Here is a 108715-nt window from a genome sequence, read left to right on the forward strand (position 1 = left end):
GGGAAAAGGGTGGAGCCAGGGGAGGGAAAAAGGGGGGAAGGGAGAACTTATGAAGTAGACTTCCATAGGAGGTATCTGAGCATCCTCTTCTTGCATCAGGAGGCTCAGGTTCACGATAGATGGGCGTTGAGGCAGCGCCCCCACCAAGGCACTACCTCCACGCTAAACAACTTAAAAATAAACATTAGCTAGCTCTAACCGTTATTCATTTTCATGAACATTTTCAAATTTGTCACAAAACTTGTCGCCCGCCACAGGCGTGTATATCCGGGGGGGGGGGCAGGGGGGGGGAGAAGGGAAGGGAGGAGGGAGTTGGGGATGGAGACGTGGCATGTTTAGAATATAACAACAGGGTGGGGGTATGAACCGGAGAGGGGGAGTCTCATAATGTCCCATGAAAATGTAGGTTTGTATGTCTCTGGTAGGCTCTCTTGGTAGTTGGGTGTTTGGCTTTAGTGTCGATCTCTGAAGTGGGATCCTTCTGGAATTTTGAGTCAACCTGGTCACCTTGGTTATGGAGAATGGGGGTAGGTGGAAATGGGGTGGGTGCTTTGGGGGAGGGGGTATGAGTATGAGGGTTAGCTTAGGCGTATCTTCTCGGTAGTATATCTCGCCACTCGCCTTATTGCTATAGCTCTGTAATCATGGGGGGGGGGGTAGGGGGGATGGAAGGTTGAGGATTGGTGAGGGGTGGTAGTACGAAAGGCATATGGATCTGGCAGGTCCCGGGGTGTAAAGGGGGGTAGATGAGGGAGGGAAAAATGATTGTGTGAGGGAGTTCTTTCTTTTGCGGTTTAGTATCGCTTATAAGAGGGTTGTCTCAGCTTATTCAATCACGAGTTGTCATCAGCCCAGGTATGTTGTGGTCTGGATTCTTCTTCCTGGTCTGTAAGGAAGGCTTCAGCGTCCAAGTGGGATGTGAAGTCTTTGTATGAGTTATCCTTAAATATGCGAAGTCTCGCTGGATATAGCATGGCAAATTTTATTCCATCTCTAATTAGTTTTGCACATGTGGGGGCGAAGTCTCTGCGTGCCTTGGACAATTCAGCTGAGAAGTCCTGAAAGATCAGGATTTTATGATCTTGCCAAGAAATGTCCCTTTGTTTTCTTGATGCAGTCCATATTAGTTCCTTATGCAGGAAATTCAAAGGTTTAAATATGACTGCCCGTGGTTTGGCGCCATCTTGTGGTCTAAGCGAGCCTAATCTGTGAGCTCTTTCTATAATAAGATCTTCACATCTATCAGCAATTTTTAAAAGATCAGGGAGTGTCACTCTTATGAAATCAAAAAGGTCTTGACCATGCAGTGATTCAGGCAAACCTATGATGCGCAAGTTGCACCTACGTGAGCGGTTTTCCAAATCTTGGACTTTATTGTGCAAATAGGCTATTTCTTTCTGGGATTGCCTTGCTGCTTCTTTCAGTTCCGCTATATCATTAAAGTTCTCTGCAGCAGTCTGTTCTGTCACATGTATTCTGTGCTGTAATTGAGTAATCTGCCCACTAATATCTGCTGTGACTTCTTTTAGCAAGGGGCCTATGGCAGCCCTTATGGCAGCCACCATATCCCCATATGTCACTGGGGCTGTTAGCGGGGGCAGCGGGGTGTCAGGTGCGCTGTACTCACTGTCCTGGTCAGGTTTGTCAGCGGTGGGTGAGCCTGGATTGCTGCCGATTGTATTCTCCTTTTGTTTGGAGAGCGGGGAGGCAGGGGGAGCCGTCCGAGTCCCGGCGTCCGGCGCCATCTTGGATCCCGGGAGCGGCCTTTCTCTGTCCCTCCTCGGCCGATTTGCGGTGCTGGGCATCGGGGTGAGGTGGCGTTTCATACGCCTGGGGGTCCAGGGAGGTTGTGGAGGGTGGCGGGCGGCTTTTTATTCCGGTCAGAGCCGCGTTAATTGCAGCGTGGTGTGCCCGGGCGGAGGAGCTCCTGTCTCCCTCTACCACTGCATGTGGGGGCGGAACCGGAAGTCCATCGGTTGCTTTCAATGGCAATAGTGTTTATACCTATTGATGGTCATCCATTCTCTTTGACTTATTGACCATGATGAAAACATGGGGGCGGGGTTTATGGGTGTCGGGGGCAGAGTTATGCTCAATGTCCCAGCCCCTTGGGGGAAAAAACGATTTGTTTATGCTTGACGTTGATGGAGGGAAACCATCTGTTCTCCACCGTCAATGGTAAAACTATTCTACATCGTCGATGATTTCAAATCATTAATGGTCAATGGCCATCCCTAGTTAGAATTTAGGTCAAAAGAGGAGCTGAATGAAAAATGCACAACATTTGGATCTGTGGGTTGTTTAATCAATACATTAATATCTAGAAGTGCCAACCGCTATCATGCTCTTTGTACGGCCGACCCAGTAAACATCGCAAAGAAACCCACATGCAAATTAGAGCCCACAATGAAATATTTCGTTTATCATCGCTACATTGCTAGAGACGCACTGATCGTTGTATATTTTTATAGCGCTCTAGTGATCTGCCCTATTCCAGAATTCCCATCCAACGACCCCTTCGTCCTTGTATCCAAGCAGAGGGATACAGATAATAAATAACTTTCCTAATGCCTGTGTCATTTTCTACAAGGAAAACAAACAAGATTTGTGCAGAATGCAATAAACGTTTGTCGAGTAGTAAAAAATATCTAAAATATTCTACCATTTTATTTGTCTGGATTTCTGCCCAAAATAAATATATTGTGGAGAAAGTTTTGACATTATCTCTTTATTCTGCGTGTTAACTGTTTCACTACACACCGCACATTGGATGCTTTTTGTCCCTGATTATAATTATCTTTATTTTAATTGCAAACATATTACACAGGGCTGTACAATAAGGTTATCATAAAACAAATGACGTACAAAGACATCAAACTGAATTGAAAGCTGACCCTGTCCATATGATCTGACAATCTATTCTAACAGATACTAACTCAGTACCACAGGTACAGTATGACCTTGTTTCAGAGTTCTAAGCGCCATCTACTGGCTTCAATAGGTAATGATAATTCTCTTTACCTACTGTGACATCAGCGACATGTTTTTGTCCCCCAGCTTCAGTGTGGTTATGGTATAAAGGGGGGCAGTGTCTAGTTTGACACCAAAGGTCAATATGCATAAGGTCGACATATACAAAAGGTTGACACAAACAAAATGTCGACATGGAAAATGTTGACATGTTATACGGTCGACGTGAGTTTTTCGCAGTTTTGGTGTCAATGTCGACACCTGAGCACATGTACTGCCACAATTAGTGTACTGCTACAATTAGTGTACTGCCAATTAGTGTACTGCCACAATTAGTGTACTGCCAATTAGTGTACTGCCACAATTAGTGTACTGCCAATTAGTGTACTGCCAATTAATGTACTGCCACAATTAGTGTGCTGCCAATTAGTGTACTGCCACAATTAGTGTACTGACACAATTAATGTACTCACAATTAGTGTACTGCCACAATAAGTGTACTGCCAATTAGTGTACTGCCACAATTAGTGTACTGCCAAAATTAGTGTACTGCCAATTAGTGTACTGCCACAATTAGTGTACTGACACAATTAGTGTACTGCCAATTAGTGTACTGCCACAATTAGTGTACTGCCAATTAGTGTACTGCCACAATTAGTGTACTGCCAATTAGTGTACTGCCACAATTAGTGTACTGACACAATTAGTGTGCTCACAATTAGTGTACTGCCACAATTAGTGTACTGCCAATTAGTGTACTGCCACAATTAGTGTACTGCCAAAATTAGTGTACTGCCAATTAGTGTACTGCCACAATTAGTGTACTGCCACAATTAGTGTACTCACAATTAGTGTACTGCCACAATTAGTGTACTCACAATTAGTGTACTGCCACAATTAGTGTACTGCCACAATTAGTGTACTGCCAGTTAGTGTACTGCCACAATTAGTGTACTTTACTCACTTTACTGTTTCCAGCCGTAGATGGTAAAGTATGAAAAGTGCCGCAAAAAAAGAAAAGAAAGATTTGACAAAACTCATGTCAACTTTTTGCTTGTGTCACCCATTGCCATGTCAACATTTTGTTGTGTTGACTATGTCGACACTGTTGACCATTTGGTGTTGACCTAGGTGCACTGTCAATCCTTTAGCACCCTTCAGTGTCAATGGGTGACCAATATTCTAAATACAGATTTTTTTCCGTGACAGATAAATGTAAGCTAATAAACCCACTACCAGTTCATGATGTATGTACAAAAAGATCAATTAAGATAAAAGCTTTGAAATAAGTTTGCTGATATATTCCTTTTACCCCAGAAGTTTACCTTTCACAATGTGCCCCGTATGTGAATATACCTCCCAAAAGGGGAGTGGCCATTGTAAAAAGTGAGCATGGTCTTGTGGGATACCGTCCCTGCAAGCCACACCCCCATTGTCATCACTATGGGGGCATGGCAAGTGATGTGTAAGCTGCTGGCCATACCCACAGCCCCTCTGTCTCACTGAATAGAGTACAGGGGGACTTCCAACTGTCCCAATGTACATAGAGTAATGGTTCCATCAGTAAGTTACATTGGCGCAGCCATCTGGCAGTGCCTTAAGAACTTTAGTGTCCACAGTACATCGACACAGTTGATAGCTAAAAAGTATGGAATAAGTAAGGCCTTCATTTTATTGCTGTCATCTGCAAGGCGCCCCACACCCCACTCCCCCTAGTCCTGGTGCCCTAGGTTACAGTCTATTGGTTATTAAGGCTCTGCATCAGGGTTGCCGACTTTTACAATCTCCTCTCCAGGAGAACCCCAAAGTCTACATCACTTCTGGGGGCGGGGCCTGATGGAGACATCATCAGTCACTGCCCCCAGTAATGCAAATACCGCAATACGCGGGTCTCTGGTGAGGGGGCGGGGCTAAATATGCGTAGTTTGCATATTTAGCCCCACCCCCCTGAAATGCCTCGAATCGCGGCAATTTAACGCTATGGCCACCACAAGGTACATGAGGGGGGAAGGGGACAGCCGGAATCCGGGAGGGTTGCCCCCCTTTCCGTGGGACCGGGAGGGGGACCCGATTTTCGGGATCCTCCCGGCCATTCCGGGAGGGTTGGCAACCCTGCTCTGCATGCCTACACCGACACCAAATAATCAGTATACAGTCTACACCAGGGGGGTTATTCTGGTTCACTCGCAAAGGCAAATTCACTCTCTAATGGACAAAACCACGTGCACTGCAGGTGGGGCAGATGTAACATGTGCAGAGAGAGTTAGATTTGGGTGTTATATTGTTTCTGTGCAGGGTAAATACTGGCTGCTTTATTTCTACACTGCAATATAGATCTCAGTTTGAAGTTAAACCCCACCCAAACCTAATTCTCTCTGCACATGTTACATCTGCCCCAGCTGCAGCGCACATGGTTTTGTCCATTAGAAAGTGAATTTACCTTTGCAAGTGAACTAGAATAACCCCCCTGATCAAAATAAGACAGCCAGTAGATCAGATTTATCACCATCCAATCATAGACTTAAGCTGGGACCGGTACACACTTTGGGACCCCCCCCCCACAAAGTGAAAGGCTGAAGATTACATAGGTGTGTATAGGTCTGTGTATAGGTCTGTGTGTATAGGTGTGTATAGGTGTGTATAGGTCTGTGTATAGGTGTGTATAGGTGTGTATAGGTCTGTGTATAGGTGTGTATAGGTCTGTGTATAGGTCTGTGTATAGGTCTGTGTATAGGTGTGTATGAAATAGCAATGTAGGAGAAGGCATTTTATAACACTCCTGCAATGGCTGGGATCAGGAGGTCACATCTTATAATGTCCTGATTTCCCAATTATAAATAAGGGAAGTTGTGCTGCAGAAATGTGAGCCGTGATATTCCGCAGCTGTGACACAGATGAACAGAGAACTGACTTAATGAAAAGCAAGAGTGATAAATGGGGGGATCACAAACTATTAACAGAAGGCTGGGGCCCCCAACACACTGAGTTATTAGGAAGACGTTATACAGTGTGTGCTCCTTGCTTGACAAACAATATTTCTATATAAGCTACAGAAAGACATATCTAAAAACAATTACAAGGTAGGTGGTCCTTTTACATATGACAGGTCCTGGATAAATGTCCCAAACAATTTCCGCTTAGGGTTAAAAATGGGTCTAAAATGAGGAATACAATGGGCTGAATATTACAATAGCACAAAGTGTATAACACAAGTGTATGACTGAATATGTGCATGGGTTTTCCAACTGATGTATACAGGGGGCTAATAATTTAGGGGGCTTTTTCCCCCAAATCCCCAATCTTACCAGAATGGCAATTTAGAAACGCCGACTGGGGGTCATCAATGATCAGATAAACATCAGTGAATCTGGGAAATTATTCTTGTTATAAATACCCGGTTTGCCAATTCCGGGCATCTTCAGGTCAGTATTGGGGTATCGAGGGTCTTCAACATGTTGTAAGTGATTACTGTAGGTTACTGTTCAAATATGTTATAAAATTAGACCCTGATTTGAATTACCTTAGGTCATCATGATCAAGAGGATCTCTGTCTGGTGTCTGGGCTTCTTGCATTAAGAGCTGTCCTTTGCGTTGTGGCCGGCGGTGTACAGCGGGTCCCCCCTCCCTTCCTGGACCAGGGCCGTCTTAAGAATATAATGGGCCCCTGGGCAAAATAATTTGAGGGCCCCCCTCCCCTCATAACCCCCCTCCTTTCATAACCCCCCTCCCCTCACAAACCCCCTCCCCTCACCTATGTGCAGCAGCAGCAGCGGGTGGTGGGGATCCGGGCAGCGGTGGGTGGAAAGGTCCGTCCAGGAAGCGGCAACTCAGACCTTGATGTAGTGCTTTTTGCCGCCGTGCGGGAAGCGCTGCAGATTTTGGAAATAATGGCTGGGCGCTGATTGGCTGAGCGTCCGGCCAATCACCATATGGCCAGTCTTTTCAAAATCAGCACAGCAGCGCTTCCTGCCCGGCGGCAGACAGCACTACATCAAGGTCTCCGCTTCCTGGACGGACCCTGCCACACGCTGCTGCCCAGGTCCCCTGCACACGCCGCCCGCTGCCTGGGTCCCCTGCACATGCCTCCCGCTGCCCGGGTCCCCTGCACATGCCGCCCGCTGCCTGGGTCCCCTGCACATGCCTCCCGCTGCCTGGGTCCCCTGCACACGCCGCCCGCTGCCCAGGTCCCCTGCACACTTTTCCCGCTGCCTGGGTCCCCTCCACCCGCCGCTTCCAGGATTCCCGCTACACACCGCCTGCCGCCTTTCCCTAGGACAGTGCCATCTTCTCCATTGTGGTGGGCCCCTACTATCCTTGGGCCCCTGGGCAACTGCCCATTAAGCCCAATGGGAAAGACGGCCCTGTCCTGGACCCTTACCCGGCTGCCAGAGCTCCACTTCCTCCTCCCTGCACCCGGAAGCGGTGCAGGGAGGAGGAGGTCACTGGTCCGGACAGCACAGCAGGAGGCTGCCCGGGCACAGGTGAGGTGGGGGGGGAGGGGGGCGCGAAGGGAAGCCTATAGGCTTCAATGGGGTTACGCCATCTAGAACTGGCGTAACTCCCCACAGCGAAGCCCTGGTGGTGGGGCTTTGCTGCATATGAAAATGCAGTAAAAACCCAGAAAATTTGGTTTTTACAGCATTTTTTGTTTGGTGCATCTCGCCCCTTGTGACATAAAACAAATCTAAAAGGTGTAGGGTACAATTGTTAGATAATTAGAGAAATAACAGTTGTAGCTGGCGTTTAGGGAGTCTGTAAAGTGAACCAGTCACTGTAGAAGTGTCAGCTACTGATGACAAGCATGAATACCTCTAACCATACCTCCCAACTTCTGTCTCCCTAGAAGCTGGACCTACCGCCCCCGAAAAGGGGTGGAGCTACCAGCTAAATGGGCCAGACCTCATGCAGAGGGGGCAGGGCCTAATGCTGTGACCCCTGTTTGGGATTGCATGTGATATCTCCGCCTGGGTAACTTACGGGCAGTCCAAGTGAATTATGTCTTATGTGACTGCTCCCTCCGTGAAGTTGCGTAAGTGTATGGGGGGCCTTAACGCTTTTGTGAAACACATGCGAATCAGTAGCAAATAATATCTTTTTTTAATAGAAACAATATTCAGACGGAAAATCATTGGTTAAATCTCTTAGCTCATTTTTTAAACCATGACGTTTATTATCAACCTTCAACAAGGCGTTGTTAAAATTCCTTTTTGTTACAGGAAAGGACTTCAAAATAGTGTAATACTCTTTCTAGCATGTCCTTAGGGAAGCGCTGACTAATGAACGCAAAGCAGTCAATAAAATACAATACGATTTTAGCTGCAAGCACTTATGCTGTAGACAAACTGACCATGAGGCAAGTTGGATGATCTACCAAAGTCAACAGATGTAGTGGTACGAAGCCATTAGCTCAGACAAACAGGCTAAGGGTCAAGAAGCTCGCTGTGCTATGCATTCATTTTGATATCCCATAATAGTGTTGCGGTGAAAGGACTGTGGTTAGAATCAGGCAAGCTTGTTTAATTAGAGCTTACCTAGCATTTTTGGTCTGGTACACCAACTCAACGTGATATTAAAATAGTCCACGTATATAATTTAGAAATGGTTGGGTTCCATTCTCTGAGAGCACAAAATAATATGAAATTATCAGTCTAAGAAAAGTTAAACATGGGAAGATGTCCATATTCTCTTTTGCATTCCCTAGTTCTCCGGATGTAGAACATTCTTTGGTCATTTCTGGAACGGAGAGTAGCAGGAATTATATATATACATATGTAGTATTACGTGTTAAATTAAAGACAATATCCATCTATGAATCTGGGATGTGGCATCTGTCCATACATAGAGACCAGAGGAGAATTTAGACCTTTGTGGGGCCCCTAGACAAGATAACAGTTTGGGGCCCTCCTCAAATGATGAAACCATTTTGTTTTGATTTTTTTATCCTATTAAAGAAAATCAAAGGGACTTTTGGAATGTGGGCAGGTCAATGTGATGTCATGAGCTCACGCGGTGGTCACTCAGTGCTCCTCTGGGAATGTTTTGGACGGCCAGGATATCTTTATGAGGCCCATCGGGACCTGCTGGACCGGAGGCAGCCGCCTAGATTGGCTTGAAAGAGAAATGTTCATCATCAATACATTAAAATAGTCATTTTAATTATGTAACTCAGTTTATGATATATTTTTGACTGTTATTTTGAAAATAATAACACATGCGTAAAATCTATTGCAGTGCGCTTATGCTTTACCATGGATAAATATGTATTACTATTGGAAGATCGAACTGTCAACTTCAATTTTAACAGTAATGAATAAATTGTCAAATTTCATTTTGATATAATATGATGCTTCAATAAAATAAAATATAAATAAAATTGTAATTTTAGGCTACAGAAGGTTGGGTGCAGTACAGGAGAACTCCTGAAGGTGGGAAAGGGAAAGTAATCCTGGTGGAGGTGATTTGAAAGTAAAAGTCGGCAGGTGGGAGTAAAAGTGGAAATAGTGTTTAAAGTTCCACCCCATTTCCCCCCTACTTTAACCCCTGCGGGCACTGCCGATCTTCCCATTAGTCACTTGCATAGAGGCGGTACATGTTTGGGGGTGGCACTTGGATGCTTGCAGGGCCGGCGCCACCACTAGGCAGCTCTAGGCATTTGCCTAGGGTGCCGGCACCTGGAGGGCGGCAGTTCGCCCCTCACCCCCAGCATGGAGGGTTAGCGAACTGTGGTACCTGTGTAAAAAACTTACGTCCCCGGCGTCCCTGCTGAGTGCTGGTGCATGCAGGGGTGTCCGTGCCGCCGGGGGAACCTGCGGCGCTGTTATTGTGTATAAGCTGGCAGGGGCCGGCGGGGTCCCTACAGTGAATAGAAAATAACTAGCGCAATGCGCGCGGCGGCGCTGGAAGCGCTAGTTATTTTCTATTCACTGTAGGAACCCGCCAGCCGCGGCCAGCTTATACACAATAACAGCGCCGCAGGTTCCCCCGGCGGCACGGACACCCCTGCATGCACCAGCACTCAGCGGGGATGCAAGTTTTTTACACAGGTACCACCCCACCCACCCCCCCCCCCCACCCCCGGCACCGGGGCGCCCCCACCTCGACTCGCCTGGGGCGATCCGGTGCCTTGCACCGGCCCTGGATGCTTGTCATAGTACAGTCAGCCTGAAATGTAGCAGTAACTGGAAAACATTTCCACTGTACTGTACCATATTCCATCTAGAATAGAGGACATGCAGATACTGCCCCTGTAAGCTGTCCGACTTAGTAAATACTTATACAAAATAATAAATGTAACGTTGCAGTGGCTTTTTTTTATTAATCCAATAAATTGGCTATAATCAAATGAGGGCTTATTAGCAATCAATAAAAATAATACAATTAGGCAGGGGGGGTCACCGTTATTGTTGTGCCCTCACCCCTTGATCCGCCCCTGCCTGTGGGAAGGGGAGAGACCCAACAGATAGACTACCAGTGGGGGGCTGATGATAGTGGAATATCAGGAGGGTTATGTGTAATGCAGAAGATCAGAAGGGCCGGTCAGTAGAACTTGCATACACTTTATAAACCCTTTGCAGTCCACTTATTATTTTTTTCTTTTTTTGCACTTCAAATAGTCTCGTTTAAATGTTTAAATTACAGGTTGAGTATCCCGTATCCAAAATGCTCGGGACCAGGAGAATTTTGGATAACGGATTATTCCGTATTTCGGAATATTTTAATATTTCAATGATGTATTTTGAAGTATCTTGCATTTATGCTGTATAAACACATAATATACACACAAATATATTTTATTACCACATAAAATACACACAAATATATTTTATTTGTTCAAAAAACAAGGTTTCAATACGTGAAACAAAATGTGTGTACTATCTCAGCACTGAATTTGAATGCCAAGCAATCATTGTCTTGCACATATATAGTGCCAGTTACATATAATGTCCCCAGTGATGCTGTTACAAATGTCCCCAGTGAGTTTTTAGCAAAAAAAAAAAATTTTTTCACTTTCTGGAATGTCCGTATTTCGGAATAATTCGGATAACGGATATTCGGATACGGGATACTCGACCTGTAATTGAATTTTTTTTTTCTAATTTAGAAATGATCTACACTGAATGGTGAATGGTGTTGATGTTCTTATTTTAAAGTGACTCCCCATTGGGTCTGCTACTAGTGCTAGGGCTGTTGAGCCTGACTAGACGTTGGACCTGAAAGGGTTAAAATATTTTTTACTAAAATAATGTAAAAAAAAAAGGTATTTTTCACACTCTTTCCCATTATTTTATTATATCGACTTAACGCTTTAAAGTGCTTTTGGAGAGACAAGGAGGGAGTGTGCAGGTGGTGGCATTGATGTTGGCGGCAGTGCATGTGGAGCAAATGATTGCGGTATTTTTTATGAAAAATACCCCGATAATACCCCGATAATGTTGTGGAGAGCCATCACCAGGTCGTACGTGTTGTACCATACTATTAAATAAGCCCTATTGACTGTGTCTATAATGTTTGGCATTATGAGTAGAACGACTTATTGGGATATTCATACTAATACCCCTTCAACATTGCAAACATGGGTACGACCCTGGTCTGGCTCTTTCACACTAAATCTGGGTCCCCCATTACAAAGAGGATGATCGGGTTTATCTTTTCTTATAACCCAGTTCGAATTGCCGGGTTTTTCTACCCGGATTTTAAAATTTGGTGCTTTCACATCGCACCTTGACCAGGGTCCATACCTCGCCCACCCGGCAATATCCCGGGTCGGAGGTGCGATGTGAAAGGGGTATGAGCAACACAAAAACTAAATGGAAGAAATCAGGATCCTCATTTGCCTGTGAACGATTATCAACTTGTTATAAATCCAGTGTTGGCACATGATAAATGAAATCCGTACTTCCTTTTGGTGCACAATGTTAGTATGCATCTATAACCACACATTGCCCAGAGCTGTGCTTACCACATTAAACAGCTAAACCCCAGACAACGATTTATTCAAGTGTCGGTTCAATTATTTTGACTGCAAAGGAAAGGAACAATGTCAACAAAAACATTTTGGGGAGATGTAGAGCCTTTGATAGCGATACCATGGTGAGCCATAAAGTACCAGCCAATCAGCTCCTAACTGCCATGTTACAGGGTTTGTTTGAAAAATAATTACAGGTTGAGTATCCCTTATCTGAAATGCTCAGGACCACAAGCATTTTGGATAAAGGATTTTTATGGATTTTGGAATATTGTTGCCCCAATGGTTCCCCAATGTCCACAGTGTCCCCTGTTGTCCGAAGCAACAATGCTCTTCAGCGGCATCTCCGGTCCCAGGAGTGCATTGCGCAAGTGCGCGGGTGCACAGGTGACATCACCAGCGCACTCGCGCAATGCACCCCTGAGACTGGAGATGCCACTGAAGAGGGTTCCAGAGGCCACCATGGACACCAGGTAAGTATGAAAAAAGAGGCTTTGGGGGGGACAATAAAAACTAAATATTTTGAAAAACCATGGTTTTCGGAAAATTTTGTTTTTTGGAATATATACGGATAAGGGAGACTCGACCTGTATCACTAGTCGAGTGGCTGGTTCTCTATATCTCTCCATGTTATCTCTCTCCAGTGCTTAGTACATATGCCCCTTTATGTTTTAATTACAAAGATCATTGTCACAAACCGTGGGTCTCAGCCCCATCTGAGACCACGTCCATTACCTTCCCGGTGGTCAGCGTTGAGAGTAAGGCCTCTGGTCGCTGTCAGTGTCTGGCGAGATGTCCCATGTTTGGCTGGTGCTGACCCGTGTAATCGACATGCCGGCACGCTGGACTCCGCGCGTCATGGGCGCCGCCATGACACATGCGCTCAGCTGACCAGAGGGTCCAATCCCGCTGCTCAGCCAGGGTAACCTCTGACCCACACACCTGCATACCTCTCAGGTATGCTCACTCTTTCCCTGTACTGATTGGTGCTGCTGCAGCTAGCCAATCAGTACTCAGAGAGGGGGATATATTCCGGCCTCTAACTCTCAGTCATCGCCTTGAATATGTGTTCATCTGACCTCAGTACCTCCTGTGTTCAGCTGTTTCCAAAGGCTCCTGGTTATCCGGTCTCCCCGTGTACCTCTCGCAGTATCTACAGCTACTACCTGGTTTGTCATCTCCAGAAGACTCCTGCCATTCCACTCTGCAGTCGAGTAACTATTCCTGTTACCATTCTCACCTGGCATATCATCTCCAGAAGCCTCCTGCAAATTACCATCGTGCAGTTGAGTGATCCCATCGACCCTGCTGTCGACATCAGTGTTGACACTTTCCCACTGTGCCTCCCAGAGACTGTTTCACCTTCCCGTGTCTCCAGTAACATCACTACTCTCAGCCTACGACCAGAGGGCCAGGGCAGAGGGCCGCGACCTGCCTGTCAGATGCAGCGAAGTCCATATCCCCTTGCGGGGGTCCCTGGTGAATACCGCTGGCAGGTTAGACTCCGCGCCTCTGTTTGTGGTCTCCGCCAACACTCTGGTACGCAAGGCCTTGCTTCTGTGCATGTCATTCATCAGGCCTCCAGCCTTCCGATACACAGCGCCCTCCACTGGTCCACCACGGTCAGGGTCGGGAACACAACAGACCCCAGACCTGTTTTTAAAACAAGCCTTTGTCACTGCTCCTATCCTGTCCCAACCTGACGTCGACAAACCCTTTTTTCTTGAGGTAGATGCCTCTCACATAGGAGTCGGTGCTGTACTATCCCAAAAGAACAGTGATGAAAAACTCCACCCCTGTGGGTTCTTCTCTCGCAAGTTCCTTCCAGCAGAAAGAAATTACTCCATTGGAGACCAAGAATTACTGGCCATCAAATTGTCCCTCGAAGAATGGACATTTCTTTAAAAAGGTGCCAAGTTTCCCGTGACGATCTTCACAGATCAAAAAAACCTGTTATACCTCCAGTCTGCCCAGTGTATGAATCCTCGACAGGCTCGTTGGTCCTTGTTTTTCTCTCGTTTCTCTTTCAAGTTATTATACCGCCCAGGCACTCAGAATGTGAAAGCTGATGCTTTATCTCGTTCCATGCAAGACGATTCTGACCTGCAGGAGAATCGGCCCATTCTGGGCCCCATCGCCTTTGCTCCCACGCAAGTGTTGCCTGTGCCTCCTCCTGGTAAAATCTTCGTCCCCACTGAACTGCGTCAGAAGCTTCTCTCCTGGGCACACAAGTCGTTATTCTCTGGGCATCCTGGCGCCCAGGGAACATTAAAAATTCTTCAGAGATCCTATTGGTGGCCGCAGATTGGCAAGGAAGTGAAGGAGTTTGTGAGCTCATGTCCAGAGTGTGCACAGCACAAAGTGTCCCGACAAGCTCCAGCCGGCCAGCTCCATCCTCTGTCCATTCCATCTCGTCCCTGGACTCACATTTCAATGGACTTTATCTGCGACTTACCCAAATCTCAAGAGTATAACACCATGTGGGTAATAGTTGACAGATTTTCCAAGATGGCCCGATTCATCCCATTACCCGGGCTACTATCCGCTCCCACTCTGGCTCAGCTGTTTGTACAACATATCTTCAAAAGTCATGGCTTGCCTAATGAAATTGTGTCCGATCGTGGGGTACAATTTGTAGCACGGTTTTGGAGAGCCCTGTCTGATGCATTCCAAATTAAATTAAAGTTTTCCTCAGGCTATCATCCCCAGTCCAACGGTCAGACAGAAAGAGTGAACCAGGATCTGGAGACCTTCCTACGTCTTTATATATCATCCTCTCAAGATGACTGGTCGAGACTCCTCCCGTGGGCAGAATTTGCTCATAACTTCAGGTACCACACTACCACTGGTCATTCCCCTTTCTTTATAGTCTACGGACAAAATCCCCGGGCCCCCAATTTTGAAGCTTTGCCTGCGATAGATGTACCTGCAGCTGCAGCAGCCGTTAACCATTTCTCTCAAATCTGGCGAGAAGTTCATTCCAACATCAAGAAAGCTTCAACAAGGTACAAATTCTTTGCAGATCGTAAGAGAAGAGCTGTCCCTGAGTTGCGTCCAGGGGATAGAGTTTGGCTTTCCACACGAAATCTCAGATTAAGAGTCCCCTCTATGAAATTTGCTCCCAGATTCATCGGTCCTTACACTGTTCTACAAAGGATCAACCCTGTGGCATATAAATTGAAGTTACCCAAATCTTTACGCATTCCCAACTCATTCCACATCTCTTTGTTACGTCCTCTCATCCTGAATCGCTTCCATACTTCCTCACCATCATTACCCAAAGTTCGAACCAGCAGGGGAGTAGAATTCGAGATAAACAAAATTGTTGATTCTCGTCGGAGGTATGGGCGTCTCCAGTACCTCATTGATTGGAGAGGATATGGTCCTGAGGAGAGGAGTTGGGCAGATGCAGAAGATGTGCATGCCCCCCGTTTACTCAAAGTGTTCCATGAAGAGAACCCATCCAAACCTAAAGGGTGTTCGGTGCCCACCCTAAAAGGGGGGGTACTGTCACAAACCGTGGGTCTCAGCCCCGTCTGAGACCACGTCCATTACCTTCCCGGTGGTCAGCGTTGAGAGTAAGGCCTCTGGTCGCTGTCAGTGTCTGGCGAGATGTCCCATGTTTGGCTGGTGCTGACCCGTGTAATCGACATGCCGGCACGCTGGACTCCGCGCGTCATGGGCGCCGCCATGACACATGCGCTCAGCTGACCAGAGGGTCCAATCCCGCTGCTCAGCCAGGGTAACCTCTGACCCACACACCTGCATACCTCTCAGGTATGCTCACTCTTTCCCTGTACTGATTGGTGCTACTGCAGCTAGCCAATCAGTACTCAGAGAGGGGGATATATTCCGGCCTCTAACTCTCAGTCATCGCCTTGAATATGTGTTCATCTGACCTCAGTACCTCCTGTGTTCAGCTGTTTCCAAAGGCTCCTGGTTATCCGGTCTCCCCGTGTACCTCTCGCAGTATCTACAGCTACTACCTGGTTTGTCATCTCCAGAAGACTCCTGCCATTCCACTCTGCAGTCGAGTAACTATTCCTGTTACCATTCTCACCTGGCATATCATCTCCAGAAGCCTCCTGCAAATTACCATCGTGCAGTTGAGTGATCCCATCGACCCTGCTGTCGACATTAGTGTTGACACTTTCCCACTGTGCCTCCCAGAGACTGTTTCACCTTCCCGTGTCTCCAGTAACATCACTACTCTCAGCCTACGACCAGAGGGCCAGGGCAGAGGGCCGCGACCTGCCTGTCAGACGCAGCGAAGTCCATATCCCCTTGCGGGGATCCCTGGTGAATACCGCTGGCAGGTTAGACTCCGTGCCTCTGTTTGTGGTCTCCGCCAACACTCTGGTACGCAAGGCCTTGCTTCTGTGCATGTCATTCATCAGGCCTCCAGCCTTCCGATACACAGCGCCCTCCACTGGTCCACCACGGTCAGGGTCGGGAACACAACAGACCCCAGACCTGACAATCATATTGTGACAAACTGACCTCATTTCATATCAAATATTCCACGTTTTATAATTGGAAGGAATCATAATAATTCTGAAAAAGAGACCGCTGTAGATTATAGGGGAGTGTGTACTTTGCAATCTGCTGAAGCTACTTGTGAGCGGAGAAAATTTGCTATACGTCCCTCTATACCCCTTTCAAGAAGGGGTGGATTGTGCTAAACCGCCAACCAATCAGCTACTTCCTGTCATTTTTCAAACACAACCTGTGACATGGAAGGTAGGAGCTGATTGGCTGGTGTTTTATCACTTTCCATTTTATCACTTTTTAAGCTTAGTACATCTGGCCTAACTAATCTGAGCACCTGAGACATACACTTATACGACGTTTCGCTTGTCTGAGGGAACCGCTATTGATAAAGAAGACAAATCTATCAAAGACCCCATCGAGACTGATTGGGAAGGTACTAATACAAATTTTTCAAGGTTCTTATAAAATCCTAGATTCCAGAGGAGCGACAGGATAAGAAACCTGCGGAGTAAAGGGGAATCCTGTTCTGCCTGCACTATCAGGAGATTACCTAGGTAGATAATAACCCCTTACTGTCAGTGGTGTGTAATTACTGCCTGTATTATGCATGTTTGTGTGTAAGGGGCATTGGACAGTTCTATAACCATAGCAGTCCATAGCAGGAGCTTATCTGGATAGGAAAATGAACGTGGTAGTCTGCCTCCAGGAGGCCAATGCTCTAGACCAGTGGTCTCCAACCTGTAGCTCGCGAGCTACCAGTAGCTCACGGTCATAGTTTGGGTAGCTCGCCTAGCTACAGTACTGCTGTCAGCTGGTATTAAGTGCCTGAAATCAGGACCTGAATCCGGGAGCCACCACAAGGCAGGACGAGAGAACCCGGAAGCCACCGTCAGCTGCAGAGGGATCCAGTGTCATTGTCCCATAGCAGACTGGAGCCTGCTCCTGAGACCCACGAAGATGTACTCCACCGGTAGCCACTGGTGGGAGACAGCAGAACAGCTGACACTCCCACAGAGATAAGTGGGAAGTTAGTTGGGAGTCACTGCGAGATGGAGAGCGGATCGGTTGGAAGTTGGGACCACATGAGAAATCAGCAGATTTTTCTAAAAACATTTTTAGTAGCTCTTCAAGTGGTTTCATTTTTCTCGAGTAGCTCACTCCTCAAATAAGGTTGGCGACCACTGCTCTAGAAAGACAGAGTGGAATCCTCTGTCTTTCTTAGGATGGTATGCACTTCACCTCTTGCAACCTGTGTCTGGGAGAAGCCTCCTCTGAGGACTCTGTGGCTGTCAGTTTCTCTTGGTTCAAACTGCTGGCTCCAACAGAAACACCCTGCTGGCAAAAAGTCCCTTTGAGCTGGGGGTGTGTGGTATAACACACCGACAGTCGGGATTCCGACAGTCATTAGCTCGACATCGGAATCCCGACTGCACAGCGGGGGGAACGCAACGAAGCCCCTTGCACTTTTGTAGCATAATTTTTAATAGGCATTATGGTATTTGGCATAATACGTAATGGACATTATGGTGTGTGCCCCTGTTTATGAAGCATATTGTGCATTATTGCTCAATCTTTGGTATAGTGTGTATTTTCGCTCAATCCATGTAGCAAAATGTAAATTTTGCCTTAATCTTTGTGGCATAATGTGAATTTTGACTCAATCCATGTGCCATAGTGTGAATTTTGGCTCATTCCATGTGGCATAATGTGTAAGAGGCAAGTACAGTATAAGGGGGTTACTACTGTGTTGCATGATTTGTATAAGCGGTATATGTTGTGGTAAGCTTAGGTGACGACATAAAAGGTGCTGAAATGTTGTCTACAAAGTTTCGGCTTACAGTATATTTTTTATGACTGGAGTGCCGCCTCACCCCGCAAGTATCTTAGGACATCGGCATCCTGAGGGTGCACCTTTGGAGGGCACCCGCCAATATATCTCCAATAGGATTCAGTATTGAATCCCGGCGGTCGGGATCCCGGCGTTCAGAATCCCAACGCCGGAATCCGACAGCCAAAATCCCGACAAGGGGGGGACGTGGATCGCCCCCCCTTGCGGGCTCGCTGCGCTCGCCACGCAGCGGGCCCGGTGCCTCACTACGCTCGGCACACTATTTTATTCTCCCTCCAGGGGTGTCGTGGACACCCCAGGAGGGAGAATGTGTCGGGATTTCGGCGGTAGGGATTCCGGCGTCGGGATTCTGAACGCCGGGATCCCGACCGCCGGGATTTTAACTGCATCCCCTCCAATATATCTTCCTGCATTTTTTGGTACTTATATGTTAGTTGGATGCCCTCTAAGCTATTTGCTTAGTTTTATGTGTCCCCTTGCCGGGCTCGCTATGCTCGCTGCGCTTCGGGCTCGGTGGGTCGCTACGCTCGCCACACTATATAAAATCAACTCCACACGGACATGGATAGTGGGGGTATGACCAACTAACATATAAGTACCCATTTTTCCTATGCCAGCCCCCTGCCTTTTCCAGATATATAGAATTAGTTACACAAATAGAGACACACCCATGAGCAGACCACCCAACCAGAACACTGATCACGCCCCCCACATTATTAGGTGATGGCCACAACCCCTTTTATTGCGCATAATAGGCCCTTGATAATTTTCAGCTCCAGGCCCAATTAGACCTTAATCTGGCACTGGCTGGGTGAAATGATACACCTGTAAGCACTCGTTCAGGGCCGGGTGTACTGTGTATGGCTTAAATGTGGCATTACACTTGCCAATGCCACTCAGGTCGCACAGGTTGACACTTGCAGTCCCTCCCAGAGAACGACGGAATCCCTGGTGACGTTAGTCACCAGCTCCTTCCTCATCCAATTAGGAGTGGGCTCCGGGGGAGCTCCCTGCCTGATAGGCTCTGCGCAGTTCTATAGAAGTCCATGTTATGAATTTAACATGGGCTTCTATGGTGGGAACCAGCAACTCAGGCTGAGCGCAAGGTGACCCCATTGGAAGTCCAGTGTGCCTACATAAACATGTCTCAGTGTCCTGTCTTATCCTAGCTCCAGCATTCTTTGTCTGTAGGATGGCCAATGTTCTACTAATATATTGTTAGGACAGGCTGGCAGACACCTCCAGTGACATAACCCCTGTATCCAATACACACATTTTTCAGTATTGTGAAACCTGGTACTTGAACTCACAACCCCATACACCACACTTAATATATGGAGTTATTTGCTCCAGAATATGAAACCTGTTGATTCTAACTACTGCTGATGACGCTAGGTGTAATGGACAGTTTAAAACCATTGGCGCTCAGCAGATCTGCAGTACTGTATGTAGTAAGCAGGCTGCTGGGGAACGGATGCCTGGCTCCACACAACATTCAGAATCAGCTGTGGCTTGTCATATACTGTAGAAGAGTCCTTTTGCTTTTCCCAACCTCTGTCTAGAGAATTCCCAGTGCTGCTCATGTGGTTCTGTTTTGTAGGGGCACGGAGGCTTCAGACGCATCTTTCCGTCAGATTTCTCCCTGTGGAACATACTGTGTTCATACATAGGGATCAAAAGCATACTGCTGTCAATTATAAAAGTGAGATTTGCCACAGCAGATGTTACATATTTCCCTCCTATGCTGTGGATGCAAACTACGTATATTACATAAACACTGCCATATGTCTATCACACTATAGAAGCAGTGCTAAGGTCAGGCATTACATTGCTTTGCCATTGTACATTACAACTGCAGCTATGGCGTGTGTTAACATCTGCCAATCATTTCTATCTGCATAAAAATTTGTGTGTGGGTCTATAGATGCAGGACCCACTGGAGACCGAAAGACCTCTGCGGGAATAATCAGGCGGCACTCAACAGACTTAAACATAGATAAAGTGTATTAGCAATGCATACAAAGTTATGGCGACGTTTCATGGTAGGCACACCTTGTCTTCAGGGCTAGTTTTCACTTGTACATGGATTTCTAGCCCTGAAGACAAGGCGTGCCTACCATGAAACGTCGCCATAACTTTGTATGCATTGCTAATACACTTTATCTAAGTTTTAGTCCATTGAGTGCCGCCTGATTATTCCTGCAGAGGTCTTTCAGGCTCCAGCAGATTCCTGCATCTATACATCCTACTTGAGAGGGCACCCCGGACACTGTTCCACTACCCCAGAGTGCTAGACTACAACACTATTCATATATACAGTATATATATATATATATATATATATATATATATGTGTGTGCGTGTGTGTGTGTGTGTGTGTGTACATACACACACACGTTACTTAAATAAGATTGTTTTTGGTGACCGCTTCTGCCCGACGGTTGCCAGAACAACAGCAGGAGGCCAGGGGGTGGGCTGGATTTCCTGTAGCTCATTGGTTACCTGAGTCCAGTCCAACCCCGCTGGTGATAGTTCCTGTGTCCAAAGGCACCTGCCATCTGTCTTCTTCATTCAGTTTCACCTGGCTGTGTTCTGCCTGTCTTCCGTGCAGAGACTGTTTGATTCAGGCTAGATATTTTCCTTGGTTTGTGGACTTTTGCCATATGCCTAATTTCGGTTCTGGCAAACCATAAGTGCTCCAATGTGGGGCCCAGGTGTTTATTCATTATATTCTGGTTGGCAGATTCCTGATTATTTTGTCATATTTCTTTTCCACCATTCCATGTGGGTACTCTGGGCGGTTTAGAGTACTCCACAGGTTTTGCACCTTTACTTGACGTCTACCCCAGAGGGGTTATTTTTTATATGGTACCTCGCTTAGATTTGTGTGATTTGCAGTGCCTTTTGTGTGGTATATTGTGTATTTTGCGTGGTATCTTTTTCTTATGACTGCGACTTCGTCTCTCTTCGTCTGCGACTGGGTCACATCCACGGTTAGAAGCTTCACCTCCCAGACTTTGGATAGTTACTGTTTTTTCAGTCAGGCCCCTATTGACCTTTTGACTGTTTCTGAAGGGTCTCCGGTACCATGTCACATAGTAAGACCTGGTGGCACCGGAGTTGGGGCGGACCTAATTTGTGGTTATTAAAGATGGCTATTAAAGGTGAAGCTTTAGCATCCGCAGGTACCAGCCACCCTTCAGGACAGATCAACAGAGGGTTCGCTGTGACAGTCTTAAACAGCGGTCTCAGCTGCGGGGTAACAACCAAACCATAACAAGATCTTTCAAAGTACAAAAAAGGCTTTACAATAATTGCGCTAGATGATCCAAAGAAGCCCACACTTCACAAAAATAGGTTTTGACTGTCCCTCTCAAAGATATGCACAACAAGAGATGGATATGAAGTGTCACTGAATTTGAGAACTCAGAAAAAGACACTTGCACATACATTCAGTGAAAGTTTTTTCTGGACTAAATGAAAGTATGCTTGAGCGCCAGTGACACTTCATATCCATCTCTTGTTGTGAAGATCTTTCAAAGGAAACTGATCACATGGCAACTTTTGCTTACAATCGAGGCTCAGATCCTATTGTAAAATTGACACCAATACTATCTGCTTTCAAATGTTGGCAGATGGCCATTTGTTCTAGGAATATCCCAGGAATCGGCCGCATGACCACAGTAAGCTCTCCTACAGATGTGCCCACATACACCTATTTTCAAAACGCACCTTCAGGGTTGATAAATCAAAGCAATTGTCCAAAGATTTGCATCCCAAAACTAGGACAGAAAGGCACTGACAGATGTGGTGAAACAGGCAAATTTCTAGCAAACTGCTCATTTCGCAATATTAATCATGGTGCAGCCAATATAAGCTTAGGTTGATATATGAGTTAAGGTTGGATACATGATACTGGGGTCTAATTCAAACAATATATAGGCAGTTAATGACAGTTTATGTCCATGATATTGACCAGTATTGGATTTTACCTATGGGCTGGATGACTGCAGCGTCCCAGTAAAATCTGCCACCTCAGCTCAGTGACAGTGAACCAGATACAGTCAGTGACTGAACTAGCTTCATTGTTACTGGCAGTCCCATTGGGAAGTGTTTCCTCTGGGTCTGCCAGACCGGCCTGCAATAAGCAGAGAGCTGGCTGCCGTAGGAAGCCACTCCCTGCCTTTCGTGCAGCCCTAGCCAACTTCTATGGGCTGCAGCTGATGCAGTCCTTAGAAATTGGTTATTTTCAGCATGCACAGTTGTACCACAGCTTTTGCACATGCAACAGTCATTGAGCCTGCCAGATCCATTGCACAGGTGCTGGGACCTGGCAGCCTCCTCCCCTTTTCACTCTGGACATGAGGGCCAAGTACATACTTTATGAGCCACCTCTGATAGTGACCATAACTCTTCACTATTTCCAAAAGCATTCTGTTCAATCTTGCTGGCTCAGAGATAATTGCTTTAGCATTAAAGATACAACATAACGTAAGTTGTTTTTTTATTTAGAAGCTGATTGTACCCTATTACATTACAGTTTGTCAGCAAACTTGACTGTGGTCGAAGCCACACAGGGTAAATAAAAGACTAGCCATTCTAGTTCAGCTCTGTAGCTCAGCCAACAAGCCCGACTCCATTATCATGACTTCAACGACTCTTAAGAATGTTGTGTCTGCTCCAAGTTAAATTAAAATGTGCTGTGAATCAAAGTGGTGTACTATGCTGCACAATCTATTGTTCAGTCTGCACGTTCCAAAAAGAATAAACAATATTACAGAAGTATCCATTTCTTGTGTAATGACCATAATTACCAATCCCCAAACGCCTACAAAATCAGGATTTTCTACACAAACAAAAAGCCTGCGGCCCAAGCGTCAACCACAAGAATTAACACTACAAATATCATCGAAATAATTTGATAGCAGATGTAAATAATCAGTATATCTTATCTAGCTATAGTACATCTTTTGATCGCTATGAAAATATTCCATCTCATGGTTGGTGTCCACCAGAGCACCAATAATCAGCATGAGCTTGGTATATACTGCTCAGAAATAGAACAGGCCTAACGGACATAAAAGGTTGATTTGAAGTACAGTATGTGACGAAGGTATCACTATGGTCTTCTCTCTTTATTTTTGCCTTTTTGGTTTCCAGTGTATGGTTGGGCATATCAGCAAGGCATCCAATTTCCACTGGGACCCACCGATCAGGAAAAAAGTTGAAAACTCATGTTTCTGTTCCATTTGGAGAATAGCCCAGCAAGTCCTACTGGGAACACTTATGGTTCCCATACACTTATGAGATATCAGGTACAATCATGTGATTTCGATAAATCCCAGAGACACATCGCATGGATCGCACGCAATCGCATGTGTCACCCGACGCGATACGCGGGCACGCTGTACAAATCTCGCATCTCAAGATATTATGCGCTGCACATGATATTTATCGCATTGCCTGTGCGATCGCATGTGGTTTTTGAACTCATGTGATTTATCGCAATGCGATGTGTGATCTGCCGGTTTATATACCCCAAGGTAGTCCAGCCCTCATTCCATCACCCAATTTCAGGTCACAAGGGGCATGCGATTTATCGCATGATTATATGCACATCAAATGCAAAAAAATAAGCACTGGAGCCAGTGGCGTAACTAAGTTTTGGGCACCCCCCCCCCCGCCGTTAGGGGAGGGGGGCGACCCCCGCCCCGCCAAGCACCCCCAATCCCCCGCCGCCCATGCAAACCCCCCCCCCCCCCCAATCCCCTGCAGCCTTACCTATCGCGCTGGTCCCGGCGGCTCCGTTCTTCTTCTGCTGAGGACCACCACAAAATGGCCGCCCCCATACAGCAGACAGTTTCAGAGAACAGTGTGCTATATGGGGGTGGCCATTTTGTGGTGGTCCTCAACAGAAGAACGGAGCCGCCGGGACCAGCGAGATAGGTAAGTCTGCGGGGGATTGGGGGGGTGTAACTATAGCACCGCAGCCCCCGGCGCCCCCACATGCACAGCGCCCCCCCCCCCCGCGCGCGGTGGCGGGGGCTGCGGTGCTATAGTTACGCCGCTGACTGGAGCTTCAAGGGAAATCGCAGCATGATATCGCATCGCATACCATTGCAAGTGTATGGGCACCATTAGATCGTATGGTAGTATTGTGCGTCCAATCAGAATGGACAATGTACATTATTATCCAGCTCAGTTATCCCAGTTTAGGATATTGAATAGATCAGTCCAGTGATGTTTCCACAGTAGCAAATCTGGTGGGTTTTATTGTCAATTGAAATCTGGGAAATTGCAGGAGAGAGAAATGGCATTTGCCACCACCTATTATTGAAAACTAAGGGTATCATAATCAAGAAGTAATTGCAGGTATAGTTAATATGGGGTCACCGCTCACATAATTAAAACTAATTGATTTGGAAACAGCTTAAATAATGAAATGTACAAGTCACTAAGCATAATCAGTTAGGGGCAATGCTGGGCTATGATTAATTTTTGAAGCAGCTGATATAGTCAATTTTGGAATTAAGGTCCAGGGACATTGGTGGCAATGCTGGAGTATTCAGTTGTCACAGTATCCAACCTGTTTCCCACTGAGCCTAGCAGCCAGTTCCCGAGAGGAGTTGTACAGTATGTGAGCAAGCGAGTACCATCTGGTACCAGTGTGCTGCGCGTAGATGTCCCATGGACGAAACACTGCTATTATGGGTTGTGAGAGTCTAGAACAGATGACAGAACCATACATCTCATCAAACGATGCGAATTACGTTATAGTAAATAAGCAAAAGGCCTGGGTTCCTCATAACCAGACTCCGATGTTGGTAATCTGTTGAGATCTGTATTATCTTGTAAATTAAAACAACATATTCCTCATAGTGATCAACAGGTGACTCTGCTGAGGGCAACACCCTGCGGGACGATGCTACAGCTCCTGTAAGTGAGCCCCATGGGAGAGAACGACTACCAAGGGTTCCATGGCCATTATTACTAGTAGTATGTGTACAGTATAAGGAAGGAATACAAGAAACGCACAGTATGCCTTCACTGTAGGAGCTGCTGCTGGAATCTATCTGGGCAACTGTGACCACACCCCCTTTACCTGTGGCCATGCCCCTCTACCCGTGGTACGCCCCTTGTTTGTACTGATTTTTATACATGACATGTTGGAGTGTATTGCAATGCACAAGAATACCATTTACCTGACGTCGGGATCCCGACTATCAAAACACCGACAGCCGGGTTCCCGATGGCCATCGGCTATTTTCCCTCGTGGGGGTCCACGACCCCCATAGAGGGAGAATAAAATAGGTGGCGAGTGTAGCGAGCCACTGTGCCCGACCGACTGTCGGACCCCTATACCACACCCCTCTAAACAGTGGCAATCCCGAGAACTTTCTGGGCTTGCCAGACTGGGCACTGAGGCACAGTCCGGAAAATTCTCGGGAGTACGAGGGAAGGGGTTAATAGCCCCAAAGCATAATCTGCTAGCATTGGCAACAACAAAATGGCGTCCTTCTTGTAATAAAGGCAAACTAAACAGCCTCTGTAACAGCGTAATGTACACTTTATTCCATATAATTATTAATACTGACTAGAATACTGCTGCCTGAGTCACTGGGGGTCATTAACCAACACACAGAAACACACAGTAGCTAATTAGACATTTGCTTTCATTGCTTAACTTGCAATAGATCGATCAGATCTAATTGCTAATTAGTTGATATTATGACACCTTTGTAATCTGCGCTCTCTCTTTCTCCTTGAATATAACACAATTTGTCCTAAATATAAAGGTAATAGAAAGCTATGCATCGCCACCTGCTGTTTTGGTTGCAGGTAAATCGCTCCTCTTCCTGTAAGTAATTCAGTCTAGTAGACCAATGATTTATTTATTTATTATTTATTAACAGTTATTCATACTGTATATCCCACAGATGCACCCCATCACCCCACACTCTGCGTTCTATAACACTGACACTCTCCCTAACCCTGCAGCTTGTGCTCTATTATACCCCTTTTACACCAAAAATCCCAGATCTGACCCAGCATTTGGAAAAAGGATCCAAGCCGGGTCGGATCCGGGATTTACTCCATTTACACTGCGGTGCCCACCCGCAGTGTAGACGGAGGTGGTGCTTGGAGATGACATCATCTCCAAGCGCCGGGACCGCGGTGATCCCCGCCGGATACACCGATCGCCGTGCTGGGGGCAACCCAGCACCAAGGTAAGCTGCCGGGCTACCCCCAGTCGTCGTCCGGGAGGTGAATAGATGCTGCACACAGGCATCCATTCACCTCCTCCGCTGCTGCCACCGCTGCTGTCTGCAGAGTATAGCAGACAGCATCGGGGGCTGTGTGTGCCCCCATCCAACCTGCGGACGCTGCGGTCCGCAGGTTGTACGTCCCCCATTGATGTAAATGGGAGCCGGGTCATCCGACCTGGCGTACCCATTTACACCGCCCTCTACCCAGGTCCTAGTCATGTTCTACCCAGGTTAGGACCTGGGTAGAAGTCCCATGTAAAGGGACATGGCGTGACACATTAACACCGCCCCTGACCCGCCGAAGACCCGGAGTTTTGAGGCAGTGTAAAAAGGGTATTACACTGACGCGCTCCCTAACCCTCCATTCCACCCCAACTGCAGGCTAATCCTAACCCTCTAGTGCTTGACCCTCGTACTATGCGGTGAAACCCTTACACCAGCCTGCAGCCAACCCAACCCACATATATACTCACACCACTTACACTCTTATGTTTGAAACATCTGCAGAGTGCAGTCCGGCTGGGAGGACCTGGAACTGCAGCAGCCGCTCCTCTCCCTCTTGCGCAGAAAACAGCAGTAGCCGCCACCTGAAATTCATGTAGCAGCTTCATAATATGGATTAGGGGGTTCAGGCAGCTTCATAATATGGATTAGGGGGTTCAGGTAGCTTCATAATATGGATTAGGGGGTAATTCACACCTGATCACTTCTCTGCTAATTTGCTGAGCCCTGCAATCAGATAGCTGCTACCCTGCCAGAGTGAAATTGTCGCCCTATGCACGGTTTGCGAAAGGCCTGCAAAAATGTCACAGATCAGCGATTATCTGCATCTCCACAGTGTGTGCAGTCTGTGCGTAACCCAGGAACTACGCAGCCAGTGCGATAGAAACAGGATGATCAGGGCCTGAGCTGCCGTCACACACCATCCCTGGGCACACCTACATTTTACCTGACCAGTGGCAAACGCAGGATTTTTAGAGGGAGGTTTCTGAATGTAATCCAAAATCTCCCACTCTGCAGCACATTGGAGTAATTACGGGACCCTGGGGGAGCGGTAACAGCTGTGTTAATTGGTCTTTTTATACACTGGATGCTGTATGGATTTCAGTATTCATATTTAACAGTACAGATGGTATTTAGTATAGGCTGTTTCAAACATTTAAATAAGATAAGTGGTCAGGAAAAGGTTAAACATATAATAAATATATACACAAACATACTGTAATAGAACCAGTACTGCACTTTCTAAGCGCACAATCTCCCACTTCATGGTAAGGCTCCTGTCTCTTCCTCCTGGCAGCTGCTCTCTGGTCCAGTGCAATGTTTGAGGGCTCAGATCCACACATACAGTAAATGTGGTGGAAGAAGCTGGTACACTGGGCATGTGCAGCAGATCCGCTCTGTCCCTTACACTGCATGATGTGGTGGCAGCTCTATTCATCATATTATATACCAGTGCTATTGTTGTCATCATTTAAGGCACTTGCCAAGTGGAGGGGGTTTCCGGGCAACCAGAAACCCCCCCCCCCCCCCCCCGCGTTTGCCTATGCTGACATTCCCAAAAATTCTGATTACTACCCACAAATGTTGGCTTCCTGTCAATCAACTTGCAAATGGATTGCAATTAAAAAAGATTCTGGGCTTTATTGCGCATGCACACTACGATCCATATAATGCACAGTCGATCGATAATACGACAAATCTGCAGCCCAGCGATCAGGTGTGAATAACCCCTAGGGGTAATCCGGAGATTGCTGGACTCTTCAGGGCGATAGAGTGATTGCTAGTAATTCAGGGAGTCTCCTGAAGAATGCAGAGGGGTTGTCAACTACGCTGCCAACACATTCTGACACTGATGTTGGTGTAGGTCACCAGCACTACATAGCTGTTGAGTATTCACCTCTGATGCTGATAGATTATTATTGGCCCAAATCGCATGTGTATGACATCTGATCTGACGCGCACCCTGTTCTTATCGGACCAGAGTCGGAGGTGAGACCTGCAGAACATCAGATACATTGGAATAAGACCCTTCAGCAGCACATCACAAGTGCGTTTTAGCGCCCACCATGTATTTCGTCCGATTCCGTCTGTAGATGTGTGCCAGTGGGGCCACACCGCTGGCACACACCTATCTGCAGGCACTTCCGAGTGGCCAGCAGTGGGCAGAAGATTTGAAAAAAAAAAAACTTTCAAAAGAATGTGCTCCCGCTCATTTATTCATGTAGTGTTCTTCGAATATTCCCTCGGAGAACTCGCATAGTGTATAGTGGCCTTTCTTATCCTGCTCATAAATAATATATTCTAAAGCCTGGAGTCTTCTGTACGCTTGTATATGACGAGCCTGCATTTAATTTTTCCTTTCAAACACGTCAGATCTTTAAGATCTTCATCCAATTTCCGATCTGCCACTGTGTGTATTGCAGATTTGTGCTAATCCCACAATCCCTCTCTTCTGTCTATAGCATAACGCTTCTCTTTTCATGTGTAGCGTCTAGTACTGAGTGCTCCCAGTACAGCTTGAACATTTTATTTAATTGAAACAGACCATGCTTCAGGCAGACAAGTCATGTGTCCTGGACTCAGCATTATTTGTAAGCAGACATGCAGGGGATGGAGCTATTTGTTCTCCTAATATAATTACCTAACCCTTGGACTGCCAGAAGGAGCAGACACTGCTAAGCATAAAGCTGTTGATTGTACACATACAGTATGGGGCATACATTCCAAGCCTAGGACCGGCTTACCTTGACAGCAGGCAGCAGCGGGACTGGGATAGGTGTAACATGTATAAGGTGAAATGGTACTACTGTGTGGCATAACATGAATATGGGACACTACTGTGTGACGTGACGTGAATAAGTGACACAATCATGTAATGTAATGTGAATATAGTTGCACTACTTAGTAACATCATTTATTTGGTACTAGTGAGTGGCCACACCCCTTCTTAGGAAGGCCACACCCCTTTCTGAGAACATATTCTTTCCCTATTTAAAATATTTGAGGTCTTGCTGGCACAGGACACGAATATCGAATATGTCTAGTTATGGCTCTGTAGATGGGTGAGGGGTGATGATTGTTGCTGGCTGCTGTTATGCCCTGTACTACTGGGTCAGAGGTGGAAGTGGTGGTGGTGCTAGGGGGCACCAGACAAAACCTTGGCTAGGGCATGAAATTGGTTAGGGCTGGCTTTGAGCTAGTATTTTAGGTACTCTTTACCTAGCACGGTGCCCATCGCGGCCATTGAATGCACTAAAAAATCGGGTGCGATGCGACCGACGCGATGCCTGCGATATCCCATAGGGAACAATGTTACATTTCTCAATTGACCCGATTTTCCTGTTCAATGCCTCAATTGACCCGATTTTTCCATAGGAAACAATGTTAAATGGCCCACAGAGGCCAAATAGGCACCCTGAAGTGTGAAATGGCCCCCACAATTGTTAACGCCACCCCACGATCAACGTGAACCCGAAGCGTGGTGAGCGCAGCGAGCCCGCGAGGGGCGGCGGTATGCGTCCTACGACCTTTTCATACCCCCACTATCCACGTCGGCGTGGAGTTGAGAATAGAATAGTGTGGCGAGCACAGCGAGCCACCGAGCCCTAAGCGTGGCGAGTGCAGCGAGACCCGCGAGGGGGCGCGGATACCTGTGAAACCCGCGAAGGGACGCGTTTACCTGTGAAGGTATCGGCGTCCCCTCGCGGGGCGCGCTGCGCTCGCCACGCTTCGGGCTCGGTGGCTCGCTGCGCTCGCCACACTATTCTATTCTCAACTCCACGCCGACGTGGATAGTGGGGGTATGAAAAGGTCGTAGGATGCGTACCGCCGCCGCTCGCCACGCTTCGGGTTCACGTTGATCGTGGGGTGGCGTTAACAATTGTGGGGGCCATTTCACACTTCAGGGTGCCTATTTGGCCTCTGTGGGCCATTTAACATTGTTTCCTATGCAAAAATCGGGTCAATTGAGGCATTGAACAGGAAAATCGGGTCAATTGAGACATTTAACATTGTTCCCTATGGGAAATTGTGGGCATCGCGTCGGTCGCATCGCACCCGGTTTTTAGTGCATTCAATGCCCGCGATTTTTTTACCTGCGATGCCCACGATCAAAATCGTGGGCGCCGTGCTAGGTAAAGAGTACCGTATTTTATACAGATAACATTAGGCGGCCTATTAATCATTGGTTACAGTGAAGCCGTGAAGTTTCACAACTAGGGATGCCAATACCGGGGCATTTTGGGATAAAAAATTGCCCTGCCTCCCAGCACATTTACTCACATGTTGATGCAGCTGGGAGCACGGCGGGCAAGGACATTATCAGAAGAGGTGGTGCGGGGATGCAGTGGTGACGCCAGGAGCAGAGGGGATGAGGCGGTGTGGCCGGCGGGCTGCACAGCATGACCACTGACATCATATCAAGTTGCACAGAGCCGCCCAGCTAAGGACCAGTGTAGCTGGGCAGCATCTGAGAACCTGCGCATGTGCATTCTATGCCCGAAATCCCAGGATTGGAAACTCCAAACCTGGGATTCAAATCCCCAAAACTTTAGGCCCAAATCCCAGGATCCCGTCCATCCCGGGATTGGCCACCCTCCTAGTCCCCACTCATCATCGCGTACAGGATTATTTTTTCAGGGCTGTTTCATACCTCACAACAGTTGGAGGTCAGTCCCTGGCTCCCTTCCCTATTCAGTGAGAACCGACGGTGCTGAAGTGATCTATTTAGTGCATAGCAGCGGTGATCACCGGCTTCCCCAAACTGTACCTCTACCCACGGCCCACTGTGACCCGTGTGTGGGACAGTCATCAAATAGCATGACTGTACCGCTGTAATCGGGACAGTTGACTGGTACGCTATTTTACAAAAAATATTTGATTGGCCAATACTTCAATTCCCATTGAAACATTTGTGGGATCCAGTCATTCTCCTCATGCATATCGGCTTTTACTAAGGTTCTATGCATGAAGATTTTGGGCAAAGTTTGGTTTTTATGGTAAGAAATATCCTCTGCAATGACAGGACCGCCAGGTCTAGGACCCAGAGTCCTATCTGCATGTGTAGGGAGATGCGATAGAAGCTTCCTATAGGGCAATGCCGATAGCCCACAGCCATTAGGCTTCTATAGGACAACGCCGATCTGAAGATGCCATTGTCCTCCACATCCAAGCCCCGCAAACTATCACATTTTGGGCTTGGTGCGTAGGTAGAGCATGAGCAAACCTCTGCAAATAGCATTTGTGGAGGTTTGGCCAAGTTTTAAACTTTGCTGCATCTCACCCAGGGGGAGATTCTCTAAGCTAAAAATGCGGTAAAAACCCCGTTATCGGGTTTTTACCGCATTTTGGGATGCTGTAAGCATCCCCCGCCGGGTTACCGCGGCGGGGGGCATCGCCAGAAAAATCTGGCGATGCCCCATAGAAGCCAATGGGCTTCTATCGCAACCCCCCGCCGCCCCACGCCGACCCCCCGCCGCCCCGCATCGCCCCCTCACCTGTGTCCGGGCAGCACAGCTCTGTGCTGCCCGGACCTGTGACCTCCTCCCTGCACTGATCCTCTTCCGGGTGCAGGGAGGAGGAGAGCCCGGCGCAGCAGCAGCAGCGCCGGGTGTGGGAGGGAGGGGAGAGCCGCCGGGACCTGCTGTGACCCGGCGACTCTCACCACAAAGGACAGCTCTTAACGCAAGAGCTGTCCTTTGCCTTAATTATCGCATATGTTACAGCATATGCGATAATTAAATATGCGATGGGCGGCGAAGGGGGGCGGAGATTCTTAGAGAATCTCCCCCCCAATGAGATGTTACAGTCTGTACCATGGCAGGAGCTGATTGGCTGGTACTTTATTTCTCTTCATTTGACCTCCCTCCGGGCTTTGCTAAAGTTTTTGCCCGTGTATGATGATGTGAGAATCGCTGGCCGATAAATGCCTACACCACTGAGCGATGTTCATCCTGGCCATCGATTTTCATCGGACGGGTGAACCACTTTTCAGGAAAGTGTGGAAAGTGGTTCACTTGTCCTATTAAACAGGGCAATGGGCAGCGATAATCAGCATCAGCGCTCACCACCCGCCCATACACACTGGGGGACTTTGAGCTCAAATTCCGGGTGCGCCTGTGTCCCTTCTCAGCATAACTAAAAGTTGGGAGGTATGCACATGGGAACCCATAGATTCTGGCACTGACTATGGAACTACAACAACTGTGGTACTGGAACCAGCACTGTCCTGGTTAAATAAACGATGGCTAGCTTCCCTAGGCAAAGGAAGGTAGCGGTAGGAAACACAATGCTGGGGATGGTTACTGTTGCCTTTGACAAATAGCAAAAAAAAAGGTACTCTTTACCTAGCACGGCGCCCACGATGTCCATCGCGGTCATCGGGTGTAAAAAATCGCGGGCATCGCGTCCACTAAAGTAACGGGTGCGACGCGACCGACGCGATGCCCGCGATTTCCCATAGGGATCAATGTTAAATTTTTCAATGGACCCGATTTTTCAGTTCAATGCCTCAATGACCGTGATTTTGCCATAGGAAACAATGTTAAATGGGCCACAGAGCCCAAATAGGCATCGTTAGCAGTGAAATGTCCCCCACAATTTTTAATGACACCCCACGATCCACGCGAACCCGAAGCGTGGCGAGCGCAGCGGTACACGTCCTCCGACCTTTTCATACCCCCACTATCCACGTTGGCGTGGAGTTGAGAATAGAATAGTTTGGCGAGCGCAGCGAGCCACCGAGCCCGAAGCGTGGCGAGCGCAGCGAGCCCCGCGAGGGGACGCGGATACCTTCACAGGTAAACGCGGCCCTACGCGGGCTTCACAGGTATCCGCGTCCCCTCGCGGGGCTCGCTGCGCTCGCCACGCTCGCCACGCTTCGGGCTCGGTGGCTCGCTGCGCTCGCCACACTATTCTATTCTCAACTCCACGCCGACGTGGATAGTGGGGGTATGAAAAGGTCGGAGGACGCGTACCGCCACCCCTCTCGGGCTCGCTGCGCTCGCCACGCTTCGGTTTCGCGTGGATCGTGGGGTGTCGTTAACAATTGGGGGGGACATTTCACTGCTAAGGGTGCCTATTTGGGCTCTGTGGCCCATTTAACATTGTTTCCTATGGCAAAATCGCGGGCATTGAGGCATTGAACTGAAAAATCGGGTCCATTGAAAAATTTAACATTGATCCCTATGGGAAATCGCGGGCATCGCGTCGGTCGCGTCGCACCCGTTACTTTAGTGCACACGATGGACGCGATGCCCGCGATGGGCGCCGTCCTAGGTAAAGAGTACCAAAAAAAACAATCTGAAAATAGGTGAAAACAGCCACTGGTGTTGAATACTACATTTCTGCATTTATCCTTATTCATAGATTCTCTCATTCATGCCGGCCAGCCGAAATGCCATAAAATCGCTGGGCGTTACCATAGACAGTTCCCGTTTACGCCCCAGTCCCTCCCTCCCCCCAACGAACAGCACGGCAAGTGTGTATCTCGCCAAAGTCGTTCATTGCCTGGGTCTGCACAAGCACAAATACGTGCTAGAACACGCACACACGCATTCCCCCCACCATCTGAACAGGGTTCAAATCGCTGCGTTCCGAATGGTCCATTGTCCGGTATATATTGGTGTTGTCTGCATTATGATAAATATAGTGCCGCAATTATAAATCAAAATGAATGGATTCTATTCTGTATAGTCAGTATTGTCATTGGATTGATGTTGTATATTTAAATACAATGACTTCCACAAACATTGTTCATCTAGTGCTATGTCCAAAAACTAAATCTTAGCAACATAAGTTATGTATAAATACCTCATTTTCATAAGTCTATTTGTTCAGCCGTCTGAAAGCCGTTGCTTTCTAACTAACATAATAAATAATTAGAAAATCTGAGGCCGTAAATCTGGGCTGTATAGAACAAATATTTAAAACGATATGACATTGCAGAGAACTTAGGAATATTTTTGGCTTGTGCTATGTCGTTTTCATGGGTTACCCCTGATCCATTTATTTACTTAGCTAAAAATGATTCCGATTTACGATTGTGTAATTTAGCATTTTCACATTTATGAGATTTTAAATAAAAGTTGTTTTTCACAGATGCATAAACATGATCCCTCTTGCAGTTATAGTTCACAGAAGGATACGAGGAACTCAAATGCAATGGAGCAAAATATTAGCAATGGGCAGGATCTGTTACCTGGATTTACCCAGATCTCAAAACGGGATCTTGATTGGCTATCGGATGTCACATGGTTTGGTTCCAAAACATGTGACAGCCGGATAGCGAATAAGATCCTGTTTTGAGATCCGGGTTAATCCGCGTAAATCTGAACCTGCCCGTCACTACTTAATATGAATACATTTACAATGTATTACCCCAATTCCCCATTCTGCTGATATGAGGAATAGGGAAAATCCAACATGTTTGAGATCCCAAATTCACAGATTCTGACCAAAAAATGATCGGGATCTGAGAGTCAAGCTGAATTTCCCAAATCAGTCAGTGGTTCGCTGATCATTGATGTATGATGATCAATGTTAATGATCTGATTGGCATCGGGAATTATAGCAATTAGATATGACCAGCTTAAGAAAATCAGGAAGCTAACAAATAATTGATTTATTTATTTTAGAATCAACCCCAAATTAAGATGGTTTGTTCTAGGGCTGCGGTCAAGACTTCAGTGTGGCCCTGATCCACAATGCTACCTTCAGGGCCCCCTTTCAATTGTAAGTTATGGGGGATTCAATAGCGATATGAGATACTGCATCCAACCTGCTCTATTTGCAACCCGCACTATATACGACGGACATGGTATCCAACCTGCACTGTATCCGACCCACACTATATCCCGCACTGTCTACAACAGACACTGTATCCAACCTGCACTCTATCTGAACCACACTATGCCCCACACTGTGTCTGCTGCGTACTGTATCTGACCCACACTGTATCCCGCACTGTATACAACAGACACTGTATCCAACCTGCACTCTATCTGCACTATGCCCTGTACTGTATCCGACCCACACTATATCCCGCACTGTCTACAACAGACACTGTATCCAACCTGCACTCTATCCAACCTGCACTCTATCTGCACTATGCCCTGTACTGTATCTGACCCACACTGTATCCCGCACTGTATACAACAGACACTGTATCCAACCTGCACTCTATCTGCACTATGCCCTGTACTGTATCCGACCCACACTATATCCCGCACTGTATACAACAGACACTGTATCCAACCTGCACTCTATCCGCACTATGCCCTGTACTGTATCTGACCCACACTATATCCCGCACTGTCTACAACAGACACTGTATCCAACCTGCGCTCTATCCGCACTATGCCCTGTACTGTATCTGACCCACACTGTATCCCGCACTGTATACAACAGACACTGTATCCAACCTGCACTCTATCCGCACTATGCCCTGTACTGTATCTGACCCACACTATATCCCGCACTGTCTACAACAGACACTGTATCCAACCTGCACTCTATCCGCACTATGCCCTGTACTGTATCTGACCCACACTATATCCCGCACTGTCTACAACAGACACTGTATCCAACCTGCACTCTATCCGCACTATGCCCTGTACTGTATCCGACCCACACTATATCCCGCACTGTCTACAACAGACACTGTATCCAACCTGCACTCTATCCGCACTATGCCCTGTACTGTATCCAACCCACACTATATCCCGCACTGTATACAACAGACACTGTATCCAACCTACACTCTATATCTGCACTATGCCCTGTACTGTATCCGACCCACACTGTATCCCGCACTGTCTACAACAGACACTGTATCCAACCTGCACTCTATCCGCACTATGCCCTGTACTGTATCTGACCCACACTGTATCCCGCACTGTCTACAACAGACACTGTATCCAACCTACACTCTATATCTGCACTATGCCCTGTACTGTATCTGACCCACACTGTATCCCGCACTGTCTACAACAGACACTGTATCCAACCTGCACTCTATCCGCACTATGCCCTGTACTGTATCTGACCCACACTGTATCCCGCAATGTATACAACAGACACTGTATCCAACCTGCACTCTATCCGCACTATGCCCTGTACTGTATCCGACCCACACTATATCCCACACTGTATACAACAGACACTGTATCCAACCTGCACTCTATCTGCACTATGCCCTGTACTGTATCCAACCCACACTATATCCCGCACTGTCTACAACAGACACTGTATCCAACCTGCACTCTATCCGCACTATGCCCTGTACTGTATCCGACCCACACTATATCCCGCACTGCCTACAACAGACACTGTATCCAACCTGCACTCTATCTGCACTATGCCCTGTACTGTATCTGACCCACACTATATCCCGCACTGTCTACAACAGACACTGTATCCAACCTGCACTCTATCCGCACTATGCCCTGTACTGTATCCGACCCACACTATATCCCGCACTGCCTACAACAGACACTGTATCCAACCTGCACTCTATCCGCACTATGCCCTGTACTGTATCCGACCCACACTATATCCCGCACTGTCTACAACAGACACTGTATCCAACCTGCACTCTATCTGCACTATGCCCTGTACTGTATCTGACCCACACTGTATCCCGCACTGTCTACAACAGACACTGTATCCAACCTGCACTCTATCCGCACTATGCCCTGTACTGTATCTGACCCACACTGTATCCCGCACTGTCTACAACAGACACTGTATCCAACCTACACTCTATATCTGCACTATGCCCTGTACTGTATCTGACCCACACTGTATCCCGCACTGTCTACAACAGACACTGTATCCAACCTGCACTCTATCCGCACTATGCCCTGTACTGTATCTGACCCACACTGTATCCCGCACTGTATACAACAGACACTGTATCCAACCTGCACTCTATCCGCACTATGCCCTGTACTGTATCCGACCCACACTATATCCCACACTGTATACAGCAGACACTGTATCCAACCTGCACTCTATCTGCACTATGCCCTGTACTGTATCCGACCCACACTATATCCCGCACTGTCTACAACAGACACTGTATCCAACCTGCACTCTATCCGCACTATGCCCTGTACTGTATCCGACCCACACTATATCCCGCACTGCCTACAACAGACACTGTATCCAACCTGCACTCTATCCGCACTATGCCCTGTACTGTATCCGACCCACACTATATCCCGCACTGCCTACAACAGACACTGTATCCAACCTGCACTCTATCTGCACTATGCCCTGTACTGTATCCGACCCACACTATATCCCGCACTGTCTACAACAGACACTGTATCCAACCTGCACTCTATCCGCACTATGCCCTGTACTGTATCTGACCCACACTGTATCCCGCACTGTATACAACAGACACTGTATCCAACCTGCACTCTATCCGCACTATGCCCTGTACTGTATCTGACCCACACTATATCCCGCACTGTATACAACAGACACTGTATCCAACCTGCACTCTATCTGCACTATGCCCTGTACTGTATCCGACCCACACTATATCCCGCACTGTCTACAACAGACACTGTATCCAACCTACACTCTATCTGCACTATGCCCTGTACTGTATCTGACCCACACTATATCCCGCACTGTCTACAACAGACACTGTATCCAACCTGCACTCTATCCGCACTATGCCCTGTACTGTATCTGACCCACACTGTATCCCGCACTGTATACAACAGACACTGTATCCAACCTGCACTCTATCCGCACTATGCCCTGTACTGTATCTGACCCACACTATATCCCGCACTGTCTACAACAGACACTGTATCCAACCTGCACTCTATCTGCACTATGCCCTGTACTGTATCCGACCCACACTATATCCCGCACTGTCTACAACAGACACTGTATCCAACCTGCACTCTATCTGCACTATGCCCTGTACTGTATCCAACCCACACTATATCCCGCACTGTCTACAACAGACACTGTATCCAACCTGCACTCTATCTGCACTATGCCCTGTACTGTATCCGACCCACACTATATCCCGCACTGTCTACAACAGACACTGTATCCAACCTGCACTCTATCCGCACTATGCCCTGTACTGTATCTGACCCACACTGTATCCCGCACTGTATACAACAGACACTGTATCCAACCTGCACTCTATCTGCACTATGCCCTGTACTGTATCCGACCCACACTATATCCCGCACTGTCTACAACAGACACTGTATCCAACCTGCACTCTATCCGCACTATGCCCTGTACTGTATCTGACCCACACTGTATCCCGCACTGTATACAACAGACACTGTATCCAACCTGCACTCTATCCGCACTATGCCCTGTACTGTATCTGACCCACACTGTATCCCGCACTGCCTACAACAGACACTGTATCCAACCTGCACTCTATCCGCACTATGCCCTGTACTGTATCCGACCCACACTATATCCCGCACTGTCTACAACAGACACTGTATCCAACCTGCACTCTATCCGCACTATGCCCTGTACTGTATCTGACCCACACTGTATCCCGCACTGTCTACAACAGACACTGTATCCAACCTGCACTCTATCCGCACTATGCCCTGTACTGTATCCGACCCAAACTTTATCCTGCACTGTCTACAACAGACACTGTATCCAACCTGCACTCTATCTGCACTATGCCCTGTACTGTATCTGACCCACACTGTATCCCGCACTGTCTACAACAGACACTGTATCCAACCTGCACTCTATCCGCACTATGCCCTGTACTGTATCCGACCCACACTGTATCCCGCACTGTATACAACAGACACTGTATCCAACCTGCACTCTATCTGCACTATGCCCTATACTGTATCCGACCCACACTATATCCCGCACTGCCTACAACAGACACTGTATCCAACCTACACTCTATCTGCACTATGCCCTGTACTGTATCCGACCCACACTATATCCCACACTGTATACAACAGACACTGTATCCAACCTGCACTCTATCCGCACTATGCCCTGTACTGTATCCGACCCACACTATATCCCGCACTGTCTACAACAGACACTGTATCCAACCTGCACTCTATCTGCACTATGCCCTGTACTGTATCTGACCCACACTGTATCCCGCACTGTCTACAACAGACACTGTATCCAACCTGCACTCTATCTGCACTATGCCCTGTACTGTATCCGACCCACACTATATCCCGCACTGTCTACAACAGACACTGTATCCAACCTGCACTCTATCCGCACTATGCCCTGTACTGTATCCGACCCACACTAAATCCTGCACCGTTTCCAACCCATACAATTTCCTGCACCCTGTGTGCAGCTGCAGTGGAATGAGGACAAGTGGCACTGAGTGGAGTAATGTGAGGAATAGACACTACTGTGTGGTGTAATGTAGATTGTTATGTGTGTGTGTGGGGGGGGGGGCAGCACCAATTATCTTTCTCACACACAGCACCAAAATGTCTAGTTACGGCACTGGAATTGACAGTTGTTGATACACAGAGCTGCATTGTGGAGTCCTAAGGACCGAGTTTAGGAAACACTGGTCTAGCATGTACCAAGCTTAATGGTTAGCCAAGCCTCTATGGCAGCTGGCCACACCCCCTCTGGTAGCTGGCCACATCCCAAAACATGGGCCCCTACCACTACATTCCCCCAAGGGGCCCTTCATGTCCCAGTCCAACACTGGGAGCACTGCTAGAGTATACATATATGAAGTCACTCTTTCCTCTGTGTTTATCATTATGAATGCATTTGGGTATTCTGAGAATGGATTAAATAGGTATCACTGGATATGATTTCTTTAAACATTATGTCAGGCTGCTGAATACTGGCCAGAGTCTGAATAACTGGCAAGAGTCTGAATACTGGCCAGAGTCTGAATAACTGGCAAGAGTCTGAATACTGGCCAGAGTCTGAATAACTGGCCAGAGTCTGAATAACTGGCCAGAGTCTGAATAACTGGCCAGAGTCTGAATAACTGGCCAGAGTCTGAATAACTGGCCAGAGTCTGAATACTGGCCAGAGTCTGAATACTGGCCAGAGTCTGAATACTGGCCAGAGTCTGAATAACTGGCCAGAGTCTTAATAACTAGCTGGAAATCCTACAGAGCAGCTGAAGATCATCCAACTTTATGTCTACACCGGTTCAACTTATGGTGAGTTGGATACTTGACCCTTTGAGTGCCAATTTTGCTGTGAGAGATGTGCAAAATATTCACTAACAATGCTAGGGTCGTAGTCGAGGAATACGAAACACTCTAGTTATAGCCGGCAAATGGTCTGAAGTCAATTAATTAAAGTTTAGTTAAATAGTCGCTGTGAGCAGCACTGGCATTTTTTGCTGAAATTTTGAACATCTCTGGCACTCACAGGGTTTATTATCAGAGGCGAAAAAGCCCCTTAATAGATTGTTTTTTGAGAAATTGTTTAGATTAAACTGGTTCAACCGCAAAACAAAAAATGTGTACCTCTCTGTAGGATTCTTGATGATCATATAATTGGTATAATATAAAAAAAGAGGCCAATAGTCTTTTTCAGTCTTCACTTCTTAAAGTGTTACCTGACCACTGAAGCTCCTCCCACACCTAGAGGCCAGACCCCGATTGTCTCACATACAGGTCAAAAAGATTTTGAAGGCTTTTCCATCACTGCGTCATGACTGGCTCTGTCAATACAGTGCTCTTCTGTACAGTACGCATGCAAAGCCACACCTCCCACAATCCTGGAGTTATAATTCAAAAAAGCCTACCACCCCTCCCAGAAAAAGTGGCAGTGGTCTATGCAGAAGGGGGCGTGGCTTTAAGGGAACACCACACTTGCGAGCCTCGTTTCCTGTTTCGTAACTATGGGGGCACGCCCAGTGCTCTTCAAGCAGACGGCGGCATGCTCTTAGATCTTTGCCTCCCGTGAATAGGTACAGTACTGTTCCACGAAAATTAACATATTTGGCTGTTATGACAAAGCTTTAATTCCCCCTTTGCCAACTTAGATGTAAGTAAGCCTTGGAGAGAGGTTAAGTGGTCATATAATTTTGCAAACTGTAACGTGGCCGATCGTCTCCATCCACTTTATCTCTCTCCAAGGATTAGTACATAGACCCATTGGGTAGAAAAGCATTTTTATTTATCCTCTTATTATGGTAGCCAGTAGTAAAATAGAATATGGGGATAATTAAATATATACCCTTCCGGTAACTCGCCTGTTAGTCAGATGGTGAGTACACAAGGTACAGTAGGTATGTGAAGGTAATAGAGCAACTTTTTTTGTGCTTCAACTTAAATGATGTTTTTGTGGCACAACACAATGAAGTTGTATGATTTAGTGGCACTTCTTGGTATTTCTCCTTTAATTGTTTAAAGATAACAGCTGTTTTATTGCTGTTTGGAATTAACCTTGAATCCCCGGAGTACCACCCACATGCAGTAAGTTTCGAAATAAAAACATGTGCAGACCATGAAACTGCAATGTAACTAGGGGAGTGCACCGGACACTTTTCGGGTTTTATGTTTTTGTTTTGGATCTCCCTTTGGACGACGGGATGCACTAATGCAAAAATGCAGTAAAACCTTGTCTTTGAGGGTTTTACCACATTTTGTAATGCACCTATGCCACTTCCGGCGAGGCTCCGTTGTAGAAGCCTATGGGGGAGGGGGGGGGGGCAAGCCCACTTCCTCCCGAGCATTCTCGCATATGTAAGTGACTTGAAAACCACTTTTATATGCATGCAACTTCGCCATCATTTGATGGTCGCCGACCAGCGAATGATGTGGGTGGATCCCATTAGGCTGCGAATAGATTTTTTGGGCCCTGTGAGGGAACCGTCCTTGCGAATGGGTGGCGGCCAGGCCACCATTCTCAAGGTGGGGTTTGGTGGACTCGCAAGGCTGATAATTCGCAGTCTTGCGAATCAGCCCGAATCAGCCCCATAGTTTGTGAGGTTTAAAAGACGTCAGTCCATCAAGTTTTGTTTGCTTACATCTTTCCTGAGTCCTTCCAGGGTATTGTTCTGGCCTTTCCCAGAGAGTTCTCTTATCTCTCACTGGGGCCATTGCGGGTACATCGGTACTCAGTTCTCTTTGTTGTTTGCAGTGTTGTTTGTGGTTGTATTGTTTAGTGAGGTTTTCTTGTGTTGTTGGTCTGCGACTGGGTCGCTCCAGTCCCTGTTATTTGGCCTGGTGTTGATCGATAGTCCCTCCTAGGTAGTCCCTTTTAGTTAGATCTCCTTTTGACTGTTCCCTTTGAGGAGCACTGATACCTTGTCTCCACATAAGGCCTGGTTGCACCGGAGCTGGGGAGGGCTTAACTCGCCCCTTCAAATGTGGCGACTACAGATGAAGTCTAGCATTGCAGGTATTAGTCATTCTTCACAGGGGGTCAACAGAGACAGGGTAGGGTGCGCCGTGGCCATTCCAAACAGCGGTCCCGGCTACAGGTTCATTCCCGAGACCAGACCTCCAAGATCCTAACATAGCGGCACATATTCTGTTGTGCTTTACAACTGGAACAACAGTGATAAAATAAAATGGGTAATACTACTAGTAACAGACAGATATAGAGGTAGGAGGGCCCTGCTTGCAAGCTTACAATCATGTACTGTATTGGCAGGAAAAAGAGGGAATTTTTGAGTTGTCCCTTGTGTGTCTTCATTGCAATGACATTTCTGGTACAGCCCCCATGTACAGCACCCCTGTCCCACAGTACAAGGATCACACTCCAGCGTGTCTTCATTGCAATTTAGTATTTGGTGCAGTACCCCTGTACACCATGAGGCAGCACCACTGTACAGCAGCCCCCCTTTACAGGGCACAGGACAGCACCCTAGTGGAGCACAGGAGTACAGAAGCACCCACTTTTTTGGCAGACCAGTAGCACCCAATTATTTGTCAGATTGGCAGTACCCAATTATAGGGCAGACAGGGAGCGTCATTATGAATCACAGGCAGAATCCAAATATAGGGCAGACAGGGCACCCCGGGACTGACCGAGCAGTGCCACCCGATGCCACCACCCACAGCCAGACAGCGTTCCTTCCTGCACACTCTCTTATGCTGGAGTGAAGATGGCACCGATCAGCGGGATTTATATTGGATCCAAAACCCGCGAGAATCCGACAGCAGGATGATGACGTTATGCCTCATACTAGAATACGAGTCTGTCGGGAAAAGGCGAGCCACGCTCGGATCCAGCCTCGGATCATGAAGTTTGGGGGGCTCGGATCTCGGAGATCCGAACCCGCTCATCCCTACTAAATAGTCCAAATCAAATGTGTACACTGCGTCGTTCAGTTCGTTCCCAATTTGATCCCGATCTAACCGGGATTGAATAGACAATGAATCTCACTGTGTGTAGAGGGCTAAACACAGAAATTTTTGCCTCAGAGTCAGAATAAGTCACATGGTGGAATTTAATTCTGGGTGAATTGCCAGTACCGCGAAGTTTAAACTCCGACAATGGCAGGCCAATTCACCCCTTTAATCTGGCCCATTTTGAAACCCTTACTGCTTGTTACCCTATGGTGTAGTGAACACTTTTCAGCAAGGTGTCATCGGAGTTCGGCTGGGCATACAAGTTGCCGGCAACTGAATTCCCCCTATAGTGTTGATGGAAGATATTTTTATACAATGTTAAATGTTTCCACCCAGCATACTGTATATTGTAGATACTTTCTACATTTCTATACTACTGCATGTAAAATCCCATTATAATGAACACACTGATGGCTTTCACATTACAATTTACTGTCCAGCCACATAAAAAGTTTAATGATACATTTACGTCAATTAGCCATTGAACACACAATAACGTTGTCACATCATCTTCTACATGGTCCTTTTCAAAAAGTCCACAAGCAAATGATGAGGAAAGCCAAAATCCAATTGGACGACTAAATAACCCTAAAAGATAGGAAGAGAAACATGATTTTAAGACCCAGGAATGTTGTGAGAAAATAAGAAGAACAAAGAAACCCAGAGGTTTTGAGTGACACTTAACAGGATGTGATTTTGTTTTTTGCGATTTTTCTGCAAAAAAACGGGCGAAATCGCACATTTTCCCAAAATCGCCAACTTAATGAGATGCAAATTGCGGTTAAAAAAAAAATTCGCACTTTAAATAGTGGAATTCAGGCAAAAAAAATGTGCGATTTGAGAAAATTCCTAAAAATCGCATCTCATTAAATCTCCCCCGTTAGATCCCTTAGAGGCTTAGACTGGTCCTGGCCAACCGGTGGCTCACTGGCTGTTGTCATACTACATATCCCAGAATGCCCTTCACAATGCTGGCATTCCCATAGCAAACCTATGGTATGGCATGCTGGGATATGCAGGGCGCTGCACTCTTGGGGCCCGATTCAGACCTGCTCACTAGTCTGCTTATATTCGCTGCCTAGCGACCAGGTACACACCGCTCCATAGAACGAATGCCCTCCCCCGCTCACCGCGCCCGAATCCCTGCACTACGATGCGAGAGAATGTGTACGCTTAAACATGCCCTCGCAAGAATCCGCACAGAGGAGAAATCGTTCGATAGCTACTGACCATCGAATGATTTCTCCTCTCTTTGCAGATAAAAGTAAGTCTGGACTTGCGCAACATATTCAGACCCTCACCATGGCGGACGGGGCCAAATTCAGACCTGTGCAAACTTGGTCACCCGCACAAATGCCCCAACCCGGCGGCCCGGCTCGCACAATACATAGTGCAGCCTGCAGAGCGCCGAGCCTAGGATACAGAGGGGCTCGGCGCTCTGCAGGCTGCACTGTGCAGTGAGTGCTCCGAGCCCCGGGAGAAGATGCTGCTGCGCCGCCGACACCACCGCTGGTAAGTAATTGGGGGGGGGTGAGGCGGGGTGCCAGCGTGCGAGGGGGGTGTGCCGGCACGCGAGCGAGGGGGAAGGTGCCGCTGGGGGCCCGGGCTGAAGGTCAGTCCCGGGCCCCAACATTACTAGTGGCGGCCCTGCAAGATGCACTAAGCTTCAAAAGTGATACCATGGAGAGTGATAAACTACCAGCCAATCAGCTCCTGCCTGACATTTTTCAAACACAGTCTGAGACATGGCAGGGAGGAGCTGATTGGCTGGCTGCTTATCACTCTTGCATGCATAGCTATGGAGACATCCAGTGTGTAGGCTCAGGTAAAACTGAGGAGACCCTTCTGTTTGCTCTATGAGGCTGCTATATTTGTTTTGTAGCTGACTGTCGCCATAATACTATTTCAGTCATGTAAACATCCATGTGTGATATTAACCTCATGTGGTGCGATTTCAGGGTTCATTATTTCAAACAAATCCAGTCCTTTGCTGTTCATCAGTGATGTCAGAGCTGTCTCCAACCCTGCAAAGGAAATCATCGATTAACGTGTAAGATAATGTCCTGCGATGTGAAGGAACAACAGAATTACAGCATATTGGGAATTGGGGGTAATTCTGATCTTTTCACATTACTGCAAATTCGGCCCCATCCCGACTTTTTGGGGATTTCGCATGCGCACGGTCTTTCATGCGCATGTTCCGCTCCCCTTTGCAATTTGCCGAGCCGTTAGCAGGGATCGGGGCAGACGGCGGTGGTCCCCACCACTGTCCGCCCTGATCCCTGCTAACGGCTTGATTTGTGGTCGCTCATGGGATTGGCCGGCATTTTGAGGGCGTTCCCGTGGGCGGCCCGATGCGTGCGTGTGACTGGCGGCTGACGTCAAAGTTCAGACTGACTTATTTGCGAAGCCTGGAGAAATAATTAGATTGTCGCGACCATTGACTGATTTCTCCTGCTGTGGAGACATGCGAGGGGGGGGGGGGGAGTGTCCTAGTTACATATCCCCTTGCATGGTTGCAAGCGGAATTGGCAGTGGGGGGGGGTCAGGTATTCGTCAGGGCGGCCTTTCTGGCTCTACCGAGTGAATCAGAATCACCCCTGTTATGTTATAGCCAGCGATATACCAGGGTTGCCGACTTTTAGATTCTCCTTTCCGGAAGAAGCCGTAGAGGCAGCCGTTCGGGGGGGCGGGACCTGAACGTGACATCATTAAGCCCCGCCCCCAGGATGTAAAATAGCCGAATTTACGGATCTCTGTGGAGGGATCGGGCTAAAATGACACGATTGTGACATTTTAGCTCCACCCCCTCCTCTGAGACCCGCGGATTTCGGCATTTAAGTGCTGCGATCGGGGGGCGCAGTGGGGGTCCCCCTGAATCCAGGAAGGTTGCCCACCTTTCTGGGGGGCCGGGAAGGGGGACCCGATTTTCGGGAGACTCCCGGCCATTCCGGGATTGTAGACAACCCTGCGATATACAGACATAAGGGACATTCTGTTAAGTCTTTCCAAAAAATTTTAAAGCAGCAATAACTTTTATGGCAAATCCAACTTGCTTTTAAGTTATTGCTGCTTTAAAATATGAGCAGGCTCGGCTGAGTCGTACTTATATCTGCATGTCTCAGGCTAGAACACAAAGCCCACAAGGCAGAGCTTCCCAAACTCAGGGGGTTATACAGACCGGTCTGCTGCTCTGCAAATATTGCAGAGCCCTGTGATCAGATCGTTGACCCCAAAATCACACCCATCAGTGGCCAGCTGCAAATCCATTCGCAACTCGCTCGCCTTTGAATGAATTCCCCGCTGTGTGCAATCTGTGCGTAACCCAGAACCTACTCTGCCAGTGCGACAGGGACAGGCTGACCGTGGCCGGAGCCGACATCACACTCCCTCCTTGACAACGTCTGGGCACGCCCGTGTTATCTCTGACACACCCAGAAAATGGTTGGTTACCACTTACAAATGCCGGGCTCCTGTCAATCAACTTGTAAACAGCTAGGGATCAAAAAGATCCTTTTTTTTTGCAGAATGGTCTCGCACGTACTACGATGACTTAATTGGAACCTTCATCAGTTTGCGTATTCCTATCTGTGCACAAGCATGTACTGTATATACTTCAAATCTATACTGTTAAGGGGCATACACACAAGGCGATTTTCACCCCTGACTAGATCACTTACAAATGGAGCACTGATCGCTCCCTGTGTATAGCCCCAGGTGACGGCGATGCATGTTCCCACACGTCCTTTGCCCACAGGGAGATTGCGGCCCCACGCTGCACAGATCCCTCAGCACACATCACTGTCTGCATCGGGGGTGTACCGGGATGTGTGCTGAACGCTCATGCTTAAGCCTATCGCTCATGGAGGCCAGGTCACCCCGTGTGTGCGGGGCTTAAGGGTACCCGAGGACCGAGTTTGAGAAACACTGCCACTGGGTGTTTAAATGTTGAACAAATCACATAAAGTAAATGATGTAACCTGCAAACCCGCTTTAACTTGCAGGCAGAACCTGGATAAGTACATCTAAATTAATAGTTCAGATCACCATGGAGATGCACCGCATCGTAAACGAAGCGCTGAGAGAGTGGTGGTGCGAATACAAAGTACCTGCGCCACCCCTCCAGCCCCAGTAGGTGTGATAAGGTAGGTAAGAAAGGGGCTCTCTGGGGACAAATCATAGTTGGACTGGCGAAGTCTGCATGTACAGCACACACTTTTCCCAAAGCTTGCCTGCAGCATGGAATTGTTAAATCCTAGAGGGTCTGCAATGTCTTTGCATAGGCTGTATACATGCCATAGTGGGGTAAGGGAAGGGGGTAGGGGGGACAATCCCAGGATCAGGATTGGCGGGATCCTGGGATTTGGTCTGAAAATTGCAGGGATTTCAATCCTGGGATTGGAGTTTCAAATCCTTGGACTTCGGACATGAACAGTCAAATGCGGCCATGCGGATACGTGTTCAGAGGTCACACTGTGCAGGCCGCACTACCCACCTCACTCTCTTTATGGCGCCGCCTACCCACCCAGCCGCAGCTCCCTGATTGAATACACAGCTCGCAGCTGCACCGCCAACCTGGCTCCCGGACATGCTGCCTGCCCATCTAAATAAATATACGGGTCGCCCGGGGTGTTTCCTTATTAGGGAATCTCGGAATATAGAATAAAATGCCCGGGGATTTGCTTCCCTGGGGCATCAATATCAGCCACACTGGGAATAGGGGTTATTTTGTTACCCATGACTACAGTGGAGTAGGTAAGGTTAGTAGGTACAATCCAGTGCATACATTGCCGCTTTGGGTTGTTAGACCATAGCACAGCCCCCAAAAACATGCTCTATATTTTTGTCCCCCAGGAGACTAAAACACAACTTACGTTTCGCAACAGCTGGAATCCCAGACTCAGATACCATACTTTGAAGAAATTGCCTCACAGACTCCTCACTCTGTGGAACAAGTGTGCATTAGAAAAAAAGGCTACAGAGGACAGTAACCGAGACAGTTCTACTACCGGGGTGATGGGGACAAACATAGTTAAATAAATCTCATGGTTCACATTCGCAGCGTGTGATCTAGCGGGGAAATTTACTAAGATGGGAGTTCTATTTCGGATGGGATGTTGCTATGGGTAACTACTTCTTATTTATTTAGCACCTTCTAGAAGATAATAGATCGTATCTGATTGTCATAAACATCTATGAGCCTGATTTAGACCTGATCGCCCATTGATCAATTAGATACCACCCCACCAGAGTGAAATCCCACCCGCGCAAGCCTGTGATTTACTTCAGAGATTGGCTGCAAATCTATTCGCACCACTGAATGATTTCCCCACTGTGTGTGGTCTGTGCGTAGCCCAGGACTTACTCCGTGAATGCGATAGAAACAGGCTAAGCGGGGCCGGATCTGACGTCACCGGGGGTTAAAGTGTGGGGGGGGAACTGGGTGGAACCACCACCTGGTTTGGTACGCGAGCCACCTATTCTATTCTCCCTCTATGGGGGTCGTGGACCCCCACGAGGGAAAATAGCGGGTGGCTGTCGGGCACCCGGCTGTCTGCATTTTGACAGTCAGGATCCTGACGTCGGGTAAATGACTGACTGTCGGGAACCCGTCCGGCACCCGTATGTGATGTTATAAAAGCCAGTAAGAAAAGCAGGCTTTGTGTATGCTGAACACTATACAGTATGTTCTCCTTATACATGTGTGTGTGTGTGACATAATGTGTGGCATACATGTATAAGGAGTACTACTGTGTGGCGTAACTTGAATAAGGGTCACTACATGTGGTTAAAAAGATTGTGCTGTGTGGCATAATTTGAATTGGGGGCCTTATTGTGTGACCACACCCCTCCCTAGACCACTGTCTCTTTAAAAATATGTCAGGAAGGGCACAAATTTGCAGTTTGTAGGGGGTGCCAAAAACCCCGGCACTGGCCGGGTCTCAGTCTAATGGGGGGAAGGAGGACAGGGGAAATGAGTTCCAACACCTCTCCAGGACCACTTTAAGCCATGGACGTCACATACCCACCCATCAAAGCCTGGGCACGCCTGCGTTTTCCTGACACTCCCAGATAATGACCGGTTACCATCCCCAAATGCCGGCTTTCTGTCAGTCAACTTGCAAACAGCCAGCGATAAAAAAAGGAGCAGGCTTCTATCACAGGATGGCCTCGTAGTAGTAGTAGTAGTAGTAGTAGTACGTTTATTTATAAGGTGCCGCAAAGTGTCCGCAGCGCCGTACATAGCAAACAAAAAACAAATTACAAGGTAATGTACAGGGTGTGTTGAAAAATACAGTATGAATAGGGGTATAGCTGGTAGAACTAAAATCAGCATCAGTTCAGAAGTAGGTGTCAAAATTGTCGAGGAGACTGAAGATGAAGTAGAGGAAGGGAAGAACAGGACAGGAGTACAGTTGAGGTAATGAGGTAGGGTGAGTACGTGAGGCAGGAGGACCCTACTCATAAGAGTTAACATACTAAAAATAGGTGGGTGGACGAACGAAAAACAATAGGATAAGTAAGAACGGAGGGGAACGGAGGCAGGATAGGAGGATCAAAAGAGGTTAGGAGGAGGGATAGGCTAGTCGAAAAAAGTGGGTTTTGAGGAAGCGCTTGAAGGAGGTAAGGGAATCAGAAAGCCTGATGGGTGGCGGAAGGTTGTTCCAGTGCACGGGGGCAGCACGAGAGAAGTCTTGGACACGGGAGTGGGAGGAGGTGATTAGGTGAGAGGTCAGTCGGCGGTCAGCGATGGAGCGAAGAGGACGGGAGGGAGTGTGGATAGAGATCAGTGAAGAGAGGTAGGGAGCTGTGGAGGAGGAGAGAGCCTTGTAGGTGGTGGTGAGGAGTTTAAAGAGAACTCGGAAAGGAATGGGGAGCCAGTGAAGAGATAGACAGAGGGGGGTACATGTGTACTCCGGGCCGTATGTATGAGCAGTCCATCAATTATTGCCCTGCCTGCGTATTCGCAGGCGAACCACCAGGTCTGTATTAGGCCTTATATCTATAAGTCTTGTTTGTGTCACTTACATCCAATGTACTTACCTCAGACACTGACAACGTGCTCCGGAACGCAGTAATGTGAACTCTGATACAGAGAAATAAATAACAGAGTGAGAACAAACACAATTTTTTTTAGTGGATACGGGGACGTTAGGAAGACCCCCGCGGAAAATGGTAAATAGTGACTACCAATCCCTTAATTCTCCAGTGCCATATAAGAAGCAGAGACTATTATTATCAGGTCACTATAACATATAAACTCACACAGAATCAGACGGGTGTAACATAAGTTTCTTGTCTGCATAGGAGGCCTGGACTGCGGTAACAATTTCCTGCAATGAAATTAATTAGGTAAAAAGCGGTTTTCAGTAAAGCTATTGGCTGACCGTGTCATACACGTGCAACGGTTATCATAACTAGAACATAACCATCAATAAAGGCACACACATTTGGTCCCATGCTTATTTAAAATGTATACTAAAAAGAAGAAAAAAAAATCCAACAATTCACAACCAAAAACAGCACAATTGTGCATTAGCACAGTTCAACAATTTACAACCAAAAACAGCACAGGTTTCAGAAACACAATCATAACACAGAAGTAACCACTAAAACTTATATCTTGACTATCCTACCGGTAGGATGGTGACGCTGACCCCCATCATTCTAATAACAACTCAACAAAGGTGAGCGCACCCAAACATCAATAACTTGCACTTGGACTGGTGACCTGCTGTTCTTTCCCAACATTAACAAACCGCCAAATCCAAGAAAAACATATGTGGACGGAGGGTGAGAAGTCAAAAGGGGATTTTGCCAATTAAGGTAATGCCATAAATATGATCACCTCCTAAACACACTGCTTCCAATGATAGGACCGTAGGCCACATGTAATACGGGTTGAGTGTCCCTATTCCGAGATTTCTCTGGATTTTGGAATATATTTTTTTCCATACTTACCTGTTCCTCTGGTGGTGCCCCTATGGTCCCCCGGCATCGGCGGCAGCCTTCAGGATCCTCTTCAGCGCCATCTTCTGTCCCAGGGGTGCACTGTACGAGTGCGCAGGCGCGCTGGTGACGTTACCTGCGCACTCGCTCAATGCAACCCTGGGACCGGAGATGCTGCTGAAGAGGATCCTGGAGGTTGCTGTGGGCAACCCCCCTCTCCAAGGGAAAAAAAATCCAATATATTAAAAAAAAAACACTGTTTTCGGAATATTTCATATTTTGGAATACACGGATAAGGGAGACCCAAAACCTTACTGTAATTGGTCAGTACAATACATCCAGCACATTTAGATTTTGCCGTGTGAAAAACTAGGAGATCTCGCACAAAGGCCCTTATTCTGATCGGTGCGGATATTCCCGAATTCTTACGGTGCGGCCATCGTCCGTAGAAACGCCCACGTGTCCTCCGCATTCGGACGGACTCACTCTTTAAGAACAGGGCGTGTTTACGGACGAAATACAAACCATACGTGTGCGGGTGAAACACTCCGATTCTGCACGGTATTACAGAGTATGCACGGGAATCCCGCATCCAAACGGATGGCAAGCGGTGCTTCCGCACGGAAGCGGTGTATTTACGCCAAACTACAAACTATTATGTCTATTCTGCAATACATCACATGACCCACTTATTCAATTACCTATCCTCATACAAAAATGCCTGTTTGGAATTGGAATCAATTAGATGCCAATATATCCTTACAAGCATGCCTAACACATGCATTGCACACATTAACCCTTACAGCAATTGAAGTGCAATGGTTTCAATTAAAGCACTGACAAGCGTCCTATTAGTGAGTAATGAGTAAAGGAGTCGATTGTATTGGGTTCAGGTGTTAATGCTTGTAGTCATTAGGCGTTCCGTTCGGCTACCGCAAGACCGAGTGGTTTCCGCAAAGTAATACTTGACTTATGGACACCGCACATTTCTATCGGTTTTGGTCGCGTGCATTCGGAGTGCTATCCGAATGTACGCCCCCCAACATAAGTGTACTCCCCCGTGTCCGCCCATGTTTCCTCCCAGTTTTTCCCACTTTGAAACTACGCCCATGTCTCATTCCGCATGACGCCCATAATACGCCCATATTTCAAGACTGATTGCGGGGCACAGTTTTGTACGGGATTTGCACGAACAGGTACGGAGTCAATGCGTGGCACATGCGCGTGGCGTTCTCCACGCATGCGCAGACGCCGTAAAGACGCTATCCGAAAGTATGCGGAAAAGTACGCATCAATCAGAATAAGGGCCAAAGTCTTCTACTTGCTTCTTGCACTTAGTGCACATCAATTAAAAGACTCTATCGCCCTTATTGACACTAATAGGAGATTTCTCCTCTATTACATGGCATAAAGATGCCTCAAATGTTGCAGTGCAGATAAAAACACATTACTGTTACAATCACTTACCAGCAACACTACAGAAAGATCCAGATAATAGAAGGGATACAGATCCTGGGGGCCTCACGGTGTGAGGATTATTCCTTTTAAATTTCACTGTCCGTGTCATATGCATTTGTGTTGTATATTTCGCAGTTTTTTTAACAAAATTCGATGAATAAAGGTTATATTTTATTCAACTCTGTAAGTGCACCACACAGAGACACTCTTTCTTTCCATTCTCTTGTCATATAAACATATAAGCACATTGGGCAGCTGCCCAGGACCCCACAAATGTAGATGCCTTCGAGCAGGGGCAGGGAATGGTCACACAATTATATATCTGCTTTCCAGCCTGCAGCCAATGGCTGTCAGCACTTTGATTGGTAGATGGCTGGCGCTATCCACCAATCAGAGTATTGACTGTGTGGAAGCATGTAGGAAAGGTCTCGCAGGCCTGTCCCATGCTACCTTGAGTGTGAGTGAGTAAATAATTGCATACCACACTGCAATTTCTCTACCTACATTTAATATTAAGCATACCCCCTCATTAAGTTGACCATGTCCCTTCTGGCAGCATGCATTGGCCCGTTTGGATGGCCGTTTCCACCAGGCTAAATGATGCCAACCAGCCCCTGGGCTCAGCCCACAATATGGCCGATCTCCACTGTCAGCAAGCAACCATTGCAGGAAGTGTTTTCCTTGTTAAGATTACGGTATCTCCTCTTGAACCACCAGTAGGATTATATTCTAAAAAAAGAATAGTTCCATGTAGCATTGCACATAATTTATGGGTTTATGTTTAAATATCCCTGATGCTCACTTACCATTTCAAAATATAAATCTGTTGAGGAAGACGTGTTTATTTGTACAGCTACAGACGAGGTAACAATTGTCCCCTTTTCGTTGATTTTGATTCGAGGAGCAGTGAGGCTCCACACCTTTGTCATAGCTTGGTCCACAGGAAGATCTTTCAGGATCTAGCTTATCAGGAAAACACAAGAGTTAGCGCAAATGGAATGGTTCTCTAGAACAGTGGTAGTCAACCCTAGCCCTCGAGAGCTACCAACAGTTCACATTTTCCAGACAACCTAGCTGCTGCACAGCTGCACTCATTAATCACTGACACATTTTAAAAGATCCGCAGATGGAGCTAATTAGCTCACTTGTGATTCTGTGAGGAGAGCTGCAAAACATGCACTGTTGGTAGCTCTCGAGGACTAGGGTTGGCTACCCAAGCTCTAGAATATACCTTACTACATGAGGTGGCCAAGCCTCCACCTACCAGCAACCATAGCCCTATTTAGACACTCCCAATTCTAGAGGCTAATTAGCTGTCACAAAAACCTAAAGACATTACAGGGAATGGCGAGAGGTGTGTAAAAAGTGTCCCCCGGCTGTGGCATGACACTGCGGGCTGCTGGAGCCCAGTGCTGGTTTCAAAATACGGGGGACCCCCAGATTTTTTCGTCCCCCGTATTTTTGGAACCAGGACCGGTCCAAGAGTCCGGGGCTGATTTCTGAAATCCTGGGGACCCCTACTCTTTTTGTCCCCCGTATTTTTGGAACCAGGTCCAGCTCAACGAGCCCGGGGCTGGTTATGCTCAGGAGGGGGCAATGATCTGTGCATGGTCCTGGCAAATTCGCCTGTCAGAACCTGGTCTGCATGTGCATCTCATTAAATATGCGATTTTTATAATTTTCAATGCGAAAACATCTGGATGCGAGTTTCGGCAGTGCTAAAAATCACTCCTTCACAATGTGCGGTTTCGCGTCAAAATCCGCGGGTTTTTTGCCGTTTTCCGCATCTCAATAAATATGCGAATTTGGCAAAATGTGCGTTTTTTTGCCTAAAAATCAGAAAAATCACATTTTCGCATCTCATTTAGGGGAAAATTTACTAAAGGAAATTTGTAAAAAAATAGGTGTATTTGTATCCAGAAATACACTTATTTTTGACATTTACTATCCCGAAAATACGGCAATTCGTATTCGTATTGATGTGCTATCAATACGAATACGAATTGAAATATTTTCGGGATAGTAAATGTCAAAAATAAGTGTATTTCTGGATACAAATACACCTATTTTGTACAAATTTCCTTTAGTAAAAATTCCCCTAAATGTCATCCACCATTTCAGAAGTTATTGCAGTAGGTTTGTATTGTGCATTACTGCAAGTGTCCAGGAGAGGGCAATGTTTCCTAAGTTATAAAATGCTGCCTACAAGGCACACGTTTCACATTATTAGCAGTGAGCACCCTCTTAATAACAGCAAAGAGTCTTACATAAAACCCATCATGTGTAGACTGGAATAAATTGTTTAACATACAGTACAGTAACTTGGTATCCGGACTATTGTTAGTAGAGATGAGCGGGTCCGGATCCCCGAGATCCGACAGATCCGAATATCGGGGATCCGGGCCAGATCCGAGCCGGCTCGGGTGTTCCCGCCTGAATTCCGGACCAATAACGAGGCCGAACGTCATCATCGCGCTGTCGGATTCTCGCGGGAGCGGGATCTTATAAAAGACGCACGCGCGCCCGCCATCTTCACTCCAATCTTGGAGAGGGAAGAGGGTGGTTGGGAAGCTCCGTGTGCTCCGTGCTGTGCTCTGTGCCATGTGCTCCGTGACCTGACCTGTGCCCTCACTGCCCTGTGCTGTGCTCCGTGCCATGTGCTCCGTGCTGTGCTGTGCTCCGTGACCTGCCCTCACTGCCCTGTGCTGTGCTCCATGCCATGTGCTCCGTGCTGTGCTGTGCTGTGCTCCGTGACCTGCCCTCACTGCCCTGTGTTGTAGACTTGTGGCCTGAGCCCTGTAGTGTGATTTAACTAACTAGGTGCTGCAGTGCTCACACGCAGGGGCTGCAGTGTCCACTGTCCAGGGGCTGTCCTGTGGCCCGTGCCCTGATGTGATTTATTTAGCCCTAAGCCCTGTGTTGTGATTTATTTTATTTAGCCCTGAACCCTGTGTTTTTTTTGTGATTTAACTAACTCAGTGCTGCAGTGCTCACACACAGGGGCTGCAGTGCTGCTGAGTAGTACACTGTGTACAGGGGCAGCATTATTACAAGGGGCTGTGTCCAGTGTGACGGCCTATATCTTATCCATTGTCCAGTGTCACAAGTCACTCACGACATATATCCTGTGTCCTGTCCTGTGTGACGACTGACGACATATCCTGTGTCCAGTGTGACGACATATATCCTGTGTCCAGTGTGACGACATATATCCTGTGTCCAGTGTGACGACATATATCCTGTGTCCAGCGTGACATATATCCATTGTCCAGTGTGACGACATATATCCTGTTTCCAGTGTGACGACATATATCCAGTGTCCAGTGTGACGACATATATCCTGTGTCCAGTGTCACGACATATATCCTGTGTCCAGTGTGACGACATATATCCAGTGTCCAGTGTGACGACATATATCCAGTGGCCAGTGTGACGACAATATATCCTGTGTCCAGTGTCACAAGTCACAACATATATCCTGTGTCCAGTGTGACATGTAATGTGTGCCGGCATATATCCTGTGTCCTGCATGACATATATTCATTGTCCAGTGTGACCACATATATCCATTGTCCACTGTGACGACATATATCCATTGTCCAGTGTGACGACATATATCCTGTGTCCAGTGTGACGACATATATCCTGTGTCCAGTGTGACGACATATATCCTGTGTCCAGCGTGACATATATCCATTGTCCAGTGTGACGACATATATCCTGTGTCCAGTGTGACGACATATATCCAGTGTCCAGTGTGACGACATATATCCTGTGTCCAGTGTGACGACATATATCCTGTGTCCAGTGTGACGACATATATCCTGTGTCCAGTGTGACGACAATATATCCTGTGTCCAGTGTCACAAGTCACAACATATATCCTGTGTCCAGTGTGACATGTAATGTGTGCCGGCATATATCCTGTGTCCAGCATGACATATATCCATTGTCCAGTGTGACGACATATATCCTGTGTCCAGTGTGACGACATATATCCTGTGTCCAGCGTGACATATATCCATTGTCCAGTGTGACGACATATATCCTGTGTCCAGTGTGACGACATATATCCTGTGTCCAGTGTGACGACATATATCCTGTGTCCAGCGTGACATATATCCATTGTCCAGTGTGACGACATATATCCTGTGTCCAGTGTGACGACATATATCCAGTGTCCAGTGTGACGACATATATCCTGTGTCCAGTGTGACGACATATATCCTGTGTCCAGTGTGACGACATATATCCATTGTCCACTGTGACGACATATATCCATTGTCCAGTGTGACGACATATATCCATTGTCCACTGTGACGACATATATCCATTGTCCAGTGTGACGACATATATCCTGTGTCCAGTGTGACGACATATATCCTGTGTCCAGTGTGACGACATATATCCTGTGTCCAGTGTGACGACATATATCCTGTGTCCAGTGTGACGACATATATCCTGTGTCCAGTGTGACGACATATATCCTGTGTCCAGCGTGACATATATCCATTGTCCAGTGTGACGACATATATCCTGTGTCCAGTGTGACGACATATATCCATTGTCCAGTGTGACGACATATATCCATTGTCCAGTGTGACGACATATATCCATTGTCCAGTTTGACGACATATATCCTGTGTCCAGTGTGACGACATATATCCTGTGTCCAGTGTGACGACATATATCCTGTGTCCAGTGTGACGACATATATCCTGTGTCCAGTGTGACGACATATATCCTGTGTCCAGTGTGACGACATATATCCTGTGTCCAGTGTGACGACATATATCCTGTGTCCAGTGTGACGACATATATCCTGTGTCCAGTGTGACGACATATATCCTGTGTCCAGCGTGACATATATCCATTGTCCAGTGTGACGACATATATCCATTGTCCACTGTGACGACATATATCCATTGTCCAGTGTGACGACATATATCCTGTGTCCAGTGTGACGACATATTTCCTGTGTCCAGTGTGACGACATATATCCTGTGTCCAGTGTGACGACATATATCCTGTGTCCAGTGTGACGACATATATCCTGTGTCCAGTGTGCCGGCATATATCCTGTGTCCTGCATGACATATATCCATTGTCCAGTGTGACGACATATATCCATTGTCCACTGTGACGACATATATCCATTGTCCAGTGTGACGACATATATCCTGTGTCCAGTGTGACGACATATATCCTGTGTCCAGTGTGACGACATATATCCTGTGTCCAGTGTGACGACATATATCCTGTGTCCAGTGTGACGACATATATCCTGTGTCCAGTGTGACGACATATATCCTGTGTCCAGCGTGACATATATCCATTGTCCAGTGTGACGACATATATCCTGTGTCCAGTGTGACGACATATATCCATTGTCCAGTGTGACGACATATATCCATTGTCCAGTGTGACGACATATATCCATTGTCCAGTTTGACGACATATATCCTGTGTCCAGTGTGACGACATATATCCTGTGTCCAGTGTGACGACATATATCCTGTGTCCAGTGTGACGACATATATCCTGTGTCCAGTGTGACGACATATATCCTGTGTCCAGTGTGACGACATATATCCTGTGTCCAGTGTGACGACATATATCCTGTGTCCAGTGTGACGACATATATCCTGTGTCCAGTGTGACGACATATATCCTGTGTCCAGCGTGACATATATCCATTGTCCAGTGTGACGACATATATCCATTGTCCACTGTGACGACATATATCCATTGTCCAGTGTGACGACATATATCCTGTGTCCAGTGTGACGACATATTTCCTGTGTCCAGTGTGACGACATATATCCTGTGTCCAATGTGACGACATATATCCTGTGTCCAGTGTGACGACATATATCCTGTGTCCAGTGTGACGACATATATCCAGTGTCCAGTGTGACGACATATATCCTGTGTCCAGTGTGACGACATATATCCTGTGTCCAGTGTGACGACATATATCCTGTGTCCAGTGTGACGACATATATCCAGTGTCCAGTGTGACGACATATATCCTGTGTCCAGTGTGACGACATATATCCTGTGTCCAGTGTGACGACATATATCCTGTGTCCAGTGTGACGACATATATCCAGTGGCCAGTGTGACGACAATATATCCTGTGTCCAGTGTCACAAGTCACAACATATATCCTGTGTCCAGTGTGACATGTAATGTGTGCCGGCATATATCCTGTGTCCTGCATGACATATATCCATTGTCCAGTGTGACGACATATATCCATTGTCCACTGTGACGACATATATCCATTGTCCAGTGTGACGACATATATCCTGTGTCCAGTGTGACGACATATATCCTGTGTCCAGTGTGACGACATATATCCTGTGTCCAGCGTGACATATATCCATTGTCCAGTGTGACGACATATATCCTGTGTCCAGTGTGACGACATATATCCTGTGTCCAGTGTGACGACATATATCCTGTGTCCAGTGTGACGACATATATCCTGTGTCCAGTGTGACGACATATATCCTGTGTCCAGTGTGACGACATATATCCTGTGTCCAGTGTGACGACATATATCCTGTGTCCAGTGTGACGACATATATCCTGTGTCCAGTGTGACGACATATATCCTGTGTCCAGTGTGACGACATATATCCTGTGTCCAGTGTGACGACATATATCCTGTGTCCAGCGTGACATATATCCATTGTCCAGTGTGACGACATATATCCATTGTCCACTGTGACGACATATATCCATTGTCCAGTGTGACGACATATATCCTGTGTCCAGTGTGACGACATATTTCCTGTGTCCAGTGTGACGACATATATCCTTTGTCCAGTGTGACGACATATATCCAGTGTAACGGGCTGTGTCCAGGGGCAGTGTCCAGTGACCAGGGGCAGTGTCCAGTGTCACAGGCTGTGTCCAGTGTAAAAAATCAGAAAAATAAATAAAAGTATTAAAAAATTTTGGGGGGGGAAGGATGATGGAGGAGGAAATAGTGGGAGATCAGCAACCTGATAGAACTTCTGAAGCTGCTACCACCAGTCATATTCATGATGGCAAGGCCGATGGTCAAAGGCCTAGAGGCCATGTAAAAGCAAAGCAGAAATCAAATTTTACAATGGTCCATAAAAAAAAAATTAAGTCACGTGCGTAGAAAAATAAAATTGGCAATATGCCGTTCACCACACGCAGTGGGAAGGAAAGGCTACGGCCTTGGCCTTTGTTTCTGACTGATGGTACAGCGTCTCAGAAGAATGATGGTAGCCCTTCTGCTACTACAAAAAAAAGAATGAAAGTTTTTAAGACAAAGGCGAGTTCACAAATGTCACAAATCCCAGAGGAGAGTCTAAGTGTGTCCGTGGATGCCATATGTGAGCCGGACCTTTCAAATACTGTTTGTGAAGAGGAGGTTCATTCCACCATTTGCATGCCCTCTGCAAGTGTGTGCAAGAGCATCCCCAGTCAAGATTTTGACCTGGTTATTGAGGATGCTTCTGAGGAATTGGATGTGGATTCTGTTGGTGAAGCTGGCACACAGAGGGATGCGGATGATGACGATGTTGGGGATGATGTTGTTTGTTTTAAGGCACCGACGGAGACAGTTGTTGTCCGGGGTGTGGAAAAGCCCATTGTCATGCCAGGGCAAAAGACCAAAAAATCCACCTCGTATGTATGGAATTATTTCTACCCAAATCCGGACAACAACTATCAAGCCGTGTGTAGCGTTTGCAAAGCTATTGTAAGTAGACCTCCTCACTGTTACGTCATTTGCAGCGCATCCATCAGAAGTTTTTGTCAAAAGAAACTGTGAACAAACATGTAGCAGCCCGCCCAGCGTCACCGTCCTGCTCCCCTTTCTCTGTTAAATCCAAGGTCCTGCAATCTCCTCAAACAACTGCATCATCCCCATCCTCAGAGATTATGGGATTGGGAAGTAGTCCTGCACCCAATGTCATGATCCTGACTGAATCCTCTCCTATCCTGGATTCCTCAGAAGCATCCTTATCAGGTACACCTGTTGCTTCTGCTGCTGCTGGTGCTGATGCTGCTTCAAGGAAAGGGACCAGGAATGCTAGTCCTGATCACTTAGCCAAGCAACTGACTGTAAGTCAATCCTTTGAAAGGGGGATGAAGTATGCCAGCAGTCACCCCGTTGCACAGCGTATTACTGACGCCATAACAACTATGTTGGTAATAGACGTGCGTCCAGTATCCACAATTAATTCTGTGGGTTTTACCCAGTTGCTAGAGATCCTGTGTCCCCGTTACCAAATTCCATCTAGGTTCCTCTTCTCCAGGAAGGCAATACCCAGGCTGTACACGGACATTAAAAAAAGCGTTGTTACTGTCCTTAAAAATGCCTCTGTACCCACTGTCCACTTAACCACGGATATGTGGACAAGCGGAACAGGGCAAACAAAAGACTACATGTCTGTGACTGCTCACTGGGTGGATGTATTGCCTTCAGCAGCAGCACCAACAGCAGCAACAGCAACATCATCTCCCATTGCTATTCAGAGGCAGGCTACACTGTGTATCACCGGTTTCAGTAAAAGGCACACAGCGGAAAACCTCCTAGAAAAACTACGGGAAGTCATTGCGCAATGGCTTACCCCACTTGGACTCTCCTAGGGATTTGTGGTATCCGACAATGCCACTAATATTGTGAGTGCATTACATGTGGGCGAATTCCAACATGTCCCATGTTTTGCTCACACAGTAAATTTGGTGGTGCACCATTTCTTGAAAAAGGACAGGGGTGTTCAAGAGATGTTGTCCGTTGTTCGGAAAATTTGTGGACATTTTCGCCATTCTGCAAGTGCGTGCAGGAGATTGCAAGACTTGCAAGAAAAGCTAAATTTGCCCTGCCATCAGCTGAAGCAAGAGGTGGTCACGAGGTGGAATTCCACCCTCTATATGCTTCAGCGGATGGAGGAGCAGCAAAATGCCATCCAAACCTACACCTCGACCTATGACATAGGGAGAGGAACGGGAATGCACCTGAGCCAACCTTAGTGGAGAATAATTTCCGTGGTTTGCAAGATCCTGCAGCCCTTTGAGGCTGCTACACGCGAAGTTAGTTCTGACACTGCCAGCTTGAGCCAGGTCATTCCCTTGATAGGTCTTTTGCAGAAGCAGTTGGAGAAATTGAAGGAGGAGTTGAAGCACACTGATTCTGCTAGATATGTTGGGCTAGTGGATCACGCCATTAGTTCCCTTTGCAACGATCCAAGGGTCGCGGATGTCTTACAATCAGATCTTTACATTTTGGGGACAATGCTGGATCCTAGGTTTAAGTCTTACATCGTGTCTTTGTTACCAATGGGAACAAATCTGCAGAGGTGCAAAGACCTCTTGGTCCAAAAATTGTCAGCTGAAGCGGAACGTGGCAGGCGCACAACTTCTCCTTCAATTTCTACCACAGGGGTTGCGAGGAAAAAGCTCAATTTTCCTAAAAGACCGACTGCTATTCAGTCCGGAAATCTATTTACATCTGGTCCGGACTGAAGGAGCTTCCTAGCATCATGGACACGTCGACTGCCACAGACTATGATGCTATCACCATTGAAAGAATGGTGGATGACTACTTTGCTGATAGCATCAATATAGGTATGTCAGACTGTCCATTCCATTACTGGCAGGAAAAAAAGGCAATGTGGCACCCTTTGCACAAACTGGCTTTGCTTTATTTAAGTTGTCCACCCTCCAGTGTCTATTCTGAGAGAGTCTTCAGCGCAGCTGGGAACCTTGTTAGCGATCGGCGTAGAAGGTTACTTCCACAAAACGTGGAGAAGATGCTCTTCATAAAAATGAATTTCAAATTCCACGAACTGGACCTCCTTCGCCAACACTTACGTCCTCCTACTGCACACAGTCCTCCTGTATTGGCTGATTCCAGCGACGACGAATTAATTGTGTGTCAAGAAGAGGATGAGGCTGAGGAATCTGACGCTGAGGATGACCTCTGGAAAAGCCAGTTTGTGCAATGCCCATTGCCTTTTATTTTTCGTGGGGGCCCAAACAAACCAATCATTTCAGCCACAGTTGACAGTCCCTCCCGCTGCAGTCCCTGTCGCTGAAATGATTGGTTTGTTAAACTGTGCATGTCCTGTATTCAACATAAGGGTGGGTGGGAGGGCCCAAGGACAATGTCATCTTGCACCTCTTTCTGCGTCATTTTGTGGGCTCTTTGGAGCTTCATTAATTTTAAAATCTTTGATGGATGAATGGTGGGGAGATGGGTGATTTATCTCGCCACCTCATCTATTATAGATTCAATGATGTCATCGGGGACATCCATGAACTCACCCTAACTATTATTATCGTACTTCTTTTTGGATGGGATGTCCCGGATGGATGGCTGGGTCGGAGGGCCCCAGCAAATGTTTTTCTTCTTCTTTTTTCATCTTTTTTTGGCTCTAGCCAGCCATACCAAACAAATTAACCTTAGCGGTAAATTGGGTGACAGATGTCGCAGACTCATTGACCTCACAAACACCACAGTCTAGGGTGGACTAGATCTCCAAACCTGGGGTCCTAGAGAGGTGGAGGAATTTGTTCATCTGCCACCAACTACCCCCCTCCCCTCCACCAATTAGGTGATAAATGAAGAGGCGACTGGAAATGTTCCCAGAGTTCACCGATCAGTTTATTATAGCAATTGATAATTAATTAATCACTAATCAGAAAATCAGGTCAGATAGGGGTCTTATTAGATTTCAAAGTGATACAAACAGATACTAAATATATCTTTTACATATTCTCGCCTTTTATTTTTTTGACTTGAATTGACAAGCGCTTTGCTTTCCTTTTGTGGTGAGTCTTTCGTAGGACTCTTGTACAGAATTTTTTGCAGGACTCTTTTTTACAGGACTTTGGTCGATACGTTGGAAAGCAGTTGGTGATTTTGCACTTAATCAACGTTTCACCCTGGTTTCCTCACTTTTCTTTTCGGAAGACTTTTCTGAAGACTTCATCACCTTTTGCTTTTTGGGCGTGGAGTAAGTTGTACTCTCTGCAGAGGTTCCATTGCAGATCCTTTTCCTGGGAGACTGATCATTTGGTAGATTTTTCTGTTGCATTTCTGTACTATGGCTTGGTCATTTTTCTTTCTGTTTTGTACAATCGGACATGTAAATGTCAGGCTGGGTGGTAGGGCCCTACCTCGTCTTTTGGTGCCTTTTGGCTCTTTGGAGCAGAGACATCCGTGGTCTTCGCCATTCCTCTAATTATCATATATATTTATTGGATGGGATGTCCCGGATGTCGGGCTGGGTGGGAGGGCCCCAGCCAATCTTTTTCTACCTCGTCTTTTGGTGTCTTTTGGCTCTTCGGAGCAAGAGTAAATATTTGGCCATCTGATGGATGAATGGTGGGGAGATGGGTGATTCACTCTCCATCATCATCCATTATGGATGACAATATGTCCTCAGAGACATCCGTGGTCTTCGCCATTCCTCTAATTATTATATATATATTTATTGGGTGGGGGGGCCACAGCCAATCATTTCCTTCCTCGTCTTTTTGCATCTTTTTTGGCTCTTCGGAGCAAGAAAGACTTTTTGGGCATCTGATGGATGAATGGTAGGGAGATGGGTGATTCGCTCTCCACCTCATCCATAATGGATGAAAAAATGTCCTCAGGCACATCCATGGTCTTATCCATTCCTAGACCGAGTGCCTGGCTTTGGGAGGAACACACATGAATTGGTCATATCATTGGGATATGATGGATGGATTGATGGATGGTTGGGAAAAAGAAGGCCCAACAGCTGCTGATGGTCAGCGTACTAGACCAAGCGCGTGGCTTCGGGAGGAACACACGTCAAGTGGTGAAGTGGTGGAATGCACGCCTATCCAGTCTGTTCAAGCTTGATAAGCAGGCAACTGTTCCCAGCATCCAGAAACCACTTGACCTCACACCAGATAGTGGTCTTATTAGATATTAAACTGATACAAACAGATACTAACTTGCAGACACAGTCAATGCTGCACCAAACGCCCACTGTTCCTTGGCTGCACATGCCAAACTGCAAAATCAATCCACATTGGGCTCTTGGTACTTGTGTGGAGGTTCTTCTAACAGAGGAGCGCAGCTACAAGGACAATTTCAACTGCCACCCTATCTGCCCCTGCAGTGCTGCTCTGCTTCTAACATGTGCCAGGTTGGAAGTGTAAGGTCCACCTGTATGTGATGCCCACTGCTGTCGCCTAGCCTAGACATCCAGCTACCTCAGGATAACCTTTTGGCCCTACTACAGTAAATGAAAACGATTTTGTGAGCTGTGAGGTGATCAAAATTGACTAGAAATGAGTGGAAACTAATGTTATTGAGCTTAATAACACTTTAGGGGCAAAAACAGGCCTGAAAACTATTATTTTAGCAATTTTTAGCATTTTTCCAAATAAATCCAGATCCAAAACCAAAACCCGCAAGGGTGGTTTTGCCAAAACCAATCTAGATCCAAAACACGAAGGGAGATCCAGATCCAAAACCAAAACCCGAAAAAGTGCCCGCCGCACATCTCTAATTGTTAGACAGACCTTACATCGACAGCCATTACATAGACACCATTAGTTCGACAGCTCAATAGGTCGACATGGTTTTAGGTCGACATACCATTAGGTCGACATGTCATTAGGTCGACAGGTCGTTAGGTCGACAGCTCATTATGTCGACAGCTCATTAGGTCGACATGTTTTTAGGTCGACACTGCCATTAGGTCGACAGTCTCTATGTCGACAGTCAAAAGGTCGACATGGTTTTTTTTTACTGTTTTTTGAGCCGACATGTGCCGACAGGCGGTATTTCATGCCCTACTATCCACTAGGGCGTGGTGGGAGAATAAAATAGTGTGCCGAGCGCAGCGAGGCACCGTGCCCGAAGCATTGCGAGCGAAGCGAGGGGCTGCGGTACACTTCAAACTGTGTCCATGTCGACTGTGTCGACATTTCGGCCAAAAAACAGTGAAAAAACCCATGTCGACCTTTTGACTGTCGACATAGACACTGTCGACCTAATGGCAGTGTCGACCTAATGAGCTGTCGACCTAATGAGCTGTCGACCTAACGACCTGTCGACCTAATGACATGTCGACCTAATGGTATGTCGACCTAAAACCATGTCGACCTATTGAGCTGTCGAACTAATGGTGTCTATGTAATGGCTGTCGATGTAAGGTCTGTTTAATATCCGTCCCAGACCCAGTAACTCCAACCATTTGTCTTTATTTTTCCCTTTTTATACCGTTTATACAATCTTACGGGATGCGGTCATTTGGTCTATAGCATGATGGTCGACAGTAATTAGGTCGACATGGGAAAAGGTCGACATGGTTCTAGGTTGAAAGGTCATTAGTTCGACCGTCAAAAGGTAGACATGGGGTTTTTCACTGTTTTTTGAGCCGACATGAGCCGACAGGCGGTATTTCATGCCCTACTATCCACTAGGGCGTGGTGGGAGAATAAAATAATGTGCCGAGCGTAGGGAGGGGATGCGGTGCGCTTTAAACTGTGTCCATGTTGACTGTGTTGACATTCGGGTCAAAAAAACGTGAAAAAAACCATTTCGACCTTATGACTGTCGACCTAGACACTGTCCAACTAATGACCTGTCGAACTAATGACCTTTCGACCTAGAACCATGTCGACCTAGACCCATGTCGACCTAATGACTGTCAACCATCATGCTATAGACCAAATGATCCCAACCCAATATTACTTGGTCCCTTGAATATACACTACGGGGAGTATTTCCGGTACTTGTGTAGTTTCATGGCGCCCGATATATCAGATGCAATATCGGCCGATATATCGATGCGATCCTATGCGATTTTTTACCTGTTCATAACCCCACTATCCACTACGCATTGCCGATATTGCATCCGATATATCGGGCGCCGTGAAACTACACAAGTACCGTATTTCCTTTAAATTTGTTCAAAGACTAATTATGTGCACTAACCAATAGCATCAAATCAGCCATGAGCTCTTATCAGTTATACGTAGATGCGTCACGGGGTATGTACATATGACATCACAGTACCAACTGAGGCCCGGAATATGTACATACGGCATCACAGTACCAACTGAGGCCCGGAATATGTACATACGGCATCACAGTACCAACTGAGGCCCGGAATATGTACATACGGCATCACAGTACCAACTGAGGCCCGGAATATGTACGTACATACGGCATCACAGTACCAACTGAGGCCCGGAATATGTACATACGGCATCACAGTACCAACTGAGGAGGGGGGGGGGGGTGCTTAGCAACATAACATGTATGTAATATATTAATATATGTGTTGGCTGGTTATGTTGACATGCAGGAAGGTCAACATGAGTCTAGCTCGACATGGGTTAGGTCGACAGGGACATTACTTCGGCAGGGGTAAGATCGACAGGGTCATTAGGTCAACATGGGTAAGGTCGACAGTAAGAAAATCAACATTTTTTTTATTATTTATTTTTTTTCTTTCCCTTATGTCGACCCAGTCAACATAAACACTAAAACGTACCACCGCGTCCCCTGGCATGGCTCGCTGCGCTTGGCACACTATTCTACTCTCCACCAGGCCATAGTGGATGGTAGGGCATGAAATACCGCCTGTCGGCACATGTCGTGTCGACATGGACACTGAGACGTACCACCACGTCCCCTCGCATTCAGGCACAGTGCCGCGATATGCTTGGCACACTATTTTATTCTCCCACCACACCCTAGTGGATGATAGGGCATGAAATACGCCCTGTCGGCACATGTCGGCTCAAAGAAACAGTAAAAAAAAAAACATGTCGACCTAATGACCCATGTCAACCTAACCCATGTCGACCTATCTGCATGTCGACCTAGTGGTGTCGACCTACTTGGTGGTGACCAGATGACCATATCCCGCTCAGGCTTGGCCCATTGGCTCCCAGGAGTCTGGGGGAACCTTAGAATTAGAGTGAAACCAAATGCTGGGTTCGGGTGGTGCCACGTGGTCTCAGTGACAGATACAGCCGGCCCATCACTGATCGAGTCTAAAGATATTACACTGAGGGGTGCCGACCGATCTCCGAGGGCCAGGTACTGGGAGGGGCGTGGCCAAAGTGGGAGGCGTGGCCACGCAGGTCTAGTGTGTATACAGCCACATCCGAATACGAGATGCGTCATCAGGTATCACATGTAACATATCTGTTTGGCTGTTGCCATGACTACGCACTAGATACATAGGTTTCTAATAAAAGATCAGAGTTATACCGACCATTGCGAAGAGTCGAAGACAGAAATGCCTCTGACTGAAGATGGGGTGGGTCGGTCCCCAAGGAAATCGAGAAAACAAAGGAAGGGTGATAAGCAGCGCTGAATTAAAGATGGGGAATCAATTTTGTTAAAAAAGAATACATTTAATGTAATACAAATGAATAAAATAATGATAAAGGATGTACATTTAAAAACAAAAAAAAAAATGGTTAATCCAGATCTCACGTGGTAGGGAATGTCCACACTTGTAATGTGCACGACCTGTACTGTCCTCACTGTCAATGGTCCCTGTGAAGGGCAAGGTCCACAAGGGAATGGAGACCCTTGTGGGGTGAGTATTCCCCAAATTGGATACAAATGATGGTGAGGTAGAAGTTGGGCTCCAAACATCAGCCACTCCCTCAACCACCACACTCACCCCACAAGGGTCTCCATTCCCTATTGGACCTTGCCCTTCACAGGGACCATTGACAGTGAGGACAGTACAGGTCGTACACATTTCGAATGTGGACATTCCCTACCACGTGAGATCTGGATTAACCATTTTTTATTGTTTTTAAATGTACATCCTTTATCATTATTTTATTCATTTGTATTACATTAAATGTATTCTTTTTTAACAAAATTGATTCCCCATCATTAATTCAGCGCTGCTTATCACCCTTCCTTATACAGACCATCCCCTTTACAGAAAGTATGGGGAGAACGGTCCAGAGCATTGGACACAAACACTACGGGGTGAATGTACTAAGACGGGCGTTCTGTTGATGATGGGATGTTTCTATCTATCTTCTAGAAGGTGCTAAATAAATAAGTAGAATCTGATTGGTTGCTATTGGCGACATCTCATCTTCAATAGACCTCCCATCTTAGTACATTTCCCCGTTTGACTATTGTTTACACACATTTCCAGGTTACCTCCTTTAAGATTTGTTGGTGCGATTCTGTATCATCGTCCTTCAGAATATCCTAAATGCAAATACAGCAGATGTTAGGTGTTTGGCCATTGCTTCGTGTGCTCACAGTAGGTTTACACTATGAGGCCTGATTCAGACCTGATCGCTGATCTGCAATGCTGTGAGTAGATAGCCATCCCCCAGACAGAAAGAAGACCGCACCATTTAAATCTGCAGGTGAATTGCGAATGGATCGATAATCGCGATCCACCCGTAAATTCATCCGCAATTCCCGAACCACTGAATTACTTTTCCAGTCTGTACAAATATAAGTTCGATCCTGGGGTACAAATATAAGTCCAGAGAATGGGGTGATGGAGGCCGGCACTGACGTCACAGACCTTCCCTTAAAATGCCTGTGTTTTCGGACACTCCCAGAAAACGGCAGTTGTCCCCCGATCCCCAAACGCTGAAATCCTGTCAGTCGTGCTCCGGCCACTGTGCGAGTACGATTTCTGTCACTATTCACCCTCGCAAAAGAACAGCGATCGACCCTGAATCAGGCCAATAATGTGGAGATAACTGGTACAACGTGTTCCTGATATCTACAACTGGATTCCTCATCATTTTCATTCTGAATATTTATAAAAAGTTAATAAAAGTTAAATAAGTACTTGCTTTTAGTATATATTTTGCTACTTTTAGGGACCACTGTTGCAATTGTTCTTCCTCTTCGCCCCTTTGCCTTTCTGTGTCTTCCCTCCTTCTCTCTATCACCTACTTACCCCAGGCTCTCCCCAATCGCCCCGGAATCCTAAATCTCAATATTCTGATATATTGATGCCTTATGACCAATGTTCCCTCTAATTTTACGAAGGCTTTGTGCAGAAAAAGATATTGGCTGTGCAACTTTGGAAGGAAATGTACATTTTTGTGCGTCACATAACGTATACAGGCCTAGGTTTCGAGTTCTGTTGAGTTAATAAAGCAATTTGAATGTTTACAGACTTCACACACCACACATATAGACTATAGCAGTGATTTTCAACCTTATTAAACTCGTGGCACACTAAAACAAGATTTTAACCTTTGTGCGCTCAGTTGTAATGTCTGTGCGCGGGCTCGGCAAATTGTGTGCGCGCGCACACGCGCACAGCTTAGAGGGAACACTGCTTATGACTATAACTTGTGGAGCAGCTGAAGCCAGGGAGCTCTGCCATCACTTCAGCCTGGAGAAATGAGGTGACCCCCTCATTCCTCCACTGCCGCCCCCCAGCTGTGCACAGTGCAAGAGCTAATCTATATTGAACAGAAGAGCAATCTCTGACAGGACATGGGGATGTCACGGATATCATGGAGATACGGTCTGGCAGAGCTAGGGTCTCATACACACTGGGTGGCTTTGAGGACGGCTTTGCATGGCGCTGCGCTATGCAAAGCCGTCCTCTCCCCGCTGATGGCGCCGGGCAGGGGGAAAGCCGCTCAGTGTGTATGCACTGAGCGGCTTTCCCCCTAGCGATCATCGCTCTCCATACACGCTGGGCATAGTCACCCAGTGTGTTTGGACCTATAGAGTATTTATTGTGCAGCTGCTCTAGACAGAGTTGTGATTGTAACGGTCTCTCTTGGGGCAGCAGAAGAAGGTCTTTGGTGACAGATATATCTTTCAGAGTCTTTTGAAATGAAAATCTCCTAGTGTGTATGGACCTTTAGGGAGCAAGCAAGACCAGGGCCAGTGCAAGGCACTAGAGCGCCCCAGGCGGGGGGCTCCAGTGCTCCCCCCGGGGGCGCTGCAATTCGGCCGCTGCTGGGGGAAGGGGCAGATGTCAGGTGCCACTAAGTGCCGGGTCATGTGGCACATCGTTCCAGGGGGGGGGGTTTTTGCCAGGGGTGGGAGGTGCCGGTGATGCCGCTAAGTAACTCCAGGGGTGGGGAGGGGGAACGGGTGATGCAGCGGCGGCTGACTAGACGCTTGGGGCCCCCCACACACACCTGCTGGCGCCACTAACCTACATCCAGGGGGGGGAACCAGCTCCTAACTGCCGCCCTCCAGTGGCCGGCGCCCTAGGCAAATGCCTAGAGCTGCCTAGTGGTGGCGCCGGTCCTGAGCAAGACCTATGCATGGCCATGGAATGGGGTGACCCCAAATCCATGCAAACACCAATGGTACAAGACCATACTTTTCAAACATCCATTGGCATCCCTACTTTGAGTGTGGAGAGTCAACCAGGGAAGAAGGCTTGGAACTGAACAAGGAAGGGGGGGGGGGGATTTTGAAGGGACCATTCTTTAGAAAAATTGCAGGGGGGGGGGGGGGGGGGGGGGGCTGAGCAGCACAAGACAAAGTCCAACTCTAGGAGGTGTATACATATCCCTGCATTCAGGAAGCTATCGGTCACCGACCGTGACATCTCTATACGGAGAATCCAGACAGGGCTCTGTAGTACCCTTACCCTCTCCCCCCTACTCCCCTAACCCTCCCTGCTGGTGCCTAACAGTAACCCCTGCCTCGCACCGTATAAACCTAACCCCTCCCCCTACAGCGTAACCCTATGTCCCCCCACTAGTGCCTAAAATGAACTTTCCCTTCCCTTGATTGTCCCTAACCCACCCCAGCTGCCGGTATTCTGGCTTCACCGTGTTCTGATGGCAGACGAGATTCCAGCGTCGGTATACTGAACCCTGGCATACTCCGGGATGTTGGCCACATCCCTACCAGGAACTGTGCAGAACAGGGACAGAGCCTTATAGGTATAGTAGATGAGATCACCAGTGGAATAAATGATTAGTTTGATTTACATATGGGTCAGATACTTTGCATTGATTAATATCTGTAGCATTAGCCTAGAACCTACCTTAAGCTCAGCTCCCGTGAGTCTCAGAACCAAACGCTCGTCAAGGAAATAGGCCAATGCTAGGGAGTCCAGGACATGCTCAGAAAACCAAAAGTACAACATCCTGTTGTCTGTTAGCAGGGAAGGGCAGAAGGTGGAACTGTTATAGTCAACAGTGAGGTTCTTATAGGCCAGAAGACCCTAAGGGAGAGACAAGTAGATTTGTGTGTGTGAATGAGATCAGGTTTAATTACACACAAAAAAAAAGATTTTTGCTTATACCCTTTTCACACCTCTGACCCAAGATATAGCCACGCAAACTGGCTCCTTCCCTTGGTGTGAAAGGGTTAACCCAGGTTATGTGTCCCAGCTTCTTAAGGCCCCCTCACGCTAGTGAGATTTCACCTGATTCAGACGGATCGGGCAGAGAAATTGGGTGAAATCTGTCAAAATCATATGTGTTTGACATCCCATCCGATCCGATGCATATCCCAGTGTGCATTGTATGGGGAGGTTGAACTTCCTGCACATAGGATATATCGGATGTGCGACCTAAAAGGTACACATCACTGGTGTGCACCTCACGGGGAGTCCGTCTTCAGGAAATGCTATAATCCAATCAGAGTTGTGTATTATGACAGTAAATAACTGTCTGTCAAAGCTAAGGGATGCTGGGAATACAAGCGTACCTGTTGGATGGGATTATCTGAAGGAGTTCCCTTTATTTTACATCTGGCATTTTCTTTATTTTATTTAAGAATGATGCAAATTGCTCATTTAGAATTACAGATTAAAAATATATTGATGTCGAAAGCAAGAGTATTAAAAATGCTGTGAGTTTATTTAATGCCCATGAAAGCCTAGATAGGTGTTCCATAGCAGGTTTTACTGTATACATTGCTCTATAACCAATAGTGAATTAGCCGCTAGATTTATAGTAACAACATTATAAAAAAGTCAAAAACAACTTGGTACTTGCTTGTAAATCTAACGGCTGCCTGCAATTCGCATCGTGTTACATTTACCCCAATGTCTGCTTGCCTGATGCACAAAAATATATCTGAGCCCCATACACCAGCAATTAATTGTGACAATCATCCATTCTGGAGATGATTGTCACAATTAATCTTTAATGTGTGGGCTCCCCCTTTTGACAATCCCGATCAAAAATTGATCGGGATCGCCAATCGATTGCTGAATCAGATTTTTATACATCTGGTTTTAGTGGAGTTTCATTTCTGTATGTGTGCGCGTTCTAACCTTGTGGCGAGACTCCATGTAATTCTCTTTTATGACCGGAAAGGATGTGACATCAATATTCACTCCGATATCTCCATCGCTCAGGAAGTTCTCTGCAGAGAGATTGGAGAAAATATTGCAATATTTTTGCATTCAAAAACAAACCCCGTTTTACACAGGACTGGAACGTGCCATATACGACCCTTTCTCCAGTGTACGATTTACCTGCTCTGTCCTGAATAAAGCTGGCAAGCAGGTTGGCCACAGAATTAATTTCTTTACATATCTGTAACACAAACAAGTTAAATGTAGACATTGGTAATAGAGCTGGGATCGCCAGAGTCTGTCTGCTGGAAACCTGACAATGCGGAGACTGGAGCCTTCATTATTGACAGCTCAAATTATATAGACAATCAGGTGATGTATTGTCTATATACTATATACTATTATATAGTACTACACTATATATAAAAGGTTAACTACTCCTCACTTCTGAGGTGGAGTACCGCCAGTGACCACTAGTCAGACCAAATTACTTCTTTGTGGGCTAAAAGATGTCATAACAGAATGTGAAAGCAATTTTTGTATTTTGGACTATGCTGCGGGCCCACTCCTTATCTTAATATGAGTATCCATTCAGCTCCACACGAAGGCCCTCATTCTGATTGACTCTGTCCCCGGCGTGTTCGCACCGGGGACCGATGTTTTAGCACTGCGCATGCCTATATGCAGGCCTGTTGTGCGGGCACTTTCGGCAACTTGCATAGTCGTCATGGCACCCGCACATGGGGGGAGCGGGATGAGGGCAGGCAGGGGACGTGTGCATGCAACACCAATTGCACTGTATAAACCGTTCATCCCCGAGAAGGGTGTGTGACTGTGACATAAGGGGAAAAAGGCATGATATAAAGTGGGAGGGAAGCCATTTTGTTTTATGAACCTTTTTTTATCCATCCGGGGGTGGGAGTGTACCCAGCATTCCTGGAGATGCTGAGCTGGTCCATGCACTGCAGGCTCCTCCTCATTGACAGGAGCACAGTGCAGCACCCAACTTTCTTTTACTGAGGAGCTGGTTATTTGGTGTCTCCCACTGAAAGGGTGACACCCAGGTGCGGTCCACATCCCCCTAGCCAGTTCCTAATTCATTAGCAAATAACAAAGGTTTTCTGTGTAACGATAGCGCTGTTTGTCACTTAACAACATATATCCCAGCATTATCCTGGTAGAATATGACAGGTTAATGAGGTAACAACTCTGCAAAGTACAAAGTTGTGGTATTTAGAGGAATGCGTAGGGCTGTGACTCAAACCAGGGGCCCAGGGAATCTGCAAAACCACCTCCAAACGCAGCCACCTCCACTAAGAAGCATATAGCTGTGTTTTCTATGACATTTTCTGGTATTTTCTGACATTTTGTGATCTACGGCTGATAAAACAAACGCCATGAACACCAAACTGGATAACATATGCATCGTGCACAACAAACTAAAGTGTATGATAATAGAATGAAAGTGTGGGATGTATTTGGAGTACACCCTATGGACCTAAATCAGCTTTTATCGCTACTCGGCGAATTTGCGAATCAAGGGACTATCATATTATCATATGACTGCGCTCCGTACCCTATTGTGCATGCGTAAGGATGATTGCTGGAAGAAAATGTTATAAATATTGATCATAAACACAATCCCGCGCAATGTGAAATAAAGAAATAAAGAAATAGTGTATATGTGTGTGTTCGTGCAGAGGCGGAACCACCATTGGTGCAGCAGGTACCCATTGCACCAGGGCTCCTGAGGACTAAGGGGCCCACTGCTTCACAGACCAGCAGATTATACCCCTATCACCCACTGATGTGGGGCCCAAATTATACTTTTGCACCTGGGCCCACCACTCACAAGTTCCTCCACTGCGTTGCTTATGTGTGCGTGTATATGTTGCTGCGCTCGCCACGCAACGGGCCCGGTGCCTTGCAAACTATTTTATTCTCCCTCTATGGGTGTCGTGGACACCCATCGAGGGACAAAGTGCCGGCATTGTGGCGGTCGGGATTCCGGTGTCGGTATCTCATCTGTCGGGATTCCAACTGCCGGCATATTGACCGCATCCCGTTTAATCAATATATTGCATGTATTTGAAAGTTACACAATTGTGCTTGGCCAGGTGTATGCGGAATTGAATGCCACTTAGGCCTGCTGGCTAGCGCCCCGCCGAACACACTCAATCCCCCTCTGCCCAAATCCCCACACTAGCATATGAGTGGATGTGTATGCTTACACTGCCACTCGCATGCGGACACGCGGAGGAGAAAACATTGGATGGTCCATACTCCACTATACGCTGAATTGGGGGGCGGGCACTGACGTCATGAGACACAAGTAACTTTTGAGTATGTATTTGTTATTTTTCTTACTGTAGCTGTCCTTCTCCCAATTATTATCGTCTCACAATATCTCTGAAGGTAACACAATACGGCGTCCATTTACACAAGCTGATTATGTGGGTGGAGAAGGTTGGAGAACATTTGACAGACCTCCAGGGTTCATTCCACAGCCTCTCTGCTGACTGCATCTTGTGTCATGCAACTGTGGTTGTCATGGTAGTTCATGACACTGTGCAGAATTTAAAAATCATTAATACTGTAGCAACTTAAACAAAACATAAGGGAAAATTGTTACTGCCAGCATACATTATAAAGAAATCCAGCACCAAAGAACTTCTCTCCAGCCCATTCGGTGATGTCACATAAGGAGGAGGGACAACAGCAGAAACTGAGATTTATGTCTTACCTGTTAAATCTCTTTCTTCGAGGACGTCAGGGGCCACAGGGATAACAGTGGGTATAGGAGTGAGGTCACAACCAATCCAGCACCAGAAAGGTTAAAAACTTCTGGCTGTCTGGAGACAGCCCCTGGCTCCTCCCCTCCTCTACCCCACCTCCTAGGCCAGGCTCCTCCCCTCCTCTACCCCGCCTCCCAGGCTAGTTACTTTCAGTTTTTTTCCCCAAGCCAGGCAGGAGACAAGATAGAAGGAAGAGAAACCCATACAGAGACACATTCAACAAATATATGTGTGTGTGGTTGCTCAATAGAGAAACCATAAATGTAACATGTGTAAATACCCTCAACAGAGGAATTTTTAACTAAGTTCACTCAACGGAGTAACTATGAATGGTAATACCATGAAGCAGGCGCGGCAGGGAGGGATCCCTGTGGCCCCTGACGTCCTCGAAGAAAGAAATTTAACAGGTAAGACATAAATCTCAGTTTCTTCTGTGGCAGACGTCAGGGGCCACAGGGATAACAGTGGGACGTCCTAAAGCAGCCACCTAAGGGTGGGGATGCGCCTGGGCCGCAGCTAATACACTCCGGCCAAATGCCGAGTCTTGTGAGGCAAACGTATCAAACGCATAGAAGCGTAAGAAAGTATGAGGAGACGACCAAGTCGCCGCCGTGCAAAGTTGCTCTGCTGTCGCACCACCCCTAACAGCCCAAGACGCACCCACAGATCTCGTGGAATGAGCCCGGACCCCCATTGGAACCGGGAGGGAGGCACCCAAGTAAGCTTGTTTGATGACAGACCTCAGCCCCCGGGCAATAGTCTGCTTTGTAGCAGGCCAACCTCTCTTTTGAAATTCATAGAGGACAAAGAGAGAGTTAGATTTCCTAAGTGTTTTAGTACGGCACACATAGATGCGTAATGCACGCACCACATCCAGAAACCGCTGTTCAGGAGAAGCATCCGGCCTACGAAAGGCCGGTACCACTATCTCCTGGTTAATGTGAAACTTGAACACCACCTTGGGAAGGTGTGAAGGGACAGTTCGAAGAACTGCCCTATCAGGATGAAAAACCAGGAGAGGAGACTGACAGGACAGAGCCGACAAGTCAGAAACCCTCCTGGCAGAAGCAATGGCCAACAGAAAAACAGTTTTCCATGTAAGCCAAGATAGATCCACAGACCGCAAAGGTTCAAAAGGTGGGCCCTGTAGGGCCTTAAGAACCAGAGAAAGATCCCATGGAGCAACCGGTGGGACAAATGGAGGTTGGATTCGCAAGACCCCCTGCAAGAAAGTGCGGACGTCCTGCAACAACGCCAACCTCCTGTGAAATAGAATAGAAAAGGCTGATACCTGCACCTTCAGTGAAGACAGTCAGAGGCCAGCCTCTAAACCCTTCTGCAGAAAGGACAGAATCCGAGATAAACGATAGGTTTTTGGATTAAACTGCCGGGAACTACACCAGAAAAAGTAAGCCCGCCAGATGCGATGATAAGCACCAGCCGAAAAAGGCCTACGAGCCCTGAGCATAGTCTAAATCACCCGAGAATTAAAGCCTTTAGCTTTTAACAAGGCGGTCTCAATAGCCACCCCATTAAAGACAACCGCTGCAGATCAGGATGGAGGCACGGCCCTTGTGAGAGCAGATCCGGCCACAGAGGTAGACGGATTGGAGGGGCCACTGACAGGGCCTGCAGATCCGAGAACCAGATCCTCTGAGGCCAATGAGGGGCCACAGGAAACAACGTGCCCCCTTCTGCCTTCAACTTGCGAAGAACTCGGAGAAGGAGCGAAAATGGGGGAAAGGCATACATGAGAGCGAACGGCCACTGGGCTGACAGAGCGTCTACCATGCAAGCGCCTGGATCTCGAGACCTGGTACCGTACAGGGTGACCTGGTGATTGTGGCGTGATGCCATCAAATCCACCTCCGGTCTGCCCCACCGGTCCACCAACATCTGGAACGCTTTTGGATGGAGGGTCCATTCGCCAGCATCCAGAGTCTGACGACTCAAGAAGTCCGCCTCCCAATTGAGGAGCCCCGGAATGAAGATTGCCGACAATGCGGTGATCTTGTTCTCCGCCCACTGGAAGATACGAGAGGCTTCCACCATGGCTGCCCGACTCCGAGTGCCACTCTGGTGGTTGATATAAGCCACCGTCATCGCATTGTCCGACTGGACCTGCACCGGGTGACCTCGAAGCCAAGGCTCCGCCTGGCGGAGAGACAGTAAGACTGCACTCAGTTTGAGAATGTTGATGGACAACATGGATTCCCACGGAGTCCAAAGCCCCTGAAACAATTGTTGACATGTGACCGCTCCCCAACCTCGGAGACTGGCATCCGTGGTGAGGAGAGTCCACCTGTGAATCCAAAATGGCCTCCCTTCCATGAGGTTCTGATCTAGAAGCCACCATGACAGGGAGCTCTGTGCTGTCGGAGACAAGACAATCAGGTGTGATCGTATGTTGGAGTACATTCCCGACCATTTCCTGAGAATTTCCCGCTGTAGTGGGCGAGAGTGGAACTGTGCGTACTCTGCCATGTCGAAGGCCGAGACCATGGAGTCCAGGACCCTCATGCAGGCATGGATTGAGACACACCTGAGCGAGAGAAGATGCTGATTTACTGTGTCCAACAGGGCCCCTAGGTGAACCATGGATTGAGTGGGAATCATGGATGACTTGGGCCAATTGATAACCCAGCCGTGGTGTTCCAGGACCGCCACGACCTTGGTCAAGTGTGCCTGGAGAACCTGAGGCGACTGTGCCAGGATCAACAGATAGTCCAGGTATGGAAGAATCCGGACACCCTGGTTGCGAAGAGCACTGCCCATCACTGCCATGACCTTCGTAAACACTCGGGGAGCTGTGGCAAGGCCGAAGGTAGTGCCTGAAATTGAAAATGATGGTCCTGCAGCGCAAATCTCAGAAACCGCCAGTGTTCTTGTTTGATGGGTACATGCAGATACGCATCTTGTATGTCGAGGGATGCCATGTAGTCCCCTGGTTGCAACGCCAGAACAATGGTTTCCATCTTGAACTTCGGGACCCGATAGGAATTTGTTGAGCCTCTTTAGATTTAAAATGGGACGGAAGGTCCCATTGGGCTTCCGCACCAAGAAAAGGTGTAAAAACCTGTGCCTTGTTGCGACACCGGAATGGGGGCTATGACACCTGCGGACAGTAGTTTTTGTATGGCCTGTTCCAGAGCTACGCGCTTTTCAAAGTCCTTCGGAGAACTTGTTGAAAAGAACAAGCTTGGTGGTCGACGGCGAAAGGTTATAGAATAGCCTTTGGAGACTACATCTCGAACCCATGCATCTGTCGTGGATTTTAGCCACATGTCCGAAAACCGAAGCAGGCGACCCCCCACACTGGGATCCCCCAGGTGGAGCGCCGCCCCGTCATGCCGAGGGCTTATCCTCGGGTTTGTGGTCAGGGCGTCTGGTGGGTCAGGGACGTTTTCCCCTGGCTTTAGAGGGCTTTGCGGGTTGGGCCTGAGTCCTTGTGAACGAAAGGACTGGAATGCCAGTTGAGGATGTGGAGCAGGAGTCAATGGCAGGAAAGCCGCCTTTGAGGCAGCCACCGTGGCCACAATTTTGTCCAACTCTGAACAATAGAGAGCCCGCAAAAGGTAACGCCTCTAGAGTTTGTTTGGAATCAGCATCCGCTTTCCAAGAGCAAAGCCACAGAGATCGTCGTGCCGCCACTGCCGAGGCGGACGCTCGTGAGGTAAAAGTGGCTGCATCTAATGCAGACTCCCCCAAATATAGTGCAGTCTGATGCATGAGGTCAAGGATAGGAAACATGTCATCTACACTATCTCCCTCAGTAATAATATTACTGAGGAGAGAAATCCATTTTACCATGGCCTTCGCCACCCAGGCAGATGCCAGCGTAGGCCGCGCAACCGCCCCAGAAGTTGTAAACATGAGCTTAAGAAAGTTCTCCAACTTTCTGTCAGCGGGATCTTTTAGAGAGAGGCGGTTGGAATGGGTAAAGTATTGGAACGCACAATCTTAGCGATATTTGCATCCACTTAGGGAGCAGTCTCCCAGCGTACCCTATCCTCTGGAGGGAGCAGGTAAAAGGAATTAAACCGCTTAGGGAGCGGAAACTTCCTATTTGGTAACACCCAGGCCTCCCTAAGGACATCCTCTAGTTCAGAAGACTTAGGGAACACTGACAGAATCCGCTTGGGACACTTAAAAGATGGGACCACAGACTGAGACGGCTCAGAGGCATCATGTAAATTTAAAACGTCTCTAACCGCAATTACCAGGGCCCCCTACATCGACGCGTGCTGCGATGTCGCCTTTTGAGACTTCATCAGCATCTCCTTCAACCCTGTCGTCAACCAGTTGATCCTCCTCCTCATCAGTATCATCTGTATCAGTGTCCTGATGGGGGAGGGTAGAAGGAATCCCCCTGACCCGGGCCTTACGGCTTTTACCCTTTAAAGAGGTACGGATGCCCTGAACCGAGTCTGCCAAAGCACGCGCCCATGCAGGTTCTCCGGGGGGGGGGGGGGGCACCTGCAACGCATGCAGGACACAAATACAGGGGCCCATGTGTCGTCACCGCTCTCCTCTGACATTGTACAAGAGGCAGCTGATTGTAACATTTAACACAATATACTTTCTGACAGGCAGTGATAGTGTTAAGACAATATGAGACACAGCACACAATGCAAAATAAAAAACCTGGCACTGAGCTCCGCAAAGCACAAAGGCCGGCAGGAGCATAAATTACTGTAACCTGCAGCAGGCAGGCAGGAAGAGATCAGGGCTGGAAACACACGTGGGTATATCCTAGCTCCTGTCTCCGGGGGAGGGGCTGTGTGAGGAGAGGCTCCCTCCCCCTACTAGCAAATGGCCACCTGGGATTTAATGACTCATGCGGCGCCGGTAAAATGGCGGGGATCCGGCGCTTGCCGGGCGGCCCCGCATACCGACGTCGCTGCCCACACTCAAAGTCTCCCTGGTGGTCCAGCGGGACAGAGTGCACAACACGTATTAAAAGGCGGCGGTTCTGCCGCTTGCTAGTGCAGCCCGGCAATCCCCCTCGCCGGGCTGCTCAGCCGCAATTACAGACGGGGAGCGCATTACCTTTAAGTGGTCCCCGTCGCGGCTGCCTCTCCCCAGTGCTTCGGAGCCAGCCGACACCCCCGCTGTGGGAGCCACGTGGGAGGTGTGCGGCTGCCGGGTCCCGAGTGATGGAGCGCAGTGCAGGGGTCTAACAGACTCCAGTCAGTGTAAAAATAATAAGAAAAAAAATTTAAAACGAAGTTTAGGCTGCATTAAGCAGCCCCTTTCAAAAATGCGTGTTGGCTCCTGCCAGCACAATTAAAACTGAAAGTAACTAGCCTAGGAGGTGGGGTAGATGAGGGGAGGAGCCAGGGGCTGTCTCCAGACAGCCAGAAGTTTTTAACCTTTCTGGTGCTGGATTGGTCGTGACCTCACTCCTATACCCACTGTTATCCCTGTGGCCCCTGCTGTCTGCCGCAGAAGAAACATGTGTTAACAGCCTGGATGCTCCTGACCGCTCTACAGCACTGAAGCTGCATTACTGGTCAGATGCAGGGGCTGTGGGGTAGTTAAGGTACCAGTGGCACTGCTGGTACAGCTCCATCTAAGGCCCTGAAGAAATCTGTTAGTCAATGAGAGATTGGTACAAACACAATATAAAAAAATCACCAGTTTCTCACCTGACTTTTAAGCACCAGTTTTAGTGTGAATGAAATAAAGTTTGTGAAAAGCTGCTTCAACCATCCAGGGCTGCAAAAAACAAAACTTTTCTTATTTGTAGCCATAATAATGCATAAGTGATTGTTATTCCTTATAATACATAATGGACCGGATTTACATTGACTCGCTATTCTGCATAAAGCCGCTGCATAGCGGGTCATCTAACGCAGCGCGCCGGGTGAGCGAATGCCCGCCCCAGCCGATGCACCAACATCACCGCACGGGAATGTACAGGGGCGAAATCCATTGCTGGCCGTTGACCATCAAATTATTTTCCCCCTGTTCGCAAATATAAGTCAGTCTATAGACTGACCAACAGTATATTTGCGGTATCCGGCTCCAAGAGTGGGGCGGGCACAGCCACCCACTCCCGGCAGGCATCGGTCCGCCTGTGTACGCATGGGGACGCGCACCCACTGTTTATATGGGCATGCCCAGTATACGCTGGGGGTTCCCATGTGTCACCCCCCTGACCGCTTCCATCCGTACAAACCGCAAGCCCTGGCGGGAGCTGCAAGAATGAGCCGCGCTACATCTGTATGCAGAGTGACCCCGATGCAAATCATTACTGAATCGGGCCCAATATACTCAGCACTGATATTAGTAAGTGTATAAATACGGTCTTCTTACTCCTTGTTTCCGTGCAGGTGTAAGACCAGCTCATGAAACGTCAGGTAACAATCCGATGTGTCTGCCGCAACACGCTTATTCCCACAGGCTGTGAATACAAGATGTTAGTAGGTGAGACGACATTATGACCACATCTCCACTTCTGAAAACCTGCACTTTAGTACATATACCACGCAGAGAATCATAGGCGTGCGCGGCTCATTTTATTAGGTGGTGCACCGTCAAAGGGTGTGTCTAGCACCATCTATTGGGTGTGTCTAATACCGCCAATCAGGCGTGTCTACCATAATCTATTGGCACTCCCTACAATATACAAAGTCTCTCAGCCACACCATAATCTCCTGCCTATTTCAGTTTAATCTTCTAATTACTCTGTGTAACAGTACATGCAAATAAGGTCAAATACATATACAGTATGGATGACGCAGGTATGCAGTAATAGCACAATGGTCTAGTACAATAAACAATGCTAAACACACATAACTGAGGAGAGCAGAGAGGGGAGCAGAGAAAGCGTGGTGAAGAGAGCAGAGAGGGAGAAAAAGAGAAAGTGAGAAGAGAAAGGAAAGCGGGGAGAGAGAGGAGAGCATAGAGAGAGAGGAGAGAAGAGAGGGGAGCAGAGAGGAGAGCGTAGAGAGAGAGGAGAGAGAGCAGAGAGAGAGCGCAGAGAGGGGAGCAGAGAAAGCATGGTGAAGAGAGCAGAGAGGAGGGAGAAAAAGAGAAAGTGTGGAGAGAAAGGAAAGCGGGGAGAGAGAGGAGAGCATAGAGAGAGAGAGAGCGAGGAGCAAAGAGGAGAGCGCAGAGAGAGAGGAGAGAGAGAGCAGAGAGGGGAGCAGAGAAAGCATGGTGAAGAGAGCAGAGAGGAGGGAGAAAAAGAGAAAGTGAGGAGAGAAAGGAAAGCGGGGAGAGAGAGAGAGAGGAGAGCATAGAGAGAGAGCGAGGAAAGAAGAGAGGGGAGCAGAAAGGAGAGCGCAGAGAGGAGAGAGAGAGCAGAGAGAGATCGCAGAGAGGGGAGCAGAGAAAGCATAGAGAGAGAGAGGGGAGCAGAGAGGAGAGCGCAGAGAGAGAGCGCAGAGAGGGGAGCAGAGAAAGCATGGTGAAGAGAGCAGAGAGGAGGGAGAAACAGAGAAAGTGAGGAGAGAAAGGAAAGCGGGGAGAGAGAGAGAGAGGAGAGCATAGAGAGAGAGCGAGAAGCAGAGAGGAGAGCGCAGAGAGAGAGGAGAGAGAGAGCGCAGAGAGAGCAGAGAGGGGAGCAGAGAAAGTATGGTGAAGAGAGCAGAGAGGAGGGAGAAAAAGATAAAGTGAGGAGAGAAAGGAAAGCGGGGAGAGAGAGAGAGAAAAGCATAGAGAGAGAGAGCGAGGAGCAGAGAGGAGAGCGCAGAGAGAGGAGAGAGAGAGAGCGCAGAGAGAGCAGAGAGGGGAGCAGAGAAAGCATGGTGAAGAGAGCAGAGAGGAGGGAGAAAAAGAGAAAGTGAGGAGAGAAAGGAAAGCAGGGAGAGAGAGAGAGGAGAGCATAGAGAGAGAGAGAGCGAGGAAAGAAGAGAGGGGAGCAGAGAGGAGAGCGCAGAGAGAGAGGAGAGAGGGAGCAGAGAGAGAGCAGAGAGGGGAGCAGAGAAAGCATGGTGAAAAGAGCAGAGAGGAGGGAGAAAAAGAGAAAGTGAAGAGAGAAAGGAAAGCAGGGAGAGAGAGAGCCGCGAGGAGAGCATAGAGAGAGAGAGAGGTTAGAAGAGAGGAGAGGGGAGAGAGAGCGCAGAGAGGAGAGGGGAGAGAAAGAGGGTTAAGGTTAAGCACAGGTACTAACATGTTGTAATGAACCCCCAGACCCTCCCCCATTCACTTTCATAAAGGTACCTAAGGCTGAAGTGGAGTAGTGGACCTCCTGTCTCAGGGCCGTCCAGCAGCCGGACCTCCTCTCATCAACGCCGGGCTGCAGCGGTTCCTGTGCATCTGGAACAGTGGAGGAAGCGCTGGGCAGCAGCAGGGACTGAGGGAGCGCCAGGCTGTAGAGGGTCCCATGGAGAAAGCGCCGGGCAGCAGCCAGGATGGTGGCGGGAGCGCCGCACAGCAGCTGGAACGGTGGAGGCAGCACCAAGATGGCGTTCGCACAGGAAGCAATGTTATGCGATACGCACAATCATTTATGCGCATGTGCAGCCGCATTGTGCGAGCGGCCTTTGTGCATTCCCATGAAAATGCTGGGCGTACCCATGGAAATTCGCCCGTGATGCGGGAGGCCGGCAGCTGACGCCAGCGAATGTCAGCTGCCCGCCCGCTTCCCATACAGGGAGCCCAGAGAGTGTCTTAGATCTGCCAGCGCTAGAGAAATCACTCGATGGTCGGCGACCATCGAATGATTAGCGGTGCGTGTGGGCGTTCGTGTGGGCAGCGTTTAAATGACTCACAAAGCCTCAAAATTCACAGCTTTGCGAGTCAACCAGAATGACCCACATTATCCTTTAACACCTGTATTACCATTTGTTCTCATAGTATTGTGGCCACTTACTTAGTTTTGTGTTAACTTGTAAGTCAGTGGAGGAAAAGATTTCAAATTCAACCGATTGTCCAACCTTCATGCTACAAGTGAAACAGCAACGATTGTTATTAACATTAGACTTGTAGTAAGAGGAAATCTACCAAATACAGAACTCAGAGATGTCACTACAGTATGTTCTCTCCAAGCGTGTAACACACCCAGGTGTGTTCTCAGTGCTTTGTGTAGCCTTGTATTACTTATTGTGCACAGGGCCGGATTATAGTGGGGGCACACCCCATGGCCCCTCTCTATCTAGGGGCCCCCTGTGTTGTTGTTTTTTTTAGCTTGTGAGCATGGGATGGGGTAGTGCTGCAGCTTCACCTATCTGCCAATGTGACAATAATTAATGGTGCTGAGCATCAGGAGTCAAGGAACATTACTGGGAGTTGACTAAGTCCCATAACACTTTGCACAAGAGGTCAGAGGCTGAGAGGCTTGTGCTGAGCTCTGCTTGGTGGAGCTCATCATATGCTTCTCAGGCCCATGGAGGACAGCAGCAGCAGCTGCCTTGTCATGGGAGGGTTTTTAATCAGAGGCAGTGCTGAACTTGTAAGGTACAGAGGGACAAAAATTTTTTCATATTCATGTTAATCCCCCCCCCCCTGCAGTTGACCATTGACCAAGTTTATACTACTTTTACTCTGTGTTTTGACAGTGTAATATTCTCCCACTCAGTTTGCAGCCAGTAATGACAAGTAGGAGGGGGCCCCCTTTCAAAAGTGCCCCGGGCCCCCCGAAGGCTTAATCCAGCACTGATTGTGCATGTAGTTATTACTTGATACCTTTTAAAAAGCCCAATAAAGGTTCTGTCAGCTTCCACCAATCAGAGTGCTGGAGCTGTCCACCAATCACAGTACTGACAGCCATTCACTATTAGGGATAGCCATCGTTGCCATTGCCAAACTAAGCAATATGTGACCATCGATATTTTTACCTATCGATGGTCATCCATCGTGTTTGACTGATTGGCATGTGGGCCAATCAAAAAAACGGGGGTGGGGCTTCACGGGTGTCAGGGGCGGGGCTATGCTCCGTGCCCTGTCACTTTGGGAGAAAAAATAGCAAAACATTGTTTAGCTGTGCCATCGATGGAGGGAAACCATCTGGTCCTCTCCCATCGATGGCTAAAGTATTCAACATCGGCCATAAAACATCGATGATTTCAAATAATCGATGGTCGATGGCCATCCTTATTCACTATTTGGAAGCAAATGGAGAGATTGCACGGGAACACAGGGGGGGCATGGTATGCTTTTGTTTACATCTTTTCACATGAAAGGGTGTGGAGGGGCCCCAAATGCATTGCTTTGCCTGGGGCCTACAATGCTGTTAAGATGGCCATGGTGTAGGGAACAGTTACAGTATATGCAGACTATATTACAAAGCAAACAATCCAACTTACAACCACGACCCATATCCATAATTCAATATTCCTTTGAAGGACGCACTGACATTCTTAATCGTGATTTCAACAGCATCATCTTCTTTCAGTTCCACCTCACTGTTTTCTATTGACATATTGCTGATCTGGATACTGAAACACATTAATAAATACGTACAGGATATGAAACATGGACCTATATCTGAAAACAGACACAAACGATACCTGAATGTAACAATCTGAAGCCCTATACACACAAGGCCAGGGGTCATTCAAACTATTTTGCTCTGGGACCCGGTCAGACAATAAAAAAAAATGACATGACCCCAGCAGTTGAAGAAGATCATCACATCACACGTGTAGTCAGCAGACAACACATACATGGCAGCATTGTGGAGGCACAGAGTGATGGGAGGAGTCTAATATACCATAACCCATCACATCACATCACATGTGCAGTCAGCAGACAGCACATACATGGCAGCATTGTGGAGGCACAGAGTGATGGGAGGAGTCTGATATACCATAACCCATCACATCACAGGTGTAGTCAGCAGACAGCAGATACATGGCAGCATTGTGGGGGCACAGAGTGATGGGAGAAGCCTGATATACCATAACCCATCACATCACACGTGTAGTCAGCAGACAGCACATACATGGCAGCATTGTGGAGGCACAAAATGATGGGAGGAGTCTGATATACCATAACCCATCACATCACACGTGTAGTCAGCAGACAGCACATACATGGCTGCATTGTGGGGGCACAGAGTGATGGGAGGAGTCTGATATACCATAACCCATCACATCACACGTGCAGTCAGCAGACAGCACATACATGGCAGCATTGTGGGGGCACAGAGTGATGGGAGAAGCCTGATATACCATAACCCATCACATCACACGTGTAGTCAGCAGACAGCACATACATGGCAGCATTGTGGAGGCACAAAATGATGGGAGGAGTCTGATATACCATAACCCATCACATCACATGTGTAGTCAGCAGACAGCACATACAGTACATGGCAGCATTGTGGAGGCCCAGAGTGATGGGAGGAGTCTAATATACCATAACCCATCACATCACACGTGCAGTCAGCAGACAGCACATACATGGCAGCATTGTGGAGGCACAGAGTGATGGGAGGAGTCTAATATACCATAACCCATCACATCACATGTGTAGTCAGCAGACAGCACATACAGTACATGGCAGCATTGTGGAGGCCCAGAGTGATGGGAGGAGTATAATATACCATAACCCATCACATCACATGTGTAGGCAGCAGACAGCACATACATGGCAGCACTGTGGAGGCACAGAGTGATGGGAGGAGTCTGATATACCATAACCCATCACATGTGTAGTTAGCAGACAGCACATACATGGCAGCATTGTGGAGGCACAGAGTGATGGGAGGAGTCTGATATACCGTAACCCATCACATGTGTAGTCAGCAGACAGCGCATACATGGCAGCATTGTGGAGGCACAGAGTGATGGGAGGAGTCTAATATACCATAACCCATCACACCACATGTGTAGTCAGCAGACAGCACATACATGGCAGCATTGTGGAGGCACAGAGTGATGGGAGGAGTCTGATATACCATAACCCATCACATCACATGTGTAGTCAGCAGACAGCACATAAAGTACATGGCAGCATTGTGGAGGCCCAGAGTGATGGGAGGAGTATAATATACCATAACCCATCACATCACATGTGTAGGCAGCAGACAGCACATACATGGCAGCATTGTGGAGGCACAGAGTGATGGGAGGAGTCTAATATACCATAACCCATCACACCACATGTGTAGGCAGCAGACAGCACATACATGGCAGCATTGTGGAGGCACAGAGTGATGGGAGGAGTCTGATATACCATAACCCATCACATCACACGTGCAGTCAGCAGACAGCACATACACGGCAGCATTGTGGAGGCACAGAGTGATGGGAGGAGTCTGATATACCGTAACCCATCACATCACACGTGTAGTCAGCAGACAGCACATACATGGCAGCATTGTGGAGGCACAGAGTGATGGGAGGAGTCTGATATACCGTAACCCATCACATCACACGTGTAGTCAGCAGACAGCACTTACATGGCAGCATTGTGGAGGCACAGAGTGATGGGAGGAGTCTGATATACCATAACCCATCACATCACACGTGCAGTCAGCAGACAGCACATACACGGCAGCATTGTGGAGGCACAGAGTGATGGGAGGAGTCTAATATACCATAACCCATCACACCACATGTGTAGTCAGCAGACAGCACATACATGGCAGCATTGTGGGGGCACAGAGTGATGGGAGGAGTCTAATATACCATAACCCATCACATCACACGTGCAGTCAGCAGACAGCACTTACATGGCAGCATTGTGGAGGCACAGAGTGATGGGAGGAGTCTGATATACCATAACCCATCACATCACACGTGCAGTCAGCAGACAGCACATACATGGCAGCATTGTGGAGGCACAGAGTGATGGGAGGAGTCTAATATACCATAACCCATCACATCACACGTGCAGTCAGCAGACAGCACTTACATGGCAGCATTGTGGAGGCACAGAGTGATGGGAGGAGTCTGATATACCATAACCCATCACATCACACGTGCAGTCAGCAGACAGCACATACATGGCAGCATTGTGGAGCACAGAGTGATGGGAGGATTCTATAATAACAGACAACAGATTTTTCAGACTCCATGAATTACTGATTGAGATTAGAAAAGTCATTAACCTGATGGTCAGCAACATGGAGTCGCGACCCCATACTGAGAAGGTTGGGACCCATTTTGGGGTCAGGACCCACAGTTTGAGAACCGCTGCACTAGGCCATATAATGAGCTATATTTCTCATCTGTCCGATATATGGTTTATTATATCACCTAGTGTGTATACCTCGAATGACACGTGCTCCCGCAAGCCGTTAACAACCCCCTTTGTTGTCTGTGCTTGTACAGGCGAGGGAGCAATGCTGGAGATCGGCCCTTGTTTGCTCCCTCATCAGGACCGAAGGAACATATTGTGTGTTCGAAGGCTTTACCATCTTAGTTCAACAAATCAGTAACAGGACTGTCCATCTATGGGTCACATGATGAATACTTCCATGAAATTCATTAAAGTATTCACTGCAAAGTTCTGCAGAGTACAAGTGGTGTGCAGTGCGTTTCCACATGCTCAAGAAGTATTATATCTACAAAGGCTGCCTGTGCTCAGGCCACTTGGTGAAGCAGCAGAACCAGCCCAAAGCAGGTCTTCTACATGTGGCAGCTTCTGGGGACTCAAATGGATCCCACACATCTTGCTCTTGATGTTTGGGAACACACAAAGCCAGATCTGTACCAAGCTCCTGGATGTGTTAATGTGCTAGAAAATCCACTTTCTTGGAATTGCCGGCAGGTAAATTCAAGTGATGGAGAAGGTCACCATGAGTGTGAATTCTTGTAAGGAGCTTGGAAATAGCTCCCAGCCCTTATGTCAGGCAATGGTTGGCATTCCAGGTCCCAGTGATGGTGCGCTGCTGAATGAGTGGTACAGTAAGTACATGACCAGTCACAAAAAAAGCCACCGCCTGCTTGGCCCTGCTGCACTCATGTCAGAACTTCTGTGGTGGTGCACAATGGTCCACTGGTCTGACTGTTATTTGGTCTTGTAATAGAAATTCCAGAATTTATCCCCGATGATGATCTCCCAGGCAGACCTTGAATCTGCTGCAATCAAAGCTTGCCAGCATGTTTCAGAACCCAGTCACCCGAGCCTGCATCTGTTCCCAAATCAAGTGATGTGCAGAAACCTTGCTCAGACCAAGCTTTCATGGAGTATCAAGCAGCTGGAACGTGATAAATCGCCTATCTCCTTCTCTAACTCGGTGATGGTAGCAACGTTGGCCTTGGTGATGGCGGACACAGGTCTTCCAGGGACCATCTGCCACCCGTTCTGCAAACCACTCAAACACAGCAGTTCAGCATTGTGCTCCGTTCCCAGAAGCAGCTCACAGTTGGTCACAACCCTCCTGCTGTCACAGACCACTCTTGTAGTTGTAGAAGATCATGGCTCTCCAGTGGTCCCTCTATAACGAGTTCGTGAAGGAGGTGAACATGCTGCCTACTCGTATATACGGTTCGGTGCCCTGACATTACACAAGAACGTTACTCAGGGACTACAGTTCTCAAGCACATGGACTGTGTGTACTCTACCTATGCACTGCACCCAGAAACCTATTGCATAGTCCTCGTATATGTCAGCTATTTTAATATTGGCACCTAAAAATTGCTCCTGTAGTCACTGTGTTGAGACTTTCTAGCTGGAAGGCCCTAGCATTCAATGCCATGGTCAGTCGTACATAATGGAAACAAATTCTGGAGAACATTAAATAACTTTCCCTAGAGACACTAGAGCTGTAATCACTGGTCTGCAAATGCAGGTAGGCAGCAGGGACCTGTGGGAGGCACCATCGCTACCCTATGGCAGCTGCATGTGGCGTAAAAGCAGCGGTGTTACAAAGTGGTAATGCTTCCTGTGCCGCCCACCAACGTGTCCCCCGATCATCATGATTTCATACAAAGACTGGAGTGTGCCTGTCAGGTCCAGGTGCAAGGTGGCATTGCAGTAGCAATACTGGCTGCAGGGCCAGTGCAAGCTATGGAAAATCTTCAGCTTATAGCTCACTGCTCCTCCCACCACCACCACCAATACTGACTTTCCCTAACCTCTTGTGAAAATGTGGAGTTGGCATCGTACAATTTCAATACCCGCCATCTCCATTAAGTTTAACAAGGAAGCCTCTCAGAGTCATCCTTATTTTTGTTAAAAGGATAACAGATTCTGGAGCACCTAGATAGCTGTCTAAACGGTAAAGCTGGCTCTGACTGACTGCAGTGTGCCATTCCAGACATCCTTAGTTACAGACCTGCTTGCGGTGTGTAGCACTACCGCAGAGCTGCCCAGAGCCTGTGGAGCTGCAGTGCTTCTCAGGAGGCAGAGGATACGCCCTCTAGGTGTGACAGAGGTTTAGGGAGAGGGGTCAGTACAAGGTGCACTGTTGCCGGCTACGGTGCTGAGTAACAACCGCACTCCTAAAGAAGAATAAAGAAATGGCAATCCTCCGGCAGCCATTTCAGTGAATGTTTATCACTGGACTTAAGTCATACTTGCCTACTCTTATTGTTTCATCTCCAGGAGAAGCCCAGAGAAGTAACACGTCACCAAGCCCTGCCCCCATGCCACACAAACCCTGCGATTCATGGGTCCGCGGAGAGGGGGCGAGGTTTAAATTTATTGACAGTTTCTTATATAGCGCAGCAGATTCCGTTACAGTGTCTTATATAGCGCAGCAGATTCCGTTACAGTGTCTTCTATAGCGCAGCAGATTCCGTTACAGTGTCTTATATAGCGCAGCAGATTCCGTTACAGTGTCTTATATAGTGCAGCAGATTCCGTTACAGTGTCTTATATAGCACAGCAGATTCCGTTACAGTGTCTTATATAGCACAGCAGATTCCGTTACAGTGTCTTATATAGTGCAGCAGATTCCGTTACAGTGTCTTATATAGCGCAGCAGATTCTGTTACAGTGTCTTATATAGCGCAGCAGATTCCGTTACAGTGTCTTATATAGCGCAGCAGATTCCGTTACAGTGTCTTATATAGTGCAGCAGATTCCGTTACAGTGACTTATATAGCGCAGCAGATTCCGTTACAGCGTCTTATATAGCGCAGCAGATTCCGTTACAGTGTCTTATATAGTGCAGCAGATTCCGTTACATTGTCTTATATAGCGCAGCAGATTCTGTTACAGTGTCTTATATAGCGCAGTAGATTCCGTTACAGTGTCTTATATAGCGCAGCAGATTCCGTTACAGTGTCTTATATAGTGCAGCAGATTCTGTTACAGTTTCTTATATAGCGCAGCAGATTCCGTTACAGTGTCTTATATAGCGCAGCAGATTCCGTTACAGTGTCTTATATAGCGCAGCAGATTCCGTTACAGTGCCTTATATAGCGCAACAGATTCCGTTACAGTGTCTTATATAGCGCAGCAGATCCCGTTACAGTGTCTTATATAGCGCAGCAGATTCCGTTATAGTGTCTTATATAGCGCAGCAGATTCCGTTACAGTGTCTTATATAGCGCAGCAGATTCCATTACAGTGTCTTATATAGAGCAGCAGATTCTGTTACAGTTTCTTATATAGCGCAGCAGATTCCGTTACAGTGTCTTATATAGCGCAGCAGATTCCGTTACAGTGTCTTATATAGCGCAGCAGATTCCGTTAAGGTGCGTACACACGAGGGGAGATATATTGCTAGCAATATATTGCTTGCAATATATTGCTGAGCAATATATTGCTCAGTGTCTCTTTTTCATCAGCGACCAGAGATGGTCGCTAATGAAAAGGAACCTCTGCTGGGGGAGCCGCAGAGGTAATGCTGCGACCAGCGATTACAATGGGGCAGAAAACAAGAGCGCGCACCCGGCGATTTATTGCCGGGGCACACTTCCATCACTGGCAATATGGTCGCCTGCGACCATATTCCCAGCGATTATAGCCCCTATCGCCCCCGTGTGTACACAGCATTACAGTTTCTTATATAGCGCAGCAGATTCCGTTACAGTTTCTTATATAGCGCAGCAGATTCCGTTACAGTGTCTTATATAGTGCAGCCGATTCCGTTACAGTGTCTTATATAGCGCAGCAGATTCTGTTACAGCGTCTTATATAGCGCAGCAGATTCCGTTACAGCTTCATATATAGCGCAGCAGATTCCGTTACAGTGTCTTATATAGCGCAGCATATTCCGTTACAGCGTCTTATATAGCGCAGCAGATTCCGTTACAGTGTCTTATATAGCGCAGCATATTTCGTTACAGCGTCTTATATAGCGCAGCAGATTCCGTTACAGTGTCTTATATAGCGCAGCAGATTCCGTTACAATGTCTTATATAGTGCAGCAGATTCCGTTACAGTGTCTTATATAGCGCAGCAGATTCCGTTACAGTGTCTTATATAGCGCCGCAGATTCCGTTACAGTTTCTTATATAGCTCAGCAGATTCCGTTACAGCTTCTTATATAGCGCAGCAGATTCCGTTACAGCGTCTTATATAGTGCAGCAGATTCCGTTACAGTGTCTTATATAGCGCAGCAGATTCAGTTACAGTGTCTTATATAGCGCAGCAGATTCCGTTACAGTGTCTTATATAGCGCAGCAGATTCCATTACAGTGTCTTATATAGCGCAGCAAATTCCGTTACAGTGTCTTATATAGCGCAGCAGATTCCGTTACAGTGTCTTATATAGCGCAGCAGATACCATTACAGTGTCTTATATAGCGCAGCAGATTCCGTTACAGCGTCTTATATAGCGCAGCAGATTCCGTTACAGTGTCTTATATAGCGCAGCAGATCCCGTTACAGTGCCTTATATGGCGCAGCAGATTCCGTTACAGTGTCTTATATAGCGCAGCAGATTCCGTTAAGGTGCGTACACACGAGGGGAGATATATTGCTAGCAATATATTGCTTGCAATATATTGCTGAGCAATATATTGCTCAGTGTCTCCTTTTCATTAGCGACCAGAGATGGTCGCTAATGAAAAGGAACCTCTGCTGGGGGAGCCGCGGAGGTAATGCTGCGACCAGCGATTACAATGGGGCAGAAAACAGGAGCGCGCACCCGGCGATTTATTGCCGGGGCACACTTCCATCACTGGCAATATGGTCGCCTGCGACCATATTCCCAGCGATTATAGCCCCTATCGCCCCCGTGTGTACACAGCATTACAGTTTCTTATATAGCGCAGCAGATTCCGTTACAGTTTCTTATATAGCGCAGCAAATTCCGTTACAGTGTCTTATATAGCGCAGCAGATTCCGTTACAGTGTCTTATATAGCGCAGCAGATTCTGTTACAGCGTCTTATATAGCGCAGCAGATTCCGTTACAGCTTCATATATAGCGCAGCAGATTCCGTTACAGTGTCTTATATAGCGCAGCAGATTCAGTTACAGTGTCTTATATATAGCGCAGCAGATTCCGTTACAGTGTCTTATATAGCGCAGCAGATTCTGTTACAGAGTCTTATATAGCGCAGCAGATTCCGTTGCACTTTACAATTGGAAACAACAGGGATTAAACAAACTGGGTAGATACAAACCGACATGGAGCTAGGAGGGCCCTGCTCGCAAGCTTACAATCTATAGGGATAATAGGAGGGATACATAAGGATAGAATGGAAGTCCCATCACATTACAAGACAGTCCTGATGGGATGCAATGTTTAAATGTTCCTAATCGCGTAATTTTAGCCCCGCCCCTCTCCGCGGACCCGCAAATTCTGGTATTTGTGTCAACGGGGAAAGGGGTGAGGGGGCTCCGGGGTGTAAGTGGGAGACATGCCCACCTTCCCGGGGAGCCGGGAGGGGGGACCTAATTTTCAGGAGCCTCCCGGCCATTCCAGGAGGGTATATGACTTAGCTAATTATTATTTATATAGCGCTTCCCCTAGTCGGCCTCACAGTGCTGACACAGTGCGATATGAGCTCCTGCTGACATGTACATACATAACCAGTTTCATTGCCGGACTCCTCAGTGAGGATATCCTGGTCAGATTGTACAAAGACTGACTCATTAGAACTATCAGCTGCGTTAGGGAAAAGCTTGAGATAAACTCTGTGGTAACTGTACATTCAGAATGTAAAAAGATTACAACTGTAATACCAAAAATGTGTTTATTTAAAGGACTGCTGCTGGAATCAGGGCATGATTATGTCAGGGTTGCCTAGCCTCCCGAAATGGCCGGGAGGGTCCCGAAAATCGGGTCCCCTTCCCAGCCCCCCCCCCCCCCCCCCAGAAAGGTGGACAAACCTCCTGGATTTAGGGACACACACCCCCCCAACCTCCGACGCACCATTTAAATAACCTTTAAATAGCCTTATCTACTATCTCCGATGAGGGGGCGTGAGCTAAAGTGCCATAATCGCATCATTTTAGCCCTGCCCCCTCTGTGGAGATGGGCAAACCGGGTCATTTTCCAGCATGGGGGCGGTGCTTAATGACGGCACGTTCAAGCCCCACCCCCAAACTCCTTCTGAAAGTCTCCTCTCCGGGCTTCTGCCACAGAGGAGATTTAAAAAGTCGGCAACCCTGGATTAAGTGTTCCAGCCACCCTAATACAGAAGAGCCCCCCCCCCCCCCCCCCCCCAGCTCTCATTTTCAGGGGTATCATGCTCATTGCCAGGGGGGTACATATGCTTGTTGTCAGGTGGTAAACATGTTCATTGCCAAGCGTGTTACATGCTTAGAGGGCACAATTGCTCCAGGAACCCGCACTTCCGGGTAGCGCTGGGCACATTACCTTCCCTGATAGATGCTGGGAAGGTAATGTGCTGACAGTGAAGGCTGCTACCTAATGATTTCAGTACCGGCAGAGGTGTACTGATCTATAGTGGGCACTTGTATAAGCAAGAGGATGCTAGATACTGCCGGCTACATGTACACAAAGGCCTTTATACACTTTGGATACGGGCAAACCAAATGTATTTTTCTGCCCTGTCTGCATGGCATTAAACTGTTTAGAGCAGTATAGGGGGAGATTCTCTCAACTAAAAATGCGGTAAAAAAACCCCGTTATCTGGGTTTTTACTGCATTGCTCTAAGCATCCCCCGCCGGGTTACCCTGGCGGGGGGCATCACCAGAAAAATCTGGCGATGCACCATAGAAGCCTATGAGCTTCTAACACGACCCCCCCGCCGACCCGCACCGACCCCCCCTCACCTGTGTCCGGGCAGCACAGAGCTGTGCTGCCCGGACCTGTGACCATCTCCTCCCTGCACTATGATCCTCTTCCGGGTGCAGGGAGGAGGAGAGCACGGCGCAGCAGCGCCGGGTAAGGGAGGGAGGAGAGAGCCGCCGGGTCCCGGTGGGACCCGCTGACTCTCACCGCAAAGGACAGCTCTTAACGCAAGAGCTGTCCTGTGCCATAATTATCGCATATGCAATATTTATGAATGCGGTAGCCAGCGATGGGCAGCGGTAAGGGGGTGCGGATGTTAGAGCATCCCCCCCATAATGTGTATACACTTCTATTCAGATCACATGAGCTGTTACGGACACACAGAGAGCCTTACTTGGTCAAACCGTAGGTTACTGCTCCCAGAAATCGGACAGCCTTCTCTCCATTGATGTCAGGAAAAGAGGCGTGCCTGAACGCAGCCCTGATCACTTCTGTTGTCTTCTCATTCACTAAAATGATGATGCAGTATTCAATCACATAGAAAATAAAGAAGAATTTCTATATTACACAATGCTAATATGCTCTCCAGATGTGGTCCGGCGGTGGAGCTGGAGATTGATGCCTGTGAGCGTAGTGAAAACTCACATCAGGCTGCAGTCGGCAGGGCTGACACCAGACGTTGGGGGTTATTCTGGTTGATTTACGCGGATGCAAATTTGCATCCTTGCGAGTCAACCAAACCCCGCCATGCGAATGGTGGCCTGGCCGCCACCATTCGCAGCGTGAGTTCGCACGCACTGGCTGTGTATGGATGTTTTTAGTTACCATCCATTCGCAGGCTGCGGGAGTACACCATTCGATGGTGAGCTGGTTAATCGATAAGAAAGGTGTCACCCCAGGTGCTGGCAATCATACATTACCAGGGAAGCCCAGGAACAGAGCAATGTGTCCTCCTGGAGAGGGGCATGCTGGGAGGTATGGATAATGTATGATTGCCAGCACCTGTGGGGAGCTAGGTAACTGATAAGAAAGGTGTCACCCCAGGTGCTGGCAATCATACATTACCAGGGAAGCCCAGGAGCAGAGCATTGTGTCCTCCTGGAGAGGGGCATGCTGGGAGGTATGGATACTGTATGATTGCCAGCACCTGTGGGGAGCTAGGTAACTGATAAGAAAGGTGTCACCACAGGTGCTGGCAATCATACATTACCAGGGAAGTCCAGGAACAGAGCATTGTGTCCTCCTGGAGAGGGGCATGCTGGGAGGTTTGGATAATGTAGGATTGCCAGCACCTGTGGGGAGCTAGGTAACTGATAAGAAAGGTGTCACCACAGGTGCTGGCAATCATACATTACCAGGGAAGCCCAGTAGCAGAGCATTGTGTCCTCCTGGAGAGGGGCATGCTGGGAGGTATGGATACTGTATGATTGCCATCACCTGTGGGGAGCTAGGTAACTGATAAGAAAGGTGTCACCACAGGTGATGGCAATCATACATTACCAGGGAAGCCCAGGAGCAGAGCATTGTGTCCTCCTGGAGAGGGACATGCTGGGAGGTATGGATAATGTATGATTGCCAGCACCTGTGAGGAGCTAGGTAACTGATAAGAGATGTGTCACCACAGGTGCTGGCAATCATACATTACCAGGGGAGCCCAGGAACAGAGCATTGTGTCCTCCTGGAGAGGGGCATGCTGGGAGGTAAGGATAATGTATGATTGCCAGCACATGTGGGGAGCTAGGTAACTGATAAGAAAGGTGTCACCACAGGTGCTGGCAATCATACATTACCAGGGAAGCCCAGGAACAGAGCAATGTGTCCTCCTGGAGAGGGGCATGCTGGGAGGTATGGGTAATGTATGATTGCCAGCACCTGTGGGGAGCTAGGTAACTGATAAGAAAGGTGTCACCACAGGTGCTGGCAATCATACATTACCAGGGAAGTCCAGGAACAGAGCATTGTGTCCTCCTGGAGAGGGGCATGCTGGGAGGTTTGGATAATGTAGGATTGCCAGCACCTGTGGGGAGCTAGGTAACTGATAAGAAAGGTGTCACCACAGGTGCTGGCAATCATACATTACCAGGGAAGCCCAGTAGCAGAGCATTGTGTCCTCCTGGAGAGGGGCATGCTGGGAGGTATGGATACTGTATGATTGCCATCACCTGTGGGGAGCTAGGTAACTGATAAGAAAGGTGTCACCACAGGTGATGGCAATCATACATTACCAGGGAAGCCCAGGAGCAGAGCATTGTGTCCTCCTGGAGAGGGACATGCTGGGAGGTATGGATAATGTATGATTGCCAGCACCTGTGAGGAGCTAGGTAACTGATAAGAGATGTGTCACCACAGGTGCTGGCAATCATACATTACCAGGGGAGCCCAGGAACAGAGCATTGTGTCCTCCTGGAGAGGGGCATGCTGGGAGGTATGGATACTGTATGATTGCCATCACCTGTGGGGAGCTAGGTAACTGATAAGAAAGGTGTCACCACAGGTGATGGCAATCATACATTACCAGGGAAGCCCAGGAGCAGAGCATTGTGTCCTCCTGGAGAGGGACATGCTGGGAGGTATGGATAATGTATGATTGCCAGCACCTGTGAGGAGCTAGGTAACTGATAAGAGATGTGTCACCACAGGTGCTGGCAATCATACATTACCAGGGGAGCCCAGGAACAGAGCATTGTGTCCTCCTGGAGAGGGGCATGCTGGGAGGTAAGGATAATGTATGATTGCCAGCACATGTGGGGAGCTAGGTAACTGATAAGAAAGGTGTCACCACAGGTGCTGGCAATCATACATTACCAGGGAAGCCCAGGAACAGAGCAATGTGTCCTCCTGGAGAGGGGCATGCTGGGAGGTATGGGTAATGTATGATTGCCAGCACCTGTGGGGAGCTAGGTAACTGATAAGAAAGGTGTTTCACCCCAGGTGCTGGCAATCATACATTACCAGGGAAGCCCAGGAGCAGAGCATTGTGTCCTCCTGGAGAGGGGCATGCTGGGAGGTATGGATACTGTATGATTGCCAGCACCTGTGGGGAGCTAGGTAACTGATAAGAAAGGTGTCACCACAGGTGATGGCAATCATACATTACCAGGGAAGCCCAGGAGCAGAGCATCGTGTCCTCCCAGAGAGGGGCATGCTGGGAGGTATGGATAATGTATGATTGCCAGCACCTGTGGGGAGCTAGGTAACTGATAAGAAAGGTGTCACCACAGGTGCTGGCAATCATACATTACCAGGGAAGCCCAGGAACAGAGCATTGTGTCCTCCTGGAGAGGGGCATGCTGGGAGGTATGGATAAAGTATGATTGCCAGCACCTGTGGGGAGCTGGGTAACTGATAAGGAAGGTGTCACCACAGGTGCTGGCAATCATACATTACCAGGGAAGTCCAGGAACAGAGCATTGTTTCCCTGAAGGAGAGGGGCATGCTGGGAGGTATGGATAATGTATGATTGCCAGCACCTGTGGGGAGCTAGGTAACTGATAAGAAAGGTGTCACCACAGGTGCTGGCAATCATACATTACCAGGGAAGCCCAGGAACAGAGCATTGTGTCCTCCTGGAGAGGGGCATGCTGGGAGGTATGGATAATGTATGATTGCCAGCACCTGTGGGGAGCTAGGTAACTGATAAGGAAGGTGTCACCACAGGTGCTGGCAATCATACATTACCAGGGAAGTCCAGGAACAGAGCATTGTTTCCCTGAAGGAGAGGGGCATGCTGGGAGGTATGGATAATGTAGGATTGCCGGCACCTGTGGGGAGCTAGGTAACTGATAAGGAAGGTGTCACCACAGGTGCTGGCAATCATACATTACCAGGGATGTCCAGGAACAGAGCATTGTGTCCTCCTGGAGAGGGGCATGCTGGGAGGTATGGATAATGTAGGATTGCCGGCACCTGTGGGGAGCTAGGTAACTGATAAGGAAGGTGTCACCACAGGTGCTGGCAATCATACATTACCAGGGATGTCCAGGAACAGAGCATTGTGTCCTCCTGGAGAGGGGCATGCTGGGAGGTATGGATAATGTATGATTGCCAGCACCTGTGGGGAGCTAGGTAACTGATAAGGAAGGTGTCACCACAGGTGCTGGCAATCATACATTACCAGGGAAGTCCAGGAACAGAGCATTGTGTCCTCCTGGAGAGGGGCATGCTGGGAGGTATGGATAATGTATGATTGCAGCACCTGTGAGGAGCTAGGTAACTGATAAGAAAGGTGTCACCACAGGTGCTGGCAATCATACATTACCAGGGAAGCCCAGGAACAGAGCATTGTGTCCTCCTGGAGAGGGGCATGCTGGGAGGTATGGATAATGTATGATTGCAGCACCTGTGAGGAGCTAGGTAACTGATAAGAAAGGTGTCACCACAGGTGCTGGCAATCATACATTACCAGGGAAGCCCAGGAACAGAGCATTGTGTCCTCCTGGAGAGGGGCATGCTGGGAGGTATGGATAATGTATGATTGCCGGCACCTGTGGGGAGCTAGGTAACTGATAAGGAAGGTGTCACCACAGGGGCTGGCAATCATACATTACCAGGGAAGTCCAGGAACAGAGCATTGTGTCCTCCTGGAGAGGGGCATGCTGGGAGGTATGGATAATGTATGATTGCAGCACCTGTGAGGAGCTAGGTAACTGATAAGAAAGGTGTCACCACAGGTGCTGGCAATCATACATTACCAGGGAAGCCCAGGAACAGAGCATTGTGTCCTCCTGGAGAGGGGCATGCTGGGAGGTATGGATAATGTATGATTGCCAGCACCTGTGGGGAGCTGGGTAACTGATAAGGAAGGTGTCACCACAGGTGATGGCAATCATACATTACCAGGGAAGTCCAGGAACAGAGCATTGTTTCCCTGAAGGAGAGGGTCAGGTAGGCGACTCTGAGCATGCTTGGGGTCAGGGTTTTCAGCACCCCTTGCAAACAACACAATTTGTATAAAGAGCCAGTGGCCTCACAATAGGACCCCCAATTCAAATTATGCCACACAGTAGCACAATCATATTCTCATTACACCACATGTAGTGACCTTGATTCAAATTACACCATAAAGTAGTGCCCATTCTTTTATGTTATGACACACAGCAGTGCCCCATATACAAGTTACACTACACAGTAGTATTCCTTACACATGTATGCCACACAGTAGTGTCGCTTACAAATAATGCCCACAGCAGTAGTACCCCTTACAAAAAATGTCCACAGTAACTGTCCTTTATACACTTATATATCTCTGTCCTTCCAGCAGCTTCCTCTCCTCTCGTGTTACCTTCAGCGACGGAGACAGCATGACATCACATACGCCGTGCCAGAAAAAGGACGCCGCTGGGACAGGCTTGTCTGTTGTAATTCCTGTGTAGGGCTATGGTGAAGGTTAAACTGAGTTCAATTAACATTACAGGTATTGGAACTCAGTTTCACCCAGTCCCCCCCACTTTAACCCTTGACTACCTACCTCTCAGACATATATACTACTGCCTTTCCACAGATGTATATACATATATTAGGGTGACCAACTCATCCCTTTAATCCGTGACACATATTAATTACACAGGTTCTGTGGCAGTTTAAAACCAGGTAAAACTGAGTCTTGAGGTGTGGCAGTTTAAAACCAGGTGAAAGCCAGCCACAGAACCTGTGTAATTAATATGTGTCCCGGATTAAAGGGATGAGTTGGTCACCCTTACATATATACACAAGCTAGCCATTCCAAACCGCTTCCAGCAGTTCGCTGCGCCTGTGTAAAGCTGCAGACATAATGTTGCATTATTTCTGACACCTGTTAATGATGATGCTTCCTTGTGTTCCTATGTATTTTTTTAGTCCATATTGTCGGTTATTTTGTCTCCTCTAGGATGGCAGCCATGTTGTTGAGGACATGTATATACTTGTCTGGAGCTGCATAGGCGAATGAATGGAAAAATTCATGGTGACCATCAATTTTAAGCACATGGATGGCCGTCCCTACACGCTAAAGAGTAAATTTACTAAAACTTCTAAAAACGAAAAGAGGTGATGTTGCCATAGTGACCAATCAGATTCTGTCTCATATTTCTCTTTTGCATCCTAGAAAATGATTGAAAGAATTATTGAATGATTGAAAGCCCCTCGTCACGCTTCGGAATGGCGTGGATAGTGGGGGTGTTTCAGGAACACATTCAAACCTGCCATATGATACTTCTGAGCAATAGCTACTCAGAGGTCAGAGGCAGGAGGGTATCACTGCATTGCTGCTGGAGCATCTGAGACACTCCTACGTATCACAAAGATGGAGCGCCTCTCCACCGGCGCCCCCATGATCCCCTCTCCACAGGAGAGAGGATATCATGTGGGCGCCAGCGCTCACTAGGCTTCACAGGAGCTTAGGAGTAGCAGCGCTGCGCTGCCTTGGAGGAGTCAGCGTAGGTACATTACAGAAGTAAGGCAGTCTGGCAAGCTGCAAAGATTCACAGCTAGAGTGGCATGCGCTGCCGCCGTGAAACTAAACAAGAACCAAAGTTTATATACTTTAATATAAATCAGTGGTGCAAGTAATGGGGTGCGGCGTGGTACGGCATACCTGTAAGAAATATATTGCAGATCGCCGTACCACTTTCCCCCGACCCACAGCCGATGCTTGTGCATGCCGGCTCACCTGACAGAACGGAAGTGATATGACAGCCGGGCAGAGAGTGGTGGGCTGCCCAGCTGTCTTCTGAGCAGGTCCATGCCTATATGAAATATCGGGAGACCCGGCGCTATATTTCAAATAGCCATGGACCTGATCAGAAGACATCCCGGCTCGTGACATGCCCGGCTCGTGAATCTCGAGCCAATCGGAGCTGCCGGCACGTCACTTTAAATAGCTGCGCCGAGGAGTCGCAGACGGATGGACCTGCTCTAAGAGAGACAGCCGGGTTTCCACAGCTCTTCCAAGGGGAGACCTGTGGAAGCAAATTATACTCACGGGGCTCACGGGACTGATCCATGCAGGCGTCTGCCAAATACGGCAGGAAAATGAAGTGTATGTTCCTGGTGTATTTGGTCGGCAATTAGCGGCCGTTTACCGCCAATTAGCGGCCGTATGTTACGTAATTAGTAAATTAGGAATCACCATTCTTTTGAATGGTGATTCCTATTCGTATTTTCCGATGGCGTATACATACAAATATGAATGTGCCATAAATACGAATACAAATTCACGTATTTTCAGGATAGTAAATCCTGAAAATACGTATACTCCTAAAAATTCGTATTTTACTATACAAATTTTTTAGGCGTATTAGCCTTAGTAAATTTCCCCCATTATGTCCCTCAACAGTTCTTAAAGTGGTCCTTGTAAGGTGGTGGAACACACTTGTCCACCGCCTCTCTCCTCTCCCACCCCCCCAACATGTCACAGCCAGGGTGGGTGGTAGGGTGTCTGCAATCTCTAAATGTATGCCCTCTCTCACATACCCGTGAAAAGAATAATGCGGGCCACATAATGCCACCATTAATGTAAATGATGTCCCACAGTGCAAAACAACCCAATACCCCAAAAAACAGGACAGCGTGCACATAAGACGCGCCGCAAAAATTTAGGACATGGCTTTGTGGGACAGGGGATTATGCATACTGTAAGGCCCATTACACATTATGCCACACACAGTAATACCCATTGCACAATAAGTCACACACGGTAGTACCCCTTACATATTATGCCACATAAGTGCCACTTACCTACACGCTCATTGCTAGGGTTTTCTTGCACAATGCCAGGGGTTACATGCTCAGTGCCAGGGGATACATGCTCAGTGCCAGGGGTTACATGCTCATTGCCAGGGGTTACATGCTCAGTGCCAGGGGTTACATGCTCAGTGCCAGGGGTTACATGCTCAGTGCCCGGGGTTTTTCTTGCTTATTGCCAGGGTTACATGCTCAGTGCCCGGGGTTTTTTGCTCGATGCCGGGGTTTCATGCACTGTACCATGTGTCACATGCATGGTGCCAGGGGTAACATGCACAGTGCCAGGGGTTAAATGCATGGCGCCACTGTGTGGTAGAGGCGACAGCCGGGCAGAGCAGTGGAAACCCGGCTGTCTCTCTTAGAGCAGGTCCATCTGTCTGCGACTACACGGCGCAGCTATTTAAAATGATGTGCCGGCAGCTCCGATTGACTCGTGATTCACGAGCCAGGCATGTCACGAGCCAGGATGTCTTCTGATCAGGTCCATGGTTATTTGAAATATAGCGCCGGGTCACCAGCCAATAGGAGCCGCTCCTGATTGGCTGCCAGGCCGCGAGCTCCTATTAGCTGGCGATATTTCAAATAGCCGTCGACCTGCTCAGAAGACAGCCGGGCAGCCCACCACTCTCTGCCCGACTGTCATATCGCTTCCGTTCTGTCAGGTGAGCCGGCATGCAAACGCATCGGCTACGGGTCGGGGGGAAGTGGTACGGCGACCTGCAATATATTTCTTACAGGTACGCCATACTACGCCGTACCCCATTACTTGCACCACTGATTTATACTGTATTAAAGTATATAAAGTTTAAACTGATTATACATTAATGTACGGTATACATTATTTGACCCGACCTGTTTAACCCTTGCAAACTACAGATACTTTGTCCATTCAACCAAATCTGTTGCCCATGCCAACTTAACTGCCTATTTTTCTGCCAAAATGCCTGTAGGTCATAGAAAATGTTTGGTGTGTGACATGTAAGTGAACCCCTGTACGGGTTTCAAGTGTCATACTGCTTGACCAACGCTGTTTAACCCTTGCAGAACACCAGCTACTTATTTAAAATAATGACATCTGGGACCCATGCCCAGTTTCGTGCCCAATTTCTACCCAAATCCTTGTTGGTCAAAAGAAATTGCATGTGGGTCATATGTACCTGACCCCCCTGTGCAGGTTTCAAGTGTCAAACTGTTTGACCAATGCTGTTTAACCCTTGCAGGACACCTGCTACTTATTCAAAATTATATCTGGGACCCATGCCCATTTTTGTGCCCATTTTCTGCCCAAATCCTTGTTGGTCAAAAGAAATGGCAAGTGGGTCATATGTAAGTGACCCCCCTGTGTGGGTTTCCAGTGTAATATTTTTTGACCAACGCTGTTTAACCCTTGCAGGACACTAGCTACTTATTCAAAATGATGAAATCTGGGACCCATGCCCACTTTACTGCCCTATTTCTGCCCAAATCCTTGTTGGTCAAAAGAAATGGCAAGTGGGTTACATGTATGTGACCCCCCGTGTGGGTTTCCAGTGTAATATTTTTTGACCAACGCTGTTTAACCCTTGCAGGACACCAGCTACTTATTCAAAATGATGACATCTGGGACCCATGCCCACTTTACTGCCCTATTTCTGCCCAAATCCTTGTTGGTCAATAGAAATTGCATGTGGGTCATATGCACCTGACCCCCCTGTGCAGGTTTCAAGTGTCATACTGTTTGACCAACGCTGTTTAACCCTTGCAGGACACCAGCTACTTATTCAAAATTATATCTGGGACCCATGCCCATTTTTGTGCCCATTTTCTGCCCAAATCCTTGTTGGTCAAAAGAAATGGCAAGTGGGTCATATGTACCTGACCCCCCTGTGTGGGTTTCCAGTGTAATATTTTTTGACCAACGCTGTTTAACCCTTGCAGGACACCAGCTACTTATTCAAATTGATGACATCTGTGACCCATGCCCACTTTACTGCCCTTTTACTGCCCAAATTCTTGTTGGTCAAAAGAAATTGAATGTGTGTCATATGTATGTGACCCCCCTGTGTGGGTTTCAAGTGTAATATATTTTTTGACCAACGCTGTTTAACCCTTGCAGGACACCAGCTACTTATTCAAAATGATGACATCTGGGACCCATGCCCAGTTTCGTGCCCAATTTCTACCCAAATCCTTGTTGGTCAAAAGAAATTGCATGTGGGTCATATGTATCTGACCCCCCTGTGCAGGTTTCAAGTGTCAAACTGTTTGACAAATGCTGTTTAACCCTTGCAGAACACCAGCTACTTATTCAAAATGATATCTGGGACCCATGCCCATTTTTGTGCCCATTTTCTGCCCAAATCCTTGTTGGTCAAAAGAAATGGCAAGTGGGTCATATGTAAGTGACCCCCCTGTGCGAGTTTCCAGTGTAATATTTTTTGACCAACGCTGTTTAACCCTTGCAGGACACCAGCTACTTATTCAAAATGATGACATCTGGGACCCATGCCCACTACTGCCCTATTACTGCCCAAATCCTTGTTGGTCAAAGGAAATGGCAAGTGGGTTACATGTACTTGTACTTGTGCGGGTTTCAAGTGTCATACTGTTTGACCAACGCTGTTTAACCCTTGCAGGACACCAGCTACTTATTCAAAATGATGACATCATGCCCACTTTACTGCCCTATTTCTGCCCAAATCCTTGTTGGTCAAAAGAAATTGCATCTGTGTCATATGTATGTGACCCCCCTGTGTGGGTTTCAAGTGTAATATTTTTTGACCAACGCTGTTTAACCCTTGCAGGATACCAGCTACTTATTCAAAATGATGACATCTGGGACCTATGCCCACTTTACTGCCCTATTTCTGCCCAAATCCTGGTTAGTCAAAAGAAATGGCAAGTGGGTTACATGTATGTGACCCCCCGTGCGGGTTTCCAGTGTAATATTTTTTGACCAACGCTGTTTAACCCTTGCAGGACACCAGCTACTTATTCAAAATGATGACATCTGGGACCCATGCCCACTTTAGTGCCCTATTTCTGCTCAAATCCTTGTTGGTCAACAGAAATTGCAAGTGGGTCATATGTAAATGACCCCCCTGTGCGGATTCCAAGTGTAAACATTTTTGACCAACGCTGTTTAACCCTTGCAGGACATCAGCTACTTATTCAAAATGATGACATCTGGGACCCATGCCCACTTTAGTGCCCTATTACTGCCCAAATCCTTGTTGGTCAAAAGAAATTGCATGTGTGTCATATGTAAGTGACCCCCCTGTGTTGATTTCTGCAGTCAAATTTGTGGTCCAAGATTCATTAACCCTTGTAAAAGTGATTTTCCTGAATAAGAAGCTGGATCTCGAAGAAGAAGCCAACTTCAGCCCCGTGAACTTGGCAGTGATATTGATGTGCAGAATGGGTGTACCCTGAGCCAGATGTACTAAGCCATGAAAAGTGATAAAATGGAGAGTGATAAACCACCAGCCAATCAGCTCCTACCTGTCATATTTCAAACACAGCCTGTGACATGGCAGATAGGTGCTGATTGGCTGATTGTTTATCACTCTCCATTTTATCACTTTTCAAGCTTAGTACATCTGTGCAACCATGTGAAAGTCCAGTTAGCTGCATCCCATGAGCCTAATTACATGTATACAATCAGTAAATTTACTGACAGTTAGCATCCCAGCATTGTTATATTACCAAAGGCAGACAGATATATTGGTTTTATCTTAGTATAAATAGAAATAAAAGCTGGAAAGTTTCTCTGAGATGAGGCAAGCACTTACACACCAAGGCGGCAGGCTTCGTCACCCTGCAGACTATCCCAGTCTCTTGAGAGGATGATGGTTTAAACTCGCAGGCTGATGAAATGCTCAGAAAGCAGGCGACAAGTGCAGCGCTCCACATGGTGACAGTCCCACAGACAGAGCTCTGGGTAGATGCTAAATTATAGTGGACCTGTATTATAGACCTGTGATGCTGTCATACAAACGTGACCCGCAGTCACCAGTGGGAGGAGTCAGTACACTGAGTTCCATTCCCAAAATTACCAAGCTGGAGTTACAATGGCAGAATTATACAGTACAGGAAAAGGCACATTTCCAGAGCATCCCAAACTTCCTTACAGTGTACAAGATGGCCAGGGCTCATCCTACTCCCACAATTGCTGGAAATGCAAGATCATATATAAATCACTCATCTGCCCGGGTCTCTACAGGTCAGCCCCAATAACAAGATGAAATACTGTTAGCGCAGGAAATGTTTATTATAAGGCATTCTTATAGCTCCCCCGCACAGATAACGGACCTTGTGTTTATCCTATAATCTGGAGGCCTTGGGAAATGGTTACACTGCAGCCTGCAGAAATCATTGTAAAATGAGAAAGGAGTAAGCAAGGACAGCAAGGAGGGAGGGTGGGACGGGGACTGACATTTCCTGGGAATGGTATGGGTCGTGAGGGTTGCCGACTTTGAAATAGGGATGGCCATCGGCTATCGATGTTTCCAAAACATCGATGGTCGGGACATAGTGCCCGATGTTTTGGGCATCGATAGTCGAGGGCCGAATAGTATGATGCCATCGATGGATGGCATCCGATGTCGATATATATATTTTTTTACCTTCTGGCTGCTGGCCAGCTGCCCGGCTAGTCCAGTCGACTGTCTGTGACA

General features: G+C 47.6%; 2 protein-coding genes across 5 annotated transcripts; both read right to left on the reverse strand.

The window, feature by feature from the left end:
- Nucleotides 1–44287: 44287 nt before the first annotated feature.
- Nucleotides 44288–108149, reverse strand: CETP (cholesteryl ester transfer protein). Of its 4 annotated transcripts, none has more exons than XM_083165099.1 (16): nucleotides 107831–108143; nucleotides 96736–96850; nucleotides 86599–86730; nucleotides 85167–85237; nucleotides 82664–82751; nucleotides 81994–82063; nucleotides 73731–73791; nucleotides 73527–73618; nucleotides 72288–72467; nucleotides 69455–69505; nucleotides 54087–54239; nucleotides 51139–51206; nucleotides 50917–50959; nucleotides 48747–48816; nucleotides 45811–45896; nucleotides 44288–44460 (listed from the first exon to the last, which is right to left on the reverse strand). In XM_083165099.1, the coding sequence occupies exons 1-16, from the start codon at nucleotides 107949–107951 to the stop codon at nucleotides 44386–44388; spliced, it is 1476 nt and encodes a 491-aa protein (XP_083021225.1). In that variant the 5' UTR covers nucleotides 107952–108143; the 3' UTR covers nucleotides 44288–44385. The 4 variants fall into 4 exon arrangements, with proteins under 4 accessions (XP_083021225.1, XP_083021227.1, XP_083021226.1 ...); XM_083165101.1 differs by having other exon boundaries at nucleotides 107835–107971; XM_083165100.1 differs by lacking the exon at nucleotides 86599–86730 and having other exon boundaries at nucleotides 107831–108149.
- Nucleotides 76459–80789, reverse strand: LOC146045949 (uncharacterized). The gene is made up of 2 exons (XM_083165103.1): nucleotides 76817–80789; nucleotides 76459–76722 (listed from the first exon to the last, which is right to left on the reverse strand). The coding sequence occupies exon 1, from the start codon at nucleotides 79127–79129 to the stop codon at nucleotides 77849–77851; it is 1281 nt and encodes a 426-aa protein (XP_083021229.1). The 5' UTR covers nucleotides 79130–80789; the 3' UTR covers nucleotides 76459–76722; nucleotides 76817–77848.
- Nucleotides 108150–108715: the final 566 nt, after the last annotated feature.

The sequence above is a fragment of the Crinia signifera genome, chromosome 11 (assembly GCF_055691185.1).
Source record: "Crinia signifera chromosome 11, ASM5569118v1, whole genome shotgun sequence".
Classification (NCBI taxonomy): Eukaryota; Metazoa; Chordata; class Amphibia; order Anura; family Myobatrachidae; genus Crinia; species Crinia signifera.

Coding starts and splice junctions, on each gene's coding strand:
- LOC146045949 (XM_083165103.1), bottom strand. CDS start 79,129: ATGGCAGTGATGGGCAGTGCTCTTCGCAACCAGGGTGTCCGGATTCTT.
- CETP (XM_083165099.1), bottom strand. CDS start 107,951: ATGTGGAGCGCTGCACTTGTCGCCTGCTTTCTGAGCATTTCATCAGCC. Junction 51,207..54,086: donor CAGATTTATATTTTGAAATG/GTAAGTGAGCAT, acceptor ATTTCATTGCAG/GAAATTGTTACCGCAGTCCA. Junction 48,817..50,916: donor GCACGTTGTCAGTGTCTGAG/GTAAGTACATTG, acceptor CTTGTTCCACAG/AGTGAGGAGTCTGTGAGGCA.